Raw genomic sequence first — 123545 nt, forward strand, 5'->3', positions numbered from 1 at the left:
GCTTGTATCAATTTGAATAAGTCTGTTATAAGACAAGGCTCCTATGTTTCATCAAGGAGTATCAGATGTGAAACAGCATGAAGGTATTTAAGAAGCCAACTCAAAGAGTTCCTCCTACACAAGCATTCAGGTCTTGAGCAGTCCAGGCAAACAACGCACATTACAACAAAGCTTAAGCTTGTTCTTCATAATAATTTTAAAAACAACACTAGCTGCCTATTTAATTTTAAAAACAGCAAAAAATATTCACCTCCCTTTCCATTTCTTATAAGGAGACTTGAAGTTTAAATCACATCTGTGTGATAGATATGCTTGATTTGATCTGCTTAGCTCTTGGAAGTCCAGGGGCTCCGGGCTGCTGGCCCCGTGCTGCCTGGAGTCCCTAGGGACAGCTCTGTCTGCCATTAGGGAATTTTTTCCCAAGAACCCCCTGTAACATTTCGCGAACCCCCAGGGGTTCACGAACCCTAGGTTGGGAACCACTGGTTTGAGGGTAGCCTTTTATTTGTGCTTGTAAGGAATGGCCTACTCCTTTAAGGAACACTTACTTTTCTAGTTTACAGCTAAATACAGCACAAAGCTGTATAAGCTCCACCTAGACTTGTCGAATCACTTCCCCCCTTTGGTTTGTTACACTCCTTTGAAAACCTGTGTGGATCTTGTGTTATAGGAAAAGTAATATTTTATTTTGTGAATCATTTTCCTTATATCTCCTAATGAGCCTTCCTCTATAATAATCTAGTTACTACCATCAGTGGTGCCAAAGTTTAAACATAAAATGAAGAATACTGACTATAACCTATACTGGAGAAGCTAGCCAGAGAAGATTGCCCCTCCATATATTCTGGAAAGGCTGAGTACTGACTTACCTTTGGACACAGATATATGAAATATGGGAATGTATTTTAATTCTAAATGTTCTGCTATCTAAAACCACTGACTGAATGTAAAAAGAGCAGGAACAGCTCTGCCTTATCTTCATTATAGCTGTAAAGGCTTACACTCAATACTGCATCTCCCCAGAGTCCAACTCTGGTTAGAAAAAAGCCAAGGAAATACCAAGTTATGAAACAAATCACTTTTAAAGTGTGTCATAGGCAAGATTTATTCATTAGTAAAGCTAGGCCAATGACCTGGAAAAGAGAGAGGAATGAAAAGATATTACAACAGAAAAAAAAAAGTCACCATTCAGTTACATGTACGCTGACTACAGGAAAGAGTAAAGCAGGAGACCGTCTTGTCATATGCTGTGGAGAATGAGGGCATGTGAAGGGGACCAAGTGCTGCCAAGTGGTCAGGTTTGAGTGCGGCAGGTTTCCTTCCCCTCCGGGTGTTTACCTCTCTCACTGTAGCTCCACCCTATGGTGGTCTGTCATTTTAGTGATGCCGCCCCCAGTTGAGTCACACAGTCAAGTCCACTCCTTTCCAGGTACACATAAGGAGTTCAATAATGTGGAAGTCTTAAGACATAAGCAAGGGCTTCAGGGCTTCCCCTTAGCTCAAGGTCTTGGATTCTGCACCTTTGTGCTTTCAGGGTCTTCCCCAACTAGGTTCCCTGCCAAGGGATAGACTTCTGTCATTTTCCTCTCTTTAGGAGTTCTTAGAGGAGTGTGGGCCCACCCTCTCCACCAGGCTCTGATCCAGGGCCCAATGGTATGCAATTAAGCCCTGCACTTTGGGGTGCTAGGCAATTGCCTCCCTGGATCACGTCCCACCAGCGCTCCCTCTTCCACAGCGTAAAGAAAATAACTGAACACAAAAACAAAGTTTCTGGCCTTCAAAATCACTAGTCCCTCCTTTGCAGGCTTGTTCAGATCAGTATGCTAAGATTGCAAGCACTCCTATGGTGCTCCTTCCCAGGAGTTCAAAGCACAGGTCAACTACCTTCCCTGTCAGCCTGCTACTCGGCTTCCCTTTTTAAGCTCTCTCTAGCTTGTGCAGGCTTTGCAGATGCAGTGGGGCAGGGCTGCCTGTGCCCAGAGCAGCTCCTTACCTCTTTCTTATCCAGTGTAGGGTTTGTATTACCCCATTACAGGGGTCTTTTATGTGGCTCAGTTTACCTGCTTTATATTATTCTGGCTGGATCTAAAATCAAAGGAGACTGTTGTGGGGAGCAAGCAGGAAATAAACAATGACAGAGAGAAGATATCTCCAGGGAGAATACCAAGGGCCCTTAAGGGAAACAAATGGCTGAGCTAGTCCTTGGGAAATCCAGATCTGTCTCTCACCCAGCAAGGTGACCAGCCTATCTTTCCAAGGCCAGGGTCTACAATCAAAAGAACACTAAGCTATAAAAAACTCCAACATAGAGGAAAAGGAAGGGGAGCAGACAGCAGCCTCTTGAGAGGCAGAGCAAGCAGCAAGGCTGTAGAGCTAAGGCACGGACTCTGCAGGTTGTGCCTGAGACAGCTGGGCTTATGCTTTGAGAGAGGTGATGAGGTGCAGACAAGCTTAGGCCTGCAGGCCCATTGTGGGTTTAACCCTTTCTTGCTGTTTGCTGTGTACCTTTGGGCAAATAGACAATACATTGGTTTGAAAGGAATTGTTTGGAGTCCCTTTAATCAGCCACCATTGCATTATCATAGTTGGAAACAGGGAGGGCTGCTGCCCTGCGATCCCATAGTGGTAGAGCCACAGGTTTCCACCCTGAAAGATGTGAAGACAGCTCAAAGTCAGCTTCCCAGGCCAAGGTCAGTACCCGTAGTCAGAACTTGTCAGGCTTCCAAGTGAGGCTCATAATCCAAGTCAGAGCCAAAGTCAATGCCAGGAGCAGGGCCAGTCATGACCACTCACTGAGAATCCACATTGTTGCCTAGACAGTTTCTGGTACGCCCCATGGGTTTAGATGGTGTCAAGGGACCAATGAGAAGCCTCCAAGGTGACTGCCAATCAGGTCTCACAGGCGGGACTTCCCATAGTGTACATCCACTTATGGGTTGAAGGTTATAGCTACTGCCAAATGGTGGCATAGAGCTGCCCGTTGCCTAGCAATTCTAGTGATCTAGGTTTGAGTCCTGCTGATCTTTACACAACGGTAGCTTTTGTTAAATGTAGATGCTATCCACTAGAGCTCAGACTAGCACCAACTTCTCCCATAAGTCCACGAACACCCATCAAATGAAAATGGCTATTAATCACTACCAGTGCTGCTGGATTTGAGCCAAGGACCTGGAAATTAAAAGCTCCATATCTCAGTAACAACCACTGAGACAACCAGACCTCTTGAAAATACATCCTGTGTTCTAGTTAACTTTTCTTACCACAAATTCTAAGTAATAAACCTTTTGACCTTTCCTTTGAACTGTACATTTTGGGGACAGATTATTTAGTTATTAATGCCTTACTTTAATACTAGTTATTTTCTTATTATTAGGAGTAAATATTTATACTATGGTAGCTTCCAAAGGCTGTTTAGATCAGGCCTTATTGTGCTAAGTGCTTACAAACACAGGAAATCCCTGTATTAAAGAATTTACATATGCAGACTGAGGGCGGGGGATGAGGATACAACATACAAGCAAATGATATGGTGAAGAATTGGCACCGCTTTGTTGGTTACATGTCTAATATTACTTTTTAATCGGGATAGATGTTTGCTTTCCCAGTGTTCATTAAAAGGTGGTTGAAAACAGCTCCAATCACATCTTCATCTCATAGGGGTCCTTGATTCCTACTAGTCTCATTTTTAGCTGTGAGTATAGTCTGGAGATATTATTATAATCTGTGGTTGATGCTTTCCCTGCAACAATGGACACCAGCTACTATTGAGGTTGTTAGATCTATCAGAAGAGGCTTAAATACAATCACCTGCTTATTACCATGCAGTCCCATCTCAGTTTGGACGCCTACCTGATTCGCCCTTTGGGAACCTGTGATCAGTAATATTGACCAACAGCCTTCTTTAACAAAATATTTTTTATTTAACTGTTGGAACAAAACATTAGTGATAAATTGATTTTAAAACAAGCAGCCTACACATACATCTAATGTGAAGTCTAAGATTAACTAACTACAAGCTAAGTTAGATAGGCTTTCCTCTTCAGTTACAGCAACAGAACTAAATCAACTCAGATTCTTTTACAAAGCAAAGATCCCCTTGGGACCTAACCTGGTCACCATTGACATGCCCTACTGTTCTTTTAGCCCTCCTGCATTCTTTCTGTGAGGGTGTCTCAGGCTTCTTTACATGGGAAAATTGACCAGCATAGCCACAGCAGAATAAACTATTCTCCAAGTGGCCACTCTATTCCGGAATAAAAGTGACTCTTCTTCTTTGAAAGCAGATTGATTGTTCTGGAATAAAGTCACTATTATTCCAGAACAGTGTGTACACATGAGGAGGTATTCCAGCATAGCTATTGTATAATAACTTATTTCTCTATAGCTATGCCAGTTAATTTCCTCATTGAGACAAGCTCTTACTCTCTCCCCAACCCCTCTTATGCCAGTTAAATCCATTACCACGTTGCTCAACATTTTTATTTGTTTCAGGGCCCAGCTGTGAACCCTCCTGGTGCCTCAGAGGGGTTTTTCCCTGTTGGTCAGAGCATCCAGTTAGGTGGATGCAGGAAGATGCCCCTGTGTTTGCTGCTTCATTGGTTTAGTGGTTGGACCCATTCAGTCAGAGTTTGTCTTCACAGGGAAAAAAATGGGTGATTTGGTTTGGTTTTAACAGTAACTAACTCACTCAGGCTATCCTGCTGTAAAATCCCAATGAAGACAAATAGTTTTTACTGTGAATACGTAGGCAAGATCAAGACTATATTCCCTGTTGGCGATTGACCTTATCTAGTTTACTTCAGACCCTTGTCTGAGTTAGGATTTTACAGTGAGATAGCAAATGCATGTTAGTTATCTCATGGTTAAAACAAAATAACAACAAAACCACCACACTTTTTCTGGCAGTGAAGACAAAGCCTGAATGAATTGTAATCACTGGCCTGATGGGTGTCTCCTCCATGAGTGATGGTGCTGAAACTGTGGACAGGGGACAGTCTCACTTCCTTTTGTTAGCTTAGCATAATCTTAACCATCAAGTATTATGGCGGGTGTCGTCCCTGAGCGCAGCCCTTTTTGTGGCACAGCACAGCATGGTCATGCAGACCCAAGCTCTCTCCTCTCCCTCTTGGGTCTTGCAATGATTTACTCCCAGGCCATTTATTTAGACCACAGTTCCCCTTTTCTGGGGCTTATTCATTAACTGTTCTACTGAGACCAAAACTTTTTGGGCCCTCAGTGCTAAACCTTTCTCCTAGGATCAAGAATCCCACAGCCTTCATTCAGGCCAGCTACAATCTTAAACCAGCTTCTCCCAGCTGGTCTCTTTTTAAGTTATTCCCAGCCCCATAGTGGGAAAGATCAGCTACCTTCCTCCTGCTAGTATCTCTCCATATATGCTGCCTTCCTTCCCAGGGCTCATCCCAGTTATCTGGGAAACAAGATAACCTTGCCCTCACCTGCACGTCTGGTCCTGGGTCCTTAAAGAAACAGTACTATGGATTTTTCCTAAATACTAATTTCCTGGAACCACTTCCTCTCTTCCTTCGTGTACCCCTAAACTCGCGGAACCTTATAGGGCCATGCCATAGCCATGGAACAAGGATTGGCTGGCCTTCTGCCCTTAAAGGGGACAGATAATCTGTTACATGCACAAAAATCACATTTTTACATAGCTCAACATGTACAATTAATACAGAACTACTTAAGGTCATAGATTGTCAGAAATGTTCACTCTGTCTCCTTTAAGGGCTGTCACATAGTAGAGTTCCATTTTACCCCTCTTCTAGCAGTGACATGGGGAGCTGTTGAGGTCTTCAGTTTCATATAAATGTGGTGATGTCCAGATATACACGTATTTTTCATTAAACCTAGACATTGTTACCCAGACCCTTACAGATATCTAGGTGCCAAAATGCCTTTGAGGATCTGGATCTATTGTTTTTTCCTTTCCCAGGTGGGGGTGAAAGCAAACTCACTCTCAAACCCACGTAAAAGAGGAGTTAAGGCTGATAGGCATGGGACAACATTCAGAAGACTGAGCCATAACTTTGAGTGCACTTGCTGTTGTTAGTGTATGTCTGACCTTTAAAAATATAGTTTTCAGTCTCGGGTAGGTTGGAACCAGCACTACTCTTGGATCACAAGTGACTCTAGTAATACATTTGTTTCAGTTATGGCTAGACCCACAACATGATGGTTCTTTTTCACACGGACCTCACCTCACTAAGTCACACCTGTGCAATCTCATGGCTAGATAACTGAAACATATTCTACTTGGGGCTTCACTTGAAAACCAGCAGGAAACACCATCTGGCTCATCTCTTAAATTGCATATGACAGCTGTGCTTCCATTTTCTGCACTGGCTACCTTTTCACATCCAAGTGAAATTAGAGGTCTTGATTACAATTATAATGCCTTACGTGGTCTTGCACCCAGTTATATCCAGGGAGGCTGGAACAATTTGTATAGTGGGGGTGCTGAGAGCCATTGAACCAAACTGTAAACCCCATATGATGGAAACCACTTCAAGCCAGGGGGTGCAGCAGCAAGACCAGCACACCTAATTCCAGCACCTATGGTTATATCAGAGATCTCTTCTGTCCTGTGAAGACAGTCACAATCTATTGGTTCAGTCTTGCTGTCAGTTCTTGCAACTGAACAATCTGGCACCCGCATTGGGGAGTTCTTAGTGGGTGGCCCATGCTTTTGGGATCTACTCCCTCTGGCATGCAAGACCAGGTTTGATAAGTTTCAGGGTGCAAAATAATGGAAGTTTGTTCTGCCAAGTTTTTTACTTGACCTCTGAACAGTTTTTAAGAGCAAGATATATGGGTTTTATTAAGAGGCTTTTTAACTTACATTTTGTGAATTTTATAATTTTATAATTTTTAATTTGAGGCACTCGTGTGATGAAGAGAGAGATTCACCATTTATAAATCAGTGAATATATGAATACATGGATTTTAAAATAATACTCCTATGCCCATGTTAACCACCAGATTTAATACTAAAGATTACCAGAAACTTAAATTGCATCCATTATGTGAACAGTGGTTGGGCAAAATCCAATCTTTGCTAGTCATTAAAAAATTTATTGTTAGTGGGCTTTGTATCATCTATTTTCAAATACCACTCTAAACTTTATTGTGTTTAATCTAGTTTACTTGTTAAAGGAACATAAAAAAAGACATTAAGAATGTAGATTTAGTGTAGCAGGGCAGTTAAGATGAAGAATAATGGATATAAAGCCTTCATTCTCAGGTTTCACTGATGCAGTAACATAACAAAAATCATATTACTAGGATGCAGACATTTTTATAAAGGGTATATAAACAAAATGCACCTTTTTTCCTCATAAAGAATGGTCCTGATCCAGCAAACACTTACACATGTGAGTAACTTTATATACACACAGCTGCATTGGGCCATTAGTAAAAACAATAACTGCTGAAATTATAGATGACACTCCTGCAATGAGCTATCTAGAAGTGGAACCCCTCTGCTCATGTAGTGCCTCATTAAAGTCAACAGAGTTTGGTGTGAGTGAAGAGGTCTCATTGCAAGGGCATAGGTTGTAACAGAAAAGTTATTCTTTTGATAACCCTTTGGTAAGAAATGCACTGTTTATGCCACTGTAGTTAAGGTGCATCAATGGTTTCCATTATAAACCTATATTTTCTGGACTTTATAACTTGTTCTAACAATTTGCTCTATGTTGAAGTGTAGTAGCAAATATATCTTTTTGGAGAGTGCTAGCTGTAACTCAAATGACGCAGCTTCAGGTTGGTATTTTTTGTTTGTTTGTTTTGTTTTAATTGCTACTTTGCAATCCATTACTCTTCCATGGCTGTTACCTTTGTGTGTTTTAGGAAACAAAAACACAAATACAAAATAAGCAATTGAATTTCATGATGAAGCTATTTTGTGGAGAGATGTACTAATTTTGTTGAACATATAAGGCCATGTCTATACTAGCAAGCTTATAGCAGCACAGCTGCGCTGCTGTAAGATCACTCAAGTAGCCACTCTGCCGACGGAGAGAGCTCTCCCCTCGACATAATAAACTACCTCAATGAGCGGCAGGCAGTAGCTATGTCAGCGGGAGAAGCTCTCCTGCCAACATAGTGCTGTGCACACTACCACTTATGCCAGAGTAACTTGTCACTCAAGGTGTGTTTTTTTCACACCCCTGAGCAACATAAGTTTTGCTGACATAAGTGGTAGTGTAGACATGGCCTAAGAAGCCTAATCCTGCATCCCATGTTCACACAAAACTCCCAAGACTGCACCATTATCTGAGATTTTAACTTTATATATTGGCAAAACACAGAAATCAAAGATGATCAAAACTTTGCGCACTTGAGGGCTGCATTGGCAACTTGCCAAGAGTGCAAGGAAAGCAACTAATTTGCTTAAAATAAGGTAGATATTAATAAATTATAATACTGTAGTATTTTGCACATGTCTATCATTCTCATCCTTACAGCACACAGTGGTTATTATTATCCCCACCTTACAGATGCAACCAATACACAGAAAAATTAGATAACATTCCCAGGGTTACAAAACAAGTAAGTGGCAGAATCCAGAATAGGACCTAGGTTTCCTGATTCCCAGCTTTATGCTCAACCAATTGAATAAGTAAACATCACCTGTTCAGCTCAAGATAAAGCAAAGTATGCTGGGACTTGTAGTCTCAATGGGTCAGCTTTCTGTATTAAAGAAGAGGGGGGCCATGGGTCAAAAGCAGAACCTTGTGGACTGCATTTTGTCCCCCTCCTGCTATAAAGGCTTAGTGCAAACTATGATTGATTTATGCATCACACCATAAATCTTTTCTTAGAGGCCACAAACACCCACAGATGCAAAAATCATCTTAATCAAAAGTATTCTAAATTAATTGTATTAGCACAGAGTGACTGTCTATTGGGTAAATAACAACACATTTTATATTTGGCTTGCATACCCCATTACATACTTAATTGCCTACAGATTAGAACCACTAAAATATCAATGGAATAAATAGTAAATTACCAGAAACAAGTATTTATTTAACTTCCTAACGTGAACTGACTTGTGTGTTGTGATGAAACAGACACAGTGCAGTTTGTCCTCTGTCACTGTGTGATGTACAGTGGTTGTTATCATTATAATTTATTTGTATTATCATAGTGCCTAAGAACCCCAGTCATGGACCAGGACCCCACTGTGCTAGGCACTGTACAGAGAACAAATAGATAGTCAATTTAATCTCTCTCTGATTCAACAAGGTGCCTTATCCCAGTTAAAAACCACAGTAATTATAAGTACGTGCAGTGGAAAAATCAGTCAAAACGGAAGGCCTAAGTTTAAAATGCAAATAAAGAAAGAGTTTACTCTAAACTTAAGGCATCTATTAGTGACATGGTGACAATGTATGTGGCTTATGGGTAGTTTTTCCCATATCTATTTCCCACTGCACAGCAAACAAATGGACTTGTAACAACTATAAGTATTTACTTAGCATTTAGGATAAGAGAATAATATAGTTTAAAAAGTATAAAAGTCATCCAAGGTTTGTAAGCTCTTATGAGAAAATATTTGACACCACACAGCAGGTCTTTCCATTTGTAATTTTGTCTGCTAAGCCCCTTTTTTTTGAGAGGACAATTAATAATTTGTTTTATTTTACTCTTTCATGTATAAATTATTGCTCCAACTTTTACTAAAAAAATAGAGTGAGGGCTCACATTTTTAAAAAGAGATAATAATATAGTCTGTATGTTTGTTTTCTGGTTTACCATTTTGTTCCTTGATCCTGAAAACAGAACTATTTATGCAATCAACAGTATATTTCGCAGTAGTCTGGGCTGACCCTAAAGGAAAGGTCTGTGGTATTGTATTGCAAGTGGCCCACACACATTCAATTCCGTGTGACCATTTCAAACGTGATGTGTCCTACTGCCTGCATTTGATTTCCAAGGAAACAAGATTTTCCATGATTATCTAAATAGCCAAAGCATACATAATCCAAATGTTTATTTATCCCACTCAGACATGGCAACTGCATGCCATTTCCTCCATAGAAAATGACAAATGCACTGCCAGCCTTCCAAGCCAATGGTTTTGTTATGTCTTCTATGGCAAAAATATATAATTTTTTTTGCAGATCCTTTTTTGGACTGTGGGCTTAAGCCAATAGCATCTAGGTAAAATGTAATCTATGACTGACATAGTCATCTCTTTTTGGTTTTCTTTTTTAATGAAGTCTGGGGGAAAATAAAGTGAAAAAAAAAGCATAATATTCATTAGTCTTAATAATGCAGAGCATGGTGAGTATTCGCTAAGATCAGGCTGGAATACTGTACTAATTCCAATGAGAATTATGAACTGTGCCTTTATTCCTATTAGCATAAACGACAACCTGTTTCCAACTGCTAGGCATCAAAGTGAACATATGCAACACCCAACTGCTGGGTTTAATGTTGAATGAATAAATGTTAGACCTTATCTATCATTTATTTGTCTCATGTGTACACCCATGTATATTACAGACATTTTTATTCAATTATTCAGGAATTGGCACATGAGTTGCATTATCTCATTCCTCTGGGTATCTTGCTGACAGAATAATGCAAAAGAACAGGAACTAACGTGTACAGTTAAGATTGTTCATGGGGAACCAAGGTGTCATTAAGCTGCCCATATCATGTGAGAAAAAACTATATTTAAAATAAACACTAGGTTTTAACACAGACTGTGCTTATGTTCATACCAGTGAATTGTTTCAGACTCTTGTAGAAGAGTTGTAGAGTTTAATTTGCAAGCACATCCCAATATTCAGACTGTGTTATTTTGATAGATACAGAGCCAGGCACTGCTACAATGCAAATGTTTATGTATTTATTCAGGAAAATATATGGCATGAGACAATTAATTGTCAGTGGCTTGGTGTGGTCTAATGGCCTCATCCAGCTTCACTAACATTGATGGGAGTCTTTTCTTTGACTTCAGTGGAACAGGAGCAGCCCCCAAAATGAGGCTTTTACCTGACCTTTTTATAAAATTGATACATTCCTCAAAATCTAAGTGACTGGCATGAACATGGAAACCATTACGAAAATGAAAACCATGACAAACCACTAACCCCTAAGCTATGTGACAACTTTAGAGGCAGAAGCAACACAGCTGTTTTTGAAGTTTGCATGAGAACCACATGCTGTTAGGAAAATATGTTACTGTGGTTGCATGTGTATGAGTATTTGTAATTAAAGTAGAAGGAATACTAACAGTAGGCTTGGTGGGGAAAATGTGTTTTAAAACAATAGAAATTATTTGTAAAGGAATCAAGTCATTTTAAATATTTGGATAAAAAAAGTTTTGATTTGGATTTATTTCTCCAATGCGTGTTGTACTTCACTTGTTTGGGATATTCCCTTTTTATTTATTTTCTTTTTTAAAGGACAGTTAGAAGTTAGTAGCTATTTTTCTAGTGTTTAGTGAGTGATCAGCACAGGCTTTAAACATTCATTTTTTGTGTCATTAATTTTATAAGAAGCTGTAAACATTTATTTTGGTTGCAATTAGTTTCATGCAGGTAATCCAATTACTGTGTTTTTTTAATGGCAACCTAAGAAATGAATCAGCTATTTAGGGATAAATGGTAACATGCATCATAGAGGAAGTGTCTATGCATGTGTGTGTTTGTGTTTGTAAGTATGTGTAATTGGGAGTTACAATTTCATTTTACTTTGCAAATGCAAGTAAAATACAATGTGTAACCTAACACTTCAATCTTGGGAGGTCACATCCCTCAAGTACTAAAGATACTTACACCATACTCATTGTCAAGAATCCCTTATGTGCCCCCCAGCCCAGCCATCTGTCTTTCACCTCAACATTCAGCCTGAGATGTCTGGTCTTTTTTTTTTTTTAATTCTGTTTGGGAAAGTTCTGTTTCCTGTGATCTCCCACATCTCCATCTGTGTTAGCAGCAATCAGCAGAGCAGCCACTGATGATGATTATGCTTGATGCTTCAGAGGAAGAGAAGTTCTAGTGGAAAGGGAAATGCCTCTATTTCAACCTTATTCTGAAGGGCACCTTGGGATAGGGTGACCAGACAGCAAGTGTGAAAAATCGGGAGGGGGGGGGGTTATAGGAGCCTATATAAGAAAAAGACCCAAAAATCGGGACTGTCCCTATAAAATCAGGACATCTGGTCACCCTACCTTGGGATAGAAGATACAACCTGGAGTAATAATCCACACAGGTTGCAACTTCACAGCCTATTTGACTAATCTAGTTCACAGTCCTGGTTTGATTTCTACCTCTTGGACCTAAACAACAACAGCCATTTTTCTTCAAGGATGGGGCAGATTCAAGATATGTTTTGGCTTGCTTTTGGGCATCCAAGACATAATTGTAAACATTAACAACTTTCAGGGAACATGTTCTGGGGCACAACAGTGGAAGCCATCGCTTACATTATACATGAAGGTAAAAATTAAAGTGGAATTTTCAAATCACCTTTTGGAATATTTATAGCCCTTTGCCAGCCACAAGAAGACATTTCAAGTGAGGTGTAGTGCTAATGACAGACCAGCTGACTGAACTTCTTTCTCCACAGAACTGGCATAACAAGAGAAGTGCTAGCTTCCCCATGCTACCTAGACAATGTACTTCAGCCCTCATCTGCAGAGCAATTCAGTCTCCAGGCTCAACAGCCCCTCAGCTCTCTGTCAAGATTATCAACAGAGTGAAAAGTAGTGCCAGTTGTGATAGTGGACAACTGCCAACTAGGAACCACAGTGAGACCACTATACTTATTTCACATAGGCCAGCAAGCAGCCAACAACCGGCAATAACTGTTGGATCTGAGCTGGCTTCTATCCAGCCACCCTAAAGTCACAAATCCCCTGAAATTCATCCCCCTTTAAACTGGGATTTTATGTTTAACATCTATTTAGTTTTTGTTTTTGTTTTTTAATTCTGTTAGCTATGAGTGTATTTTGTCCCTTGCCATTAGTTATTCTGACTTCTCAACTAAACCCAAAAAGGCAGGAAATCAGTCTAAAACAGGCCCTTTGGGATTTCCTTCAGCTCTGTTTTACCTTGCTCTTTATTCTACAAGTGCTGACTTACAGAAATCAGATGAGAGAGATCAGCCTTGTTCACACTTGGATGAACTTCACTTGTCTGTTCCTCATTTTGAACTTGGAACTGCACAACAAAGAACCATCAATCCCATTGGTCTTTTGCACAAAGAGATGTCTGCAGGCAAACCAAATCTTTCTGAACTTTAACAGTCGGAGGTTTTCAAATTTGGTAAGATTTATTGTAAACTAATTAAATATGGAACATTTATTTAACCATATGATATAATAAAGAACCTGAGAACGAGAAGATAACATAAGTAATCAGATCAGGTTGCAAGTGCTATGTGAGGCCTATTTATTTTCCATTCTTGCCCAACGGCTCCTCCCCTCGGAGAGGGCAGGAGATAAGAATCAATCGGGCAAAACAGAGTAGAATGGGAGCTTGTGATGCAACCCTATGATTGGGACATCGTAAACTCCAGCCTCCCTTCCCCCCCCCCCCCCCAACATCATCGCATCAGTTTAGTTTTGCCTGATAGCCTCTCTCTTCGGTACTGTGCCTATGTCTTTTCAAACGTTTATTCGAATTACTGTACAGATTCTGGAGTAAGCTAGTCCCCTTTGGGAAAACAAACAAAGTAGGGATCCAGTAAATGCTACAGCCATCGACTACAAACCGGCATTCATTCTTGCAATGGACCTGCGGAGAGCAGATAAGGTGCTACGGACACCTTTTTTTTTTTTTTTTTTAAACGGGGAGCTTTTAGAAATATTGGCCTTTTTGGTGGTGACAACAAAAAAAGTGCAAAGGATAGAGTATTTTCTACTCTTCCTTGTTTCTGTCTCTTCTCTGTCTGAACTCTCGCTGACCCTGCTCTCCTCGGAAGTCTTTGGGTAGGATAGAAGCTGTCCACGCCCCTTTTAAAAGGTTAAAAATGGAGTTGGGGAACCAGAACTTGCTGCACTCCTGCTAACTGCCAGTTCGGTCAGTGATGATTTTGTGTGATCAACGCGAGCAGAATCTGGCTTTGAATGAGGATGGGATCTTGCTAAGACAAGACAACATAACTTGAAGGAGATCAGATTTACTCCTCCCTCGAGGTGTAAATGTGAAGCCACCGTGTATTTTCATACGTGTGTTTGAATGGGCAGGCGAGAGACTTTCAAGTAGTTCCCTTTGGAAAAGGAAATATATGTCAGGGATTCCGTGAAGTTGTTTCGCTTTGCATATGTGTAGATGTCAGTGTTTTTCAAAGCAGGGTGCATTGCCATATCAAAGACTTCTGGAGGAGAGAGCGGAGGTCATTGAGAATGCGTCCATCCCGGAGACCCTTTGAAATACCGATACATCACTGTGGTCCTCTGTTGTTTTAACCGAGAGCTAATTAGCATTACGCGGTTGAAAAACAGATGGGCCCAATACATAAGAATAATATTGAAAACATTACATTGAAAAGTGTGACGTAGATTTCCAATCGGGTTATTTTTTAATTTCTCCATACTCTTAAAATCCGTGAGTTTTGGTTAAAAGGGATCTCCACAAAACGTATCTTGAATGTGTTCGGAGTTCACTATTACTAGGGTTCTGCTTTTATGGAAGTGATTGCTTTTGGATGACTGACTTTTCAGTAGTCATTGTTTATCAGGAGGGGATTATGCACTTATTTCCCAGCGGTTTAGGCTTTTTTAAATAGGATTGTGATGTCCTGGGTAATTAAACTATTTCATCCATGTGGATTGATACTGGGATGTTTTTCAAATGTTTGTAGTTCAGTGATTTACTAGAAAAAACAAGTGGAGATTCCCTAGCATGAGTCTCACTCTTGGTTCCATTCGAGACTGAAGGTCATCCATTGAACTTCTGAAACAAGAACATGCACGTGTTCCTTTTTACTTCAACTTTCTTTTGTGATTCTTGATTTTGGAAGTGTGAATGTGGCCCCTTGCGCCCGTTTGATATGCGGGTTCCCTACTGTGAACCCTAAAAGTTTTTTTTTAATTAAAACTACCCTATTTGCAAACTTCTGTAGGCTTTTGCACTGTAAAGGTGGGAAAGAGGCAATATGTGCCTCTCGTTTTTGTCATCACAGTCAGAATCTTTTTTTAAACCCCTGACCTCGGAAGAGGGACAAAAAGCATTGCATTTACTGTTATAACTTGTCAAACATACTGAAGTAAAGTCTGACCCTGGCAGAAGGCATAAAAACAAGACAGTAATGATGCTATTACCGTTCACCAAAACCTTCCCACATCCATTTCACTCAAACCCGTTCTGTAGCTATGTATTAATTTTCACTACTTTTCAGCTCTGAGTGATTTTGTATTTTATTTTTCAATAAAAACCAACAACCATGCTCTAGCACTTAATTAAATTCAGAATTATTCAAGACAAAGCCTGTTGTTCACAAAATATAAATACAATACAAATCCGGACACAGCGTTGATAATTCGGAGTTTTGACATTTAACAGGTCAGTTAGTCCTTATAGTACTGGAACTCTATGAATTATGATTGTTTCCCCCGCCCATTCAGGCACATTGAAAAGTAGGAGCAATTTAAAATACCTTGTAGTGCAAATGTTAAACTTCTCTGTCAGTGCAGAAACTCAACTGAACCAGCCAGTTTGCATTTTCTTTGGCTCTCTTACTAATAGCAATAATACTCCCTTAACTTATTTTCGTTGCATATATATTACTAAGCTGGAGGACTCTGCGTGGTCTTGTTTGACCTTTAAAACTGATACAGGCACTGCGTGTGCCGGCTACTTTACCAAAAAATTCATAAGGCCAATGAGGAAATTAGCAGAGTGTTTTGACTGACAGCTTTCCCTGATATACCCATAAATAAAATGTAAACAAGTTGCAATAACGAGCACTTGTATATTGTTACAGTCCGACATAAAAAAAAAAATCAGCTACATAATTCCTTAGGTAGACACAGCCCAAATATTTCATTGGCAGTGATAGCCTTAGTGAAATGATTATTTTTTGGCTCGGGTTGTGCAGGATTAACACTGTTGCGATGCTTTATGCATTCTTTAAAATGTCTGAAACTCAGCCTTCCTTTCCTCGCAAGTAGCTGTCACAACAGCTGGCACTGCAGCGATCAGCAGAAGTCTTTGGCAGGAGAGGAGGGTACAGAATTCCTGCCTGACTTGGCGGGGCTTTGCGCGGAGGGGGATCCGGCAGGTGAAGGGATCAGCAGCCCTTCTCTTTCCCGTTTCTTTTGTTTCATTCTTCTGTTTTGGAACCAGATTTTCACTTGAGTGTCATTAAGGCGGAGCGAGTGCGCGATCTCTACGCGGCGGGCCCGGGTGAGGTACTTATTGAAATGAAACTCCTTTTCAAGTTCTGTGAGCTGCTTGGTGCTGAAATGGGTCCGCACGGTGCTGGGGGGGCTATGCACCCCATAGGCGGAGAGTTTGCCTGCAACACAAAACGTTTGTTCAGTAGCAATGAGAGCTGGGCACAGAGCAAGGGAGCCGGTTCTCTGGGCATTAAGCCGGCTCCAAAGGTAATGCTTTGCATGAACGTCTCACGCGGGCGTTCATTGCTCATGGGTATTTGAGGCGAGAGAAGGAAACAATGAGTGGCCCTACAAGCGATCCCATCCTCGTTTCGCTCTTAGCGCTTAGGGCGCGCCGCTCTCCTCCTCCATAAGCGCTAAGAGCGAGTTGTGCCCAGGAAGCCCCCTCGCCGAGGTTCACACTTACTTTTCTTGGGCGCATTTCTTTTCACTTTCATCCACTCGAAGGTGCCGAGCGCGCCCCCTGAGGCCGGAGAGGTGGGCTTGGGGTAGGTCCCCGGGGAGGGGGAGACGCTCTGGAAGCCCCCGGGCTGGACGCCAGGCGGTTCTTTGAGGCAGGGGTGGAAGTGGCTTTGCTCGGCCAAGGCGCTGTAACCCACCGGGAGCGGCGATCCGCTGCCGGAGAAGATGGAAGTTGCATAGCGCAGGTGGCCCCCGCCAGCGTCCTCCAGCTGGGCACTGGCTCCGTAGGGCAGGGCGTAGCCTGAGCTTGGGGGTAGGACGTTGAAGTCAGCAGCAGGTGGACCGGAGTCGTAAGCCCCCGCCAGAGCGCAGGCAGCAAAGCGAGAGGCCGTGGTTGGCCGCGGCTGCTGCGCTGTGCGCTGGGGCGGGCCGGGCGCAGTCCCCGCGCCTGGCACTAGCCGGCTGCCCAGGTACGCGCTCTCCCCGCCCAGGGGGCACGAGGGCTGCAGGGCGACGGCGCTGGGGTCTGTAGGGCAGAAGCTAGGCGGGGCGCGCAGGGCATCGCCGCGAGACAGGTACTCCAGGTAGGAGTTCATGTCCTGGCGCGGCTCTGGGCCAGCGGCCGGGGGCGCGGGGCAGGAGCCCGCTGCTGCCCGCGGATGCTGCCCGGGCCGCTCTCTGGACCTGCCCTCCTCCTCCCAGAGCCATCGCAGCGGCGGAGGTAAATATTGTCCTAATATAGAGCCAGAGGGCCGGCACGTGCCGCCCGGTGGCCAATCGTAGCCCTCCGTGGAGAGCCCACCTCAAGGATGCTGGGTGCTGCTAGCTGCCTTCTGCCCCGGCGCAAACTTTGCCAAGGAAGAAGCGGGCTGCGGCGCACAGGACCCGGGGAACCTCGCGGCGCCTGTAGGGTCAAGGAGGCAGCGCCTGGCATCGCCCTGAGCCGACCCGGGCTGCCCCCGCAGAGGTGCGGGGACAGGGGAGGGAGCTGAAGGTGAGACTGGGAGGGAGGCTCTGGCCACTGGGCTTAGCTCGGCAGAATGGGGTAAAGGCGGCTGGTGCAGAACACAGGCGGCCTCTCCAGCGCGCCCCAGGGACAAGTCGCCTGTTTTCATGTGGTCTGAGTCTTACCCATTGCCTTGCACCCCCGCTATAATCCTGATTGTGGTTATAGGACTCCAGGGAGCCCGACTCGGTACCGGTCTGCAGTTTTAGTTCGGGAGGTAAAGGGGACTGGCAGTTCCCCAAACTGAAATCCCGGTCACTTTGAGCACTGCCGGGAGGCTTTCAAATGCAAAATAAATGCTCGAAAAGCCTTCATCCCTACGTTAATGTACCTGGCCAAACCTAGGTCGACTGTTCCAACCGTTTAGGTGGGATAGAACAGTAATGTTTGATGTATTTCAGTGGAAGGCGGAAGTTTCTTGTACGTTGTAGTGTATCATGTATCTTAGAGGTGTTCCTAGGTTTCTCTTTGCAGTTTAATCTATCCTTGCTTGCAATAAATAGCGAAAACTGTCTTTTGCCAACTTTGTGGTATCTCATCCTCCGCTGTACCTGTGTTTCCTCTCCGAGAGGTGCTTCATTTATGCAGATGAGTTTTCTAAGAAATCCGAGGTTAAAATGTATCCGAAAGACAGTTCAAATCTGGGTGGGGTTCCATGTTACTGCACGTCACAGCAATTAATGGACCTGCTCCATCAGATAAGTGCTTTGTAGTCTCTTGAAAGTGAATCCGAGGGCTCACAATGTTAATGGGCTCTCATGTTCCCCAGGGTGATACAATAGTGTTTACTAAGTGTTTATGACTGGCACAGAAATAAATACAAGGAAACAGGAAAGAGATTAGAGTAAGTCTCACTGCTCTACCAAACTTTCTAACTTTGTAAACTTCATTTCCCTTGGGCAGAAGGGAATTCATCTGATGGAGGGAAAGATTAGATTTCACAAGGCAAGTGACTGTGTTTTCGTGAAGTGTTACAATGAAAATAACTACACGCTAAAAAGGCAAGTATTTTAAATATTTTGAGTATCCTTGGAGTTCAAGACGCATGACAGAAAAGGTGTCACCTGTCATGTAGCCCATAGGAGGAAAGGGAACGGAGCTACAGTTTAAAGTTTTGAAATATGCGTCCTTCTCTATAAGAGAAATCTACACAGTTCAGAGGCAGACTCTTAAAAGAGAGGGGGAAAGCACATTCATAATTCAGCCCTATTCTCACCCCAATACAATAATACACTCCCCCTCGGATACATACACCTCCCATAGAATACTCAGTTCTACCTAAGGTCCTATCCTGTCTTCAGTTAAAAGGGTGCAACTCCCACTGAAGTCATGTAATCGAGGCAGAATCGGGTCCTACCCCGGAGATTTTTCATGGGGCTTAGAGTTAAGGGGTCATGCCTAAAACTGACCCCTTGCTTCTGACACAAATGATGACCTACTCCCCAAAGCAGCAGAGCCACCTGCAGCTCCCTCGAAACAAAGTTGCAAACTTTTATCCTAGTGCTCTCAGTGGAAGTTGTAGACACCCAGGCCCAATCCTGCATTCCATAACTTGATGGAAGAAAAGACTGCATTAAAGAAGGCAGGATGGGGGACATGGTCTTAAAAAAAGAAATTAGTAGGGCAGCACAAGTGAAGCATTTAATAAGAAATAATAATAAACAAATTTTTAAGGTTATGAACTCCTGTTAGACATTTTTGCCATTGCTTATGTCCACTGAAATGTTTAGCCAACTTCAGCCCTTCAAAATGAGGACTTTATTATTTTCTCTTGAATAACAAGGAAAATTTCTGTGATTTGCAGCAACAACCCAAAAGAGTTTGTCGCGCCCCCCCCCGTTAAAGGCCCAGTATCCATTCACCCGTCCTAAATAAAGGGTTTGTTCAGTAGCTGGCCATTCTAACAGTAGAACACTTAGGGCTCTGCCCCATTCTCTCACAAATCTTTGCTTTTAAGCTTTCAACTCAACCACAGTTGGGGCTGAAATTTATTTAACGTTAGTTTTGCCCTTTTCTAATGCACAGATGGCAGAAAAACAGAAGTGTTTTGGATGATATTTTTCCTACATCAACATGTTATAAAATAAAATATAGCAGGGACACTGGACCACTATGTTGATCAATGCTTTTGTGGTGCAGTTAAATCAAGAGTTACTGAGGTTAGAAAAAAGATCAGTGTCTACACAACTACATTAAAACCAACCAAGTTTTTGATTACTGTGAACACAGATTCGTGGATTAGATTTTCCCTGAATACCCATTGACAGTCGTCTTTTAACAGTTACAAACTATGTTGTCAGTGATTCACCATAATGGGAGTCTCATATTTCAGCCTGCAGCGAATCCAGCTATGAACTCGATCATTATGATCCCAGAAAAAAAATGTATTTAACCAACTGAGGCCGCCAGCTGATGTGTGGTCAGGAAATTTAGTTTTTGGCTTTGTGTCCATTTAAATCCAGACTATGGTGATAATGAGGGTCAACACACCTGTCTGGTATAAACTTTCCAGGCACTGAGATCAAAACAGTTTGGGGGGGAAAGGCATTTTCATTGGAGTCGGAGGTGCTCATCAGCTCCAAGCAAGCACAGGGTTTTCTAAAAGGGGGTTGTCTGGAAAAGAATCCTGGGAAGTTCAGGGCTGGAGAAGGGAATCTTACAGCTGGGGGAAAAGGAAGTGTCAGTAGGGAGTGCTAGGGCGGCTAAGAGCGTGGATTTGGGAAGCCACTGGGCACACAGTTTCTGTCGGGCTTATTGACTATCTGGCACAGCACAGAGAAGGCCGTTTGTGTGAAATCCTGGCATTTGTCCAGAATAAGTGGAATCTGGCCCGCAAGTGCGCTATTGCGCCACTCGCGCAGAGAACTAGCTTAAACCAAAGTATGTTAGCAGAAGGTGCGAACAATGGCGCCCGTCCTCTTCGCAAACAAGTCACTTAAAGGAATTCACTCCAAAGCCAAGTTGGAGTCATTAATATTAACATAAAATAAGAAAGTCTGACAAATAGTTGGAGTGAAGGCACTTATTTGAAAAGCATTGGCACTGCTCAAACGCGCCTCCACTGAAGTCAAAGGTAGTTTTCCCAAGTAGAGTCAGAGTACTTCCGAATTTGACCCATTTGTCCTTTTGTTCATTCTCCTTCATTTTTTTTCCAGGATGACTGTTTCAATCCTTTTCTCCAGAGTAAAGCTTACATTTTCCAGGTACCAAGAGAGATGTTTTCCTTGCCCTGTCATCCTTGATGGTCCTAATATCATAGCCTATATTGACACTATGATTATTTAAATGTGACCTAGAAAAGCGCAGAGAAAATTTTACACCACACTAGCGTAGATACAATAGATTCTCCATGAAACCTAGGAAGCCCTAGTCCAGATATGCACTTGGATTCTCCCGCCTTACTGTTTGATATTTTATTTTTACAGATAAGTTGTTTATTAGAGACAGTTACTGGTGAATCTAGATCTATACTGTGTCATACACATTCTCATTTGAAATTACTCTGGAGAACATGTTTTTCAAGTGGCTCTCCAGGAAAACTGACCATGTACATTTCATGAGGGTAGATATGAAAAGCTAATGATAAATATTTCAGCAGCATTTGCCGATATTCTGAGTTGTTTATTTTGGAAAGTTTTGGATAAAGTAAGGACTGCATTTGGATAACTGGCATTAGCAAAAATGAAGTCATCCTAGTGGAATCCAAATTCAGCTCCTGGGAAAACATGGGCACACTGTGGAGGCAGATCACTTCTTCAGATTGAGGAAGGTGCATTATTCTCCCTCGGCTGATCTTTGGAGCAGTTTTGATAGGCGTTGGAGAGGATTTTGCCCCCCGTGAATGTGATAGTGGAAAATGAAATGGGGAGACTAACGGAGAACCTCCCACCCATAGACGAAAAATCTGTCTTCACGAAGTATCCTGTTATGCATAAATAGGGAAAGTCCCTGTAATTCTCATCAGCGTCACTGAAATAAGACCTAGGCTGCTGACACGGAGTCTTCGCTTTCCTTTATCATGTTAGGTGGACTCTATAAACATCTGTAGGAAAGATTAAGTGGTGCAAATCCAATGGCTTAACGACGTGGGAAAGTCCTGTTAGCAGAGCGCAAAGAGGCATCCCTTCTGGCAAAGCATGACTCTGCAGCACCCTACTTCGGTTTACTCTTTCCAGGACTCCTTAAATAACTCCACTACTCCAGAGGCCTTAAGACACTCCCCTGCTGAATCGGTTTATATTACTAGTCACACCAACACTCAATTCTGGGGCTTCTCCCCTTCACCCAGACGGGAATCCTCCATTCTCTCGCCTTCCTACCCAGCCTCTTTTCCCCCTGGTGTCTCAACACAGACTTGGGCTTCTCCTCTTTCCCCCAGAGGGGATTCAAACCTTCCAGCTACATCCACACTCTTCCCTGCTTTTGGGAAGCCACTCCCAGTTTACCTGGTTAGTAGATTTCGGTCCCTGACGGGCCAGACTCTCCTACCGCCTTCTATTCGCTATAGCCCTAGAGAAGCCGTCTAACACTCTACAACGTCACTGTACCACGCCGGTCTCCTCTCCTGTTTCCTTCCTACTGCCTTAACCTTCTTCTTCCCTCCATCCCTTCCCCCTTTATAAGGCCCAGGTGCTTTCCCTTAAGCCTAACTGGACAGCAGGTAACCAGTCACAGGTGCACTCGACTCCACTCCCTCTTAAAGGCACAGGTCACCCTATGACAGGGAGACAATGCAAAATCTCACTTTACAATTGTCAGTTAACACACACACACGCCAATTTGTTGGATTGGTCCTACATTGACAAATTCCTTTATTTTATGTTATGTTAAAGAAACGCCACTAAGTACTTTAGGCTGATCAGAGCGAAACCCCGATTTAGATTCTGGGACTCACTGCAATACCTCAGGGCCTGCACCCCTGCGGAAGGTTTTTGTTGTTGTTGTTGTTAATTACTATAACAGTTACGTTTATTTTCAAGTCCAGTTACAATTTTTCCACCAGGGAGCTTGCTAGGCAAAAATAGAATTAAATAATTGACTAATTAATTGACCAATTAAGCGTTTTAACTTCGGTACATGAATGTGAGCCCCTTAATTAAGTAGCCAAAAGTTTGGGGGCTTTATTAAGGGAAACGTTTTAGTTAAATCGTTTGTGCTAAATCCTTCTGGCTTAATTCCAGATTTGTTTTTATAGGTAAGATGGGAGGCAGGAAAATATGAGCCAATGAAGATGTCCTCAGAGCTATCACTTAGAGCAGTGGCTCTCAACCTTTCCAGCCTACTGTACCTCCAAGTTTCACCTCATTTAAAAACTACTTGCTTATAAAATCAGACATAAAATACAAAAATGTCACAGCACACTATTACTGAAAATGGCTTACTTCCGCATTTTTACCTTATTATAAAATAAATAAGTTGGGATATAAATATTGTACTTACATTTCAGTGTATATAGAGCAGTATAAACAAGTCATTGTCTGCTTTAAATTTTAGTTTGTACTAACTTAGCTAGTGCTTTTCATGTGGCCTGTTGTAAAACTAGGCAAATATCTAGATGACTGGATGTACCCCCTAGAAGACCTCTGCGTACCCCCCAGAGGTAGGCTACCCCTGCTTGAGAACCACTGACTTCATAGAACCTATAATGGCTTTGAATCGAAATAAGGTAGACAAAGCCCACTTGTGTATTGCCTTCAGGGGCAAAATTACCGGGGGCAGGGCGGGAGACGCACAAAGTCTGAGGAGACTGTTATCCCGACCAGAGGGTTACTTTTTTTTTTTTTTTTTTTTTTTGTGACTAACGGATTCAGTTGCATCCTCCCTGCTGGAAACTAGATGCCGCGCGTCAGCCCGTGAATATTAGATTGCGGTGTTCTGAGCTTCGGTTTCTGCCTCCTCCTGCTGCGGTTTCTGGTCGAATCCCAGCTGGCCCAGACTCGAGCTGAAGTAGGAGGAACCGCTGTCGAGTGAAGAGTGCACATTGTGTGATTGATGAACTCCCCCCCCCTCCTTCCTCCCCCGCCAGCCCCGCTCCCAGCAAGGACCACAGCCTTCCCACTGCAACTGCTCACTTGGTAATGGAGAGTTGTTGCCTGTTCAGTGATTAACTTGGTATCTAGTCTCCAGAAGTGTCATGGGCCAATGTAACTCTGAGCTAGCCGATCTCACGACTTTTAAAAGTATAGGTTGTGGGTTCATAAATATATAATAGCACGTGGTCCTAGAGCCAACCAACACTGACCGCTAATTGTACACGTAGAAGAAACGGGCTTTTTGTGCCGCCTGTCTGCCACAGAGCTATTGTTCCTGGCGAGGCATTTCAAACGTTCCCTTGGATAGCCCCAGCGTTACTGCAGATAACAAACACGGTGAATAGTGAAAGCTGTGCAGATCAGTTCTTCTGAGACTATAGAGTATTTGCAGTGGCTTTCATTGTATCTTATTATTGGCAGTCTTTGGAAATATAAAGAGGCAGGAACTAAAATTGAGTGTCGTTGTCTCTTTTCTTCTTCCAGCTTTTATTTAACTGCTCAGACATCTTTCTTTAACAGCAACAGATCCAAGTTAGTCTGTTGCAGAATTTGAACCATAAGGCAGAATTTCAACAATTTGCATATTGCAGAACGTGGATCACCCAGGGCCAAATCACGCTTGAGCTCAGCGGATTCAGTGGAACTATTAGCATGAGTCCGGAGAGCAAGACTGGGCCCTCACTGGGACCCTTTTTTGCTATATGTTCCTGTGTTCGTGTTTAATTCTCGCTGAATTAAACTTTTGCTCGTGAATCAACCTTCCAATCAATGTCAGATGGTTTCCTTGGTTTTCCACCGGGCTGCCTGAGTGCAAGGAAGTCTGCTTTGGGCGCTGGTTTATTACTTACAAACAATTCACTACCGGGGTTTTAAAATTAGCCGCCTCTCTTTAGCCCCTTCTACATCAATAACGTTTGCAGGGTTTTACAGCGATTTACATGCCAGCTCTGCAACCCTGACCTTATTGGCACACTCTTAATAGATGGATTTTTAAGACTGTTTGTTTGGCAGGGTTGTCTCCCTCCAGCTTCCTCTTTATGTTGCTGCTGTGCAAATGGTTTGATATTTATTTTACCCTGACCCCTCCTGCTATTTTAACTCCATTCGCCAGAACTTGCCATGTCCATCCCTTAGACCTGAGTCCGTGCCAGATCTGCTGCAGCCTTTTCAGAGGGTTGCGATGTCTGTTCCAGCATCAGAGATGCCAGTTCCAGCATTCCACGGGGCCTTCGCACTGAAAAGGAACGGCAGCTTGCAAGCCAGACAGTGCACAAACGTAATGCGGGGGTGGCAGGATGGCTTTGAAAAGCCAGGGCTTTCAAAGCTGGAGAGCTCCCGCCAGTTTTAGTGTGCGGCTATTACTGATGCGTTCTTCTAACGAGCGTGCTAGGGAGCTAATCATAAATACATCGGAAGAAGGCTCAAAGTATGATGAACCCTGCAACTGTAGACATTTTAGTTATATTTCTAAAACAGATACAAGCGCCAGACACCGGTTATAAAATCATCCAGGGGGGGAATAAAGTTTCCCGCGTCACCTATGTGAGAGAACTGTTTCATGCATTTCTTTTTCTAGGGGCTTGCATTTTATTTTCCTGTTGACCATTGTAAGACGCACTACCAAATACAAACAGAAGGAAAGGGTTTCCAGAAGAAGAGGACTACGTGACAAACAGAATACCGGGATATAAAGAATACCACTTCCACATTTATTTCCAAACAACAATTTACAGGAATTGTGCCTATAAAATATTAAAGTAAATGATGTAGAGCTATTAGCACAGAGATTATGACAAAGTCCCCAGCCAAAAGGCTGGATATACAGATAGGTATTTCTCCGAGCTTTGTCAAATACAGATAGGTCATGTGGTAGTTTACAGAAATTTCAGTCTCCAGCATTTTTCTCTAACCCCATCCCCGTCCCCCAACCGAGGGGACATTTAAACTAACTAGCTGGTTTCCAGGGCTTTGCAGAAAAGTCTGTGCTTTTGCAAGGGTCCCTCTGTTGAATGTGAGCTGTATAGGAGCCGTATCAAGTGGGACGAAGGGAATAACGCTTAGTGAAGGTGGTCAGTAGACATGCTAAATATCTTGCATAGTGACTGGTTATTACCAGCCCAGACACCAATTCTTTCTCTAGTATAAATGATCTTAGCCGGGGAGAAGGAGTTGCTCTTTACAGTTCCTACATTCAAAGCCATTTACTGGTAACGCACAAGGGGTATCAGGCTTTATTTTTCCATGAAGTGGTTTAGAGGCAGGTTCTCGTTTTCCTTTAGCCTGTTCTGTGGATTATAATGGAGTTTTCGGGGTCTAACTGGATGGCTATAGATCAGAACAGCACAAAATAGTTACGTGTGCTCCCTGATCGCTTTCCTTTAGTTTTGTTGCGATCAGGACTCTGAGCAGTCTTTGTACAGATTGAAAATGTTATTACAGCCAAAGGAGCATTATGCATAATAGGTGATGATAAGCACCAGTCCAGCCTTTAAATCAGCCTCAGCATACAGGCATATCCCATTCAATTCAGTGTTTCTATGACCACTGAGGTCGCCTAACTACAATGTGTAATTCAAAACAACAAAAAACCCCACCCAGGGAGGAGGTACTTAAAGGTGTAATTTCTGAGTTACTTTTCCTGTGCACAGCTCGGTTTGAAATGGTAAATAATAAGTGGATTATACTGGGCAGAAGGTTATCTGCTTCTTACATTCAAAAATAAAGGTGCTTTTCAGCTCCCATTTATTGACTTCAGTGGGGCCAGGATTTCCCCCGGTGAGTTTTGCTACTGACTATATATGGAATAGGATCTGGCTCTAAACCTTTTACTTTAGTTTATTACTAATCACAAGAGGTCCCCACAATCAAAACGCTTAAATAGAGGTCACATTGTTCCGTCAGCTCCACACTAAATATCTTCTTTTAGCAGGAATTAATCCTTATCAAATTAATTCCCCGCCTTCGCTCAATGCATAACCCAGCAGAGATAACAGGCACACTCATTGATTAGGTTCGGGTTGTTTTTTTAAAAACTCTCAATTGCTCTGGTTATGTTGAATGCCATTTTAAAACAAACAAACAAACAAACAAACAAGAAGCGCTATTATAATAAGCTCATTTGGGGCCTGATCCAAAGCGAAGTGAAGTCAATGGGCGTCGTTCCATCGACTTCAATGGGGTTCAGATCAGACTTGAAGAAGCCTGACATGCAACGAAGCCATCTTTGTCTCTTTCTCAGCAGCACGTCAGAAGGGGTTGTTTGGCCCCGCTTAGAAATGAATTTTCAGGGCTAGTGAATTGTCTGTGACTGTCACTGTACCAGGCGTTAGTGAAAGGATGCCGACACGAATTGAAAGACCAACTTCAGCCTTCCTGACCTGGTTCGCTGCTCTTAGGCTATGGGTTTCGGTGGGGTTGGGGGAGGGGTTCATTCCTGGAAATGAATGAAGGTTTGGAGCCTCACACAGCTCAGTCCTTGCACTCGTGTTTTGTTTTGTTTAGGTTACCATGGCTCACACAACTAACTGCACGCGCAAAAGGAACGGAGTGTATGTTGAATGTGAAAGCGGGTTGTATAATTTATGACGTTTTAAACTGCGGGCCAAGGAAAAGGACGGCTTATGCCAAAGTGTCTCTCTTAGATTGCGGGTGCTTGTACAAACACTGTAAAAATGCCAACACTATAGACAAGGTAACATTACTTCCCATAATTAGGTTGTGACCATGGGGTTCTATCGCAGTTACATCAGATTTGCCTCTACCAGAATAAGCCAGAAGAAACGGAATTTATTTATCACATGACCCCTCTCCCTCCCCACCTCCCACACACAAAAGTCAGAACATTCGGAGAACGAGATTTGCAAGCGTTGCCCCCAGGATATACAAAGATGTGATATACCAGCGCTCATCGGTAACATTGTGTTTTTATTCTAAAGCAATTTCTTCAACCCCCTTTGTTAAGGGGAAGTGTATTTATAATAATTTCCCTGGTAACATGAATTTTAAATGAACTAGTAATAATATAACCCAACCCAGACACTATGTGAAGTCTAGCCCATAAAACATTAAACAGCAGACAACATTTGGATTGTAGACATCCGCAGACTCAGAAGATGCACGTTGAGTAACATAAGATACTATAAAATGCCAACTGGAATACACTGATTATGCATTTTTTATTTATAGGCGGATGAAGTGAAATATACTTTCGTCTGAAGAACATAAAACTAATCTACATGTACCAGTTCAGTTTTTGATCTATTCCCTGCAAACTGTAACACAAAGCATCGTATTTGTATAATTCACGAATAGAGTTTATTACTATTTATCTTATTGGTTATTTATTTAAAATATTAATAGCTTAACGCTGACGAAATAATCGATGAGTGTCATAGAAAACAATGGTAGGTCTCGAAGTGGTTAAAATATGTCTTCGATCAAAGTAGTTTATTCTGTTTTGTTTACAGATCTACAACACGTATATTCAAATCTGCTGGGGTAAAAGTTGAAACTTAACAAAAGGATACACTTCTTTTCTCAGCGTAAGTGACATTTAAAAAATAACACAGAGGAAAAACTAAATAATATTTCGAAGCATTGTTGTCCAGCGAAACACAAGGATCAGAAAATAAAGATTTCCCGGGTTAACCAGAACTCTAGGAGTTAAATATTTCTCACACTAGGAATTCCAGGTCTTGTCATCAGGGGATGGCGCAGGGGCGGCAGTTACTTGTCAAACTAAAAAGTGATGCGTCGGGACGATTTTGCTGGGAATACAGAAGATCTGAATCTTAACTGAGCATTTTTAAACGCGATAAGAATCATGTCTTCCTGGAAGGACATGTCTGGTTACTAACATTGCTAATACCATTTCTACGTTTACAAAATCGTTGTAAATCAGGCAAGATTATGTAAATAAAAAGGAGGAAACAAGATGTTTGTTTCTTTCATGAAATATTCTGTTAATTATGGCAGTAAGATTTGTTTTCACAAGGAATGTATCAATGTCTGTTACAGACGATTACATGGATGGAGATAACTTTCCTAACTAAAAGCTATTGTGATCATCTCGGAATAGTTTATTTACCTACACTGTACCTCAGTTTCTACACTTAGCGGCTTCCTTTCATTTGTATATATTTGATTGTCAATTTTCTTTCATTTTTTTAATGCGCGAAATTAAGTTCGGGCTTCCAATAATGTCTAAAAAATTGATTTATGGTTAGTATAAAGACAACAGTATAAATAACAAAGGAGACGGGCAGCTGCAGCTCGGATTGCTATGGAAACCCTAATTAAATTATCACTATTAGATGGTTTCTAATTTTTTTTTGCATTCTAAGCTTTTTCTATTTCAGATAGGTAGAATGTAATACCAACAAAATAGCCCACCGAATTAATGTGTGCAAGAGATAGCTAATCAATAAATAAATGCCAACCTCTCGGAGGTTTTTGTATGCAGAAGTTTATCAGAAACAAAATGGCCGAGTGTTCCGCTTTGCAGCTTGCATTATTAAAACAGATACACTTCCAACTTTAAAAGGTGGCTTATTTTTTAAAATCTAAATAGATGTTCAAACGGCACCAGACAATTTGAAATAAATACACTTTATAAAAATGCGTTAGGGCTATTTGTGTGATGCCACAGTTTGTTTTACTCTATTAAAGACTTACAGTCTTAATTAATCCTTACATAAACTACAAACACCAGCCACTGTTACAACTGTTCAAAACTACTCTCTCAACTAGTTCAGACCAAATATACTAAATAGGTGAAATGTAATAGTCACCAGGGACCTGAATCAATCTCCCGAAGTTATGGTGAATAAATTCTACATATATCCACATAAATACATTAAGACGAGGATAAATAATTAGTGATACAAAAATGTCTCGCTTAAAACAATAAATACATATCATTTAGTCCAATGCAATCCTTACATTACGGAAGAATTCATAAATTAACTTCTCTGAAATAAGTTTATATGCAGGCAAGATCCCATCGTTCACAATTGGTCTAAAAACACCTCAGCATGACGCGCTGCTAATACTAATTGATCTATAAGACTTACCTTCAAGTACATCATTACCAGATTATTAGCCCCTTGGTTTGCAGTATATTGCACTGTCATGCTTTAAACAGCTATAAAAGAAAGGATCCTTTTCATTGACTTATTTAGAGTCGCAAAAAAAGAATGTAGCTGTTAGGGGAGAGAAATCCACTAATACTGTTGGCACTCAGAGGAAAGTAACACTGTAACGTCAGAAAAGTGAGGTAATTTAAACGTGAGTACATTTCGCTCTCTCAATCCGTCCCAGTCCACTACAGATGCGTTAGTTTGGGTGCTTCCTGAATCCTTCCCTGAGATGTGTGGTGAGAAGTAAGATCTGTGTATGTAGGATGAGGGTCACAAGGTCCATGGTGATGGTTGCCTGGGATCTGAGCAGCGCAGCTGTAGTCCACGCTAGCAGATGAAGGATGAGAAAGATGGCCGATATTGAACATTGGGCCAGGAGCTGGCATGGAATCAACAAAGTTACCTCCGACATAAACGGGGCTGCCCTGCAAATTGGGATTGGCAAAGCCGCCGCTGCTTTGCATGGTGTGATGGTCATACTCTGCTCCCGGGTATCGTTTCTGCTGGGGTAAGCAGCTGCTGAGAGGTGCTGTATAAGCAGCCAGGCCATACATGTTTTGCTGTGATTTGGCAAAGGATGTTGGCGAAGGAGCATCATAGCTAAGACTATTTACAGTTGGAAGCTGGCTGGAATATCCTACGTGATTTGGGCCACTTAAGGGTGGACTTCGGTCAGGGGACTGTCCTACAGGAGAGTGCATGATCCCTTTGGCTTTCTGGTCTTTTTTGTACTTCATTCTCCTGTTCTGGAACCAGATCTTTATCTGGCGCTCCGTCAGGTTCAGAAGGTTGGCCATTTCCACTCTGCGTGGGCGGCAGAGATACCGGTTGAAATGAAACTCCTTCTCCAGCTCCACCAGCTGCGCGCTGGTATAGGCGGTGCGGACTCGCTTGGAAGCCGGGCCGGGGGGACTTTTATCTTCGCAGTTGTCTCCTGCTGAAGGAAGAGAAACAAATAAAGGTTGATTCTTGTATAGACCCTGACACAGCAGCCAGCTAAGGACGGGACAGTGCTCTAAAGATCGTTCTGTACAAACCAAACCAACACACGCCACTGTCCCAGTTCTGACGAGGTAAATGACTCTGCTATTGTCAGGAACTGGTCCTGTGTGTGCCCTGTCCATGCAGACTCACTCTCACCGAACCTGTGCCAGTGACTAGAAACAGATCAAATCCCGTGTACCTTGGCTTTGCTTTCCCCTGCTCTCTTCCAAAGGTGTATATTTACCACACCGATGCGTAGTTGATGTAACATAGCCCTTAAGATATTACCAAACTGGAATTCAAATTGTAAATTGAGACTTAATGGGCAGAGTACTGACCGTTTTACGGGAAAGAGTGTGTCAGAGATTGCTGATGATTTCAGTATAACCCCCTTTCATATCACAGTAATTAACGATGAGGTACACACTATTCCGGCTTTTTAAAAATATGCCCTGAGTCTGAGCACTCTGAGATACTCCTCAAAGAGACTTTAGTGGCCTCATATCCAAGTCCCTCTGTCCACTCGTGTCTCTCTCTCTCTCTCTTTTTTTTTTTTTTACCGGACCTAACACCCGATCCTGCTCCCAATTTGCACAATGTCAAAACTCACATTGCTTCAAGTGGGAGCAGGCCAGGCTACTTAATCCGGATACTTAATCGGGATTCTTTATCCGGATTCTGAAGCACCAGAGGCGGGGGAAGTCATTAATAAGGAACAATGGTGGATAATAAAAGAGATGAAAATAAATTAGATATCGGGGGATTTCTGAATAGTCTCAATTTAACTGAATGGAGAAAGAGGGGGGACTGGTCCCCCTTTATTTTATCCCAAACCAGAGCAAAGGCCAAATGGCAGGATTGTAAACCAGCAGAACTGCTAGCAAGAGTAAAACAGACAGGGGACTGGCTTTATCGCTTTCAAATCAGAAGAGATGCTCCCATTACTGGAAAAAAGACTGGGGACCTTTCCAGGAATGAGTGTTAGGAATACGTGGTTTTCAGTGCTTGTGCTGTCTACATTTCTAAAGGCTCCGTACTAGAAGCCATTTCGGAGTCAAGGAGGAACGACAGATTGAAGCGTTTAGACGGAGGGCGAGGAAATGCTGTTTTCCTCTGCACGTCAGACGGCTTGAATGGCGAGCAGGAATGTAAACCATACATGTAAACCTGGAATGTAAACCTGTAGCACTGCATTACCTCCTCGAAAAGCCTCGCTCAAATCGCAGGGGACCAAAGCATCCCGCAAATTCGGGTTCTAATAGACAGAATTGTTATTTACAGTGAAACAGGCCCCGAGCCGCAGAGGACTCGATTTAGGAACCCCTCATTCAACTATGTCAGACGCCACAGAGTCGACATGTCAAAGATTTTAGGGGCACTCTTTCCCCGTGCTTCATTGGCCCCTCTGCCTTGCTGGGGAGGGGCTCTGGCCAGGCTGATCAGTGTGCTGCTTAGCAGAACCAGGTACAGCTGGACTGGGGGGACGTGAAGGGGTGACCCCAGGGAGGGGAGCGTGACGGGTACCTGAAGCGGCGCAGGGGTTTTTCTGCTTGGAGTTCTGCCGGGACTCTTTCATCCAGGGGAAGATCTGTTTGCTAATGGTGGCCGTGGAAGAGCTGGAGGAATTGGGGCCGCCTTTGGTTTTTTTCGGGGGGGCCGCATTGGTGGGATTCGGTGGGGAGGAGGGGGGCAGCGCAGGCGGCTGCTGCTGCTCGCCTATACCCGGGGGCTGAGTGCCTGCTTGGCTGCCGCCGTTGGTCCGCATGCAGCTGCCATTCAGCTCGCTGCTCTTGTGGGTTGGGGCTCGGATGGGAGCCGAGCTCTGGATGGAGCAGGCGGAGCTCGGGTAGTCTGTGTCCAGGGCGGCTTGTGCATAAGGCTGGTGGGCCGAGCTGTAGCTGTAGGCGTCGGCTTTGCTGTAGGTGTAGCCCCCGAAGAGCCCCGAGTTATCGTAGTAAGCGGTTTTCTGCATCTTGCTCTCTGGAATCGCCAAGGCCTGGGGACCCTGCTCAAATAACATTGACTGGGTCCCAGAGGCTCACGTGTTCGGCCTGGGCCACTCACTGCCTAGGAAGCCACCTAGGGGGGAACAGCAAGAGACAAAAGAAACTTTAATTGAGAAGAACTGGTGTGATTTCCTAGACTTTAAAGCCAGAAGGGACTATCCTGATCTAGTCTGGCCTCCTGCACATGACAGGCCATAGAACCTCACCCACCCAGGCCCATCACCTCTGTCTGAATAATGAAATCCTCAAATCTTGATTTAAAGATTGCAAGTTACAGAGAATCAGCCTTTTACTCCAGTTAAAACCAGCAAGTGACCACTGCCCCGCGTGCAGAGGGAGGCTGTAAAACCCTCCCTACTATCAGGAAGGCAGACATCTCCTTTAGCCACACACACACACACACACACACGCCCTTACAAACACACATGTATACACACTCCCTCACATTCCTACATATAGACTCACATACACGAACTCATTCACACAGTCCTACACTTTGACACTCAGACATGCTAAGATTTGGCCAGTATACAGATTCCTTTCAGACCCTTCATCTGTAAATTTCACACGCCTTCCTTTCAGATCTTTTCTCTTTGCAGAGAGAGGGAGACTATGGATTAACTTGATTGAGAAGCTACACTGAACATAAATGTGTGAAAAATACATTAAATACGTTAAAAATAATCCTAATCTACTTGAATAGTCAGACAAATCCCTCAAAGTCTTTCTGAGGGTTTCCTTCTTTCCTCTCTAACCAAAAAGCATAGATCAAATCACTTAAGTGACGGGATGAGCATTGGGCCCCATCTCTTTCAAATCTGAACAGATCCTCTGATAATGGCGGAAATAATGTGCGAACAATCGCCCAGACTTTAGGAACACATTTCAGGATTTGTTTAATTTACCCTCGTTCTAGTATTTTTTAACTTTGAACTGACGCTTAATACATTTACGTCAAAACACCTGAGCCATTAAAAATAAATGTGTTAGTCTTTCAGTGAAAAATGTGAGGTTACATTGTCCCCCAGTATCATTGTAGTATAACTTTAGATCGTTTAAAAAATCCCAGATGTATGGAAATTAATTAAATACCGTATTTCTTTTGTGCATTGTATCTATACATTTTTTCCTCCCCTGTGTTTCCCAGAATGTGTTCTAAAACCACATATACCCCTTCCTCTCCTTTTGTTTTGTTTTTCCAGCTGCACTGTCATATTATCATTTATTTTGTTATCATATATGTGTATATATTTATCCATAATATGCTTGATTGGTGACCCTCCTATACCATTTTGGTATGAGAGATAAACCCACCTCCCCACTCCCCCCCCCTTTTTTTTTCTGGACACGCAGGCGCAAAAGTGTGAAAGAGCCCCAGTTGACATGATGGATTGAACCCGAATTAGAACCTGAAAAAAATAGAAAATTCCATCTCTATTGTAAATTCTGCCTCTTTTTTCCTTGAAAGATTCCTAGGAAGTTAAAGTATAACTAACACCATTCAGTAACTTAAGTTTGCACTATAAAGAAAAACGCTTAGGTCAGCTACCCTATCTTAACTCTTTGATTAATTTTACCCTGCTCAAAATCTTTCACCCAACGTTTCTTGTTAGTTATTGTCAATCGAATCAATCTGAGACCATTTATATGGTTTGGTTTTCATTACAACCCATGTACTGTTTATGTATTAGCATGCAAAACTTATTTCAGATTTCAGTATTTTCCTCTCAAACTGTTTGGTCTGGAAAATGTATCCAAATGAAAAGTTCTCCATATAATCAATATTTTTGTTCGGATACAAAAGCTATAAACAATTTGTTGAATGTAAATCTGTATTTTATCTTTTGCAAGATGGGAAGTAACATGTCGTTTTGATCAATGCTATAATGGGGCTGCTACAACTTCTTTACTGGTACCCTTAGTATTTTTATGCGTTTTTTAAAAATGCATCTTTTATCCCCTCTAGCAAAATAAAGTACGGAATATTTCACCTGACAACATAGCCTGTATTTGAGAAAATCTCAGGTGTCTTTCTTTAATGTCTAAATGTATGAACATATTACAGGAAAGTGGTTCTAAAATATTAAAGCAGTCCTGTTAATTGTTATTCCTCAGTCAATATTTATGCAAGGCTTTAGTAGTATGTTACCTTTAATTGTATTTGTTTGCTGCTAGTAATGTGTAGAACTCATTAGCATTGGCATTCTTTCTAAAAGTTACCACAATATATATTCTGAACTAAGATAACGAAAATTCGAGGTCACTTTAAATTGTTTATGCTGCCATCTCATCTTAAATACTGCTTCACCAGAGGAGTTCTTTTCTTTCATCAACATGAGCTGATAACTCTTTGGGAAGCTGGTAGGGGCAGAAAAACTGAGGCTTAGCCCCAACCCCACCCTGAAGAATGCAATAAACAGAGGCCTAAGAAGTAATAATCAAAGGCTTATTGTGAGTGCTAAAAAAATACAACGATTCAGACTCGGCTATCTATGGTTTAACTATCTTTCATAATTTACTTTTTGCAAATAATCCACTCAATTAATAATTTTCTACCTTTATCATTTACATTTTCAGGCATAATCTGGACTGAAGCATTTTGTTAACACAACACAGCATTGTGCCTATTCTTTTATATACAAAATAAAATATAGTCCCCACAAGAATACACAGAATCTTAAGAAACAATATTACTGAAAAACTGTTAAAAGCCTTATTTCTTTTCTGAAATACGAACTGCTTGTGAACTCTGCTTGAACCTAAAAAGGAGGCAATGGGCCATAAATCACATGGACAATGCTCAACTGTTTGGTGGCTCATCTTTTAGATCTTTTTTTTTTTTAATCTTTACACGTTTTGACTTTACAAGCGCAATGCATAAGGCCATGTTTTTGTATGTAACACCAAAAGCACCGGCTCAACACTTCTTGGTTTGGCCAAAGACAGTCTGCAGAAAAGTAACCTCCAAATGGTTTGCCAGCGTTGTGGGGGGTGGACTGAAATGCAGTAGGGCTAGGCAACCACGAAGTATCCATGTCTGTGTTTCGAGTTTCCCTCCCTACTATCCAGAGAGGTTAACCTCATCTGAACCGTTATACATTACATATGGTAATGGGGCCCTTTGTCCTGTCTCTGTTTTCCAAACCCTTGGAAGCTGCTACTCCTCATACAGTTTATATCTGGAAATCAGACTAGATATAAGAGATGCAAGATTGTTAGACAAAATACCTGATTCTTCCACTTACACACACACACACACACACGTGCACGAAATACAACAACCTCAAATTCTGACAAGTTTCCAGTCTCACAATTGTGTTCGATCCGACACCCAAACATATTCATATTAAGCAGTTCTCTACTAATACTTCCACTACACTTAATTCTGCTTAGGATCAATATCTAATATGATACCGAATAAATAACAGGCAGTAAGAGCGGCCAGTGGAGTGGTTATTAAGCAGCCGGAGCTCTCACGGTGCATATCAATGCACCTGTCACTGTGGTTTGTAACAAAATTTATGACTGCTAGTACTATGGCAGTAAACGCTTCAGTAAGGAATGAAAAGGAAAACACTTCTCAAGACCTAGCACTTTCAGAAGGGTAAAACAGGCTACGCGTAGGAGGAAGACCAGCAAAAGAATTCCCTACTCCGCAAATTTTCCTTATTTGCAGCGTGGAAGGGGACATATATATAAAGTAGCCAAACAGTTTCCTTCTTTACTGCTTCTCTATCAGAGCACAGACTATTTTCCTTCACGTTTCCAGGGACTTTTGAACCCCTCTCTGCTTATCTGTTATTGTTTTTACCCCGCTTCCCCACTTCCCCCAAATCACGTTCTACTAACGGTCTTTGGATTTGCTGGAATATAGGTTACGAAACGGACGGATAGACTGCAACATGAAGACTTCCAGAAGATTAACTCCCCCTCCTCCCAATTTTTGTGGGGGAAGAGTGACTGATGTAATTTGACCATGGCTGCCACTGATACTGAAATGTATTCGTGTTATAGATTGTACACAATGGCTCACAGAGGGAGCCGCGTTTTAATAGGTGTATGTTCTGCTTCTCTTCCAGTGATTTAAGACTCTGGGAGCCACCTGATAACATTGGTAAATCAGGATCATAATGTTGGTCTTTCTATCTGACCGATTTCAGAGTTCTTCTGAGCAAAGGAGAGGTCTTCCTAAAATATTGGTCTGGAGCGTTAATATTACTGTTTGTAACCAGCCTTTGGTACATAAAAGCAGCAGTAAAAGGTTACTGGCTTTTAAAGAGCCCCACTGAAGATGGTGACAAATTCCCATTCGGTGGGAGCAGGATCGGTCCGAATGTGGTTCTATCAAATACTTCTTTTGTCTTCCATTGGTGTTTAAATAGGTTTAATAATGAGCTACTTTAAATGGGGCGACAGCATTTTAAATAATGTTATTTAGGTGAAATAGCTTTTACAGTAATAACATTCTTCGTGTTTGAAGTATTGGGTTAACGCTATTAAACAGTAATAGATTTGAAAATCGATTATCAGTTACCATGTAATGTATGTTAGCTTACACTAGGGTGATAAACTTTCAAGCATTTTTGTTCTTTACATATGATAAATTATCCGTGGCAACTACTTCTGTAGCAAGCGAGGTGACAAATCTATAGAGACAAAAATAAAAACTCACCACACTTATGTTTTTTCTTGATTTTTGACTTTAACTCTTTTTGTAGGATCTTCGGATTCCTTTGGATAATCCGTTGGGACGTACCTGAAACAAAAGTGAGAACTTTCAGTGGAAGCTGTTTTGTTTTGTACTTCCTTCTTGATAAATATCATAATAAATTCACGCCTTTTATGTAGCAATTCTCTCTGTCTCCAACTCCACATCAGCTCTTTTACTAGACAGATAACAGGTGCTTCACATGTATTTACTAACAACACTTTGAAAAGAAGCCTTTGTTTTTTACACGATTCAGCGGCAAAACTTTATAGAGGCCTTGTCCCACTTTTCCAGACAATGCAGTACATACAGCTCGTGAGTCTAGCACTCAGGTAATTAGAGCCCCGAAGCTTTGTAACCATTTGGGCGGAACGTTTGATAAAATAGCTCCAACTCGGATCGAAATAAAAAACAGTGCCACATTCTCATGGCTTCCTTAAGGCTTCCAGCACCTCCACAAGTTACTAGCTACTGTAGCAATGTTCTTTGCCTCTTAGGGGGAGGAAGTGGAAACATGGCAATTGTGAATTGTAACTTTTTTCCCCCCTCAGCAAAAGGATTTAAATCCATCTAGCGCTGTACAGTGTAAGTGATAACTGCATGCATTTCGCATGAGTAAGGAAAAGCATGCACTGATCCAACCATCACACTAAGAAGAATGGAAATTTACTAGAAAGACCACAGCGCCATTACCACGGCTCTCATACATTATGTATAGCTGTGGTTATCTCGGTTTTGTCACAACAAGAAAAAACAAGGCACAGCACTTGTGCACAGATCTGCCACCCCCGGCTCTGATCTATGAATTTAGGAAAGAGGAATAAAAATTTAGTTGGAACTACCTTTTCAATTCCCTATTTAAGATACGTAAAAAACTAAGATAGAAACTTAGCCTGCTGTCCATGCACAACAAATATTTGTGGATCAACATGAACATTTTGCATTTCCTTCTGTAACGTGTCGACTAAGGAATTTGAGAACATAAGGAGTGCCAGAAAATCCCCCCACCAAAAAGCCCAGGTCATTATAAAGACGATATCTAGCAACCATAAGCCTTTGAAATGACCTTTGGCTTGTATAGCAATAACTCACCACTTAATGAACAACCAACGGAAGCGCCTCCAATAGCTCACAACATAACAGAGCTTGCAACTTTCCACCAAATCTTCTCTGTCCCTATCCAAACGCAGTATGATGCAGCATTCCCCCTCCAATTCACCTTAATTTATGCTGGCAAACTGGAGTTTGGGAAGTGGCGCTTCATGATTACACACGATGCTCTACCAGGTTCTTGGTCCAAGGCCTGTCCCGGTAACGTCTTATATAATATATTCACGTGGGCGTACGTCAACTTTAAGTGCTTTATTTTTTTTTATAACGGAGTTCATTAGAAATAGAATAGTACGATACAGTGTGTAAGAAGAAAGCATAAATTCGGTACACCTTAGCTCTTGACCGGAGAGATCATAATATTGTTATCAAGTCATTGTTATCCGCTGTTGATTAATATGGTAAGTTTTCATTTTGTGTCTAATTAATTATCGACTTCTGATCCTTTTTGCAGCAGCACTACAGCCTCACCACCAGCTCAGTGATATCATCCTTATTCTAGACAGGGGTTACTTTGCAACCAGTTTTGCAGAGATATATTTTCTACCCTAACGCGAGCAACATCCGAAGTTTGTATTTCTAAGGATCTGATGCTTAAACACGTTGACTTCATGCCATCTCACCGAAGCTTCGTCAAAGAAATAGAACTGAGCTCTGATAAAAAGTTGCCAGGGATAAATCCCAGGAAATCTTTAGAACTATTCAGGCATGGACCCAATATAGGTATTATTGAAATTTTAGGTGAAGTTATAAGTGAGTGCTTCCATCGAGCCAAATGAAATGCTGCTTGCAGTAATTGGATTCAGCTGACTAACTTGGCAGGCCAGCAGCTTGGAGGCATACAGCTAAGAAAAATGTTCATTGCCTTTAAGTTCTGATCGAGCAGAGCACACGCAATTGACAAAACAACTTTCTTTCCGTCCTTTCATTGTTCTGCATAAATATGGATGAGCATCTAAAATGAAGGAAGATTTGCCTAAGAGATATAAAGACTTCTGTTCAGATTTCGTCCAGCAGTGCCTTATTCTGAGTTTCTGGTACCCAACACAAAGGTTGGATGTTATATTATGCTCATTTCAATAAGTATAATCGGGAAAGATCTTCCATAATTCATATATTTTAAAAGGTAGAAAGTTATTTAAAACACGAAGTTTGCATTTAGTGGGAGGTTCTGGCTATTTTAAACAGCAAAAAGTTTAGTTAAGGTTTAAACATGTTTCTGTGAGATCCATTTATTTTTATTAGGCAAAATAGGTATGAAATTTGTTTGTATTTTATTGCTTTTAGACCCCAAACCCTCCACTAAACATTCCCTCGCTGAACTCGCTGTCTCATTTATCAGTTGAACAAATTATGGAAATAGATTTAAAGAAAACTTCTTGGTGTATGAATAGCATATAGTACTTTAACAGCATGTGTGACTGAAATAAATAAAAAACCAGTAGCTCAGATAAAAATACAGCATCAAATGATAAGTATGAACGAAAGGCTAAGGAAATACGTGAGTATGTGAGTGCATTTGCTAAGAGCATTCAAGAAACCATTTGTGGAGGCTCCCTTACCGGTGAATTTGATTCAAATCGTACAATAAAGATCAACCCGGTTACACCCTGCCCAGCAGTCCAAGTCAGCGAATTAATAGGATGCTCTATAGTATTTTGGCAGTGACAGTACATGAAAAAGTTTTTCTTTCTTTTATTTGTTCAATTGTCATACCATACTTGAAACCACCAAAACCAGGAGCGGGGCAAACATATTCTCCTGAACGTTTGGAAAGTGTTTCGTTTACAAAAAAAAAGAGCATATAACTATGATGATACTGCTATAAACGTAGATGGAAACATATTTCTAGACATATTTTGCACTCAGATCACAGATTACTAACAAGTTATATTTAGTCTCTGACTAAAGGCGATAATGCAGATCTATGGTTAAAGGTTCCATTTTGTCATGCAATTGCTTACCTGTGTATCAATTTATCATAATCCTGGGCTCCTCGGTCTCAATATCTGTGCTTGCAGTTGTTAGAATATATCCTTCACCTTTTGTCTGCAGACAGTACTGTCCTAAACCTGATCTTGCGGTTTTACAGACATTTTCATACACCAGTATTCCCGATAGAATGAAAACAGGTTCAGGCTCAACTACCAATAAAAGAGGGCGAGTGGAGTTCGGAATTTGTTGTTGTTATTGTTGTTGTCGTTGTTTTTAATTCACAACAACAGTCCTTGGCAATCAATCCCACGGAATAAAAGTCAGCAATTGGCCGGCGAGTGCTTTGTTTTGGTTTTAAATCGTTCGGCCATTTATGATTTTTTTTAGAAGAGCAACAGAAACCCCTTTATAATCAGAAATATAGGCGCTGCCTTAAAATACAAGCATATTTGTTCACGTGATCCTGAGAGCAGATTGTTCTGATTGAGGCTGGAACTTTCACAATGTCCGTCCTCTCTAAGCCCCCCAGAGTACACATGTCTGGGGGTAGTACACGGGGATCCAAAAGCACCCATAAGCTTCACGTGAAAGCAAGGCAGCAGTCCAATGCAAAAACGTCTCACATTCCTGGGTTGTATTATTGTTTTAGGTACCAAAGGGCAACAATTCCTTCCCGACGTGTTACAAATCCCTTTGGATAAATTGATCTTTTTGGTAAAGTACTTTGCAGACCTTCTCTTCCCAGAGAAATCAAGCATTCTTAGACAAATTGAACTACCACAGCAACCTTCAGTGGAAGGATCCCTTAATCCATGAACATTCTATCATCCCGATTATATTAACCCTTTTCTTTGGGGGTAAAATAAATACACAGGATATTAATGTGAATGGTAGATTTTTCAGCCATCGCTGATCAAATAAATTATTAAATCAGAAATTTCCGATAGAAGATGAAAAGAAATTTGGATTTTATGTGACCGAAAATATGGTTTAATAAAAACTTTGAAGTACCAATATATACTACAAAGCTGTCTGAAATGGTTTTACTAATATGCACTAATCTTTGTTTTCTCCTTCTCTATAGGGGGAAACATTTAGGTAAACTCAGATTTTCCAGATCGGAAGACTAAAGAAGCCTTAGAAAAATCGCCTTACTTTCTGTTTGTCCCCTGAGTCTGATCTCTTTCTGTCTCTCTCTCTCTCTCTCTCTTTCTGTATATGTATATACATATATACACCAAGAGATAGAGAAAGCACTATATGTATACATGAATACCTGTACATGTACACACAGTTAGAACACTCTTTCTATATGTAATGAGTGTATACAAATGTCCTGAAAAGCTCAAATTCTGTAAAAATGTATTTTAGCTCCTTTGTTTGATTTTCTAAGGTGTCTATAGCTATAAATACACCGCATCTAATCTAGGATCTACTAAGATTTCATTACCATCCAAAGCATGGAGATCTGACAGTAACGTATTACCTTACAATACTACCCATAAGTGTATTGTAACATTTATCTAAATTACCTTGCTTTTCCTGACTTTGCAAACAAGTTATAAAAAAGAATGCAGTCCAGTTACTGAAGCACGCGTTCAAGGTAAATTATTGTTTAGGACTCCGGATTTATGATCTTATATTTCTTGGAAATGATGTACTTGAATCTTGCATCAAGTAAAAGTCGATTGTTCTTTGCATCAGTTTCTGCCAGCCATATATTTCTATATCAGTGTATCTATCTATAGATCTATCTGTATTTACATAGAGGTATGTATGTATGTGTGTGTGTATGTATATATAGATATATATAAATATATATATTCGGAATAGTGTTCACACATTTTCTAATGACGAAAATCTCGTTTGCTCGTTACACAAAAGTGAAAGTGCAAAGTGCGCCATTAATCAAGTAAAGATCAAGAGGAGGGATTGAGAAGAAAAATCTCCCTTTTTATGCTTAATTTGTAAATATCTCTTAGCAAAAGCCACAGAGGGGTTCATTTAAGTTGTTATACGGCATAAACATAACAACAACAGCAAAAATTAAGATATTGCACGGGGACCGCAAAAGCAATAAAGAAGTGTGAACCTCCAGCGATAGTAGGACTCAAGCTTTGAGTGAATTTGTCTCCAGTAAAGGATCTGAAGACTTCTTCAGTCGGAGCATATGTTCATAGAGCAATAAAACAGAAAGATTTACAGTCTTCGCCCGCCCCCCAGCAGCCTCGCACCCTTTCAGGAATTACTTACGATGATTTATAACAACAACTCCGGCAATTGTCAAACTGATCAAATATCCCAGGCTATATGCAGGAATAAACGTTATTATTAAAGCGTTTCAATTTATGTTCGGGGCCATGTTACCGCGTGGCTTTATGGAGTTTGGTTTCTTTCTGGGCAAAGAGGATAATATAAACTTCATTGATGAAAACAGAGGAGTTATCGTGAAGCAGCAAAGCTGGTGTTTAGTCTCACCACCAACGCGCATACGCGTTTGTCATCTTTGAATAATTGAATTAATGTGTTATTGTTTGAATGTATAATTCATAACAGAGGAAACTTTGCCTCTGTCCTGCCACCGAAACGGAAGTAATAAAAGCTACAATCTGGGTTTTTAGAAATTACTCCAACGAGGGATAATAAAGAATATCCTGTTCGCAGAAAGTATTTCCAACCGACTATGGGGTTTAATAGAGAAATCTCAGCCTTGCGGTCTGTGTTTTATAGGATGGGGAAACATGGTTTGTATATAAAAACTGCAACCCTCAATTTTCTTTCAGCGTGGACTACTGGTTCAAAGTTCTAAGAGTGTGTGTCTCCCGCAAAATGACCCAAAGACTGGGGGGTTTTCATAGCTTTTTTTTTCTGTTTTCAACATCCTCTCCCCGCCCCCGCGCCACTCACACATACACACACACACACACACGAATGCTCTGCTAATCATTTCAGATAGAAACCGAAAAGGACCAGGTCAAAACTGGGCATTTACCCGACAAAAATAAAAATAAAAATAAACCCTTCCCTTTGTGTAATCGTAGCAGTAATGTCGGGGGAGGGGAGAGAAGCAAGCTCGGAATTCATTATCTGCTGCTTAAAACCTGCCTTGGGTAAAATTTCAACTCAGTTTTATAGCCTTCTATTATGACGCAAAGAAAAATTTACGACCCTTGCTTGAAAAGAAGTTCAGGGCCTTTTCTCACCATTTTAAGAATGGGCAGCAGATGCCCTGACAGCCAGTATTGTTCCCAGTAAGACATAAGCAACCAGTAAATCTTCTCCCATTTCACCACACATACAGCTCTTAAAGTAAACCCTTTCCTTTCCTTTTGCCTTCTTGTTACCTCTATGCAGAACGTATACACGCACTCACACATAAACAAAGGAAGCCTTTGCCCAACATCATAATTTTTCATAAAGTGTAAATCTTTTTTTCTGAATCTAAGGTCACCACACAAGCCTAGACCAACTTCTGACTATTGCATGGTTCCAAATCAGGAAGCAAAGGGTCCTATTTGTCAAGCATTTGACAGCTAAGTTCATTAAGGATTTAAATATGAAGGAATAAAAAGTAAAATGTTTACATACCAAGCTTCTCTTTTTCGGCTGCTACCAAAGATATAGGTGTGCAGGGAAAGAGCCTACACCCTTTGTATATTATATTCTTGGGATCTCTTCAGTTTTCAAGTCTGATAGAGTCCTTTGCTTGGCAGATTAATGACGACTCCGTGTTTCTTAAGGGACGTGCTGAATTAATTATTTCGCAAATCACGTGGTCAGGACTTGTAGAAATCTATTCTTATCATCTTCCTTGCACTTTGAATTCTGCCTGTTATGACTGTTCCTAGCAAGACCGTTTTGGTCTATACGGTTACAAAAATCAGGGGGAAAGGATAACAAATATGGCCGTTGGAAGCTCTGTGGCTCTGCATTGAAAGGTCCCTATTTACTGTACTGTACAGTGAGTGGTGTTTGCTATTGACTCTGCCTTTGCTCCTCATTCTTACCTTAACGACTAGTGGTGATATAATATACAGAATTGTATTGATGTATTGGTAGTAACAGGAGGAGCCATTAGACACAAGACGGTCAAAGTATAATCAGAAAATGTGCCTGAATATTTAAACTTAATGTCTGGGTACTTAAAAACACACATGTACGCACATCTTCCCCCCTGCATTCCATTGTATTCAGGGCACAAGCCTTATTTATGGCGTTATGTTCATTTCACGTTCGAAGAGGGATAATCTATTTTTGGACTCATGCCTTGGCCACTCTTCAAGAAAAGATAAGTCATATGTGACATATATCTGAGCTAAAAATAGTGCAATCGACCTCTTGTAGTAAGAAATTTGTTGTTGTTGTTGTTTGAGGTGCTTATATCAAAAAGAAAGGAGGAGTCTGCTACAGGTCTACAGGAAAGTTCAACATTCTACATTTTTCTTTTATTTGTGTCTTATTGAGATCAGCTTCTAATTTAAAAAACGACCCCATTTCACTCTGATTTTTAATTTAAAATTAATTTCTTTCATCACCCACCTAAAGTGCATACCTCTTGTATAGGGTTCGAGGTAACTTCAGGTGTGGTTTCTTAATACTTACCAAGCGTGCATGCATCCGTGAGTCATTTAAGAGTGGCTTGTTAAATGTAAAACATTAACAAATGGATGATGGACACTTTAACTGCGGCCTGAATGTAAATACAAACTTCAGTTTGTCCCAAAGTCACACCATTCTAGTCAATGTTGTTAGAAAAACTGTTCAAAGGGACAGTTGGATATAATACTTCGGGATTATAGATAAGCTTCCATGTTTTTACAATATTATGCAGGGAAGGGCCTGCATAATTAGAGAATGGAGATTCATATGATAAGGACAATTTGGTCAAGGTACAAAACAGAATGTTTTTCTCTACACCTTTTTTTATTTCAAATATATATGGAGGACTTACATCAAAACTACAGGAGACAGCTAGTATAAATAATACTTTAATGAATGGCAGCAAAACATTGATAAAGCCTATAAAAAGCATCACACGCTGACAGATATCATAGTATTTTTGGACAATGCAATCTTATAACAAAAGACTACACAACATTGTATCCGTGATAAGCAAAAAGAAACATCTTTACTTCTTAAGCTATATAACGTAACCTCTCAGGAGAGTTAAAAACACTTCTGCCTTTTCTGTGGAGTAAAATGGGGGATAACAGCAAATTAGTGTTTGTAGTCATCCTTACACAGAAATGTACATCCCTGAACCTTCTGAGCACTGGCAGAAATATAAATAATATATTTTGGTACGCTGGTGCCTCAATTCAAGTATTTTCAGAGTTTATTAATGTGATTGTAACCAAGTAAACTTAAACTCCTGCTCAAACTGGACTGGTAAATAGGATTTTAAGAGCTGTGTCTGAACCAAACATTCGTCCAGAAGATATTAACATTTCAAAAGACAATGGGCCAACTTCTACTCTCAGATATATCCTTGTTTTACTTTTCAGTTACTTCAGTAGATTTCAACGGGGGGAGCAGAGAGAGGTTGCACCTGAGAGCAGAATTTAGCCCTTTCACTTTAGGTATCCATCTCAACCTAACACATACAAATCAAGGATTTGTTTCTCTGAGCAAGTTACTTTAAAGAATATTACACAAAGGAAGCCAAAGCTGTGGGCTTCCTCCCCAAAATAACATGTCTGCATGGTTCACAGTTTGCTCAGCACAGACACTAGGTAAACAATAGCGGGATTTATCGTAAATCAGACTAACCAGAGCTTCTTTTTCAGATTAATTTTGACAGAAAATACATGGTTTGTGACGACTGTGTAGAGTTAACGTTGATTTTTAAAATAATTGCTTTCAACAACTTCGAAACTTGTCTGAGGAAAGCCCTTCCCAAATGCTGGTTCTAACTGCTCTCCATGTTAGAAAAAAGGAAGAGTAGTTAGGGTCCAAAAGGTTAAGGGTTTAGAGGTCACTCTTCCCGGCTGAAATACAGCTAATCGGATAGAAAATTTGTCCTCTGGATGAACCTGTTTCTGCAATTTAGCCGAACTTCAGTAAAATACCTTTTCAGCTTCTCAACGTGAAAGCTTCAGAAAAAAGACGTCTTTACTATGTATGAACTCTGTGCTTTTTGTATTAGAAACAATGATGAGAATAATGCAGGAATATCCATCTTTAATATCACGACGTGGAGATTCAAGTATGGCCATGTGCAAGTCTGAGAACTAGGCTAACCCTAAGGAAGAACAAAGAATTGTCTTCAGGCTCTAATACAAAAGACCAAGGCTTATAAGACACTTTACTGAATTCTAAGAATGAGTAAAGGGCAGAAATTAATCCCTGATCACAGTTAATTTTGCCAATTAAATTATTTTGAAGCTCTTGCCTTTTTATTTCTAACCTATATTAAATCATTTTTCCTAGTGTTTTGTCAAGTAAAATGTCCAGATACTAGTTTATTGTCAACCTAGTCCAACTAGTATACGCTTTTGAACTTTCCACATAACTCAGATATTGTTATCTTGTATTTCTTTGTATAGAAGTAAGAATTTAGGTTAAAAATAGAAGCAATGTCTAGTTAAAATAGCTGGTGCACTGGTATATTCTCGTGACTGTTTTCAGTGTGCAAATAAAGGACTGATCTTTAAATCTGTCTACATTAAGGTGTATGTTAAGAGGGCAAGTTGATTTTGCTCGGTTTATTAGCATTTTAGCGAAGAAATAAGAAAGGCTCGTTCCCAAAAAACTTTTCAATGGTGCATCCCCGAACAAATCAAAGTACATTAGACTTGTTCAGCTATTATAAAAACATTACATTTCCCCCTAAAATTAACTTTCTTTCATTTCTAAGCGTTCAATCCAAGCTCATTTTTCTTCTTAAAAACGAACAGCCCTCCCCAAATCATATTTCTCATCCCTCTTAAAAACAATACTTTAATTAAAAACAGGACATGAAACAAAGAGTATGTCATCTATTATGAAGACAGAATGGCTTAAATAATGCCACAAATCGCTTTGATTTTCACTCTGGATGTTTATTTTTTTTTTTTTACAGCTTTCTGTTTGTTTGTTTTTCTTAAATTAGGAAACTCTGCTTTAAAGTATAGCGCCGAATAAAGCAGACATTTAAAATACAATATAAAGAATGTAACTTCTTGATGATACATTTTTAAGATTTAGGAACGCTTTCATATATACAGAAAAGGAAATCAGAAAAAGAGACAGAAAAGTTCTGTATGTTCAGGTTAACTGATCATTATGCATATGGATACAGAAAAGAAGGAATACTGGATTTCACTTCTCCTCTTTAGTATTTTTGGTTTGACTATTTTTCTTTTTCTTTTTACTCTTTCTAATTAACAATAAATAAATACGCTAACATAAGCAGAAAAAAATAACCCGTTTTCACTTCACTTCTACGCATTTGTTCTGAGGTGTTATGGTAATGAGCAAGTGTTTTCATCACACCATGAAATGTAAAGCAGCACAAAAAGTTCACAAATACTAGTCTCCCTAGTTTAAATAAAAAACTAAGCCATAGATTTCTGTCCTGAATTTGCCCAAATGCATAATCCCGAAATTGTATGGAGCAGAAAAGGCAACAAAAACAAAATACCGGAATAAAGCATCAAATCTCAACTTTAAAATTCAAAACTGAACATAGTTGCATTTTCAATGATTTATTAATTTTTCATGGACCGAAGATCTCACGTAATATTTTCCCACTTCCCACTACCTGTAAGAAGAGTTTTTAGGTTGTGCTAATGTAGGTAATTCAAATAAAGTCCAAAGTATTGTCATTTTGTCTCCTTTGTACAACAGCACCTTAAAGCAAGATGACCCTCTTGAGTCTTTAGCTGCTACATGCAGGCTCTGCTTGGATAATGTCAGTTATGTACAGTACTGTTCCGAATCAAAGGATGAAATGGAAAATTTCACCTCTTCTATAAAGTTGTCAATTCAGTCTGATGGTCCTTGGAAACAGTCTGTAAATGTTGGTTTGAACCAGATGAAGAAGACCTACCCTTAGTGTTGGGCAGTTTGTGATCTTTTTTCCACTTCATTCTTCTGTTCTGAAACCAGATCTTGATCTGGCGTTCAGAGAGACACAAAGTGTGGGCTATTTCAATACGACGACGCCTAGTCAGATACCTGTTAAAATGAAATTCTTTTTCCAGTTCTAGGACTTGCTGCCTTGTGTAGGCTGTTCTGGAGCGTTTAGGTTCCCCTCCGGTGTAATTGGGATTCACTGAGAAAAAAATACGTATAACTTTAACAATCTAATCTTGGCTTTCTAGTTACACTTCATAAAACAAACCTTACAGGCTACCAGATGGTTGTTATGTCTGATCACATTTCCTTACAACAGACGTGCATGTTTCTTCCTTCTTTATATAGAGAGAGACTCTGGAAATCTGTACCATGCTCCTAAAATGGAGTTTTCTCCTCCACAGAAAAGAGCCACATGGCCAACGGCCTATTTCCTCTGCAATAAAAATTTATGACGAGTGTAATTGGCTACCTCAGTTTAAAAACCTCATCTCTTACTAGTCTTGGAAGGACTTTAGCAAACATCTAACCGGATTAGCTTAATCAGGGTAGAAGAGCAAAGTAAGAAGATAATCCTTACCCGAGTTAACATGGACTTTCTTCATCCAGGGATAAACTACTGCTGGCTGTTTAATTGCTGACCCGTTTGGGGTTTTGAGGTTTTGCTGCTGGCTGCAGGCGCGTGAGTTGGATATTGGAGGCGGCAGACAATGCTCTGCTTGACCGGGGAAGTGGCTCGGTGGGCCGGATTGCTCCTGTCCATGACCCCGCGGCTGCACTGCAGAGTCTTGGACATTGGTACAGCTAAAGGGCTGCTCGCTGTAGTTTGACCGTGGATAGATTCCCTGATGCTGAAAATCAGAGCCTTGCGATGCACTGTAATAGTCGGAGCCCTGCTCAGCTAAGTAGTTATTCTGTAAATATTCCTCGCAAGGAGGAAATTTAGGATCCACATACTTAGAGTTCACCATATACGAACTCATGGCCATTAATTTCTGAAGGTAGAAAATACTAATTTTTCTCGTGTTGTCTTTTTTTCTCCTTCCATAGAGCCCTCCTACTTGCTGTCAACTGAATAAAGTTAGGCATCCATGTGACTGGCTCAGCCAATGGGGAGGCAGGGAGTTTATCACCGGATTTGTGTGCATCTCATAATTTCCACCAATTTAACTAAATAATATACGTGTAATCAAGTGATCAAAATTCAATATAGTTTATTTTCAAAAGCAGATATTAATATGTTAAGAATATTCATCAAGCGATGACCGCTTCATTGACCCTCAGGTAAATCAAGCTTTTTGTCTGAATTGACTTTTCTAACCTTTGATGCCCTTTAGTCTAATTCACCAGCAATAATTTCAAACATGGTTTGTTACATTTGTCAGACAAAATATCGAAAGAAATAAAGACCGAGAAGCTAAAATAGCATTAGGAGGAAGGAAAATTGATAAGGAAACAAGAAAAAGAAAAGACATCAAAGAAGAGGGTAATATGATGTACAATAGATCTGTCCTGTCTTTGTCTTGCAGAGGTCATCCAAAAGTTACCAGAATCTAGTTCAGTTGAATAAAATTAGGCAATCAGTAACTTCTACTTCACTTTGCAAGTCTCAATATTAAAAAAATCACGCAGATAACAAGGAAACATTCATTTTTAATCACTAAAATCCACTGAATTGAACTGGAGATGGCATTTAACTTTATGTACAAAATTCACAGATGTAATTAGATAAAGGCAGTCTTCATTCATCAATAGCGTTCTTGGGATACAAGTAAATACCTTTCAGTGTTTCGAATCCTGCTGGTGTTATCGACATAAATATTTGGAAGAAATTTGTATACTTGATATGAAAATTTTGCTAACATCTGGCATATCAAACTAACTTTTTAAGTGTCTTTTAAAAGATTCATTACTTAATTGGTAGTTTTCAGAAAATTTGTGTTGAACGTTTTAAATTAACAGACTATTAGTAATAGTTACTATGAACAACACAAATAGATATTAAGCATTGTTCTACTGAGTAGTAAATATGATAGAGGCAGCAAAACTTTTAGAATTCCCCAGTATTCAGCATGCACATGTCTTTTGATACCTTCAATATTTAAACTTCTAACCATTTGCAGAAAGGTGAAGTTTTTGCATCGACCATATATTCCCCTAGAATCGAATCTGTGACTATGTGAATACCACACAAATTCGGTTCTACAGGGTATATATAGACAACGTAATAACATTCTGTTTTCATCTACAATATAATAGTCAGGATTATTGCAATTTTCTTATTCCTTACTGTCTTCTGAGGAATGCAAACTATTCTGTTGTGATAAAGTTCTGAAATATGGATTTGATGAAGGGTGTGATTTCAAAAAATATTCAGATATGTTATTATTGATGAAATGGATCTTTATAACTTTGTAAGAATTTGTAGCCACAAATTTCTACTAACATTATTACAAATGATCAGTAAGATCTGGTTATTACTTTAGATGCTCTGTCATTTAAATTTCCACTAAAGCCAATGGATGTTACTAATCAAATTAAACTATTTTAAAAATAAAAATTAAAAATGAAGAGGAATTATACATTTACGCTATGGATCTAAAGAAATTTTACCTAATTTGATAACTTTTTTCTCCAAAAGGATTTATTTTAATCGAAATAGGAATAAAAAAGGAAGCAACACACACACACACACACATATATATATAGAGAGAGAAATTGGTGGAAAGAGATTTAAATGATAACGTTTTTTACTTTATTAAAATGGTCCCCAAATTAATCTCCATCACATTATGCTGTCTCTAACTATTATTCCTGTTAGCGGAATGTGAACCTATCATCAAAACTCTCAGCTTAGACACACTCTTCAGGTTTTCCGTGCGGTAGCGTTTATGGTGAAGGACAGGGCGAGAGGTCATTCTAAATCATTTACAAACATATCACAAAGTTTCATTATTTTTACGTTGTGGACAGCAGCACACAGGAGTACAAAAGTTCATGAATTGTGTCTGACCCAGCCCCTCAGTGCTGTCCTGTGGTCAACCTCTCCTCCTTCGACTATTTAATACAAGGAAAATCAGGACAAACAAGAGTGTGCGTGCATATTTCGGGGTATTACGTTTATCAAAGTAAGGTTTGCTTTGATGCTACATTTAACATCTACTTTTGATGTGTTTGGGGAAGATATTTTTTAACATCAACTTTCTAATTATGGCGGTGCTAATTATAGCAAGTGCAACTCCAACCGATTTTGTGAGCAAAATCAACTGTTCTGGATTGCTGATATTTGCATCTAAATATTTTAATATAGCCCCTTTGCTTGCTCTTTTTATTAATAGTGCTTAACTATGGAACGCTGAACAGTTCAATATGCTCAACAAGCCAACGCTACAAAATCTGGTTCACAGCTCAGCAGAAAGTTTTGGTTTTCGAAAAACATGTATAGTGTTGAACAGAAGGGATCGATAGCGTTGGAAGAATCACTTCCATATTCTGTTAAATAGTGCCCATTTTCATATTTGTTAGACGCTGTGACCTGCGTTTCACCTTATTGCACGACTTGCTCAGACAGGTCAAAGCCAAAGAGTTATTGATGAACAAAAGCGTTAAATATTCACCTCCTGTTCAACTGCCCATACAAATGCTTTTGATCTATCAGCCTTTTTGTATTCTGGTTCATAATCAGTATGCTAAATGTAGGTTTGTATAAAGAAAGTAATCCATAGATTAGGGTCGGCCACAGAATTATATAGCAAGAGCATTCATGCAATTCCGTGCTGAGCTATATAAGAGAAGTTACCTATGGAAGGGAATTAAAAACCTACAGCAGAGGCAATTGTTTAGTTCAGTCAGAGAGGATTCGAAAAATAATATTGCGAAGTAAAATCAATATCAGAACGATCAGCCTGGTATTAAGAAGTAAAAGAGATTGTTGGTTAGATTGTGTGAAAAGGAAGCAGAGAAAAATATAAATAAGTACAGATCCACTCCTGCACATTACCACATTCAGTTCATGCTTTGCAGAAATGGTAGGTAATTTAGGTTTAATGAATCCTCAGCAATCTTAGATTTTATTTTTCACTTAGAAAAACAAGTCAATGTTCCTCTGAAGCATGAAGTTAAAATGCATTTAACTAAGATCTTTGCCATTTTTTCAGTCATACAGCGTCAAAAACAAGCGTTTTCTACTTTATATTTAGTTGTTGTCTTCGTCACAGACTTCCCTCCCCCCAATATTCTCTTGTGTTTCATTTCATTTTGAATGATCAAAGATTGGAAAATCAGTAACGTTTGACGTTCCTCCACTGAACTCAAATATTAGTTCTATTCCACTTCCTCATATCATTTAAATAAATGTCATATTTTCACTAGCTCAAAAAGACTTAATTGAATCAGAGGATCAGTGATACTATTTAGAATAATATAATTACATCACTAGGCAAACAACTCAGCTTACTAATGCTAACAACATACAAATGCCATTATGCCATTTATTCATTATGCCATTCCAAACTAGTTTAAAATTAGATAACAAAGGCAACTGTATTTTGAATCCTTTCTGGAAAAAGAGGAGGAGTAGCCAAGCTTATTGGTATAACATGATAAATTCAGTATTTGCGCAGGGAGGCGCTGTATAGCTCTAGCACGTTAAAATGGTATTACTGCTAATTAGTTTATGCTACTTAAGAGCAGCATAATATGACACCTAGCACCTGTGTTGCACTGTAATTATCTCTAAAGAAACTCTACATCAACAACTTTTAATATTATATGTGATTATAAACATGCACGAGGACAGGCTTAAATAAATTGAAGCCCAAGAATCTTTATATACAAATAAAACAACTGTGTAGTCACGTAAAAAATGGCATCTCTTCTCTGATTTTTCCAGTCTAAGGAAAGGAATCAGTGTTTTCACTCAATGCTAATTTTGTAAGAAATTAGGAGTTACTTACTGTAGACGTCTTTCCATTGTGTCGAACCTGTTGCAATAAAAACGTTTGTTATTGTTATATTTAATTGATTAATAATATTTCTTTACAACATTTATGGAAACATATGACATGTAAATAGGCAGAAAAAGTGATGGCAAATTCTGAGAACAGGATAGTAGAAAGGAATTCCATTTCGAACTAAGAATAATATTCAACCAGATTTTTAGGAGCACATCTTTCTCCAATGGCTGAAGTGTGCTAGTTTCACTTTCACTGTTCATTTACTGTTCATATTGTATACGTTTTATTTCAGAGAAGGGGAAAAGGGGAGGAAAACCGTCTACTTTCACCATTGGAAAAAAGAATAACAAAGGCCTTTTTTCTTTTGTAATTCACTCACATCCAAATTAGGTATTCAGATCCACCTTTGATCACTCATAACCTATAACGTGTAGCAACACGTCACGAAAACATCATATCCATTCTGAGTCTAGAAAGAACTATAATTCTATTTCAATATGGCAGGAGTTACTCCAATATTAATACCCTTTAAGACTGCCAGTAATTATCCAAACATTAACCAAGGTGTCTTTGTCTGCATTACCAGAGGGTATATTTTAGTAGGATTTACCTTCACCTTTCTTTTTTTTTTAATTAAATAGAGTTAAACAGTAATTTAAAACAAAATTTACGTGCATTCAGACTGATGCTCATTAAAACATAGATGCTTAAAGAGAAAATGTCAATCTGGTTTTATTAACAACTATTTTGCATCATCCATTACCCCATCTTACAGAATTGTTCTATTAACATACAAAGCAATTGAATAGGTAATAATAGTTCATAGCTTTCTAAGCCTTTTTTTTTTCTACGCTACTCGGTTTTCTTCTAGGATAACAGCTAGCACTTGCAATAAGAGTGGAATCTCAGCAGTTAAACACTAAAAAAACACCTTACCGGGATAGAACAGGGTTAGTTTCAGAGTGAGATGCTACATTATAATCAGAAATCTCAGACATGGAAAAGCAACCTAATTCTATTCTCTGCCTCATCCTAAGTACCGGAGCTGTACCCGTTCATGGTTACAGTAAATCTGATTCAATCCTTATAATATCAGGGCTAGTTTCAGGAGGCACAAAAACAGCGGAGCCTCTCGATCACGTATATGGTTGTATGAAGAGTAATAACGGACTTACTGTGTGCTTTTCCAGTGGAAGTGGGGGACCTGAAAGAAGAAATGTCTCGATGTTCGGATTCAAGCTGAATGTTCCTTGCTAACACTTACCCTATTACTGCTTCCAGGAACTGAAGCATCTGCACTTGTGTGCTCTTAAACTAATTTATGGTGGGAATTATATTTTGGCTTGTCAACTCTCAAGCCATAAAACAAAGTTTATTGGAATCACGTGCCTCTAAATAGCCACTCAGGGCCTATCTCTATGGAACCATAAATAACCTTCAGCTTTAAACTTTTATTCACTAAATAAAGGTTCGCTGAAACTGTTCCATAAAATGTAAATAGTTCAAAATATCAAGGCTTCACGGAAGGTCATAGCTGTATCAATATGACGGTCTTTAAAATAGTATATTGCAAGGAATACGACTTAAAAGTGGAGTTAGCTCTCCAAAATTCCTTTTGGGAGAAGGAGCGTGTGCATTTCTCTGTGAGTACCAATTCAAACCTTTATTTGAATATGTATGTAGCGCGTAGGGACGGGGAAGCAAATCGTAAGGAGAAAAGAGACGTAGTTCATTTAGGTGATTCTCCCCCACCCCCTTTAACCGGAAGTTTATGGCATTTTGGTCAAGCGCCCATGGAAAATGGTTTTGACTGATTAATCTGTTAAACTGCTTCTCTGTGGATTGGTGCCAGAAGGCTGAAGTCTCCCAGCACATCCATGAAGCTTCTAGGAAATGTTTGTCTGAAAGGCGTTCGCAAGTGACCAAACTGCTTAAAACAGCAAGGCACTGGGGCTTTCTCAAGTGAGAAATCGCGAAGCCTGCCACAATGAAATCTTTGATAACTGAAGCAGTAAGGAGGGCTATAAAACAATAAAACAGCTCTGGTGTGAAGGGATCAGGGTGTGAGTGAGCAAATGAGGATTTCTAAGCACAGGAAGTCAAATGCCACTAGCAGTCTCCCAGCCTCCCTTTGCATAAGGGAAGCTGGGCACCAATTAATAATATATTACCGCGTCCTTTTCAGATTAGAACGTCAGGTAGTAAGTACAGCAGCGTTGGTGAAAAGGAGAGGTTTGCTGATTCATGACAGAGGCTTGAAGCCTTCTCTTTAGTAAAGTCTAGATCTGAAAAGAAACAGGCAACAGACCTAAAAGTGTTTGAATGGAGAAGGGAGCTCCTCTCTCCCCGAATAGCACATACATTATTAAAAATCATTCAGCTATAGATTCAAGATGGTAGAATAATGTCTAGCACGAATGATTAAGTATATGTTATTGTCAGGAAACCCAATAGTCTATAGGCGAAAGCTGGTGCCATAGTCCGCAATCTGCCTAATAAAGACTTATTTACATCTTAACTTCCCCAATAGTCTCTCTGTTTCTATAACGATGATTTAACAATTTGTCTTTCACTAGGTAGAGAGTATGAGGAGTCCTGATTTTTTTATTATAATAATGTTCCTTTCTTGCTTCCTTTCTCTGACACCTGGTTATTTTGCACTCTGGTGTTTTCCTTTTGCCTCGCAAAAACTTTGATTCAAAGATAACGTTTTCGTGTATTCATAAATAGGACAATTCTGTGAAATAGTTTGTTTCTTTTTATGCTCTGTACTGCCTCCGATTCCAGATTCTATCTGTGTTTGGACTGAAGAAGCCTTCTGGGTGGTTTGCTATATTCACACTTTCAAGGATATGACGAACTATAGAGGAACTACCATATAATCTTACTCCAAGAAAGCTATGGACCAATGGGAGTTCAGAATAAACTCTTAGCCAGTACAGTGTGTGAGATTTTAGCTATGGGCATCGTTTTAACATGTAAAGGACAGGAAGGGTTAAATCCTCGCTTACCATATAGACAATATATCCCTCACAGGCTATTTCTTCCAAATCTTCATTTGGGTACTATCGTACCGTGTGAGCAACAGCCTTCAGAATGACAGACCGATAGAATGGAATTGGACAAAGTCCCGGAGAAAGCCCTTCTAGCTGAGAATAGGCCAGAACCTACATCACCTGTCCAGCTAACGAACCCAATGACTGCAAGTGGATTTGTGGGTGCGTGGGGAATAGAGAATCGAGCCAGCTATGGGATTGCAGAAAGCTAACTGTAAGGAGCAAAGCAAATGCAGATCCCTACATAATATTCCGATATGTACAGGCAGGTTCTGGTCTTTCTACAACTTGGGCACTGTAACATTATGGGTCTTTCTGCAATGTAATGAATTGATGGTGAGGGACTATCACACGCATCCTAAATGAGCTGTATCAGTGTACTTGTGAGTATACACATACACATTCTGAAAGAGCATTATGAGCCTTGTGCACATGATTTGAAATAATACAGTCAATGCCACGTTTATTGGGGATTGGTCCTGCTTTGAGCAGGGGGTTGGACTAGATGACCTCCTGAGGTCCCTTCCAACCCTGATATTCTATGATTCTATGATTCTATTTCAGTCTTCCTTCTAAAGCACAGCAGCTAAAGAGTCAAAAGTGCGGACCAACTGAAGCATCCAAAGCTAATTACATGGAAGTCCTACAGGTAATTATTAAGTGACAGCTAAGGTAAAAGTGAGTTAATCACAAATAGTTTCATTGCAAGGGCGAAGGAAGTGGTTGTAGATCAGAATCTAATGGGGAACCGTCATTGTTTAGGCAGGTCAAAAAATGAAGGCACCAATTCATGGAGTCTGAGAATCATATTGTAGAGGACAAATTTTCTTCATACAACAGGGTAAAATGCGTTTGAAGCTGGCCAGATAACTGAGATCATTGTGGTACAGAAAAGAGGGGAAACATTATTAAAATCTGGCAGATTAAGATCATGAGTCAACTCAGATCAGTGTAATAAATTAACAGTGTAAGATTTTCTTAAACTGCATGGACAATCACTTTAGCTCCTTTTGCAATAACCTGGACAATATAAGAGAAATTTATAAAGAAATTTATAAATTTATAAATATTGGAATTTGGCACTATAAAGAGAGGAAAAAAGACCAAATGAGCTGTGGGAGAGGAAGTGTGTGTTCACTAAGGGGGCAAAGAACACCATCAGGAAGAAAACATGGCACGGTTCTCAGTGCAATATTATAACATTGAAAAAATGTGCAGTTCAAAGCAAGACACGACTATTAAGCAGCTACAAAGGTGTAGCAGACAGAATGCACGTGCAAAGGCTGGAAGACACACATTATTTAGCCTTAGCACTGAAGAAATCAGAATGGAAGCAACAATTTTAGGGATGGATACAATCAAGGTATTCAACTATCCTGAAAGATGCATAGAAGATCCAGAAATATTGGGAGCGAGGAGACACTGGGGATGGGAGGTGGAGCACACAGCGAAGTTCTACAGAGAGTAAATTGGGATATAAATCTTACTAATTGGGGTATGGAGATACTTTGCCTGCTGCTGTGTAGCTCCAGTCCACAGATTTTAAACAGGGAAATATGGTGTTCTTCCTGCCGAACTCATTATGAAATGCTGGTGTGTCTTTAAAGCTCTGGTCAGTGAATACGGAAGACAGATTTTGTTGTTCTAATGAGAAAATAGATTTTTGAGGATTCCGAATAGTACCTGCTTTCAGGTACTGATGTTGCTGATCTTAAAATGGAACAGAGATAGGGAGTAAAGTAATCCAATAATAATCAGTTTTCACTGGAAATAGTAACGATAAAGGAGTGGGATTATTGTTATTATGTGTATAGAGTGCGACTGGCGTTTATGGTACTGGGTGGACATACAGACAAGGATCCTACCTCGAGGAATTTACAATCTAAATGCAAGCAGCAACTGTGACGTACTATATCACCTGCGTCAACGCTTTCAGCTTTGTGCGATCTTTATGATGGCCAATAAATTAGGTTACATTATTTTATCAACATTTATCCAGACATAGGAATGGTTACTGCTCTTGACTGTAGAGGTGAGGGCTTTCAGTGAATGCCTATGAAACTCGAGGGCCTCGTCCCCAGCAGAAAGCCTGTAAAGCGAACAGTGCCAGCGTGCCTGGAAAGTGGGTTGAGTAGGAAGATCAAAAAGACAAACACGCGGACTCTGTCTGAGCATCCCAACCAGTGTAAGGGTTCGGAGTGAAGATGCGGTGGAGTACTACATGGAGTCCACAGGGTGTGAGAGCTGCTGTAGGAGGCTAGGTTCACCATGTACTGTGCTTATACCATTGAAGGGCACTGAGGAAAGAAGGGAGGGCGCTAAGTGACCAGGAAGGTCGGGCTGGTACAAATACTTGGGGCATGACGATGAAAGTTGAACCCTGAAGGATGCACCTGAGAAAGAGACAGGGAGATTTGTGGGTGAATGTGCTTTTACCACCCACTATCAGAGAGCGGAGAGTAGACAGATAAGTGGGGATACTACCGCAAAGTCTGAAGGGGAAATGCAGTAGGGGGTGCTGCAGCGGAGATCAAAAGGAGAGCAAAGGAAACGGTGACTGAACAACATCAAAGACCGGGCTGATGACACTGGAGAGCAGCTAATAGTGAGCACTGGTGAATCATAGTACAAAAAGGCTGCCTATACACCCTCATAAATGAGGACTGCACGTGATGACAGTGGAAGCTGGTAGTGTTTTAAATGTCAGTGGCCTGCGGCAGACTGGGCAGTGCTAGGGAGACAGTGAATCGTTCTTTGTATGGGGAGGTGTAGTTGCTCTTCTCATATCCGTTAGGTAGATTTGACTCAGGGAATTGGGCCCCCTGTTGAGGTGTATGTTGGAGGGTGGGAAGGGAGGAGGCTGAGTGTAGCTAGAAGGGTCAGCATCAAGAGTTTATTGACTCAGTTGATGATGATCAGTACAACTTCATTACACCAGTGACTATCTCAGCGTTAATCACAGTGGTCCTACCAACCCACTGCAGTACCGGATTGAGGGGGACAAAACGGATGTGATAAAGGAAACGGTTTTCCCCATTTGTAAAAAGTTTGCGTCGCACCCTGGATGATACCCTGGTAGGGTCAAAGGAAGGGAAAAACGCACAGGAGTATTTCCCGACAGTAAATAGTCATCAGGGATTGTATCTTGATGTCTGTTTCTGCTGATTGCCAGATGAAAGCCTGGGTGAGCACGTACATGAGTGTACTGTGCCCTTGGCATTGCTGCTGTGCTGCTCAGGCACGGTTGAAGATCATGTAGAAGGGGCTCTCCCCTGTGATTGCGGAACGGCAGTAGTTTTACTCTCTGGCTAAGCTAAGGGCAATTCTTAAAGACAGAAAACTGTGAGGCTTGTCCTACAGCGCCTTCTCCTGGACGAGAGGCCGGAAAACAAAATGGTTATGCACACCCAGGGAGAAAGGCCTCCTGGTTTCTCAGGGACAGGTTCCCACCCCAGTGAGACAGCTTTGAATGATCGGGAAGAGGGGGACCGGGGGAGAAGGAGAGGGTCTGTCGGGGAAATGTTTTCTGAAAACTTGGCCTTTTTGACGTAGCCTAGATAAAGTCTGATGAGTTAATTCGCAGTACACAGATAAACACATAAAAATATCAACTCTCCAAATAGTTTACAACATTACCACATAAATCAAGGGATACTACCTCTCCTCCTCTTTGATTTTGCTATATGCTGAATCCAAACGAAGTGATAAGCAAGAGTCCAGGGATCACATAACCCGCAGGAACGGGTTCTTGCCCTTGTTTTCTGAGGTCCCAATGCCTATGCATGCCAACACTCGTCGGAATTATAGTTTATTTTCGACACATAAACTGAGAAAGCAGATGTAAAAGGCAGAATATGATTGTATAGTTTTGAAAGACAAAAGATATCAAACATCTGGAAGGAATATTTTCATCTTCTTCCCAAAAAAATATCTTCCTTATACTTAGGGGCAAACTGCCAATTTACTCACTTTGAGTGGCACCTTACTTTTCGAATATTTCTGTTGATTTCTGGCCTAATAAAATACCAACAGGAGAAAAAAGGATACAACGGAAAATAACAAATAATTGATGTTAAAAATAAACCTGTGTCTTTCCTGACAAAGGAGTAAACTCTGGGGCACATTTTCTGAAGGAGAACTCCCCATTGCAGGCAGTGGGGGATGCTGCTTTAAAGGTGATTGCACTCTCTGATCCAATGTCAGGTATAATAGTAGGCTTTTGAAAACAGCGAAAATAAAATAATATCAAACATTCGCAAATATAGAATCAAAAGCGCATTGGGCTTTTTTTTCCAATTTGTTTTCAACGTGTTTGGGTTCATTTTTCAATTTTTTAAAAAATATTAGACAATACCTGCCTATAGTGTAGATGGATCTATCTATCTATCTATCTATCTATCTCTACGCATACATTATAAATACCCATTATCCGAATGCACGTATGTATACACACACAGAGAGAGAACTAGATAAAAATAACATCTTTCCTAGTAATGAAACGGGTAAGAGTGCATACATTGCGTAGTTTCCCTTTTCATTAAAACATACCAAAATAAATTGTTCCTCTTCCCACCTTCACCTTTGCAAGCACTTGAAACCATTTTTCATGGGAGTTGATATAATCACCGGTTCCCTCTGATTGGCAAACTAAGTTCAGACACTCGAAGTCACATGTTTCATGGAGCATGTAGGACGCTTTTATTATTTTGTTATTTCCCCTTTTAGAATTAGAGATTTGAGATTCCTTCCTTTAACAAGCAAAATTGACAAAGTGCATCAATGAAATATATTCTTGTTGTATCGTATCTACTTTGGTGGGCTCTTAGTATAAGCTGTACTGAGCTGAATGGTTGAAATGTTTACTGTGCTTCATCTTTTCCTTTAACTTCCAGGTTTTTTCCCTCTAACACTGCCAGCAGCATTCACTGCCGCACTGCAGTAGAGCAGTAAATACCTTTAACAGCTGCCTGCCAGCCAAGGAGTGAAATACTGTCTTTGTTCTGATTTTTTCTGCCCCAAGAGCTCATAAAGCAGTCCATGAGAAATATATTTCTTTGAGAAAACATGACTGGAAAATAAACAAATCGTTGGATTCTACGGCTCAGAAAAAAAAATCTTGTATTTATTTTTCCTATCTATTAGGTTTGCTTTATGTTCACATTCCGCCCCCCCGCCCCCCTTGGATATTCACCAAGCATCTACCGGACACAGATTCAGTTCATTCATCTGTGTTTTTCTTCGAGACAAAAAGTGAGGGAATTTACTTACAAAAACGAAGCATGGGCTATAACTTTATGTTTAAACGTTAAACGAGTGTTAATGAGGTCTGGATAGCACGATTGGTTCCTGGTTGCAGTTTCCTTGATGATGGTTATTCTTTACAGAACGTACGTCATTAAAGTATATTTAATGAATCCTCTATTTCCTTTCAAAGATTAAATTAATTAAATAAATCAATATTCACATTGTACTTCTCACACCTGCTTCATGTTACATTAAGAACGCTTTGCAACCAAATAAATAGACACACAGATACACACATATACGTTCTTTAAAATTTTTGCAATTTAGAAGCACATACGCACACACACACACATACACACATTTAGCAGCATGTGTGTGTGTGTGTGTTAATTTTAATAACAGAAATATATCGAGAGAGGTAAAGAGAATTGAATGCCGTCCCTTTTAGGGAAAAAACCGTAAAATACCAAAGAAACCGTTCAATGGGTGTATATATATATATATATATATACAAACCCATTGTGTATATATATAATATACACATGAGCATATTTTTAAAATCCCCCCCTGCAAAGTTATAGGGTATTCTCCCCACCCACCCAGAGCTGCTATTAATTTGAAAAAATTTAAGAGAGAATTTTGCTAAATTTAGATAATTTTATTTCTAATCAACTGCATATTACCTATACTAATAAATATATCACGAGGAGTCATTCTGAGAAACAAATCATTAGCTAATGCATAATTTTCCAATTGATATTGTAAATTGTTGCTGTGTCAGAAGTTATTTCCACCACCTAACTGTCATTTTAAATCAAATGTCATTATGGTGTTGCGAAAGGATACATATAAAGCACCAGAAAGTTATGAGTCTTCACTTTACTCATTATAGCAAGCTTATGGGATAATAGACCTATTGGAAGGCACACACAGTGCGGGATTGACACTGTTTAATTCTGCAGGCTTCAAAATAGCTATCCTAGACCCAGCAGAATCCTTTCTATTTTCATAATCAATTTTGAATATTATATACAATGCTTATATTTGGCATAATAAATGATTGTTTGTGACCTAAATAATGCTGTTGTAAAATGGTGTATGTATATATTATATAATATGTATCGACCTTTTTCCAGAATTGTAAACATTAGATGCAATACAACATTTCTATCACCGAGGATAAACAATTATATAATTATTATATATACATTTCAAAATACAGTTTGTAATAGGTAGATTATACATATATGCATAACAGAAAATATATATTATTTGTGTATAATAGCTATATATTGTAAATTAATCTATTTATAAAAAGTTATTAACTTATATATTTGTAATGTTACTATTTACAAGTCGTACTGCTAGAACTGTTGTATTGCGTTGCATGGCATTGTAGTGTATTGCATGTTTACAACTCTAGAAATGGTAAACGTGAGTGCCTTTATGTGTATTCCTTGTATCAGTATAATACGTGGTATACAATATATTAATAAAATAGAATCAAGACAATGTAGATCTGGCAAAAAAAATCACCCTAGATAGCCCTGGAAAATTAAACACACAGTAGACAGTTACTACAAAGCTTCTTTAAGTTCTGAAATATTCATTAACTTCAGAGTCTTATATTTTCCATTATTATAAAGTTCTGCCTTGTGATGAATAAAGCTAAGCAGCAAGAAAGAATCAGACCACATACATATCCTTTATGGTTTGTTATAATTAAAAGCATAGCGAGAAGAGATGCTGTAAAATATTCATATTCAGTGTCAACGTCACTCGTAATTTGCTAACGGCATAAATCCAAAATAACTGAGAACTGATAGCATTATTCATCCAGGCTCAACATTGATAACTTTCATGTGGCATTCAGCGTTGCAAATTATTAATGACAAAAATCCTGACCAGAAAAACACCTGTTAATCTATAGATATGCAAAATCATGAGACTAAGCAATCCGTCAAAAAGCCCTTTCTTGGAGCAAAGCAAAGAATATCACACAAATTAAAATGTCTGTTCTCTATCTTTGAGGAGCGTACACTCTGCTTCAACTAAACTTCCTGCTTCGGCATTCAGCAGAGTATTTTGATCACATTTGCCACATTTTCTTAGAGCTTGTTCTTCGAGACAGCCCTTAAACCAGACCAAACACACCCCAATAGAAATAGTTTTAAAAGCGGTGCTTGCTTGTGGCTTAATGGATCACAAAATGCCTCGCAGACAGGTGACAAAACAGGCAGGGGCAGTTAGCAGCCACATTCAGTGCAGTTAGTGACCTACACTCGAAGATATTTGAGTGCCTAGATGAATGCTACGGGTATTATTGCCCCGAACACTTTCTTTTATGACTTCTCAAGTCATTTGGTGGCGTCTGGGTTATGGGGAGCCCTGTAATAAGGCAGAAATGAATGAATTCCTTACCCGCTCGCTGCACTGGAAGAAGGCAGGGGAGCCGAGGAGGGTCGCTGTAATCCATTAGACGGGTTGGTAGCAATCCGAGCCGCATAACATAAAAAGGCAGAAGACAATGGGCTAACAGGTACAGGGAGATAGCTCTACCCAAAACAACCTGGCTCCGGGAGCCAGCCTGGCAGACTGGGACCTTGCCACTCGGCAGCGAGATGCTCGCTTATGAGTCCTCAAAATAGCTGGAGGCTGACAAGGTAGCAGCCCGCAGGAATCGGGCGAGTTTTTTTTTAAGAGCTCTGGTCTAAAATGGATCAGTACACAAACATCATAGCGACAATACACCTCATCGGAGACAAAGGTTAGAAAAAGAGGGGTTGAGGCTCTCAGAAGGCAGAATGCAGGGGGAAATTCGCCAGGGAAATCAGGAAAAAGGCCATGAAAGCCATCACTGCCTGCACATGACCAGCCTCAGCCAATGACGAGCCCAAATAGGTCATAAAAAGGTCTATTACCAAGTTGTAAATTTTCTTCAAACAAAAAGGAATTTACTGCAATTCCTTGCGGATTTTGCACATACTGCTTACCAGCGCCATGTTTCTTTTGCCTGCTCTTTCTCTCTCTAGCTTTATTTCCTCTATTTTCCGTGACATGTCAGATCATCTGTGCATTCTGACTGGGTCGTGTATTCAACCCCACTGGAGAGCTGCACTCCCAGGCAGAGAAGTTATAGAAGAAAATGCAAAAGAAATCCGGGTTTGTTTGAAGCGTGTTTATTTCCACAAAAACACAAGCCTGGGTCCCAAAGTCTCTGGAGTCCTCCCAGAGTTCTGGTGCCAGCGCTATTCAAACGGGAGATCCTCTTCCCTACCTGTTATCTAAATTTCTCGGTGTTCTTATACCAGGAATGTTGGAATTTATTCTGAATCAGTTTTTTAATGTATGTAATTTATATTTTCCCCCAACAAAAAAGAAGCAGAACTGCTTTAGCGCCCACTACTGAACTCAAGCTCACTGATAGTCTACAAATAAACTGATCTGGAATAACTTCTTCCTAACCAGTCTCAAATTTATAACGCACACAGGTTGCTCAGTGACTTCTTTAATTCGAAGGTGCAATCATCCACGTTGTTCAACTGCTGCGTGTTTTCCCCTTTTTTACGTGAGTTTAATTAGCCCGTTTGCATTTGGAGAAAACAACCATGTGTATGACATTTGCTGCTCAGGAAAAAAAACTTTGATTTCTTAAAAGTTGTCCCTGGACCTACAAATGCAGATCGGAGCAAAACCGCTTGACATTCCTGGCTGTTTCCTCTTCATATTTTGACGTTAGGAAACTGCTACGAATCCTGTCCTATCAGCATCCAAGATAATTGTGCACACAAATGGAAAATAGAGTTAAAAAATAAAGTATTCTGAAATATATGCACCCTCTTCTTTAATATTCTACATGAGTGAATTACACGTGAGCAAAGGGACACCGAAATGAATGTCACACAAGTGCAATACTCACAACAACGTCCATGTATACAGGTATCAACAGCAGAGATATTTTGTATTTCACTCATTTAAAGCACAGATGTTGGAAATTGAAATTAAATAGCACAACCTGTGCAAAAATAAAAGGTGCCATTTTCATAAACTGCTCTTGGGGATTTGTTTGAATTGGCGCTGCATTCACTAGCACATCAAAAACACTTTTCATTCCAAATGTTGCCTCTCCCTCTGTAAATCACAGGACCCGGATTTTACGGGGCTGTATGCTGTCATACTGTGGGCCATTTTGTGACATCGATGTGTTTAGCAGAATTCCACATTGATATCCGAGAGCCAAGGGTACGAAATAGCATTATAAACTCACAGAACCAAAATTAAAAGTGTTGGGGCGGGGGGCTTTCCCCAAGAACGAATGAGAGAGATGCACGCTGTTGCAATGTTGCTAGCCCACTGCAAATAAATTGTACAGGGTGCGTGGAATTTAGTTCCTCTTCTTTGCTGGTAGCCTGTTTACACACCTCTCTGGAAAAACATGCTAACAAGCAATTTTGTAATGCATATTTGTATTTTATTCTCTCTGCTTTGAAAAAAATAGATGTATTTTAGAATCAAATATTTGTCCACAAAAGTCTTCATCCAGATTGATACATATCAGTGGGATAAATAGCCACGTTAAAAAGCAACATTCGGGTTTATAGACTAGGGTAGTCATTTGTACGCTAGCTCAGACAGTCCTGGCCTTTCAAAATGGCTTTCCCTGTAACAGGATTCTCCTACATATAATTTAATCAAGCCAGGTTTGGTCCGGAGCAAATATGTTTATGTTGTCTCCGGTCAGGGAATATATTTTTACCGCTGATATTTAAAAAAAAATAGAATATAGAATATCAGGTCGCCTGTAAATCTGCATTACCGAATCACATAGCCTTTGCTGACACTAGGGGGGTACTGGTGTATTTATGCAAATTCATGCAGCAAAATGTTTGCTTCATGGATTTTCTGCAGTCTCCACACGTTTACGAGTTTTAACCAAGTAGGAGATTAAATTTTTCACCTTTATAAAATAGATCAGAACAATAGCTTTGCTTGAATCACTCGTCCTTCAAGGCTGTTTTCTTTAGATGAGGTTCAGTCTGAAGTAACAAGTGGATTTGAATAAAAGAAACCAGTTAACCTGAATTTTATAAAATCATTGCCCAGGGCCTGTTTTTAGGCCATATTTCACACCTACTTAGATCGTATCAAATCCGGGAAAACTCTATTGAGTTCAATGGAATTAATACAGATTTTCAGAGGAGCAATTGAGATTGGAATTTGTTCCACTAATACAGTTCTCACTACTGACTGATCCTGCACCACTGAATTCAAAGGGAGCAGGATCGGGGCTCGTCTGAACTAGCAGTTTGGTCTGAGTAAACAGCGCAGCGCAGGACTGCACACAGATTGGGCTGAAGTGTAGGCCATTTCCGAAACCCACTATACACAAACCCTCCCAGTATACATTACAAGCAACTGGTGTTTACACAATTTTAAGGTTGGTATCCTCAGCAAAATTTAGATTTCTGCTTCCGTGAGGACATGTTTGTTTATCAACCAGATAATTTAAGAGTGGGAAGCCATTTGTTGCACCACTGAGCGCGTTCCTGTGGTTTCTTTGCACGAAACATAATTCACGTAATGTGTGAGGGATTATGGGAAGGAGAAGGTTCTAAGCAAAATCTTGATGGAGACTATGAAATAGAAATCTTCACCAAACAAGGATTATTTTCACTCGATCCGATCAGATCATGCGAAATATCATGCCTCGGAGAGAAAAATAGTATGTTCTCTATCAGAAAAAAAAAAAAAAAAAAGACATCGAAGCATTATAGTAAAGCAGTTGGACTTGCCTGCGCTTCAAGCAAAAGCACGAGTAGCATGGTATGCTTTTCTTATGAGATCTTGGGGACCTTCAGCTTTATTGGTGAGATCCCTTTACATTGCCTGTTCTAAATATAAACATTTCCCTCTGGGGTGTTTATATCGCTAAATTTCAGGATTAATGAGACCACAAGGGTTTATTTTCAACAGCCCCACACGAAATGAGTTAAAAACAAAAATCAGAAATATACAGAGAGCATTATTTAGGGGCAAAAGGGGCCTTTCCCTGTGTTTGTGCTTGTCTCGATCTGTACTGGTCTAGGGCCGGATCCTGAAAAAACTTGATTGCTTGAGTAGCTTTTATTCATGCTTCCAAACCTAGTAAACACAAAACAGTATTCATGTGAGTAAAGAATATTTAGATGAATGAGAATTAGCAGGATAGGAGTCATGTGTTTGGCTGCGCCTTCCTTTAATGATAAAATAAAAGTCCACCTGTCCAATAGCATCGTGCGGCTATGTACGATAATAATTAATAAATTGAATAATTAAATAAATAAATAAATAAATAAATAAAGGCATCACTTCAGAGACACCTTGTGTTCTACTTAGGTTTTGTCATATTTTAAACTTAAAGCAACACTGAAATACTTGATGGATAATATTTTTGAAACCTGAATACTCTTAATTAAAATTGGATTGTAATTTAGCAGTGTCATATATGTCTATACAAATTCCCCTTCTTACTAAATGAAAAAAATGGAAATAAACTTTATTACCCTGCTGACAGTTGATGGTCTGTAGTATTAGAACGACGTATTATTGTGGAAATGCAGACAGTACATGCCTAATGAATGCAATCTACATTTTAAGAAATAGAGATGTCTGCTACCATTTTGAGTCTTGATCACAATATTAATTTGCAAGAGGCATTGCTATTTTCAAGAATAACAGTATGAAGACGTACGGACCTGCATCACTGACAAAAAATCAAGATGGATCAAATGATCTTACTAGGCCCATACGGGTAACACAAATAAATATGGCGACCCTTAAATAAACAAATATTGCAAAACGGAAAATGGACAAATACCATGCAATTTATGAAAATTACAACAGCAGCTGAAAATGAAAATACGAGGAAAATTCATGGTGAGATGAATGGTTTCTAGTAACTGTGAAACAATAGCAGTGTTGGAGAGTTAATTAGCATGGACCCGATCCTGCATTACCTGTTCACCCCAAACCCCCAATGACTTCAAGAGACTACGTATAATAGAAATGCAGGATCAGACCTGAATTATATCATCGGCCTTTCAAGTATTCACTCAATAGACGATTTAATTGTCACAAAGTTCTTTCTCTCAAATATAGCAAAAAATTAAAAGTCTGCTACCATTGAAATCAATGACAAGCTTCCATTGACTCAGCCGGAACAAGATAAAACCTATTTTTTCTTTTTAAACCCTTGTGGCTATCGCAGTTTCCATAGACTTCAGGTCACCTGTTCTTTGTTTAAAACAATGCCGTTTTTCGGCTATGTTCTTTCGAAATATTTGGCTTAAGCTCTCCCAGCAATACCACATATAGTGAGAAACGATGAAAGGAAAAAAAGTTACGGAAATTGCAGAGCTCCAGAAGGTTATCGAGCCAATAAATTACAAAGGGGAGATAAGAGAACTGATAAGTATTACATTTGAATAAAATTATGTTTATTTTAATCAATAGCAATAATAGAAGGTAAATATTTTAATAAGATAATTTCTTCAAAATTATTAGATTTCTTTAACTTACTCAACATAATATAGGAAAAAGTTTAAAATAGTACAAGTGCACTTGTTCTGATTAATAAAGCATTTTATATGTCTCACTTATTGGTACTTATCATTAGGAAGTTTATGTCGTTGACAGTAATCACCATCTTTTAAACATTGGAAAATTACAATAAAATATATTGATACAAATTCGGTATCAAATTTCCATGTAAATAAGAGTAAGTGAGCTAGAGATTGTGCTTGATACAGTAAAAACAAAACCAAAAAACACAAAGCACAGAAACGTCAAGCCTAATGACATAGGATAGCTTGAAACACACTAAGGACCTTTGCAACAAAGAAAACCGGCCGTGTTTCCCAGCATATGTGGATCGTTATTTTCAATAATCTTTTATTAATGTTTAAAGGCAAAACTTAATTCGTCTGGCCTTCAGCTCTGTCTTCTTCCAGATCATGTGCTTCCTTTTTGGCCTCCCCTTCCTTTCCCTCCTGCCTGGAAGCTGGGAATTTGTCCTTGTTGTTTTCTTTTTTCCATTTCATCCTCCTGTTCTGAAACCAGATCTTTACCTGCCTCTCGGTGAGTCCTAGCGCGTGGGATACCTCAATCCTTCTCTTCCGTGTCAGATAAGGGTTAAACAGAAATTCCTTTTCCAGCTCTAGCGTCTGGAAACGACTGTATGTTTGTCTTCCTCTCCTCCTACCAGGCGCTGCTGATTAAAACAAAAACACAGTATTTTTCAAAACAAAGAGTTCACTGCCCTGGGCGCTTATATGTGTCTGTTCATCTAGATATAACCATACAGCTAGGAGACGAGCTAGTGCATATAGACGAATAAATATAGATATGTGGCTAGTTAGCTATGAAGTTGTGTACAAGGGTACAGAAAAATAGCCGTAGACATTGTCTTACACTACTCTGCTTTCATTACACGTCAGAACTTACTGGCTTGTTTTATGATCTGATCGCTGGAAAAACACACCCAGTATTTACATTTAAGCACAGAGCTTTTTTGACACGGGTGTACCTGTATTCATGGGATTTACGCCCTATGCGTCTGATCAGAGAGTTTAAGGCTACCCTGGTGTCTCCTGCACCTACTGCACAGACTTTGGTTTCCTCGCTGTGTTACTTTATTCTCACACGCCAGCGCGGTCCCGGCACACGCAGAGCCGCAGAGACAGGAAGAGGGAGTGGAGGAGCAGAGAGAAGGAAAAGAAGTTTAGAACTCAGACGTGAGATGGAAGCAAATTGGTTTTGCCAGCGTCCAACCTTGCGGTCTCATCCAGGGGAACATTGGAGCGGGAGACGAGCTCTGATTTAAGTGGTCTGGTTCCTCGCCAATATTAGCACTGGACGATTTACAGTCAGGATATTGTACCAGCTCGGCCTCTTGCTGGGTCGTAAAAAGCTGCTGTCTCTGTAAATTATCGTATCCGTAAAATTTCGCGGGCTCCCCGTGACAGGTAATCCCGCCGCAGGGGGCAGGAGGAGGCGGCGCGGGAGCGGGGGGAGGAGGCGGCTGGTAGGCAGCCGCGGGGCTCCCCCCGGCCTGCAGGTAATAGTCTGGGCCGCCGCCGCCGGGCCCGGGGTGCGGCTGGAAGCCCGCGGCGGCCGCGCTGGTCCCGTAAAGCAGGGCGGCGGCGTGGCGGCCGCTCAGCTCGGGCGCAAAGGGGCAGTCGTAGTACGCGGGGCCCAGAGATTCGCCCGCCGCCGCCGCCGCCTTGTACTTGGCGTACAGCGGGTTGACAAAGTAGGAGCTCATGGGCGCTGCCCGCGGGGAGGGGGCCCGCGGCCAGCACAGCAGCAGCAGCCGGGGCAGGGGGCCCAGGCCCCGGGAGGGGCTGCCGCGGCCGCCCCGGCCCGCTCCGCTCTGCTCTGCGCTGCTGGCGGCGCCGCTGCCGTCCGGCTGCTGCTCTGCGCGGCGGCGGTGCCCAGCGCTGGGACGGACTCGCTCCCCGAATGACCTGCCTCGCTGCTTTTACGGTTTCCTATCAGGCACACACCGCGGCCCCACACACACGCACACGCGCTCCTGGGCAGGGGGAGCTTCGGCCTCGCTTGGCACGTCCCGCTCCCGAGGCACAGCGCAAATACCCCCCTCCCCGCCCCCGCCACCTGCACCCCCGGGGTGTGCTCGGAAAGCGCATATTTAAAACCCCGCGGAGCAGGCCGAGAGATCGGCCCAGATAACTGCGGGGCGGGCTGATCCAATGGCTGAGCGCGCTGGGGGCCAGACGCCTGCCCTGAGACACAGAGACACCCACGCCTGCCATAAACAGGCAGCTCTGCCAAGGGCTAACGTGCCTCTTCCACATTCAATGGTAGGGCTAACGTGCAGCGCGCAGGCCCGTGTAACACACGGGACAAGGGAACCAAAGGGGAGACTTGGGGAAGCGAGGAAAGGCACCTAACCCGGAGAAGCAAAATAAGGGCTGATCATCTGGTCTTATAGCCACCCATACATCTCCGCCGGAAATGCAAGGGGGAGATGATTGTTGTACATGTAAACCCATGCAAAAGAGAAAGGCCCTGGTGTCCTCCGCAGGAATCAGGCTATTGTCTAGGACAGCAGATAGGTTGGAAATGAGATGCACATTTACCCTTGACGCAGTGCACGCATGGCTGCGACTCCCAGGTTAATTGATACTGAATGGAAATCATGCCTATGAATATACTTTCCATCATTTCACCCTGGGTGAACGTCATTAGCGAAGAGAAAAAAAAGAAAAGAAAAGAAGAATGTGTGGGTGAGCATTAGCATCGCTTGGGGACGGAATAAGAAATAGGGCAGGAAGGTTCTCAGGGGCCAGGCAAGGAAGGAATGGCTCGCAGGCCATTTGCATTTCTCCGTGTACAGTACACGCTGCTCTCTCTGAATTCTCTTCAGCTGAATGCCAAGGGAGATTCATAGATTCCAAGGCCAGAAGGGCCCATTGTGGCCATCTAGTCTGACCTGTTGTATAACACTGGCCATAGAGCTCCCCCAAATAATTCATGGAGTATAGAGGCTGGTCAATGTTTGTTCCAATGTTCCAGACCTGAAGCTCTGCGTTATTAATCTGTTATCTGGGCAAAGAAATACCGGGGATCATTCAGGTCCCTCCCTACGAATTTAGTGATTCTGTCTTTAAATTCACTTCAAACCAAGATTCGAGAGTCTGATCCGGTTCCCACAGGAGTCAGTGGCCAAACTCCCGCTGGCTTCAAGCGGTGCAGATTCGACTCCCGATTTTCCCATATTTTGGCAAAAGAGTTTCGTTAAATAACAGTCAGTTTATAGGATAAACATGAATATGATCTCATTGTCTGTTTAAAACAGAACATTAACATTTAGGTGAAATATTATATAGATCCAGTCGGAGCCATGTGTGACCGTCTGGTGCAAATCGAAAAAAATATTTGTGGTTACATAAAAGAGACTCCAGAATCCTTTCCCATCTCTCTCTGTCTCTCTCACACACATACTTCTCCCTTATGTTATTATGTCCAATAAACTTTCATTTTTTTCTGTTTATGTAGGTAACATGTGGTAACTTCCACAAAATGAACTTGTCTATGCATAAAAACCAGAGACAGAAACATATGTCATGGAAAGGATATCCCGTTTAACATAAAACACGTTAAGACATCTTTCAGCGGAAAGGAAGAAATAGAATGTCATAAAATATACAATGTTATTCCGGAGAATTTATTTTCCATCTCAGTTGTTTTAAAGGATATGTTCGCAAATTATTGTTGGTGTTATGGTTTCTAATCTGTAATTGCTTCTAACGAGGTATCCTGTATTCAGCTGAGTATGTGTGTTCTAAAAACATACTGAATTGCTTATTCTATAAGTGTAGGCCTCGATCCTGCAAATCCCAGTGAAATGGAGCCATCCTTACTTATGACAATGCATACTTCTTGCGTGAAAAAGGCTTCCCACCTGATTTGCAGGGAAAATCCCAAAATCTAGAAGAGCTACACCGTTTAGGATTTACACCCACGCAACTGGGAGCGGAGTCAGCCAGTAAAAGATTGTCCTATTGATTCCCTTTGTGAGATGGAAATGTATGGCTATCCAGACAGACCTTATTTTCCTTGCTATGCTAATTGAGTGTAGGAATATATCTAGAGATTGCTTGTGAAATATAGCAATGTATTGTATTTCATAACAGTGTATCTGTCTGTTGCGTCCCTAACTGTTCTTTAAAATAAATGTGTTTTATTCCCTGTGAAATTTGTAGGTATTTTTTCCCCTGGACCCATACATATTATTATGCACAGATGAACACTCAGATAAAAATTAGATATATGTTTTATCTTAATGAAACATATACCAGTTCTGACCTTAATAAACCTCCTCTTGTTTGTAAAATACAAGGACAAGATCACAATTTTTTGGGAAAAAATATCTTTCAAACTTAGCTTCTTACCTTCTTTTACCCTTGGTCTTTATAACGTTTATGTTCATACTCCAGAAGTCTGTAAATTAATCGAAAGAATGCACAAGACGTTTGCTTAATATTCATAAAGAGCTTCAAGTATTTTATAGTTTCAGTAACAAATCCTAGAAAATACAGGGGGCATTTTTCGACAATAGGCCCAATAAGCCAGCATTACTTATAGCTTTTTTTTTTTTCAGGGAACAACTTATAAGTAAAGGAGTTTATCATTGTGTTTATTGTCATAACTTAAATATAATACAATGAGCTGAAACCTCCTGGAAAAACATAAATGTTTACATATTTATGGTTTCATATAATTAAATATTGTGCCATGTACGGTGTAGTCCGCAAGAATCTTTTTGTCATCTCAAAACTGCTGATTACTCAAGGTTTTTCTAAGCTATCCATTTAGCTCGTAGTAAAGAACAGTTACACTTGTTTAATTTCGATTACAAATATAAAATTCGTGATTAAAAGTAGGATTGTCTATATTTTAATAAAAATATATTCTGCACGAAAGCCAGAAGCATTGTCAGCTCAAGAATAATAAAATGGAGCAACAGCGCTCTCTAGTGGTCAACTGAAATCGTGATCAGCAGCCAATTCGCTTTTACTTCTCTGTTTATATACTTACTCTACCTTGATTTAAAAGTAGTTTACTTGTTTTAACTCTGTCTTCCATGAATTATATAAATACTAGCTCTTATCTTTCACGTTCAACATTTAAAGATCTCTAAACAAGGCATACAAAACCAAAGGAATGTAAAGAACACCACTCTTTACACTGAGAAATAGAGTGGAGTTGAATTCTACACCCTTAATCACAAAAAGCTTTTTATTCATAGTTCATAATACCATATCTTTTAACACATATATACTACTCTTTCCATTTTTACACGTGCTATAATTAAGCACAGGTAAAATTAAGTGTCTTCTTTACACAAGGCAGCCAGTATAGACGTCTAAGAGCTTAAATGTTGAAAACCGTTGCTATCCCATTTTTGGTCCTGTTACTTTACATACTACATCACTAATACTAGAGGTTTGGTATTTTCAGGTTCAGAATTTTTCTGCCTTGAACTTGCTTTTGATTTAACTATTTTTGTAGCTATAAACTTAAGTAAAGACTATTCTTTTCACCATCCAGGCAATTGGTTATCCCAAATATACCGAACATTCCACTTAACTGATTGGTAGAATAGTATACTTCTTGTATTTCATTCTTAAAGCAGTCAGCGTATAGGAATTAAAATGTCGTGTCGTTGGACACAGAGAGTACTTTGTTTAAATGGAAGTTGGAGGCTACCCAGTGGCTCGAAACGCCTTCATTTCCCTCAGACCATTTGGAAATAAATATACGTACATACAACGCAAAAAAACAGGACAACTTCAACTCTTCCATTTCGACTGGCAAATATTAAAATCAGGTTCTACCTATCTCGCCTTAGTATGATTGCAATTCCTTCCCAGCATATGTAATGGAATCAATGCAACAAAGCGACCCGATTCCAGTAATACAGTGTACATCTGAGATCAGCCAGTAAAAACGGCTACTTTCAAAAATATGTCCATATTCGCACCAGTATTTATCGCCATCTAACACTTCTACAAATATAATTTAACAATCAATTAAATGTTAAAACCTCTGTTAACTTTTCGACCCGAGTGTCTTTTCTTGCACGTATTGTCTTGGCCCAACGGTGACATACTGCAATTTATAGTCCAGATTTTAAGACCGAGTTTTGTCTGTATTTTTGTTTTCTTCTAACAACCGCAAACATCAAAATAAGATAGTTTCAAAGAAAAGCGCCATAGCATATCGTAAACTCATTAGGTCCAGACGTCTAGCCATCTCAATGGTTTTATTATACCTAGGTTCTTCCTGCTTTAAAAGAATTATAGGTATAGGGTTGACAATGAATGGGGAAGCAATGCAACACCTTTTCTTAGCACTATATGCCTTTCCTCTTTTTTTCCAGAGGTAAAAACATTAAGTTCCAGGTTTCTGCAACTCTTTCCTTAATCTTAAACAACTGCTCATAAATATTTACAGATCCTTCATTTTAATGGTTGTTCTCTAAACAAAGCAAGGTTCTTTTACAATGAACTTCATCTTAATTATCTTGATAAAGTCGTGTGTTTATAAATGTTGAAGGCATGAGACGTGTTGTTAAATGCTCTCTCCCCTCTCCCCCAGCTGATAACCTGGAAGTGGCATTAATCTATTAGTGTTCAGATTAAACAGCAGAGAGATTCAAACGGCAAAAAATAATTAATTAGGTATCATCGTAAATATTTGGCTTTGGAGATCCATTTCGGAAATATTTCCTGGATTACTCCAAGAGATCACCTGTGAAACTTCACTGATTTTTGAAAGACAATTTGTGCATAACGTGTTTCCTGAAAAATTATGTACCAATATACAATTTAAGCCAAACCCCTTGTGATTAACTTTTAGAGAAGGTCGTTGCTGACTATTGTAGAAACATTGTGAATCTTTTTTCTTATCTCTGTAACTACAAATGTAACGCTGTATTAATATCTGTGTTGAAGTAGTTTTCATTTGGAGCTACAGTGTGCATCAATCTTCTTTCCAAAATTCCTGTGTACAAAATAACCGAGAGATCAGAGTCTCTACTGCCTTTTTAAAGCCTCGCATTAATGATAAATTAACAAGTATTATGAATACAAATGCTTATTGGAACATATACCAAACACTGAGAAAATAGTGCATTTGTTGCTTTCATATGATTGTGGCTAATTATGGGTGCCAAAAGAAGAGGAAGGCACACATTGCGCATATAATTGCAGTGATTTCATTTGATCAAGTCAGAGTTTATTATGGAATAACTGACAATAATTACAACAGGTCTTTAGTTAGAAACATGAGGTGGCTGATACAACATTTACCAATATTCAGAACTCCAACAATCCAAAGCATCAGTAAATGCTAGGCCTATTGAAAACTGCTTCAGGTATGACACAATCGCCTAATAGTGCATTGAAGAAAAAGAAAAAATAAAATGTTCTCATTGCTTCACTCTGGCACCTATTGCAAAGGACAAAATTCAGGACTAGAAAGCAAAGTTTTTGGTAATGGTTTCTTTTAATAAGTCATGGACAACACAATACTGCTATTGATTTAAACAAGTGTACTTCAATATATATATTTATTATCATAATTATAATTATGTCCTTTACCTTTATTTTGGCAAAGTGACTATCTACACTACATAACCTTTTAAGAAACATGTCAAACATTTAACATTAAGGTCCCAAAGCTAACGTGCACTCACAATATCATAAACCAAACAGTTTGGGGGAAAAGGAGAGGGAAATGAAGCAACTTTTATAAACACATTGGCGAGCAAGACAGATTTCCCCCCAAAAACCTGACATAGACCACATTTCCACTTCTACCTAAAAGATCAGATTGATATAAAGTTCTGCAAAAACGCATCTGGTGCTGGAGGGGGAAGAAGAAGAAGAATGCGTGTCTACACCCGGGCGTTAGTCTCCTTTATTTCCTTTCTCCTTGTTCATCTTTTTCATTTTCATTCTTCTGTTCTGAAACCATATTTTGACCTGTCTCTCTGTGAGATTTAAAATCCTAGCTACTTCGTAACGGCGGTCCCGAGTCAGATACATGTTAAAGAGGAATTCTTTTTCCAGTTCCAGAGTTTGGTACTTTGTATAGGGACAACGCTTTTTCCTCGTTGAACGAGCGTGGATCCAGTTTGCTGCCGGATTATCTGGAAAAAGGGAGGTATATAGGGAGAAGGGGGAGACGGGGGTGAGGGGAGAAAGGTCGTTAAATTCAATTTAACGAAGGATGGACTCTTTTCACAACATTGTAGGAATTATCATAAAAGCCTTAATACCCCAGTCTGTTTACTGTACAAATCATGTCTTGATGGTAGGTGGTTATGTGGAGACGTGGAGTCTTTTATGGGTGCTTGTTGCTGCTTGCGCTAGGGTAGGCGTCTAGACGTTTTTATAGGTTAGTAAAACTATCAGTTTTGCACATTGGAGCCTTACAGGTTTCGGCAATAAATCAAAGGGGCAATTTCTTTTTTACTTACTTGGGTCAAGTTGCTGTTGCTTCTCTTCCTTCAGATCGCTGCTCGGGCTGGGGTTGTGGCTGCAGCCTGGAGGCTCCTTGGGGCTGCAAGTAGCCGTCTTCTCCCGGGTCTCCTGCAGGAAGGAATTGCACGTGTACTCGGGCACACTGATCCCCTGAGACTCCCGGGACGAGGAGCACTCAGTCCTTTTGGAGGAGGAGGAGGAGGAGGAGGAAGAGGAGGCAGCTGCTCCCGTTTCAGGCTTTATCCCGTAGTGGCGCCCGTTGGAGGAGCTGGAGCTGCTGCTGGGGAAGCCGGGGAAGGGCTCTATCCAGGAGCGCACGTATCTGCCAGTCTCGGCTGCCCCTAAGTGGGGCTGGTGCATGTAGGGATGGTAGATCCCTGTCATTGCCGCAGACGGCTGAGGATGGACCGTGGACCAAGAAGTGGAGAACACGGTGGATTTTGGTGCAAAGCTACAGGAAGAAAAATCTGAACTCTCTGCAACACCTGATGGCCTGGAGGTCGCACTGTGACCTGCCTGGACGAATCTACTCCCGTAAACTTCTTCGCTTTCATGGCCTATGAGAGAATCGACATAATAGTTACTTATGGTGCCACTAGACGACATTTTTAGGCTCCCCTCTTAGTCATATAAAAGGTTACACTGTTAACTGTATATGATACCCTCCCTGAGAACAATCGTAGTATTTTGCAGACTGCAACCCTCAACCATTGGTTGTGGAGCCCACGTGATCATATTTACCAATACTAGGAGTAAATCAATCCGCTAAACTGGGGCTGCTGTGATTAAAAAAAAAATCGTCAACAACAACAGACAATTAAACCCAAACTGTAACTGTACGGCCCGGAAGGAGCCCACGGGGAGACAGCTGCGCCTCTGCCCCAGCAGGATCCCAAGCGGGCGTGGCCCGAGCCAGCAGCACAAGAATGAGGCAGCCGGGAACTATTTCTTCACCTCCTAGGAGTGATTTCTGCCATTCATTTCTTAATCAGTGAGACGCAGGGTGTTTAAATAAACCCAGCAGCCTGGGCTTCCGAATTAAACTGAAATCTGCCGAGGGAACCCGCTGGGAAAGGGGAGATTCTTGCTTGTAAAATCAAACCACATCCCAGCGCTCCGAGTATACGACTGCTCATAAAACAGGAAAATGTTACAGTAAAAGCACATTGTGGTGACTTCCATATTTCAAAGCATGTGGCTGTATTCCTCCCCCTCTTAAATAAAGTTTCTATTTAAGGGACTTTTAAAAAAAAGAGAGAGATGCCCATTGTGTTGTTTTAAAACAGGTGGAAGACCTCTGTAATGATTTTATGCCTTTCCATAAAAATTTTATGGGGTGGATTTGATTATAGATTAATGTGTCCCTAATAAAACGGACTGATGGGACAGCAAAACCTGTGTCTCCCTGCACAACTGACTCGTTCCTGAACACATGCTCCTGTATTTGTTAAACTTCGGGGCTCGGATGCTCCAACGTGGCAAACGTTATTGTATCATTAATTGTAGCCTCGACACAATTTGGGGAATGAACTATCGGCAAATGTTATCCAACGAAATCTCTTACAAGTACATTACAAATATAAATAAAACCACATTTGAAAACAATTCTATGTCAGCAGGCGAGACATTGCACTATTGATAGACAATGTTTTCTTATTTAGTGTCTAATGCGCAGCAGCTTCTAATAACTTCCTACCAACCATATGCAAAACGCATCTTGCTATTATTTCCGCCCCCCTCCAAACATAGTTTGAGAAGGATAATCCCCTTTATTTACTTCACATCTCTAGATGGGTTCTTCTGAACCGTTTGTGCTTTACCAACTAAAAGAATATTTGGTTAGTATTTAAAACTAAATTACCCATATTCTTCTGCACATTTCTGTTCCTTCAGACAGACTGAAGATGGACGTATTTGAATCTGAAGAAAATGCACACAGTTAGTTCATAACCCACAACAGTACTCGTTGAGAATATAACATAACACCATACAGGAAAACAATTCCTACGCACTGACAAATATAAGGAAGGGACTGAAATTCCTGTTTATTTAATGATTTATGGCGGTCTTCTTCCTTTGCATTTGCATGCTTATCTTTTATTTTCCATATACACAGCTTGTTTCATGTTAAGATATTGCACGGAATTATTCATAGATATATATATATAAACTGATTAGTCAGGAAGATTTAAAATGAACATTTTTTTCATACATGTGAAAACTTGGTATGTAGCCAGCTAATTGCATTTCCACTACTGAAACTTCTTTGGCGATGTATTGAGAACTTTTACGCGAAAGGAGAAGAAAGTAAATAGAGGTTCAGATATATTTCTTATTTGAACTCATGGAGATCCTTGGTTTTAGTATGGATCTTTTAAAACCAGGATAAAAACACCATACGTGAATACTATCGGTGTCTTTAGCATTAAAATGTTTGTTCTCTGGCTTGAGGAAAATATAGTATGTTACTAATTGTTGCCAGTCCAGTATACTAAAATATATACCCGAGACAAGGGAGGAAAATTTGACATGAACTGTAATTGTGTCATTAAGGAAGAAAACATTTAAAATATCTCGTATCTTATCTCTTGCTTTGGAAACTGCATGGGTGTAGAAGGGGTGTTTTGTTCTGTTTTGTTTTTGAATGCTGTTTTTCAAGAGCAGACAGTATCCACACGTTTCTTTCCAGTATTGTTAGAAGGTGAAAGTATGTTCAAGCATTTGGACTTCAATGTGGAGTCATGTTCATTTGCAAGCCATTTACAGTTCTGTTTAGCATTTCATTCCCTCCTCTCTCCCCCCCCCCCCCCAGTTTGCAAGATAAAGTGACTGTTAATAACATTTTTCAGCTATGTACCGTTAAGAGTCGTGAACTTTATTAGCTTCATGTATGTTATAAAAGTGGAATTGCGTGAAATAAAACGATCTTCCGAGCAAACAAAAATGGTGCAGAATAACAAAAGTAGGTCTGAATAGGCTGTCGTACTTTAGTGTGCACCGTTGTAGCACTGCTAGTAGAAAAATCCCACCCTTGCCAGATATCTAAGAGAATTGTTTATCTTCCACAATGCTCTTAAATCTCTTGAGCTCACCAAGAACTTTATGATGTTTTTCTGTACACATATCTCTGGATTTTGTATGTTGCATTTTTAAAAGCAAATGAGGACTAGAAATCAAACTCTACACATTGTAGGTACACAAGGACTGTTATTTTTTAAATCAACACACTAATGTCAAATAAAACGACACACAGATTGCTGACAGCTTGTACTAGAGATTTTTTTTATCACTTACCATTTATGAGTTGATTGAATGAGGATGTCCAGTTTATGCTATAATATTTTACTATCCCTTTTGCATTCACTTTTCAGACTGCGAACGATTACACAACATTTTAACAATTAATAATTTGTTTACAGTCACAATTATAAAATAATTAGGTTTATATAATTTCTCACTCCCCCCCCCACATCCACTCCCTAAATAAAACCACACACACAAAAGAGAAGAAACAAGAAAAGAAGCTACATCAATCCGAACAACTGCTGATCAGGAAGGATCAGGAAACCAACCTGAATCTGTACTTTTAAACATTTTTGTAGAAAACCAAAGGAACCGCAGAAGTTTACAGACTTTATTGCATTATACATGCGAATAGAACATGCACAAGAAGAACATATTGCTGTTGTACGACTACTATACCACATATGCACCACAAGAAAATGTCTACAATGGAGAAGAATTAACTATTCCATTTTATGAAGGACAATTTCTAAGTTCATTTGAAAGAATAGTTACATTGTAATGTGCTTTTTTCCCAAAAGTTTTTCCCCTTAAAGTATTGAATGTATTCAAAATGTTATGGCCCGTATATTAGCCCCCACATAAATACCATTTTGTTAGAAAAAACATGAAAAAGTCACATTGTTTGGATGTTCGACAGTTCCAATAAGTTAAGACCAAATGATAATATTCAATCATAGTTACCCTGCATTACGATGAGAAAAAAAAATAAATTACACGTGCTAGGTTTTTATATATATATACTCATCATAGTAATACATATTCACTTGCAGCACTAAATGAATGACGAAAAGTCACATTCTATCAGAAAAAAAAGGAAAATGGAGGGTTTTTTTTTCAAAGTCTCTCCTGCATTTTGCAACTGGCGGTGCTGTGCCCATTTCTCACTGTTTCAACCCCCAGGTTTACGGATTAAGAGAAGGTCAGATTAGCGGTCAGTTCTCGGATTCGGTTCTCCCTGCTCATCTTCTTGAGCTTCATTCTGCGGTTTTGAAACCAAATCTTGACCTGCCTGTCAGTAAGGTTTACGCTCTTACTGATCTCTAGGCGGCGCTCTCGAGTGAGATACATATTGAATAAGAACTCTTTTTCTAATTCCAGTGTTTGATGTTTAGTATAAGGACACCTCTTCTTTCTGCCACTCTTTGCAGTTAACCAATTGCTTGTTGGCGTATCAGACTTGATTTCCTCTATCAAAATCAAAGAAGAAGAAGAAAAAAAAATCAAAAATACCTCAGGCTGGTAAAGTGTACCCTTGGCCATGAACCCTCATCTATAGTGTCTGGTAGATATGTTAAATGTTGGTATTAAACATTGCTAGTATGAGGTGTGTGCACTGGAATAGATGTTTAATTGTTGCCAGACTCAAGGTAAATAGTTCAGATAAAATGATTCACTATCGTTTGGAATTTGGGGCTGTTTTAAAAATTATATCCAAAGTTTTCAACTAGTACATAACATTTGAACAATATTTAACCTGCCCTCAGAACAATGATAAAAATTTTAGCGTATCTGGGCTGCACATGACAGTACAAGTCTTATGAGACTTTTATTAAGACAATCTCTCAATTAAAAAGCATTAATGCAATATATTTTCTATCAGATTCCTGTATCTCATATGTTGAATTACACAAAGAGGCACAGAAGCAGATATTGGTATTTTTCTTAACTAAAAGGATAATTTTTAAATCAACACCTTATACCACGGATTTTGTTTTCATTTTCCTTTTAGAATTTTTCCAATAGAAAGAAATTTGTCCCAGATAAAGCTAGACTTGAATTGTTAAATAAATGTTATACATAGAATTTCTATGCACATATTGGGATAAAAATTGTCCTAGAGGTTGCCAGGCACATTTTTATAAGAGGAAATCTCCCGTTTTTTATACTCCACAATATCCCGTTCGAAATTAAGGCTATTGTGCACTTTTAAAAGGAAAATATAATCAAATAATTATCTCCTTCATCTTTTAAATACATTTCAAAATAATGTTGTACTTTTAAAGACAAAACCAAGGTTATCAAAAGCACCACTTCAAAATAGTCCACTTTTAATCAAACAGATAGCGGGCTACTGTTTTCATTGTACATTTGTTTAAAACTTTATACAGCTTTGTAGCACCCATTTCTCCTCTATTTTAATAGGATCATAATTAACTTTCAATGCAATCAAACCACAATTAGACTGAGTGAAAATAGTTGACCAAAATATTACAAGATAAAAGTTAAATTGGTCGTATTGTACATGCTCCAGAGCTATTTTAAGGTGTTTCATTGATTTTTTGATACAGTAATTTATTACAAAGAATAACATATATATTCTCCTCATGCACAGAGGGCTATCTGCATACGAGGATATGTAAATATCAAAAAAAATTGCAATCTTTTGTGTAGCATTTTTCCCTTCTAAAAGCTTCAGAGACACAGCACCTGCAGCCCGATTCCTCCTTATCATTAAATGTTACGGCTGTAATGCTTGTTAGTATTTTACACTGTGTTTTACGATGCTGGCGTGTTCAAGTTATAGCACGTTACGGTTTAAACTTTATAATACCGACCTTTACTTTCCTTCTCCTGTACTTCTGGGCTGGACACAGAGCCTTCAGCCAGGCAGCTCCTTTCATCTTGTAAAGTGGACTTTGGCTCTGGACTTTCCACTTGAGAGACTTTAGCTGAGTTGTCTTGGTTGTTCGGATTTTCATTCATTTTCTTTTCCATCTGAAGTTGAGAAGATAGCTGCGGTTTGGAGCTGCCGCGAGGGTTTAACTGTAACATTACAGTTGAACTCGTTTCAGGACTATTATTGTACTCTTGGGTTTTCCCAGTGGCGTAGGTCTGGCTTAGTCTAAAATATCCTGGGACAGGAACCTCGGGATTTTCAATGGGACATGATTCAGAGACCAACCTCTGGTAGGAAGGGACGTCTGAAGAAATTAGTTTTGTTCTCTTATCAGAATACATGCAGCAATTGCTTTCTTCCTTAATATTTGTAGTAAAGGAACAAGTGGGTACCTGCTGTGTAACAGGTTGCTCTATTCGACAAGACCTATTCGGATCTGTCCAACTGTCTACTTGAGGTATATAAGGATGTACATTCATACCCATATTTTGGTGATTAACTTCTCTTTTAGCCAGAGACGGTAGAAGTCCACAGGTTTGCATTCCATAAGTTCCAATGTCTGTGCTAGGTGGCATATACATGCTGGCGCTGTTAGAATAAAAACTGTCACTTCTACAGGCACTGATCAAAGAATCTACTAAAAAGGTATTAGCAGCAGGAGAGCTGTTTGGAAAGGACATTTTGGGGAGGAATTTGAAGAAGAGAGATTGTGTCCTTTGTAGGCTGACATCTCTAGGAAAACATTCCCTGTGTAATTGTGGATGCCTCTGCACAACCACATGACAACCAAGCCAATGAGATTTGAAAATGGCCTTGAGCCGCTACCTCCCCGCGAGTCACGTGCTCCGCGGGACAGTCCGGGCTGCATCTGAAATGTGGTCAACAGCGACATCTAGAACGTCAGGGGGAAAGTGCTCGCTCTGCGCCGGAGCCTTGCGAAGCAGCCCTGGCGCACTGCGCTGATTTAAAACAAGGGGCTTTATTTCTTTTAGTTGTGTTTTATTACAAACAAGCTGAATCCGAATTCACCGAACTCCCGGCAGCTTACTGTCCCTTGGTCCAAGGAGATGGGGACAAACATGAAACAAGATCCTTGCAGACAGAACGCCCCGGAAAATCACTGTCATGTACATAATGAAACCCCCATAGCTTGTGCATTTTTTTTTTTTTTGGGGTACGAAAATAAGTGGTTTCTACTGATCTCGTGGACGGTCATTACTTCAAGACCCTGTGCAGTTTCAGACAGAAGACAGTTATTTGGAAGCAATGTGCTCTCAGAGCAACCGCCCCAAAAGCTCACTGCATGAGAAAGGCTCTTTCTCCCCCTTTTCCTTAATGCTAGTAATACTAATCACAAAAAAAGAAAAAGAACCTTAAAAGTTTTAGACAACTGGATGTGCTGAACCATGTGCGAAATCCGAAAGTGTCATTTGGTTATTATGCAAAGAAAAATATGTTTTCTTTTTATGGATTTTGTAAAAGCATTGGTTCCTGACAAGCGAAAGGTACAAAAGGTTGTGGAATTTATTAATACGTATTAAGAAGAATCAGGGCGATCAATAAAATTCTCATCTACATTCTTGGGCTACTTGGTAATTTTCTTGCTTCTGAAGCTTTTTAAAGAGTTATACCCTCTGTTGCCACACACGGGAAGATATTTTATTAACAAATCAATCGAGACTTTGTAAAGGATAAGATTAATAGTTAAGATTTAGCATAATGGCGTTCGCGTTATGAATTATTGAAAATTATACTATTGATTTTTCCCCTCGCTACTAACCAAGAGGGTCAATTTTGTTTTAACACAAACCGTCAAATATTAAAAGCTATACTTTTATCATAACGTGAGTGTATAGTTACCCTAGATTCCTAAAATTATTTTACAATGCTCTCTCTCTCTCTGCATATGCAAAATAAAATAAGATAAAAATAAAATAAAAAAATTACTTGCCCTGGACACTGAAAGCACCATAAAGATAATTTTTCTTCTGTAGCAGTGCTTATTTAAAAACACACAGAAACTCATATTTATTACAACTGTTCAAGCCACTTCTTTTTTTCCAGAAGAATAAATGCCGCATGAATATTTTAAAAAATCACAGAAAGCAACAGTAACTGCCTACATGGCAAATTAGACTTTTATTTTCCAACATTTTAGATGTGTTTTGTTGTTTCCCTCCTCACTTTGTAACTATATTTACATCCAGAGCTATTACTTTTAAAATTGTGAGATACCAGATTTGATCGCGAAACAATTCATTATATTTTTGCCTAGTTTCAAACTCAAGCATTTCTCGTTTAAGACTAGTGCTTTCAGGGAATTTCATACAGACAGCGTGAACTTGTTGATAAATTCCGTTTCAGGTTCGGCTAGCTATTTATTTTGGGCCTTTACATAATCAAAACACTGTTTTTAAAAAGTCCAGATATCTAAGAACAAACAGCACATAAAAGGGCGTTTAAACTGTATCGTTTGCACAAAAGCGTAGTTTGAAATGGCATATTCCAGCAACATGAATTTGAATTTTATAAGAGTTCCTGGTATTTGAATGTTTTCCACTTTTCCGTACACTTTACATTGTTGGAAACAATAACCCTATTTAAAATCTCGCTGTGGCAATGAGACAGACCCTTTAAAACCTTATCGCAGCTGTTCAAATACAACATCATTGTCAGGTTAAGAGCCAGTGTCTTTTACAGCTTCAGTCTAAAGCTTCAGTGTTGCCAGAGAGTTTAAATATTACCTTCATAATATGAGCTGCTTTTAAAATTTTTCTGCACTCCCTAAGTCTTGTATACCTCCCTGCTCTTTTCGTGTATGTTTAATCGCCACAGCGCATTTAGGACAGAAAATGGGATTATGTGTATGTTTAAGATCATTATCAGAGCCATTGCTAAGATTTGCCTGAGCTCAGGAACAAACTGCAGTAGAGTTCACTGTTTGCGGACTGGGATTTTCCCCTGCTTTCTAACAATTTCCTCTTTTGGAACAACAGCCCTGACAACCCACCGAGTTTAAAGAAACAAAATACTATTTTGCTTGACACAGTTTAAGACTTGACTGTTAAATCTAATCAGGAATTTTATGCCCATCAAATGGTCTTTCGTAATCTTTATTTACTCTTTAAGAAAAGAGTGCCCCAGAAATTTTCCTACTGAAGTATTATCCCAGACGTTTGCTGTATATTTCGCCCGTTAGTAAAGTTAAAACAATAACCTAATCCTTAAATGCTCTGCGTTCCTGCGTCTGTTTTATTTAATGAGCTGACTCTGCTGCTGCTGATTATACATTATGTTTCCTTGATTTAAGTGAAAATATGATTTTAACATGTCAGAATATGTAGTTCAAATTATTATTATTTAATACTAAGTTTAGGAATGTCGAATAGCTCAATTTGATCATAATAAATCATGGCTTTTTAAAATCGTACAGGAAGCAGCCTAGCTTTTATTTGGAAAAATGAACATTAGGAAAGTTGGAGTTTGTTTGCCATAGAAGTTGAATAAACGTGCAGTAGTCTTTAGGGAAATGGTTACTTACATTCTGGGTATTTAATGTCACTATTTTTTAAAGCATATTGAGATGGAATAAAGTAATTAACATTAATAAATAAATCAATAGTGTGCAATAAACGAGATATACAATCTACATTAATATAAAAGGTTTGCTTTCAAAGCCCCATTTTTTCAAAGGGGGGGACCCCCAAAAAGGGCCCATATATACTAGATTACTATTTGTAATAAAATGTAGGTTGACATTATGCTTTTCAGTCTTAATAAATATTAGTAATAGAAATTCGAGGTTAAAAGACGTTGCTGTGAAGTTTAATTTTCATTCCCCTCCCCCATGTTATTACAGGTTATTTGATTTTTTTCTCCAACTGTTCTAACGATTCTTACTTGCAATTTCCTATGTTGGTATCGGATTATTGGCGTAGGATGGGAGAAAGGTTACGAAAAAGGAGAGATATTTTGCAGATGTTTTTATCAGTGCAAAAGATATTGCGAGAAATAGCTAACTTTAAAATAGACAGAAACCCAGAAAGACTTTAGTAATATTGCTTTCGATTTGAGGATTTAATGTAGTAAGACGCTAAAATGCAAACTATATATTTTATATCACGCTATTATATTGCTTTGCGATTGAAGAATATTTTTATTTCGCAAAAAAAAATTAATTGGCTACAATAGTGTGACCTTTCTTTTTTTAATAACGTAATTGTAACACTATCCTGCTTTTCGTGAGTCACGTTTTTCTACAAAAGAATCAACTTCTTGCTTGGATTGTCGGAACATTAAAAAAATATACCGATGCCATTATGTATTTCAACAGTATTATTGTTGATAAAACAATTGTGATTGCACATTAGCTTTTCCTCAAATGGTGATATTGGTGTGTTGTGTGATCACACATAGGTGCGTTGCCTATATTAGGAGGATATTCACAAATGGTTTAAACCTTAGCCTATTGTGCATCCATATTTCTTTGTACACATAAGTATAAAACTCAGTGTGTGATTTGGATCTTATCAGCTTTTAGCGTGTAGATAGGCCAATAAATACGCCCAATCTTATTCGTTTTAAATGCACCTTTACCTATATATAAATTCCTAACTATTTGTTCTTTAACCAGAAATACTCTATTCGTTGTTCTGATAGGACCAACCAAAATAAATTGGGAAATCGCTGACAGTTTTAAAAAAAAGTATACTCTCCCTTATCCATCCACAGAACCATCACATTTACATGATGATTCAAAAAAGAACAAAGCCACATTTTAATCTTCATCTAATTATTTAATTAACAGCATATATGATTTCAATCACAAGTTTACATTCGTTGAGAATGGCCTTAATATAAATGTGAAGGGCTAAAACATATAGAAGCCAAGAGGTGGAGTGAAGAGGCAAGATCTCAAAAGAAGTACGTTAATTTTAAAACCAACCAACCAACCAACCAACCTATCAACAAAAAGACTTTTCTGTATTTATTCCTTCTCGAGCTAAGAAACTGAATTAATTTTGGGGGCGAGAGGATTTGCTATGTATTCTGGATTCTGTTGATAAGCGTTACCTTTCTCTTCAAAGATTCCAATGATCTTAGATGGGACAATGTCATTTTATTACAGACGGCAAAGCTATTTCTAAGAAACTGTTAACAATGAACTTCTAAAAAACCTAGCAGACAAACTGTCAACTAATTCTTTCACGGGGATAGGGCTTGTTAAACAGAGAATATAGTTGAACAAGTAGATCATGCATTAGCTAGTTTTAGGTGAATTTTGGAAATAAGCAGATAAAAACTAACTGATCTTTGGTGTTATTATTTACAAGTGCGTATGGGGGGGAGGGGAGAAACATGTAAATTCACTGGAAATTTTCCAGGAAATGTACAGTGTTATATTTAATTTTCAAATCTTTTAGTTACATTTTAATAGCTCTCTACAGCATTATAAGGAGAGAGATTTTATTTAACAATCCCTTGGGAAGATGATGTTCCGATATTCAAAATATGCACTCTTCCGTTTTGTCATTTACTGTATACTAAATAGGCACATCCAGAATCAACGCCTGTCTTTTGTTTAAATTACATACACCTCTAAAACTATGTTATAGCTGTGTTTACACGTCTTTAAAAACAGGCTTGCAATAATATCTTACAGATAAGCTTTGGAAAGGAGACACATATTTTGATATAACTTTTGTTCTTTGGGTGTTAAGATTGCACTAAAAAGAGTAAATAGATTTTCGCTCTGCTGAACGAATTCTGAATATCATTATATTTCTCTTAAAATTATAGGATTTTTAAACCTCGGATGTATTACAAAAGACGACGACCAAAAAAATTCTTTTCAAGTGGCATATTCCTTGAGCATGTCACGGTTGTGGGTTATTTGTTTAATAAATCTTTTTGATGCTTTATTTTCTCATTTCGAAAACCCTGAAATCTTATTGTTACTTATATATTAGATATTTTATTAGTAGTACAATTACTATTAAGAGGAAAATAGACTTGAACATCAGGACAATTGTAAGCATTATAGAACATGAGCGCGCCCTCCTGTGGAATTCAGAAGCAAAGCACAAGGGAATTTATTTCTCTTCTTTGGCTTTCCGTTCAACCTTGATGCTTTTAGGTATATTCAACAACGGAGTTAATTTCTGTTTTTAAACAGACATTAAAATATAATATAGTTGAAACATTCGGCAAAGATTATATCGGTATATTTAGTTTCTGGTGATCATCTTTGCGGTGCCTTAACATTTTAAATGACCATGTATGCTTGGATAATTTATTAAATACACCATAGGGATCTGAAAAATCAAATAACTTATTCTTGCACTATGGATTAAGACCCAGAAGAGATGTGCGATTTTTGTGATAATGTTAAATGATTTATTTTAATAGTTTCCTATTACTACATGTTTCTCCATTCGACAGAATGTTTCCTGTTAAAAATATATTTGAAGATGAATTCTCTGGAAATATTGTTTTCCTCCAAAATACCTAGTTATTTTTTACATTCCACTGCTCTCTATATAGTATTTTAGCTCGGAGCGGTTATCGAAAGAATGGCCTTTCCTATATTTCTTAGATACGACATAAGTATTAAGAAAAATAGAACATATTTGAACATAAATGACGGATTCCATTAGGGAGCTGTCCGAACATAGCGTTATGGGGAAGTTGTCATGACAGCTGGAATTTTCTTAGCGTTATGATGCATTTGCTAATAACGCTAGCTATGCAGTAGTTAGTGTGTGAGTGTGTGTGTGGGTGCGTGTGTGGTGAGTGTATGTATGTGCTTATGAGAGAAGGCGATCGAGAGACAGAGAAAAAGAGAGAGAGAGTGGGTGGTGGTTGAAAATAACAGAGGAACCTTAAGGCGCCTAATTATTCAGAAAGGTTAAAGGTGATGACCTTGACATTTTGGAAGTTCAAAGGCATACACTTATGTTTTTCTTGCTAAAGAGTTTAAAATTTTATTTTTTTAGCTATGCCTCCTTACGATTTCTTCAGCGAATTTTTAGTTTTTTTTGTCTTTTCCGGACTTATTTCCGTACTTTTGCGTTTACTGGATGCAAGTGTAAAGAGACCCACTTTTCTATTCTTTTTCTATTTCTATTCAAAAAAGCCAAATTCTTTTCTCATTCCTTTCCTTTATTGCACTTTGCGGAAATCTCTTTTTCACCCACCAGAAGGTGTATAATATAACCCAATTAAGCTGTTTAGAACCTCGGCTTTTATGGTGTTGTCTAGACAGTTCAAGGTTTTGTAAACAGCTTCGCCAGGTCATACTACATGAAGTGAAGAGGGGACCTTCACCAGTTTCTTTTACTTTCAAAATAAAGACAAGGGCCAGTTATTTTATACTAAGTTGGGGAAACTGATTACATTCCCGTGATTAAATATAGGAAACTCAGAACGACTTGGTAAAAAACACGGTGAAAATATTCACTGTTTTTTTCGCTAAACTTTTTTTAACTAGTTTCAATTGTTTACATATGCCTGTTGTTTGAAACATTCAGGGTTCCCATTCTGACAATCCTCCCCTCGCTAGTAAACATCCATTTGAGCTTTGAATTCCTGTCTCAAACGTTAGATGCCTGAACAGTTAATAAAGCTTTTTCATAGCTTATAGTAATTGTGGCACCATCAAAAGTGGTGGTCTTCAGACAGCCATGTTTGGGCTGCCTTAAACTGAGGGTAATAACAGTGAAGGTTTTATATAGAATCAGTTAGAGATGTAAACTAACATTTAAATTCTGTTGAAAATAATTTGACTTAACTTCCTCCATTGTTACTTAATTGAATTTGGCTCTAGTCGGGTACACACTCTGATCTTTCAGAGATGAAAATCCATAAGTGAGCAGAAGATATAACCTTAACTTTACTAGAAACCATTTATTCACATGTAAAAGACAGTGGCCCATGCGTTTATATGACAATAGAAACACACACACACACACACACACACACACCATGTACATTTACCATCTTTTAAATAAACTGCATTCATTTAAGGGAGGAAAGGGTTATTCTAGATCAAAACCAACAGGGAAAAAAACTCTTTTTTAAAAGCAAAATCTACCATACACACCGCCGGTCCATTGGTTTCCATCATGAAAGAGAGAGAGAGAGAAAAAAACCACCTTGGGCGATAAACATTGGAGAATGGACTTTTGGATTTACTCTAGCTTCCCCTTATGAGGAACGTGTTCCGCCAAACCCCCGATATCTCCAGTGGACATTGATTGTTTGGAGGTACCAGAGTTGAACAAGAAAATGAAACTTTGCGTTCCGCAGGGTGAATGTGTCCTGTAAACCAATCTTCTGGTGTACTCAGATGGCAGGTTAGGTAGAGATATTTTCTTTTCTTTTCTTTCAAAACAAGGGGTTTCCAGTGAAATATTGGAGTCGATCTCTGTTCAGTTTCTTTTCTTTCATCCTTCGATTCTGGAACCAGATTTTAACTTGTCGATCAGTGAGGTTCAGCATTCTGGACAACTGCAGTCTTTTTTCTTTGTTTATGTACACGTTGAAGAAAAACTCACGTTCCAGTTCTCTTATTTGATATTTGGTGTAGGGACATCTCTTTTTCCTTGATCGCTGGGGAACTACTGAAATTCAAGACAGAATAAACTGATGTTATGCTGTTCCAGTTAACACTTTCAGATAACGATAGATAAGACACATTCATAACATCCCATTTACTAGAAAGCAGCATCCTAACAGTTAAGAAAACATTCTGAGAGATTTCTCCCTTTCCCACCCCCCTTCTGGGTAACTTTGCAAAAGGTGGACATTTCCAACTTCCCCTTAAAATAGACCCTATCTAGCAGTACAGAGAGATGTTTAAATTGGTTGGACATATTCCAAGGTTCTCAAACTACTCCCCTAAACAAATGAAAATATTAGAATCTATAATTAAGGGTGCTCTGAATAATAGCTGTGAAATCTCTCTGCTCCCTCCCAAATCAACAATTTAATAACAATTAATATCCTGCTCCAAAAATACCTTAAGCCCACGTAAATTGGTTTCCTATCGTAAACACGCTTTACAACGGTAAAGGAAATCTTATAGGATATATAAAATCCTTTGGATGCTTATAAAATTGCACATAAAATGCGGCTTGACAAAGTGTTGGCCTTGTACGGTTGCCCCCAATTTACTACTGATACCTACCTGAACTGTTGCTCTTCTCTGCAACAGCCTCACCAGAAGGGGAACCGGCGCTGTTTTCTGTTGTCACTTTCTTCTCTTGGCTGGAAGGTGTTTTACTACAAGTGCTATTCTGAGGTTTCAAGTCGCTCTTGGCCGCTTCCCCCTCGTTCTCTGCTTGCTGCTGGTATGGAGGTCCATGGGCTGTCTCATAAAACTGGTCAAATCCTTGCGGGAGAATGCCGTTCCTTCCCACCGTGTTGTAGAAGTTGGAGGCGGCGGCGGAGGGTCCATGGTGGCTGCACACAGGATCCGTTTTGAATAACATTTCCGTCCTCCTGTTAGCAGGCTGCAGAAAGTCTCGATGCATAACCTCCTCAGCTGAGTAATAAGGAGCATAACTGCCCCTATACTGCCATTTGCTGCGCTCTAATCCGTATTCCCTGAATGCCACTTCTCGCACAGGTTGGACATGAGGTAAATTAGAAGAATAAGGAAAAGTCATTTGACAGGAAGACGATTGAGACAAAAAAGAGGGCTTCGTCGAGAAATCTGAAGGTGAAACGTAATAAGCGCACCCTGGTAGATACATATTGGATGCACTGTGGCTGCAATCGTCGAACTCAGTCATGTCTTCCTTTTTGCGATTGCAAGCAACCAGGAGACTTCAGTGCATTGAACAAGATCCATCTATTGCACAAGAGGGTTTGGACAGGATCAACTAAGAAAAAATCCCCACCGTGTGCTGACGTGCAATTCATCTTGATTGATTCTAGTGGTAATTATGTCACGTGACGCCATGTAGAAATGTCCTTATATCTATATCAGCCCTTCTGAAAGACTCCTAAGATCTCTCCAAAGAGCTTCCCAGCACCGAGAGATGAGCAACGCATTTGTACAAATGTTACATTTTTATCTTTCTTTCTGCCACGGCAAGATGGGGTAAATATATAGAGAGGCTAATCACCTGAGAATGCACAGTCTGTGTAGCGACTCCTACACACTGCTGGAAATCCAGCCCCTAGCACTGAAGCAAAACGCACGCACACAGAACTCCTCCGATCCCCTCTGTCTAGGCATGTCTCTAAACATATTTAGGGAAATAGGCACAGATAATTCGACTGGGAAAGGTCATCCATAGCTATCTGGGTGTGAGCTTCAAATCGGAGACCTCGACACTGTAATATGACAATTTAGCATCGGAAATATTTGCTTGTTGCTACTTACACTGGTAATTAGCTGATGATAGTAAATTTAGGAAAGCAAAGACCCTATTTACATAATCTAGCAGATTTGCTAACTCAGATCTAGAAATCCATAGTTGGCATAAAAATATGTTACAAAATTCAAACTATGAGACTCAGTAACCTTATTTTTCCTTTCCCTAAGTACAAGCCCTGTGTGTTTGTCTGAGGGTGTGTATGAGAGACTGAAAAGAGAAATATGCAAATAGAACATTACTATTAGCCTATTTTGTTAAAGGAAGTCTCTGTCGGGGGTCATTTGGAATTATGGAGAGATTATGATGCAGCATCATATCTCTGAAGGAAAAGAAACCCAACAGCCACGATTTCCTTGGAAAGCAGAATATGAGACAGTGACCGGATACCATGAACATCAACCAATGTTCATTTTCATTTCATAGTTGGGAGTTTTGGTAATTAACGCAGAGCCACATAATAAGCATTAGCCCAGCTTATTTTTTTAAATATTATTATACCTAAAATGAGCACAAAAATGGGCCACGTAGTATGAAAACAAAATTATTTAATTAATGAATAAGCTTCAGAAATAACCCTGCACCAAGACAATTATTCATTCCGAGGGCTTTTACCAAATCTCTATCGGAATCTTTTGTTTGTACAAAATGTCCAGTTTAGCCACAGGGCATGCTCATCTCTAAATAAAAAAAACCCATGCCGTTATGCCACATAGAATCGCTTTTGTAAAAAAGACCCTTGAAAGCCAAGCTTTGTCAGAATACTGTCTGCAAATACTCAGGCCACAGATGACTTAAAATCTCACACAATGCAAAGCCCCTACAGGTGTGGAAGCGGACTGAAAGAATAATGAAAACAAACAAACAAAAAAGAAAGAAACCCAGAATCTTAACTTTGTTATCACGGCTCACCCCAGAAAAGGGGCTCAGTATAACCCGATGGGGTATAAAACATCTGCACTGCGTGGTAGCAGGGGCATCCGCAATGACAGACACCTACTATGCGCACTTTGCTTTTAGCTGTAGAAAGAGGGAGGTAGAGATATGGAATCTTTTATTCCTATCCCCCCACCCCACCCCCCAAAAAATCTTCAGACGTGTCCATATGATACAAGGGTCTTCAAAGCAGCTCCCAAACTGAGCATAATTTCCTATTTTCCAAAGGGACTATGTCCAAAGCCATTCAGACAACTTGAAGTTCAATCTATTTTTTCCATGGTGCCTCGCTTGTATATCACCATTAATGCAGCAATCTGATTTATCCCATCAGATATACTCACTAAAGATCTCACTAGATACAACGCACAGCACATAACACATAATTTCCTTCCTTGAGGAAGACTTTCAAGCCTTTTAGATTTTGCTGCAACAACTATCTCCTAAAGATGATGACTACGTAGCTAAAATGGCTTCTGTGTCCCTTCCCACCCTGAGTTCCCAGCGGAACATGGCAAAGATTCGTTTGCATGATGCTCCAGGATTTCTCAAGACTAAGTTACTAATTTGATGGGGAGCTATGAACCTATGGAACTTCATTTTCTTTAGCACCCAAAACAACTAAGTAAGCTCTAGTCGAAATCGTATCCCTTCCTTTGGCTGCAGAAACCCTAGACTCACTTAGATATTGGGATAGGAGTCAACCAATTTCAAGCAATTCAAGTTCAACGACATGCCGACGATTTGTTAATAAGAAAACAGCTCAATTAGGAAATCCCTGACCAAAACCAAAAACCCAACAATCTAATTTTTTGAATGTCCACCCAATAACACCGCAAAGATTCCACCTGAATGAGATGAATGTGCGAATTCCTGATTGCTAAAGCATATTTACCCCATATTGGATCCTAGCGCAACTACACGCAATCCTTCTTCTAAGCAGATGAAATAGCATCGAAACATAAATGCACATAATGGATATATTCTAGCGAATACTTTACCGTTAGGCGTCTTGTAACATCTGCAATCGTTGCCTAGAATTAGCAAGTATTCTTGTCCAAGTGACATTTCCAAAAGACCTCCGTGAAAATTAAGACGACTTGCATAACATTCGGATTTAAAAATATACCCAGTCCGGCTAGAGAAGATGCGGTATTTTTGTGCCACCCAAGATAAGACACTAACTTGACCTTAACTTTGTTATGGCGCCCCTAGTATCTGGAGAACGTGAACAGACACTGTCTGGCAGCTCTCGTAAAAACTGACTGGAGAAGAGATTCTGAGTCATTTCATTTATTGCCACTACAGTTCTGCAAGAAAGCTTTTCCTCCCTGCCAAACTTTAATTATTTATGCTCTTTTAGGAAACACAAAAGCACCCAGAGTTTCCTTTCCTTTCCTAGCAAGCTAGCAGGAATGAACACCCTGTCTTAATCAGCTTAACCGAATTAGATTTCGGTCCGAATGTAAAGATGTTTATGTTGGACTGAATAAATTAATGTATGTGTGTATGTGTGTATTGCTACAATGCATGTATGTCTGTGTGATTTGCACGTACATAGACACACACGCACCCAGAAATCTATAGGTAGATGACTAAATATAGGAGTATATAAATAGATGAGAATATATTCGTGTTTACTTATTTAATATATAGATATTTATTTTATACATACATGTATGTGCATATGTATTTAGATACAAATATATATGTATATAGGCACATGGGTATATATAGTATGTATATCTTTGTGTGTGTGTGTATCTATCTATCTATCTATTTAATCACACATTCAACTGAATGTGTGTGTATACACAGTATATCTTTCTATATATGCATATTTGCATGTATGTACATACACACAGAGCGACGGTCGTTGCTTTATATTTAAGGTTGCAGTTTATATGCAAAATATTGTGCCACTGTGTGTGTGTGTGTGCGCTCGCGCGCGCGCTTTGGTTATATATTTTAGATCCTACGTCTCCTATTCTTTCTTTTATTTTCTACTTTCATTTCAAGGCAATAAAGAATATAGATTCACAGTAAGTGAGCATCGTAGAGCAATTAAGCTTAATGAATAATGCATTGTTCTTTCCACATTTTTTCATCCAATATTCCTCTCAAGCTTTAATATTAGAAAATTAAGAAATAAAATGGTTGGGCAGTTTGTAAATATAAGGGAAGGTGGAAAATGCAATATAAACAAGTCAATTTTTTCTAGACAGTATTGGGAAGGACTAGTATGCGGGGGATGGGTGGAATCAGCAATGAAGCTTCAGAAGTTTTGGGTCTTTTCTTCTGGATTTTTTCAATAGAATTTCTTTGTATTATTATTATTATCGAAGAACATACTAGGAAACGAAGAGATTTGTATTTACCAGTTCGCATTAGCTTTAAATAAAAAAATCTTTAAAAATATAATTTCTGGAATTCTCAGAATGCATTGTTTCGCTGGTGGTTTTCAGAAGTGTTCACTTTTGAATAGCGAGATCCTCAGGCGTATTTTTTCCTCCACTGTGTAATGAGGTAATATGATAATTTAGAAGACATAAATACTAATCCCCAGTTTGCTGGCTCTCATTCTTATCATCGAAAATATCTCTGGACCCGTTACCGCTTTCCTCTTCTGTAGCAACCAGCCTCAGGCATTCAGAAACGTTGCTGATTCACTGCATCCCCAAAAAAGCCAGTATTTATATCCAAAATGAGCTGTAAAGACTGTTTCCTTACAACTGCCATAACCCATTTTAAAGCTGATGATTGGATAGGACCAAAGTTCAAATGTGTCTTTTTTTTAATTATATTTTGGCCAACGCTGAAGCTGATTTCAGACAGTCACTAGGCTTGTATTAATAGATAGTTTCTTTGTACTGTTTACTATCATTTTGATCCTTATTCACTCTCCTTGAAGGAAGTACATTTAAGTCTATTTCATATCAGAAAAACCCAGTCTCTGTCATTTTGAATGATTATTATAAAGGAAAGGCAGCCCAAGATTTCGCATGCAGAAAAAGCCTCTGCATTAAAAACTGATTTACGTGAAAAATACATTCAATAGACATTTTAATCAGGACTAAAGATCCCTTGAAATTTTTAAATTATAAAACCCAGTAAATATATGTAATTTTCATTTGATTCGCATCTGGTAGAAAGCTCCGCGTGCTGTTCACAAATCAGTTTCACATTTAAGGTAAAGGGATCACCCGCAAAAACGAAGTAAGAAAAATGGATTTAATTCGATGAAACATTTAAAAAACATCAGATGAGTTGGAAAATGTGTCGAGCTTTTCTCGATGAAGTTAGAGGTGTTTATAACTGGAGATGTTTGCAGTGGACAAAGGCACAGAAGCTTTTGTCTTCAGAAAAAAAAATTATGCGAAATGATCATTTGAACAGCCAGATGAAATAACAGTAATGGAAGTAAATTCCTCCCATGCATTGGAACGTTTTCAATGTTTACCGGTTCTTTGGCACTAGTATTTGTTGTTCAGGTGTGTGATTGAAAAGAAATTGCAGATCGGCCTGTATTAACCGCATCTTTATCACCTACAACAGGGTGCTTTGATTTTTTAATTTTTTTCCCAGTGTAACATTTGGACCAGGCCAAAGTCATCCCGACCAACAAGGCTAAAGGCACGTAGACTGCGCACAGCACGGGCCACCAAATAAACGATTTGCAGCAAACAAATGGCGCGACCTACAAGATTTTTTTAGTTCAATTTCTAGATCATGCAGCTTGAAACAGAGCATAGTTATAGTAACGTTGGCGGCGGGGCCCGGGGGATGTTTAGTTTTTAAAAACTCCTTCTCAGTGACATTTCGCTTCTTTCTTTCAGGAGAGAGAGGAGGGATGGGGAGGGTAAGGGAGCTCAGACAACTGAATTTTGCACTTGGATTCTGGTCAATGAATCAAAACATCTTATCATGGACGTGACTGGGAGAGCATTATTTTTTCAAGGCTGTTCAAAGGCAGTGTATGTGTGTGTGTGGAGGAAAGATACCTCGACACGTTTGCTGACAAAGACAGACCAATATATACGTCGAAATAAAAGTTCCTTTTCTTTTAATGGAGCAGGCAATACGACGAGCAGCATTCTGCGCATCTGAAAACCAGAGCCAAAGGCAGCCCGTTTACATGTATTTCTTTGTGGTATACAAGTAAGAAGCTGCGGCAAAGGGCTCAAAGGCCTGACCATTGATTTTCCCTTTACAGTTTAAAAGTCTAGGTATAAGGGCAGGGCTGCAGGAGACAACTGCAGACTTCAGTCGCACATGAATGTTTGAAGATGCACAAAGGATTTTTTACCCCCAGTACTTCAGGCATCTTCATTCCGTTTGCCGCAGCCTATGACTGCAGAAGAGAGATTTATTCGACCCCTTTTAAAATAAGTAGCAGGAGTTAATGCATCATTTTCAACATGCAAGAAGCAGAAAACCTTTGGGCGCATTATGAAGCCGTGTAGTCATGTTAAGCCATGCACTTGCGCACAAGTCACGTGCCCAGTTAAAATTTATGCCTCTGGGTTCTCGGATCTATGCCATTACGTTAATGGATTATTAAAAATAGGGTTTATTAGTTATACGCTTTTCCATTAAAAAAAAAAAAACAGGTTATTCCCAACCACAAAATAAACAAACAGTGCATGCTTGTACTGTAGGGCAAGTTAATATATGAAGGGACTAGCCAGTATTTAAATATCCAAGATCATTACTAGTCAATGTTTCTTTATTTTTTCTGCAAAATTATGTTTACATACAGTTAGAGAAATGGATCTTAGCTCAGTACCGCTCATCCTCCAAGGAAAGAAAAAAGTAGAAGAAAATCTATTATAAAGGGAAATTAAAGATAAGAGCTGATAATACAGGTCTTAGGGTAGCCTTTTGAGGGGTTTACTTTCTTCGTTTTGGCCAAGAATTCAATATTTGCGAATTTACAAGAGCCCCAAAGGTTTGCTTAGAACTTCTATAATTTGTTTTAATAATAATAATAAAGTTTTCATCGGGAATATACTCTACGCTAGAGTTGCAAAAGACATGTTCATTACAGGAATGGCAAGACATTTGTCTAGTACATAGAAAGCGCCTGCTCACGCATTACTACTCTTTTCTTTTTCATCCTTCGGTTTTGAAACCAAATTTTTACTTGTTGATCGCTTAAATTCAGTCTGTTTGATAGCTCTTTCCTCTTCTGTCGGTTAATAAACTCATTGAGGAGAAACTCGTTTTCCAATTCAGCAATTTGTTGTTTTGTGTAAGGTTTCCGTTTCTTTCTTAATCTCCCCTGGGCGGGACACCAAGGCAAACCTACAACAAACATGTCGATAATTTAATGGATAAATTGTCTGCAATACATAGAGCATGCAATAAACGGCATTACATAAATGTAACTTGCTCAAAGTATGTTTTTGTCAAGTACACTGGACATCACAAGAGCTATCTATCCTGTCAGATAAACTGATTAACTCCGCAAATGGATAAACGTGTAATTAAAATAATTCTAAGGGGCTTTTAGAAAATTATTCTCTAGGTCTCTTCTAGATAAAGTGAGTTATTTAAGGCATACCATCCTGCACTGAAGGTCTCAGACATGACTGGACTGCTGCAGACTGCACTGTCAGGTTCAAGTTGACCGAATTCTTGAAGTCCTCCTTTAAGCTTGAAGGAGAGGAATTCACTTCAAAAAGAGCCGATGAGCCATGCAAACTTCTTTGCAGGCTGGAGTGGTCATACTTCACTGGCTTTAAGTTGGTTGGATGAGTAATACTTGGGTCATTGGCAAAGGAGAGCCTCTGCCTGCATCTTTCCTCTTGTTTGGAGCTTGCTTCGTGGGCGTAGTATTTATTGTTTTCTTCCAGGCACTCTTTGTTGCTGTTGGAATTGATGTTGATTGGAACAGAGCCCGTAAGGTAAGGCTGCGAGGAGCCGCTGAAAGCGTGGTTCTGAGGCTGAGTGGTACACGAACTTGAGCAGGTCCAGGGGATCGAGCTTCTGGGGTAGGAAATGGTGGGCAGAGCCGCCAATTGACTGCCATTAGTCCGCAAATTAGGAAAATAAAAGGAGTCCGGCGATTGCAAATTCAAGAGAGAGCCAACGTAGCCAGATCTGTAGAGACTGCGATCACACATTTCCAACAAAGGCCTTCAGCTGTTCTTACAGCAGGATTTAGTTACAACGGGGAATAAGCGGCAAGCCTAAAACGATTGGACGAAACTTTGCATACAGGTTCTTCAAAGCCGGTAATTTCAGCACCGCCTACACCCACTGAGCCCTCTTGTTCTAAGTATTATAGTAATACTTGAAATATTAAAATCCCTAACTTGCGAGGGGGAGGAGAAAGCTTTGTCCCCACTCCTATAAAAATGAGTGGAGTAGGAGTGGAACGCTGCTTTACAAAAGGGAAAATAAGAGAAAACAAACATTTGTAAAGCTTTAGATAGGGCACTTTACCTAGAATCCGGAGAACTGTGATTTCTCCTTATGCCCACTTGACTCGATCATTATGATTATTACGCTTTATTTCTCACCTACGGTTTCCTCATTTATTGTAAAGGTGTGAAGCTATTTGCTATACCTAAATATGCATATGTACATATATTTTTATTGCAAACATCATTATATACATGCATATATACATGCTTGAAATTAAATTCCTCGTTGATGATCTGCTATTATTGGTATTATTATGATAAAGATCTGATACGACTCTAGTTGTAGATTTATTCCCCTTTCAGATTTTCACATTTTAACTTCCATTATCACCCATGTGGGGGAGAGTGTAATCATTGAAGGTCTGTGTTCTTTACAGGACATTTAGTCATTTACATTTTAAAAATCAAACGTGTTCCACTCTCTCTCCCAACATGTTTCTTATTGAGGATACTTTATTTTTAACACTGCAAAATAATACAAAAAAGTCCAAAGAATATATTTATATCAAGTGTAATAAATTTTAGAACACGCGCCCAAAGTACAGGTTTTATTGATTGATTTCTTTTCATTTTCGCAAATCAGGCTTATTAATAAGGACTGGCGAGGGAAGAAGCTAAGAATTAATTCGGAAACTGCGAGAAAACACATTTAATCGGAGGTGCAATAAGCCACGGCAATAATTAAAGTGGTCGCCGCGAGTTTTAAATTGTCTGACTGATATGACATAATTTCCATAGAATTTATTTTTCCGCCACTAGGAGGTCAGCTCTTGGCACCTGGAGTTTTTCGGGTCAAACATGGTTTCAAGAATTTCCCCCCGGTTTTTCGCATCACAACTGCATTAAGAATGACATTAGTGAGCGTCCACACTTCATATCGCATGGCTGTGGCAAAGGGTGAACGCATGAGCTGTGGAGATTTGGGGAGCCGTTGTTTCCTTTTGAGGAGTCCCTTCTGAATTCCGCCAGGCCCTGTGTATAGCAGCCACGACCGAAATATTTCCTGAAAAATGCCGCTAATGGCGCAAGAGGCTGGAAGCTATTTGCTAAAACATACGGAAATATGGGGAAAGGGGGGTGATATGGGGCAAGTTGTCAGAGGAAAAAGCTTCAGATGGTCATGGATATTTTTGAGATCACTCTTCATCCGTCAGCAGTCTTCAGAGCAGGTTTTCGGAATATAAAGTCGACTTCTAAATAATATTTTCGGCGTCCGTCCATTTAATACATTTCACACAGTATATACATACACGCTGTTCCATAAACGGAATGTCCCCACAACGGAATTAACTCAGCTTCAAACAGAAACATAAAGCACTGACTTCATCGCGTTACATTAGCTCGATTAAAATATCAAACATGGTTAACACTAAAGGTTAATTTTCCATGTTATTGTCTTGTTAATTATAGTTTTAATCTTGGCTTTATTTCTATGAGGAGATCAGAGGCACTGGCAGTCTTGACATTTTCCTAATGAAAGTCGTCTTTCTGTTTAATGGGAATTTTGAGTAAATTATACAGTAATTTCATTGCCCTGGAAGAAAATCTTTAAATGATTACTCTCCAGATTATCCCCCTAGACCACACAAGACCACACAAGCAGTGCTGGAGGATATTACTGACCACTGCCCTTAATTTTTATTGTTTGAGTTATGTCTACCAATTGAGTCTCTCTTATTAACTTATTTGTTTTCGTTTCCCAATATGCTGGAAAATAGTTGGGAAAAATGTAGTTTTCTTCTGCACTAGCGTTTAATAAAGAAAGCTATAATTGCGTCTAGCCTCTCAGAAGAAAGGAATGGGCATTTTGTGTTCAAAAGAGTATATTTTTCCCCAATAAAAAAACAAGAATAGATGTGAGCTCTGTTACCGGAAAGAAAGGTGACACTTCAAACTAGTTTTTATGGTGTTAGAGAAACCAGGGCTTTTCAATTAACCTTAAACTAATCTATAATTGTAAATTAATAATAAAATAAATATGGAAAGAAAAATCTTAGCAACAAAAGCATACAGCAGAGATATTTGTAGCTGCAGAAAATAATGGTTATGTTTAAGTCTGCCCAAACATGACAAAATATCATGTAATGTAATCCTTGTTGGAAGTTTTTGCCCGTGGTGGGGTGAATATAGCAGTGACTAGAAGTCTAGTTGGAGAGAATAATATCTTCAGCTGTAAACACACGCCTCATTTGTTCAATCATATTCTTTAATAAAACGTGCATATCCCTCTCTTCTTATTTGGACAAGAAATGTAATGGTTCACTTCACTATAGGGCTAGATCGAGACCTTTACTCTTAAGCGCTTTTGGGTAAGTGTTGGATCAAAAGTAATGTGACTATTAGACCTGATTACACCTCCAACCCCTTTGATTTTATAGGCATAGTCTTTCCATTTGAATATGAACGTTGCGCCGTGTAAATTAATGGTATTGAGTTGTCATTTGTACTGTGGAAATGCAGCACCTGGAACGGGAGTGAAGTGTTTTCCCAGCCTATGCCAGAGATTGTCCAGGAGATGGCAGGAGTGTCCTATACATCCGCGCTCACTCCACTGCACAGCTATAGGAGTCAAGATCAATGGTAAATACAGGGCAGCCAAGTCGCCACGGCATATTTCAATTCAATGTATTAATGTATTCGTTAATTGTGTGAAATAAAACTATACATATATTATATAATAAATATATTGTCATCATCAGAATTCTGCTAATATATATAATCAATGTACTCATGAATAGTGTGAAATAGAACTTTCTCTCTTTCACACTTTGATTTCTTACAATTAGTGAGTACATTAATTATAGATAGTAGCATAATCATTATGGTTACGCTACGTTTCATTAGTCTAAAATAAATTACTATGCATAAACTATGGGGCCATAAGGTCTCTTAGTTAGGTGGTGGCAGTGATATGAAATGTACACTGCGCATACAATGGCTGGGTATATTATAATTCATCTGATATTCCAAACAACTGTACAGATCCCAATAGCCTGTGATGTAGACGTTGCCTCTAGCACTACCGCAGCTGTCCATACTTTCTGCCGAAGCATTCTTTAATTTCTTCCATATCACTTCCGTGCTCTTTGTATGTGTATCTACAGATAGTATCATTTTAAAATAATGTTTCGAAATGCAGATGATGAGGCAAAAAGGAAGCCCTCGCCTTTCTGACTATAGTTGCATTTTTCTTTCTCTTTCTGCACGTTAGGTTCCATGGGACACAAATTAAAAGGAAACTCCTCACGTGTGATTGAGTTAGTAGCGCGTTCAGATTTCATTCTCATGTATAATTTGCATGTAAAGTGGAGTTGTAATCTTGGCTAAATCTGCATCTCAGTATTCTGATACAAACTGAGAGTAAAGGTTAACCTTACATCAAAACATAATATAATACGAGAGAGTTCTGGGCAAAAAGAAAACTAAATGTTAGCAATAACAATCTAACCAATGAGTATTTCTTAGTTTAAAAGTATTTAAAAAATAGGATGAAAAGGTTCTAACAGATAGACGGACTTTAAAATATATAGAGAAAAGGGATTTTTAAAGTTCTAAACAAAGGCAGTTTTGATTATCAGAGAAGGGTCAACACTTTTTTGGACATTTACTCTACCTCCTATGTACTTCAGGTTAGAGATTTTATGTTCCCCCAAAGTCTCTTATTTTCCCAGGGAAAGAAAATCCAATTTGGAACCTAGCTTTCCAGCGGAGGGAGATTTTTTTTCCGAGTTAAAAAGGAAGGTGGGGGCGAGGGTGGGAATAAGTGTAAGGGTAACGTGTGAGCCTAACACTTCGCTGAACAGGTCATTTTGTTAAATGAATGGTCTGACAAAAAGTCTGGGACGCATTCTGAACTCCACACTCTGCCAAACGAGCTGCATCAGGGAGCCTTGTTGGTGTATGAATGCAGATTCGGGCCCAAGGACACAACAAATATTCTGAAATGCCACGTGAAGCCAACACGTATGGAACATTTAAAACACCGCAAGGCTGCTCAAAGAAGCTGCATTTGTTGCGCAGACGAAATATCACAGTGGAGCTGAAGTTGCTGGAAAACCACAATTATGTTTCGTATAGCAAACTGTAGGCAGAAAGCATCTTTTACTCATTATACAAAGATCTGGTATAGCAAGAGCCGCGTCTTTGGGTTGTATTCTCGACTTTTTAATGCAGCCTGTCGTTAGATATCTGACTTGCTTTTTTAAAAAAAATCAATCAAGCCATAAAAGTAGCCTTTCCATAATGCAGCCTACAAAACGCCATGCTGTAAAAATAAATGCGATTTTCTTCAACTGTGTTTCTATTGAAAGGAAATCGTTTTTATTGAAGACGTTTTAAGGAGCTCTTGACAAACTTATTCACGGCTTTGAAGTTGAGAACCTATTTCCAACACAATTCCAAGTAAAAGCAGACCTTAAAACAAGAACGGAAACAATATCGTTTGATGGAAAGAGACTTAGTGTATGTCTTACCACCATACGTTAAGTATCAACGTGTTTAGAGCAATAGGCTATTATAATAAATAATAATAGTTCGGAACACAACATAGTTTAATAATTACACGAAACATAAATGGAGACATTTTCTCTTTTCTCTCCTAGCAGTAAACTGACTTGTATGATCAAAATCACTGCATGGGTACCATAACACGCACACTAAAATTCAAACAAAACTAAAACACAACCGCCAGCCTCTCTGATCTAAATAAATTACGGCATCTTTCGAAAGTCATCATTTATTGCTTCTTTCATTAACACCCGTGTATTTTTGTAACTGAAAGGTATCAGCAAGATTCACTTCTGTAACAAGAAGTTTTCAAACCACATGATAGGGTGAAGGTGGAGAGTCTTGTGCTTGTTCAGACAAACAGGATAATAGGGCATCCAATACATTATAGAAAAATACACATACGTTTATACACACCTTTATACAGCATGTCCTCTATATGCAATATGATTAAACACTGGAATTCAATTTAACTGTGTGTTCCTAGTATGCAGCTAACTAGCTAGCTATAAACTCATAAAACTTATCTGTTTCGGACTATCTTTACTAATGAAGAGCAAATTATAACCCTATAAAACTGTATTGTTTGAAGTAATTGTGTGTGATGCATTCGAATAAATGCATCTGCACAGAATATTTTGTTATTCTTTAAATTAGGGAGTATGAAATCATTAATCTGCAAATGACTACAAAGTAACCCCCCCCCCAATATGTGGAATACAGACAGTCATGGAAACAGCGGAAGTTAAATATGTTTTTCTAGTTCCAATCTGGCTCCAAATAACATTATTTTCTGAAAAAATAATAATCACCTCCCAACTACATAAAAGTAGCTATTTTCACATTAACAACCACTCACTTTATATGCTGGTGGGCTCACTTTATTTTAGACTGAGAACAGTGTTGTAATTATTTCTTAATCCCCAATTACATTACATTAATTGTTTTTTTTTAAAGAATTCTGCATCGTTATGAAATTTATGATACCAAATCACAACTGACAGTCGTGGCAACCGGCCGTTCAGAGACAATTTTACAGAAAAAAACAGATAAGTATTTAAGAAAATTATAATTGTAACTGATCAACATACTTAAAGTCGTTTATACTGGCCTAGAGGGAGGAACAGAAGATATTAAAATACACTAAAAAGAAGAAAGAAACAGAACTACAAAGTCAAGTTTTGGCAGCATTCTCCACGGATCAGAGAAAAATGCTGACATTAATTAAAAGCAAATCACAAAATCTCGCCGCCGTAGGAAGGGGGGAAAATATTAAATATATTTTCAAGTCTTTCCAAAAGTCTTTAGCTGATCGTAAATTGTATTTATATTTCCGTCACTGTCCACAACCAATAGATCAAGATACATTGTCCTTCAGCTTTGAGACTATTTTCTTATCCTTCACCCTTCTATTCTGAAACCAAATGGTAACTTGTCTCTCAGACAGGTTTGTGGCTGCGGATATCCTTCGCCTCTTGTCCTTGTTAATGAACTTGTTAATGGCATATTCATTCTCGAGTTCTTTAAGTTGCAGTTTTGTATATGGCACTCGCTTCTTTCTTCCACGTCTGTAGACACACATATCTGGCTGGTTTAGTGCAACGTCCCCTATTGTAAAAGACATTATGCGAAAAATTAGAATTTTATTACAGGCGTTTAAATCTTAACTGATACTTGCTGGGCACTGGTTTTCATGGGAAAATAAATAACGTTAGGTTGTTTACAGCTTATTATTATTTACACATCCACATTATTTACACGCTATTAAAGCACGAAAATCTTGATGGTCTGTCATCGCTTTCCAAACCTGCATGGTAGCGAGCCTGCAAAGTTTCGCAGTGGGGGGTTTTTGCTGGGGGGTTGAGTTTAGTTATATGTATGTAAAGTACACGGAGAACTTTGCTTACTGTGTGTTTCCCTGTGTCTGTCTGCAAGTGGTTTTGTGCATGTGCACACTCACCGCATGCAGTTTCTTAACTACTCTGGGGTGAGTCTTAAGTGCTAACCTGAATAACAGATAATCCCAAGCATTCGAGACATCAATTTGCACATCTTCCCAAAATATCAAAGGCAAAAGTGAATAAAATCCAATCATCAGAACAAATTAAAACTAGCCATAAGGCTAGGACAGCTGGGCATGCTAAGTTCCAGGGCTCTGGGATCTACCACACAGGGTGGAAACACAGAATGTGATATTAACAAACATTTTCCCCTACCCCGGGTGGCTGTGTGCGCAGAGTAACCAGGTCGCCAGGCCGGCTAGTGTAACACAGGGTGGAAATTAAACTCAGACCAAAGCTCTCCCTCGCGTACCTGGAAAGGACGATTTCCAAAAATGTGAGCTCTGGGCCTGGTCTTTAGCACAGTAAACCTGACTGTTCCAGCCATTAGCCAGAGTCCAAGACTGATAGCCCTCCATTGAGATGTATGTTTCGTGCCTCGGCTCCCCAGAGCCGAACGTGGAGACCATGTCTATGTACCCAGGAACGTGCTGGTAAGGGTTGGTATAGCCCTGGTAAAAGGACACTTCCTTGGCCCGGGAGGAGACTTCATTGGCGGGGACGCTTGTGCTGGCCAAACTGGAGACGTCCATATACTTTTCCACAGGAAAGCCGCCAATGGAGGCATGGGGGGAAGACTTCAGGGCGTTCTGCTGAATCCCGACCCCGTGGGACATCCGACAGCTGTAATATCCATTGCCAAAGTGATAGCCGTAGCCCAGCGCCGGGGTGGCCGGCGGAGCGGCGGAGCCCGGGCACTCTTTGGAGGGCGGATCGGAGCGGGCCGCGGAACCCGAGCGCTCCGGGCCCCCAGCGTACGCGAACCCTGGGGCGGCCGCCGAGCGGCCCGAGTGAGCCGCCCCGAACACGGGCGAAGAGAGAAAATTGCGGCACTGGCCGGAGGCGCCGCCGCCCCCGTCTCCTCTTAATCCTTCCATCTCGCGGCTTTGCTCATGGCCTTGCACATCCCTGGCTGCGGCTCGGTCCCGGGCTAGGCATGGTGCACATTGTTATTGCCTCCAACAGGTTAGATCATTGTGGTACGTTTATAAAAACTAACTTCAGGTTGGGAGGGGGAAAGGGGATGGGGGCGGCCTGCTCCAGATTAGTTTGCTTGAGTCCGGGGGCGCCCCATAGGCTGCCGAGGAGCATGTGATCCTCCAGGCGCATGAACTAGTTCTGAGCTCTCAGCCCCTGCCCGGGACCCGCGAGTCCCCTTGCCTCACTTATTCATATTTTACAGTGCTGTTCCACGGGAGTTTACTCCGAAACGCGCTGATTACGCTGATGGGAGAGGGGTTTTATGGCCCCCTTTTCTGCCGCACCAGCGGTGCTTTATCTCCCAGCTCGCTTCCATCTCTTCAAAAGGCTTAAAATAAAGAAAGGAAGAAAACAAACAAGCGCTCCAACTTTTTGACCGTATTGGTTAACCCTTTAATTATTCAGCACAAAGCAAGACCAAACGGATCCCAGAGAAGGAAGTAGATCTAATGCGCAGGAAGGGACGGAAGGGAAATGTATTGTCATTGTCCAGAATATCTCGGTGTTTACTGCAGTTCTTCACACTTGAGATTATGTCTCTTACTTCATTATGGTTATTTAAATTATGGCTCAAAGTCACGGAAAGTTGCTAATTACTAGCAGCCAAATTGTTTTAATTAATGATCCTACTCCGATATTTGAACGGTTACTGCTAAATGCACATAATGGGATGTATTTAAATAACCATTTAGTTTAGAATTAAACGTTCCTTTCCTAAATAGATGTATTGACATTTTTGAGTTATTAATGACTGCTACACGGAAGTTTGCAGTATCTTTCTACTATCTTATTAAGAAATATAAGACTTCGCATGGTTTTGTTATTATTATCATTTGGATACTAGATATATATACGCAATTTACTATGTGCTCTAATAGGGTATATAAATGACAGTGCTGTTTACGTTATTTCTGAAAAGTATAGTACATAAACATATATAGATATATGCGTGTGTGTAAGATCACAGACACACAAACACGCATACATAAATGGCAGATCTTATATCATTGCTGATAGCCATTAAAATCCACTGTCTGTGTATTGCACAAGATAGCCATTAAAATCCACTGTCTGTGTACTGCACAAGATGTTAAACCTGGGATTCATTACATGTGGCTTTTTTCTTGAAGTGTCAGTTAATCTAGTGGTAAAACTGACAAGTTAAAATGCCGTGTTTGCTTATTATTATTATGGTTCTAGGATTAACTTTCCAAGACTGCCGCAAATCTTTATATTGTCTAATCGACACGAGTGCTGTGTCGATTTTGAACTTGCTGTAATGCAAAGATCCTAAAATGTAGCACGTTCTATAAACATATTTCAGTCTTATTGGATTGGCTCCTTTCAGCGTCCTTGCTCTGGGTTTACTTGTTGCAAACACTTAACACGCAAACTTGGACGTAAAATGCAACAAGTTACTACAGGGAAGCTTCTCCAAAGTAAAAGGAAGAGGGGTTTTTAAAATTAAAATGATAATAGATATGTTTTGAATGCTTAAAACATACACACACACACAAAACAACACAGTGGAAGATTCAAAGAAAGGGACAGGTTATGGAAAGCGAAATTCATATATGACATGATTTTGTTTTGAAATGCAATTTGCATTGATAATAACAACCAAGGATCACAAGCCCGTTGGGGTATTTTATATATAAAAAACTATGATCTCTCTTTAGTAACACTGGCTTAAGTGAGTTGAATGAGAAAGCGAACCGCTTCGCAGTACTAGCAGGTCTTTTAGCTTTGTAGCAAGTCTAATAATATTTGGCAGTTTCTGGAAGTGGGGTGAGGAATGACAAACTGGTGCCAATAATCACAATAACAACCGCCTGGCAAACACAAGTTCGTGTTCATTAGCTCCAACCACTTAATTACTCTTAATCTTTCATAATCAGGTAAGAAGTCAAATAAATAAACCAGACGGGGCAACGTATTTCGCTCAATTATAAGCCGACTCAGTATTTGTTCCCAGGATATAAAATGGTACCTAATTAGGAAAGTGGTTCCTAAGGATACAAGTAAAGACTCATTCCTTTATTTAACTGAATTCAGCTTTCCCATGGATTCTTCACTAAAATATAGAATATTCTGAGGTATTTAAGATCGAAAATGTGTATTGCATTGGCCATGTGCAATTTTCTGTTTTTATCTCGTACTGTAGTTCTTCTAGCCAATACGTATATTGTAATTATCTTTCCTGTCATAAAAATATAAAAAAGTGATTAATAAAAATAAAAGAAACTTAAAGTATGAAGTTTCTTGTCTGTTTAGCCCTATTACATCAAAGCAAATTAATTTATTATGTCTTAGCGCGAAATAACACCAAATACGACTTTCGCTTCAATGAGTGTTTCTATGATTCCATGCCCAGTGAGACTATGTCTCTGAACCGTGGTTTGGGATCAATAATTTGAAACTCAGTAATATGTCATTTTGTGAGGTGTGTAAAAACATAGCATTGCCTTACTCTCATGCTTTGCACGAACAGGATATTATGAATGTGAATAAAAATAATGAGTTCAAAAGTCAAAGTCTCTTTATAATGTCTGAAAATACACACCCAGTTTACATGTGTTAAGATTTGTTGCTTTAACTATGTGGTACACTTAGGTGTAGAACAAGAATCTAGACTAATTAATTCTTGCTTCTGTGTAATATTATACTTTTGATAATAAAGTATTCTAAAACGATTCCTTATCTACTTCATTTATTGTGAAAAAGTATGTTAGAAGGCAGTGGCAACTGACAACTTTGAAACTTGTTAGTAGATCGTAATAATGGATGTTTTCATTTGCTCCAGAATGTTACAGAATAATTTTCCTTCCCGGTAAGTGTGTGCATAGTTGACATCATATCTGTATTAAATTTTCCATTTAGAAATAATACGGGCACCAGTATAATACATTAGCTAGATATCTGCAAGCACATCATGCAAGAAAGTTACTGAGCTCGTCCAATAAAGAACTATGCGGCATTTTATGATTTTGAAAATATCTCATGTCCTCAAAAATCTTCGGAAAAAATCTACTAGAGTTAGTAATCAAATCTTTGTCCTAATTAAACGTACGGATTGAGCAATTGCTGTGCTACTCTCTTTCACCTCTCTTTTCCGTCTGCCCAGCAAACACACCCTCATCCTTCCGCCACCTCCTTCTTTTACCTCTTTACCAGGCTGTCATGTGATCTGGCTTTGGTAACGTTGTCCTCTTCTTAGCTATATTTTAAATCTATTTCTTCATTTCGATTGCCCTTCTGAAGTCACGGTCTATTGCTATGGTTTGCTGCAGAAAACAAAACCATACCTAACAAACCAAGGAACTTTGCACGTTTGGTTCAGCCTGAATAGCTCATTTACAAAATAAGGAGATCAGAAATATTTCAACATCTACCTTCTCCAATCCTCGCTAGATTTCTTTGTTTAATTTTAACCAGTTTATGTTTTTAGTGACTAAGGGGACAAACATTGTTTATTTTCTGTGTTTCTTTTTCTTCCAACTCAACAAAAAGACCTAGTAGAAATTGAAACACTTGCAACAAAGAAAAGGCTTAATTGCCGTGTAAGGATATATGTTAAAATATGTTTTCCAAATCTGTCTTATGGATGCACAGAACTTTATTTAGGAAGTCAATTGACTTTGATATTTGAAAGATACATGTTCATAGACTCATAGTAATGTAAGCCTGTAAAGGACCTTGAGAGGTCACCGAGTCCAGTCCCTGAGCTTTAGAACATTGAAAAATATCACTCTGCACAGTGGCCTCTACAAAATCCAAGAAGACTTTTAAGCAAACGTGAGTGTTTAACATGTTTCCACCCCACCCCCCAGAAACGGGTATAAAACCTTTCATAAGTCCCAGCCAATATTTAGAATCATAACTCGTGCTGGCGTTGCATACAAGTCGCTGCAGGGAACGGTTCGGTTTAAACCGAAATAACTTTTACATCACATAAAATGTTATCAGCTGAACTTAGCATCATACGTCCCATTCGTGAAGCTAACACAAAAAGACACAATGTTATTAACTTTGTAATATATGGTGCTCAAAGCTTTCTTTGAGTTGTAATCAAGTTGTATATTTACCATGGCAGTGAAATATTTTAAAAAGCACAAGTAATTAGACAACTATGCTAGAGTCCTCCTAAATAATAATTCTAGCTTTGTCCACCTCTCATTAGGAAGTAGAATAAATATAAGTATGTGTATATATGTAGGTGTATGTAGGATATTTGTACTTTAATTATATCTTTATATAGAGGAGAAGAATATGGGCTCATAGAAAGCACGGATGTCTCCAGTAAAACTCCAGGCAGCTGCTGTACCCAGCAGCAAGTCTTCAGCAACAATATTAAATGGCTCCCAGTTTTTGCAGAGTTTGAGGTGTAAGCAGAGAGAGACATTCTCTCAAGTTGCATCATTCAGCATTTCCCATGATTATATCGTACGATGTAGGATCCCAGCTGTGTCACTAGATGGCTCTACACGTTTTTCTGTGGAGGCTCAGAGTGCAGATTAATAATGTAAGTTTGAACTGTATTGTTTCCTTGAATTATAGAATTGGACTTTCTAGCTTGCAAGAGTGAAATACCTGCTTTAGTATCTTTATCTATATATACTACAAAAGAGGGAAGAGGGTTCCTACAGAAAGTGAACCTGTTGTCTTAGCACAAACTTTCAGGTATAATTGCCTTAGTGCAATAAATCTCAGCTTGTATTTTTCCTTCGTAAAACAAGCCTTCCTATAATTCGCTATAGAACTATAAGTAAATAAAGCAAACATAGGCGCTAGTTTCATTTTGTGAGTAATCAAGTCAAGGGCAAAGCGACATTGTGTAATAACGATAGATCTCATCAGACTATTTCACCTACACATGAAAATTCTCTTTTTTCACCACTTTTCATAACAATTGGGCAAAGCTCATGGATCACTATCTACTTGAGCCTGCGTCCTCCTATAGATGCCTGGGTGAAATCAACTGCAACACCGGGCCTTTAGTTACTTGAGGGACAATATAGACATATGCAACCAGAAGTTTTTTGCCAGCTCCCACCTGAAATAGTGCATCTATACCTTGTATGTTACCTGTAATAATAATAATGTTTTACAATTTACCTCTGAACACCCAAAGTTAAGAAAAAAAAAACAAATATTTTAGCCAGTGTTCCCAAGAACACCTTAAAACTAGTTAAAAACTGGTTGAGATTTCAGTCGATCTAATATGAATTTCTCTTTCAGTGAAGATTTAACAGACGATCAAAATATTATTTGATATCATAAGTAACAACTCTCAAGATAAAATAAAATCCTTTGGCTGTAGGCCTAGGCAGCTATTTATAGCTTATAAGAACAACTGAGTAAACAGAGGGTAGCAAAAACTCATCTATTTTCATCGGTCTATATCACTTCCTTTACATTTGCTTGCTGATATAACCCTTTAAATATGTGTTGAAAGTTTTCTAGACTGCACTCATTATTAAAAGAAAAACTAAAAACTTTTATAAAAATATATCAATCTAGTTTTCTAAGAATATAAATATCAAACAATTAGTTTGTAGTGGATATCCATTCTTGAGAGGAATGATTAATTGTATTGTGCTGATTGTTTATGTTACTTAATATTTATTTAAGAGAGGATTATTACCGTCTTTATGGCATGTAATTTGCCCACCATGCGAATGTAGCTACATTTTGAAACACATTATTCATAAACTGAAGTATTAGTATTATTTAAAAGGTGCACAATGTAACAAAACATTAATTAAGGTAATGCACAGTCGACCTTGTGTATAACATATTTTTCACATTGGGAGTTTTGTTGTAGCCTATTTCACCTGCAATATATCATAAAACAGTTATTTTCTTTTTAGTGGTGCAGTAACATTTTTGGAATATAAAGCTCTATTGGATTTGGTAGTGTTCAGATGTGTGTTGGAGATGTGGTGTCTAGCTGTGGTTTTCAAAAAAGGGGGGGAAAGATACTAACCCAGTTAAAGTATTTAAGAAAACAGACGGGGGCGCCAAACGACAGCAATAAAGCAACCCACAGTCTTCCGTTTCCCCTCCTATAACTAGTAACGCACTAATCAATCTGGACGAAATCGGCTTTCAGCTCTATATTTAGGAGGGGTATTTTGCATAATAATTATTTCAACTGGTAAAACATAAGTTTGTATTTAACAGGGACCAGTACCTTTTCCGATGGAAAGTTTGGTTACAGTCTGGATTACCCATCTATAGTCAATAATAGAGAAGTTTTTGAATTAAAGTTAGGCAGTGTTTACAGTACCTACAAACAGAGCCCAATATGTACATCGTCACTCTCCTGTTCAGAATTGTTTAATCTCAGGGAACTGCTATCCTTATAACATTTTAATAACAGGATAGCCTATGGAGACTGTCAGACAACTGTATCTTTTCAGTAAATATCGGTGTAGGAAATTGTGCTCTCTCCTGATAAAACAGAAGATACCGCTTTGTCACCACTTATATTGGGGTAAGAAAGGCAACTATATCACCATCTCTTACGGGTTTAAAATTATTTATGGAGAAATATAGTTTCAGAAAGTGTACGCTTGGATTGTGTTGGCAATATATAGGGCTTTGACGTTTACATTCCTTCTATTAAAATATAGGTTTTTCGTGTTTAAATTACGCACACTGCTCAAAGCTCCCTGCGGTTAGTGAAAGTTGATATTTACTTCTGTCTGGTTTGGGGCTGTAAAACATAGACACCAAACTGCAGCTAAATTCACATTTCAAAGAGCTGACATAAAACTCCCATTAATAGAATGCTGGATTTTATAAACAATGCGTAGAATGGTTTCCTAAATATTTCATGGAATGTTTAGGGAGACTTTTAATACGTTCTTAAAAAGCCGACAAGAATCCCGTTTTCGACGTACGAATCATAGGCAAGAGCATAGGAATTTAGGAGATGTGACTTTAACATTACAAGGAAGAGCTTCTCTTGGCAAAAAAAAAAAAAAAATCCTATGTAATCACAGGAAACGTTGGAATATTTCTATACCTGATCAAACTCAGAAACTCAGGATCTAAAACTTTACTATGTGGGTAGAAAAAAAATCTCTCAGAAACTAGAGATTGGATAGCTATTGAAGAGTACTCCAGAGATGCTAATGACAAAGGATTTATCTTCGTTTAAATGGTTGCCATCAGCTTCATTATTACTATCAAAGTTATCACTGAGGAGAGATTTTCCGATAGTCACGTCTACTAAGCTTGCTAGTCCGTGTCCTTTACAGCACAATACATTTTACTCCGGATCAACCCGGAAAACAACGGATAGCTCAGCTAACTAAGCCACAGGTAACCTTGGAGAAAGAATGATGATGAGGAGCATGTCTTTACTACTATTTGATGCCTTTGAAATACTAAAATCAAGTCATTATACCTATATATTTGTAAAAATGCTTCGCTTTTCGTGGGGAGGGTGTAAAAAGAAACCTGTCTAGAGAATGAAATGACAGTGCTGCAATACGGTGCTTTAAATCATGAATGTATTTAACGTTATTTGGACATTTTTTGCCATCAAATTGCACAACAGAGAATATTTTCCCAAGAGGGGAAAAAAATCGTAGACTAGCTCCGACAATAAACAAGATTATAGAAAGTAAAAAGGGCACCATATTTAAGGATGCAACGAGAAAAATATACTAACCCCCCCCCCAGGATTACAATAAATCCATGTGCAGGCTGCTGTGGTAGATGCACTTAAACTGTTATGTACCAGCAGCAATAGTTTTTAAAAGTCTCAGTATAAGGTTTGTGTGTATGGGGATGGTTGGGGTGAGTGCTAGTAAAATTCTTAAATAAAAGTACGAGTGCATTCTTAACTGAAAAAGAAAAGTAAATAAAATACAGTGGAAGGGTAGTCTCAGTCCGCAGGTCCTCTTCCAACATTTCCTTTAGTTGCGATCTAAAATCCGCTCTTAGATACATAAAGCATTATCTATTATTTAGCATGTAGTTCTGTCCGAGGACAAATGAGAAAGAAGCTGCATCATTAGGACCTAAAAGGCAACAAAACAAAAATCAGAGCATAATGATGCACCTAAATGAAGGGGGAAATGTTGCACAGCTCATTTTATTAATCAGACTGTCAATTTCACCCCAGAGGCCAAACCCCAGAGCAATTCAAGCAAGATCTGATCACGCTAAGGACAAGAGCTTTACTCTTCACTTCTTGTCTTTCTTTCTTTCTACCTGGATATATTTGTCTGCTCAGAAGCCGCCTTCATTATCCACTGACAGAAGCTTGTGTTTATTTGCTTATAAACCTGTTACAATAAATGATTATTCGAACAGCGTCATTCCTACCTTAATGACGAGCACTACTTTTTGATGAATGACATTTCGGGCTAGAAAGGATGTATGGGTCATTTTGACCAGTCATTCCCTCGCTTTGGCATCCCACAATTTTTACGCCTCCCTCAAAAAGGGATAATAATATTTAGAGACACTTGCCGGGCTGCATGTGAATTAGCCCCTGCTGCAGCTCATCATTAGTACAGGACCAACCCTGCAACTTTGACATTTTTGATAAAGCTGAGATGATGGACAGAATCAGGAAGGAGATGATACTGATGGAAAGAGGGCTGCACAGCCCTACAGCTGGCAAAAGGCTCTCGAATTTGTCAGACTCAGCTGGAAATGCAGTGCTGGAGGCCCTTGAAAATTCTCAACACACTGGTCGCCTCAGCCCTAGACTAACTTCCGCCTCTCTGCACAGCACTATAGGGGACATCCCGGCCAAAGGCAAATTTGAAATAGACACTTTATTCAATCTTCAACACCAGAACAGCGAAAGCAACGTCTCCTCAGAAATTGCTCCGCCGGAAAGCAGGAAGAAAATTAGCCATTATTCAGAAGTTGCTCAGGAGGCAGATATGAACAGTGATGTGGAGGTGGGCTGCTCAGCACTTCGCTCCCCAACTAGCCTGAGTTCCTCCCAGCTGAAGGAAAACAATAACAAAGGTAAATATTATTTTATCCTCTCAAGCTCAACGGTACTGTTCTTTGATTAAACTTGTTAGCCTATGGAAACAGTGCTCTCTATATAGTGAAGCCACTGCTAAAATCGCACACAATTATTATTAATGTGTTATCACGATACACCAGATACACTAAGCAGTGTTTATATAGCAAAGTGTCTCTATATATTCATGGAAATCGCTCTCTTTCTCCCATATCTATAACGATATATGTGTATTTATATAGTTTTTCTCGTTCTGTAGAGCTGTCAGTATTTCTCCATCTATACAAATATACATACATGAAGTAAATTGAGTATATAGATACGTAGAAACTATCTACGTATCTATGTATCTATGTATATGTGTGTATTTGTCTTTCTTTGTACGTATAAAATGTGTCATTGTGTATTCACACTAATAATAATTGGCCATTGTTCACTTTCAATCTCTGATAACGCTGACTATTAAAATCCCTCCATCGTACCAGGTTTGAAATAAATTTGGTGAATTATTTGCATTGGGGAGTGTAATAAGAGAATAATCAATGGATTTCTTTGGGGCAACAGTAGATGCATTTTGTCAAATGTGTCAAAAGAAAAGCAATCTACACCATAATGCAAGACATATCTTTGTTTATGGCTGCACTTATTTTGTGCCTCTCAAACGAAAATAAGAAACGTTCATGTAGCTCTTAAACCTGATTCATAGATTAGAGTTATCAGATCATCGCAGTCTGAGAGCGGTACCACATCTCTAAAATTGTGCTCTGCATATGCACTCTGACTTGGCTAATTTGCTGCAGAAGCTAGAATTCTATAATTACTAAAATGCCTAATTTACTTAGAATAATTTCGTTATGAAGTGATTTAAAAAAACTTTATTGATTCTATTAACAGCAGCAATTTGTAACAATGACAGCTAGCATTAATTATCAGAGTTCACAGCCAGACTGGTAACGTTACCTCCTGCTTTATTTAATACACACAAACACATCTAGAGGAACAATCTTTATTTCACAATTTGCTTGCTTGTTTGCCAGGCTATTCAGAAAGCAACTCAGCTCCTACTACCACCACCTCGTCCTCAGGTTCGAGTTTAACCAGCCTGCACAGCAGCAACGCACTGGGCAGCTCCGGCTCTGGGGCTGACCAGGTGAGAAGGTACCGCACCGCCTTCACCAGGGAGCAGATAGCCAGGCTAGAGAAGGAGTTCTACCGGGAGAACTATGTGTCTCGGCCCAGGAGGTGCGAACTGGCCGCAGCGCTCAACCTCCCTGAGACCACCATCAAGGTATCTCAGCTGAAGCGCTACAAACGCGGGGCTAGTACACTCGATGTGGATTTTGGTGCTTTTGTGCTGTCTGGGAGCTTAAAATATGAGATCGAGCCCAATTCCCGGCTAAATAGATGCTTCTTACAGACAGGAAAATGCAGTGGCTTGTGCCCTCCTCCTTTATGGCAAAAGAATAAATCCAATGATAACATAACAATAGAACATAAAAATAAATAGTGTTGCGTAATTCCCACCTGGTTTCTTAGCTATTTTTATCTGTGACTTTTGGTTAAAGAACATCCGGTCTTGTCTTTCCTGTTGGGTTTGTTTGTTTCTCTGAGTTGAAACTTTTTTTTATTTGCCTTTTAATTTTCCTTGTCAATTTGTATTGCACTTGCACGTTAAAAAGGAAACAAACAATGATATTTTTAAAAAATGAAGCAGAGGAATTGGACCGTCAGTATAATAAAATTATATTTCTCCCATTTCGGACAAAATCACTTGAAAGACAAATGCTGTATTATTTAAAATGGATTTAGAGTCTGACTGACACAAAGCATTTCAGTGATTTATTCGGGTGAAATCTCTTTTCGTTGGATTATTTTAAATAATTTGGTTAATTATAAGACATTAAAAAGAGGCAGTGGGGAACTAAAAAGCTTGAGACAAGAAAACAAGCTGCTCCGTTACAGAGGGCGAATCTTAGACGCTCTCCTTCATGCTTCAGAAAGATCTGTATTTTTGGCATGTTCATTTCCTGCATGTAGCTTTAGAAAATAATAGAAAGCAAGGATGCTAAAGCGGAAGGCAGATGCAAATGCCCATTGTTACAGGGCAGAAGCAAGGCTGCAGTGTTTGCAACTCGGAATGCCGTTTGTATGGCTGCTTTTAAAAACAAAACGTAACAATATTTTGCCGTGTGCAAACACCGTGCAATTAACAAAAAGCAAACAGAAAAGCTTCCCAATAAAAGCAGCGGGGTTCCTTCAAAGGAGCCACTTTCATTTTCAATTCCTGACAGCCTTAACCGTCTCTGATGTCAGCGGGTTTTGTGCGTGCGCGAATTTGGAGGAAGGTTTTTAGGTGGTAAACCAGGAGGATAATTAATAAATAAATCACAGCCAGGCTAAGCAGCGGGGGCGGGGGCGGAGAGGGGAGTGTGCCCGGCACAGCCGGGCCCTGCTCGGGAGGTACTGCTGCCTTTGGCGGGAGCTGGGTGGGGGTTTGGTTTGTGTCCGGAGCCGCTGCTGCGCTGCTGTCTAAGGCCGGCCTGTGTGTTGTGTCTCCCCACCCCCAGGTGTGGTTCCAGAACAGACGGATGAAGGACAAGCGGCAGCGCCTGGCCATGTCCTGGCCCCATCCGGCTGACCCCAGCTTCTACACCTACATGATGACTCACGCGGCGGCCACGGGGAGCCTGCCCTACCCCTTCCACTCGCACGTGCCGCTGCACTACTATCCCCACGTGGGGGTGACGGCGGCCGCGGCGGCTGCGGCCGCCTCCGGAGCGGCCGCCGCCTCGCCCTTCGCCACCTCCATCCGGCCGCTGGACACCTTCCGCGCCCTCTCGCACCCCTACTCCCGCCCGGAGCTGCTCTGCGGCTTCCGCCACCCGGGCCTCTACCAGGCCCCCGCCGCCGCGGCCGGGCTCAACAGCAGCGCGGCGGTGGCGGCGGCGGCCGCGGCGGCCGCGGCTTCTTCGGCGCCCCCCGCCGGCTCCACGGCCTGCTCCTGCCTCAGCTGTCACAGCAGCCAGACGGCGGCGGCGGCCGCGGCGCTGGGCTCGCGCGGCTCCGGCTCGGATTTCCCCTGCACGGCGGCCTCGCAGCGGGCGGAGAGCGGCTTCCTGCCCTACTCGGCGGCCGTGCTGAGCAAAACCGCGGGCGCCTCCCCGGACCAGCGGGAGGAGGCGCCGCTCACCAGATAACTACCCCGCCCGCAGCCGGGGGCGACCCCTTTGTAAGGGGCAGGGGAGGGGGGACCACAGCCGGGCTCTGGAAAAGTTCCTTCTATTTTTGTATCGTTCACCCACCCCCCCTTTGGAGGAGACACGAGCCGGGGGAGGGGGCTGGGACCCGAACTGACATCCCCCTGCACTCCTCCCGCAGCCCCCGGGGCCCAGCGCCAGGCGCGGGATGCCTGCAGGCCCCAGGGGCGGGGTTTGCTGGACAGCGCAGCGCAGGGGCCAAGGGCTGCCCTGGGCGCCCTACCCCCCCCCCCGGGAGAATTGCACGGGTGTCACTGGGTGCAAAGCTTCTGTTCTCCTTGCTGGGCCCAACCCCCGCCGCCCTCAGTCGGTCCTGAGCCAAACCTCACCCCCTGTGCAAGGGGAATTTGGCCTAGGGACTGAGTGAAGCCTGCAGCCACGTCCGTCTGGAAATGGGACAGAAGGGGGAGAGGAGGGGTGTCAACGGAAGAGGAAAGTGTTTCTGTGTTATTCTGATTTCGTTTTAGTTCGAATCAATTGGAAATGCCTCGCGTCTGTTCTGTGCAGAAAGAGCGGTAGCTAATGAGGCTGCTGTGGATGGGCCGGTAAAGGGAAGGGAAGTGTGAGATTGACAGGATGCTCTATAGGAGTCGGAGAGGCAGTTTTAAACTCATGCTTTCCAACTACCATAATCCACCCGATCTGGGAAATACTTGAATCTCTCTAGGTATAGGATGCTGTCCTGAAGCATTGACCTTAGGTACTTCTCTCAGTTTAATGTTTTTCTGTTTCTTTTCTTTGGTAAAACGGCTCTTGGATTTATTTCCCATACATGTCTATCACGCCTTTGCCTCTGAAAAGCCACCACTGGATAACTGAGACCTGCCATACCAAGCCACTGCTACTGGAGGGACTTCCTTGAACTTGAAGAAAGGCACATCAAAAACCACCAGTGTTACTGCCATGTCGATTCTGATGCTAATAATGTGCAGATTATGACGAAAATTGCCAATCATGTTCTCTGATGGACCTCCTTTGAATGTGGAATTGGAAAAAAGTTCCCCGCGCAGAGACCTGCTGTCAAGTACTAACAACCCGCTAAGGGAAGTCATTAGAAGAGACAGATAAGAGACTTGGTACATAAAACATTGTTCTTGGTACATAGAATGTATGTTATTTAATGTTATATCTGTTACCTGAAGTGATTTCGTACAAGAAAGCCACGTTCTTATCATCTCAATTGCCAATTTTCATTTTGGTAACTTGGGCGCCCCGGGTAGACTTTTCTCTGTTAAGTTGATATTCCACCAATGTGAAAAGCCTCATTAAATCAAACCCAGATATTTCCATAATACTCCCTACAGAGCCACTTCTCTCGTCACATAATGAGATTTTTCTGAAGAGTTGAAGCCTTCATCTAACTTGCTATTGCTTGTTTAGGCCCCGTGTGTACACACACACACACACACACACACACACACACACACTTCTCTATTATATATTTCAAATAAGTGTCCTGAAATACTTCTATTTTTAAGACACTGGATTTTTTTCATATACCAATAATGGACTTTAAGGAAATTATTTCGAAGGCTATCCTGTTTTGTTCAGTGAACATAAATAGTAGATTTTTGTCAGATGGGACAGATTTCTTCGGCGGGAGGGTGGGTAGGAGAGAAAATATCCCAAGACTCCTGGGGTGGATTCCTGACGAGATATATTCATTTAATGCTTAGAGGACGTTAAACTAAAATAGGAAATACCTAATGCGTAATTTTTTTCATTTTGTAAAATAAATAGCAAGACTACTTATGTAAAAATTGATTATACCAGCTGTTGTTCACTGAGTTTACATTTAAATTTTTTATTAATATATAATTTAAAGCTAAATAAAATAGACCAAAACATGGCACTCTATTACCAGCTTTACCTTTTCGATTGTTGGATTCATTTGTTATGATCACACATATTGGATGGTAGATACGAATATTTTGGCAATAAATGTTTACATTTTTCCAAAATACGGATAGATAGACAGATGTCTATCAAATGATCGATAAGGATGCTGGTT

General features: G+C 39.8%; 10 protein-coding genes and 1 long non-coding RNA gene across 17 annotated transcripts; 2 read left to right on the forward strand and 9 right to left on the reverse strand.

The window, feature by feature from the left end:
- Positions 1-15447: 15447 nt before the first annotated feature.
- Positions 15448-17430, reverse strand: HOXD1 (homeobox D1). The gene is made up of 2 exons (XM_054044482.1): positions 16788-17430; positions 15448-16500 (listed from the first exon to the last, which is right to left on the reverse strand). Exons 1-2 carry the CDS (start codon positions 17377-17379, stop codon positions 16181-16183), a joined length of 912 nt encoding a protein of 303 aa, XP_053900457.1. The 5' UTR covers positions 17380-17430; the 3' UTR covers positions 15448-16180.
- Positions 17431-27727: 10297 nt separating this feature from the next.
- HOXD3 (homeobox D3) lies at positions 27728-65733 on the reverse strand. 5 transcript variants are annotated; one of them, XM_054044639.1, is made up of 5 exons: positions 64433-65733; positions 53712-53738; positions 37621-37704; positions 32467-33021; positions 27728-30895 (listed from the first exon to the last, which is right to left on the reverse strand). In XM_054044639.1, the coding sequence occupies exons 4-5, from the start codon at positions 32960-32962 to the stop codon at positions 30144-30146; spliced, it is 1248 nt and encodes a 415-aa protein (XP_053900614.1). In that variant the 5' UTR covers positions 32963-33021; positions 37621-37704; positions 53712-53738; positions 64433-65733; the 3' UTR covers positions 27728-30143. The 5 variants fall into 5 exon arrangements, with proteins under 5 accessions (XP_053900614.1, XP_053900617.1, XP_053900613.1 ...); XM_054044642.1 differs by lacking the exon at positions 64433-65733 and adding an exon at positions 54887-54994 and having other exon boundaries at positions 27728-30892; XM_054044638.1 differs by lacking the exon at positions 64433-65733 and adding an exon at positions 54887-54994.
- HOXD4 (homeobox D4) lies at positions 45677-50856 on the reverse strand. Its single transcript, XM_054044644.1, has 2 exons — positions 49337-50856; positions 45677-48955 (listed from the first exon to the last, which is right to left on the reverse strand). The coding sequence occupies exons 1-2, from the start codon at positions 49743-49745 to the stop codon at positions 48651-48653; spliced, it is 714 nt and encodes a 237-aa protein (XP_053900619.1). The 5' UTR covers positions 49746-50856; the 3' UTR covers positions 45677-48650.
- Positions 65734-69464: 3731 nt separating the features above from the next.
- HOXD8 (homeobox D8) lies at positions 69465-71637 on the reverse strand. 2 transcript variants are annotated; one of them, XM_054043204.1, is made up of 2 exons: positions 70820-71637; positions 69465-70256 (listed from the first exon to the last, which is right to left on the reverse strand). In XM_054043204.1, the coding sequence occupies exons 1-2, from the start codon at positions 71310-71312 to the stop codon at positions 69964-69966; spliced, it is 786 nt and encodes a 261-aa protein (XP_053899179.1). In that variant the 5' UTR covers positions 71313-71637; the 3' UTR covers positions 69465-69963. The 2 variants fall into 2 exon arrangements, with proteins under 2 accessions (XP_053899179.1, XP_053899178.1); XM_054043203.1 differs by having other exon boundaries at positions 69465-70259; positions 70820-71634.
- LOC128845029 (uncharacterized) lies at positions 70927-73769 on the forward strand. Its single transcript, XR_008446602.1, has 2 exons — positions 70927-71013; positions 73070-73769. It is a non-coding gene; the product is annotated as an uncharacterized LOC128845029 (long non-coding RNA).
- A 3022-nt stretch (positions 73770-76791) lies between these two features.
- HOXD9 (homeobox D9) lies at positions 76792-78777 on the reverse strand. Its single transcript, XM_054044585.1, has 2 exons — positions 78060-78777; positions 76792-77729 (listed from the first exon to the last, which is right to left on the reverse strand). Exons 1-2 carry the CDS (start codon positions 78667-78669, stop codon positions 77488-77490), a joined length of 852 nt encoding a protein of 283 aa, XP_053900560.1. The 5' UTR covers positions 78670-78777; the 3' UTR covers positions 76792-77487.
- Positions 78778-79935: 1158 nt separating this feature from the next.
- Positions 79936-93824, reverse strand: HOXD11 (homeobox D11). 2 transcript variants are annotated; one of them, XR_008446705.1, is made up of 3 exons: positions 93174-93824; positions 92088-92607; positions 79936-79983 (listed from the first exon to the last, which is right to left on the reverse strand). XR_008446705.1 is itself a non-coding variant. In XM_054044586.1 (2 exons), exons 1-2 carry the CDS (start codon positions 93778-93780, stop codon positions 92372-92374), a joined length of 843 nt encoding a protein of 280 aa, XP_053900561.1. In that variant the 5' UTR covers positions 93781-93824; the 3' UTR covers positions 86094-92371. The 2 variants fall into 2 exon arrangements, 1 of the variants encoding a protein (XP_053900561.1); XM_054044586.1 differs by lacking the exon at positions 79936-79983 and having other exon boundaries at positions 86094-92607.
- Positions 81684-85842, reverse strand: HOXD10 (homeobox D10). The gene is made up of 2 exons (XM_054044584.1): positions 83925-85842; positions 81684-82556 (listed from the first exon to the last, which is right to left on the reverse strand). Exons 1-2 carry the CDS (start codon positions 84664-84666, stop codon positions 82279-82281), a joined length of 1020 nt encoding a protein of 339 aa, XP_053900559.1. The 5' UTR covers positions 84667-85842; the 3' UTR covers positions 81684-82278.
- Positions 93825-100018: 6194 nt separating the features above from the next.
- On the reverse strand, positions 100019-101429 carry HOXD12 (homeobox D12). The gene is made up of 2 exons (XM_054044477.1): positions 100868-101429; positions 100019-100608 (listed from the first exon to the last, which is right to left on the reverse strand). Exons 1-2 carry the CDS (start codon positions 101427-101429, stop codon positions 100370-100372), a joined length of 801 nt encoding a protein of 266 aa, XP_053900452.1. The 3' UTR covers positions 100019-100369.
- A 4670-nt stretch (positions 101430-106099) lies between these two features.
- Positions 106100-109252, reverse strand: HOXD13 (homeobox D13). The gene is made up of 2 exons (XM_054044319.1): positions 108552-109252; positions 106100-107846 (listed from the first exon to the last, which is right to left on the reverse strand). Exons 1-2 carry the CDS (start codon positions 109174-109176, stop codon positions 107596-107598), a joined length of 876 nt encoding a protein of 291 aa, XP_053900294.1. The 5' UTR covers positions 109177-109252; the 3' UTR covers positions 106100-107595.
- An 8600-nt stretch (positions 109253-117852) lies between these two features.
- Positions 117853-121474, forward strand: EVX2 (even-skipped homeobox 2). The gene is made up of 3 exons (XM_054043284.1): positions 117853-118276; positions 119315-119565; positions 120845-121474. Exons 1-3 carry the CDS (start codon positions 117853-117855, stop codon positions 121472-121474), a joined length of 1305 nt encoding a protein of 434 aa, XP_053899259.1.
- The last annotated feature ends 2071 nt before the right edge of the window (positions 121475-123545 follow it).

The sequence above is a fragment of the Malaclemys terrapin genome, chromosome 11 (assembly GCF_027887155.1).
Source record: "Malaclemys terrapin pileata isolate rMalTer1 chromosome 11, rMalTer1.hap1, whole genome shotgun sequence".
Taxonomy (NCBI): Eukaryota; Metazoa; Chordata; order Testudines; family Emydidae; genus Malaclemys; species Malaclemys terrapin.

Bases quoted from the DNA above. Each gene is read 5' to 3' on its own strand.
- HOXD1 (XM_054044482.1), bottom strand. From the start codon at position 17,379: ATGAACTCCTACCTGGAGTACCTGTCTCGCGGCGATGCCCTGCGCGCC. The intron at 16,501-16,787 runs GTAAGTGTGAAC...TTTGTGTTGCAG, and splicing joins AAGAAATGCGCCCAAGAAAA to GCAAACTCTCCGCCTATGGG.
- HOXD3 (XM_054044640.1), bottom strand. From the start codon at position 32,962: ATGTTATTTGAGCAGGGTCCCCAGGCCTTGGCGATTCCAGAGAGCAAG. The intron at 30,896-32,466 runs GTACCCGTCACG...CTCTTCCTTCAG, and splicing joins AAACCCCTGCGCCGCTTCAG to CAGGAGACAACTGCGAAGAT.
- HOXD4 (XM_054044644.1), bottom strand. From the start codon at position 49,745: ATGGCCATGAGTTCGTATATGGTGAACTCTAAGTATGTGGATCCTAAA. The intron at 48,956-49,336 runs GTAAGGATTATC...TTTTTTTCTCAG, and splicing joins GAAAGTCCATGTTAACTCGG to TGAATCCCAATTACACCGGA.
- HOXD8 (XM_054043203.1), bottom strand. From the start codon at position 71,312: ATGAGCTCCTACTTTGTCAACCCGCTGTACGCCAAGTACAAGGCGGCG. The intron at 70,260-70,819 runs GTTGGACGCTGG...TGTTTTAATCAG, and splicing joins CCCCTGGATGAGACCGCAAG to CAGCGCCTGGTAGGAGGAGA.
- HOXD9 (XM_054044585.1), bottom strand. From the start codon at position 78,669: ATGTCGTCTAGTGGCACCATAAGTAACTATTATGTCGATTCTCTCATA. The intron at 77,730-78,059 runs GTAAGTAAAAAA...CCCTTTTTCCAG, and splicing joins GCAACAGCAACTTGACCCAA to ATAATCCGGCAGCAAACTGG.
- HOXD10 (XM_054044584.1), bottom strand. From the start codon at position 84,666: ATGTCCTTTCCAAACAGCTCTCCTGCTGCTAATACCTTTTTAGTAGAT. The intron at 82,557-83,924 runs GTCGGTATTATA...TGATTTTGATAG, and splicing joins ACAGGAGAAGGAAAGTAAAG to AGGAAATCAAGTCTGATACG.
- HOXD11 (XM_054044586.1), bottom strand. From the start codon at position 93,780: ATGACTGAGTTCGACGATTGCAGCCACAGTGCATCCAATATGTATCTA. The intron at 92,608-93,173 runs GTAGGTATCAGT...CTTGAATTTCAG, and splicing joins AGAGAAGAGCAACAGTTCAG to TAGTTCCCCAGCGATCAAGG.
- HOXD12 (XM_054044477.1), bottom strand. From the start codon at position 101,429: ATGTGTGATCGCAGTCTCTACAGATCTGGCTACGTTGGCTCTCTCTTG. The intron at 100,609-100,867 runs GTATGCCTTAAA...TGTTTGTTGTAG, and splicing joins GAGACCTTCAGTGCAGGATG to GTTTGCCTTGGTGTCCCGCC.
- HOXD13 (XM_054044319.1), bottom strand. From the start codon at position 109,176: ATGGAAGGATTAAGAGGAGACGGGGGCGGCGGCGCCTCCGGCCAGTGC. The intron at 107,847-108,551 runs GTACGCGAGGGA...CTTTTACAATAG, and splicing joins TTGGAAATCGTCCTTTCCAG to GGGACGTTGCACTAAACCAG.
- EVX2 (XM_054043284.1), top strand. From the start codon at position 117,853: ATGATGGACAGAATCAGGAAGGAGATGATACTGATGGAAAGAGGGCTG. The intron at 118,277-119,314 runs GTAAATATTATT...CTTGTTTGCCAG, and splicing joins GAAGGAAAACAATAACAAAG to GCTATTCAGAAAGCAACTCA. The intron at 119,566-120,844 runs GTATCTCAGCTG...CCCCACCCCCAG, and splicing joins TCCCTGAGACCACCATCAAG to GTGTGGTTCCAGAACAGACG.